This window comes from Drosophila subpulchrella, chromosome X (genome assembly GCF_014743375.2).
Source record: "Drosophila subpulchrella strain 33 F10 #4 breed RU33 chromosome X, RU_Dsub_v1.1 Primary Assembly, whole genome shotgun sequence".
Lineage (NCBI taxonomy): Eukaryota > Metazoa > Arthropoda > Insecta > Diptera > Drosophilidae > Drosophila > Drosophila subpulchrella.
Window position 1 is genome coordinate 18,689,092 of NC_050613.1, and position 121,896 is coordinate 18,810,987.

Genomic DNA, 121,896 nt, shown 5'->3' on the forward strand with positions numbered 1-121,896 from the left:
TCGGTTTTGGAAAGAGAAATTTTCGGGGGTGGAGGCAATAATGTTACAAATATTTCGTATACAAATTGTATTGGGAATCCCACGCGTTGGGGCTGAAAAATAGGACCAGTTTTTTGGGTATATCTAAAGAGAAATACTAAGGATTAATCTGAAACTGTGGGTTTTTCAAAATATATATGTGATAAATCATTCTATGGAGTTAGAGCCCCAGGCTCCCATTATAATTTTAATTAAATATTGTTTTGGAATTTTATTTCTGAAGCTCTGCCTCTCATATGATATCATTTTGTAAGAACTCGCCCTTAAAAAGTCCAGCGAATTCCTTACAAAATGATATCATATGAGGCAGAACCTCAGAAAAGAGAAATACTAAGGATTAATCCGATACTGTTGTTGTTTCAAAATGTGATATATGTATATATGTGATACGTCATTCTATGGAAATAGAGCCCCAGGCTCCCATTATAATTTTAATTAAAAATTGTTTTTGAATATTATTTCTGAAGTTCTGGCCCATATGATATCATTTTGTAAGGAACTCGCCCTAAAATTCCTTTCGGTTTTGCGGCGTGCTTTCGTTTCAAGCTCATATCGAGGAATACCCAACCTCGGGGATCACTGGCGGTGATGATTCGATTGGTTCTGACAGAATTCCTGGTGACACTTGACTGGCACCTTCAGCACATCGGATTATTAACGCTTTGCCGATTTGATTAAGCGTCAAAACTTTTGCGGTTTTCGGGATTGTCGCCGCCGGGTCTCGTTTGCATTTCACAGCTGGCATTCCAATACAGATTTCCTATGGAGAGTAAGAGTATGAGTAAAACCGTAGGTTTTGATAGAAATTTGATAAATACATATATTTGATAAGATATTGATAAGCGCTAGTTAAGCGTGCCGCCTTAAAAGCGTAAAAATACTTGAGGTCACAGCTGGCTTTTATAACACTTATTTCACGTATATCTCTCTTTTTTCTCCCTGGCCGTAAAGTGTACCTATTTTGTGGAAGTTTATTTTTGAATTTTTCCCCCGTCATCGTCTCAATATGATGGCATTTTATAGTATTAAACTAAGCAGCATCGCTGCCCCTCTGGCTCTTGCCCCTTTTGGCTGTCAGACATCGCAGCTTTTTTTTCTTGTCGCATTTTCTGCTTGGTTTTTTGGTTAATTGGCTAAAAATTTTCTACCAAATTACTTTAATTATGACAGTTACATAGACCTTTTCTTTATGTTTTTGTTGGTTGTTTAGCCGCGCTTATTGCCCTGCCTCCATCATTTCCCCCAAAAACTGAGACTCGTCGTTTCATTCACCATCTCACGACTTTGTCTGGGCTGTCATCTCCACTCGACAATTGGTTACAAAATGTGTTAAATAATTGCCTCGATTATTGTTAATATATACGGGTGTATATCTATATATATGTATATCGCTTTGTCGCCTCTTTTTGCTTTGGGTCTGTGCGAAATTGAAATGTGGGTTAGTTTGGGATCGGGCTTTTGAATGGACAGTTGGCGGAGGTCAACGATTGGCTTTTTTAGCTGATTAAATTACCATTTGTAATTTGTATAATGGGGGCTTATATTATGACACATGGCAGTTGCAATTGAACTGGACCACTTGCTGACTTGTTGCAAATTAACAACATAATTGTTCAGTGATGAATATTATTTTTGGTATTAAGATGGTCTTGACCAAAAAAATTTAAAATTTTCCAAAACAAGTTAAGATCAATAGCTAAGGGGTCAAGATGTGAAATTAAATTTGTTACCATTTTTACTTTTCATTACAAACTTATTATACTAATGTGACTGAAGTGCAACTAAGTAAGTGCTTCAATTTATTAAAGCCTTTGAAAAAGTCTACAATCGGGTTTTTGCTTACATTGAGCTGTGTCTAAACTGTGATGCATCGATCCTGCAATCATTTCCCGTTTATGGGATTATGACGGACCCAGAAATCGAGTGGCCGGCATTATCGCTTGGCCATTTAGCGGCGATTTAATACTTAATCCGCCGACGATTGCGGCTAAAGCGACTTTCTGTCAGTTATCTCATCGTATGGTATCTCATGGTATCGTATCGGATCGGATCGGATCGGATCGGTTGGCAAATTTAGCACTCGAATGGCCAACTGGGTAAGTGGGCCGTTGGCGCGGATTTGTCCGTTTGTCAAGCACGAGGTGCGACTGTACCCGAAATCGATTGCATAAGGCCCGCGGGCGCTTTTAATTGCCAACTAAACCAACCGGGTTGCATGCCTCACGGAATTGCGGGGCCAATTAAGATGCAGTTATTAAAATGCCCGCAAAAACCGAAAAACTTAAAATTAAAAACCCAAAAGGAAAAACCAAAAACAAAAAAAAACACAAATAAGAAAACGAAAAATAAAGAAAACTTCCGCGAATTTGAAATTGAAACGTTTTTGCAGTCACTGAGGCACAAGAGCAGCTGGCAGCGATTACAAATTACGCATACGCCGCTTTGTACCCGCCGCTTAACCCCCCACAGCCCCCCCACCATCATCGCCACTCACTTGCTGTTAATTGTAAAATTGTAAAATTGCAAACGCTCGCAATAGCTGGCAAAATGCACTTAGACGGAGCGCCGCAGACAGAGACACGCTCGGCCAAGCACAAAACATTAATAAATACCTGCGGTTTAATTCGAAATAATTTGTTTAAACATTTCCTTTTGTTTCGCTTCCATCTCCTCGGCCAACTCATTCTCACCCAATCCCGATTTTTAATTGCATGCGGCAAACGGCGGCCAGCGAAATGGGAAAAAATCATATTTAGTACAGTTTGCCGGCCTAAATGCACAGAGAGAAAATGCTGCGAAATTCTTTGGTAGCTCTGGAAGTAACTCTGTATTTATTTATTTTACTTATTCCTTTTTATTAAATTGCAAATGTTATTCATACTTATATTCATCTAGTTTGAATAATTACTTAAAATGCATTTATCCATAAGACAATACCTTGTATTTATTTATTTTATTCATTTTATTTATCCCTTTATTCATTAAGCGACAAATATTATTCATACTTATATTCTTTTTTTTAATCATTGCTTAAAATGTATTTAGAGTTTAGAGTTTTGTATTGGAAATTCATAGTTATTTTTATATTTTTCTCTCAGTGCAGGTCGTAGTCGCGTGTGTGTGGCCCAGTCCCCGCCCCCTTTTCCACTCCCCCGCGTGGGTAATCAAGGGAAATGAAATGCATTCGCAATACAATACATAAATTGCAAATTATATTGGAAATTTGTGTTCTCCACACGGCTAATAATATTCGGGGGGAGTGGGGTTAATCTAGAGATCACCGCATCGAATTGCAAATTGATTGAGGTACATATAGTGGGGGCGGTGCAGTGGGGGCGTGGCAGTTGCATGGGATACAAATCAAGGTCGCAATACATTGTTTTTCTTTTCCAACGGCAATGGGGGAAATGTGGAAAATTAATAAGATTTAAAAGGAAAATATACATACGACTTAGAGTTTTGTCAAATAAGAGCAGAATGTTTTTTGTATGCTTAAGAAGAAACAAATAATGTTTTTATAATATTATTATAAATTATAAATACAAATTTAAGAGGCCAGTAGTTTGACCGAGTATGCTGACCTTTAGTTCGTAAGTAGTGAGTATTATTTTCGACTGCAAGGACTTTCCCACACGTGAATACATGTGAAGTAAATCCCACTGCCAAGGCGAACGCATTTAAAGTCATTTAGAATGATATAATATTAATCGCATGTCCGATTTAATGACTCTTAGCACAGCGCCGACAAACGACAAGATTTTTGGGTACAACCTTACGAATTTATATTTAATTTCAGTAATAATCGTGGGGGGGATGGCAGGAATGAGAGCGAAAAACTTTAATTAAATTGCTGAGCGCATTGAAATCGAATTGAAAATCGTTTTTGTTCTGCTTTTTTATGTCATGATTATGGCCGCAACGAAATCTGTTTTGACTCTGCGCAAATAAGCATTAAATCTCACAGTTTTCGTAGCGATCGTAGCGATCCGATTCCGATTCCGACTCCGATCCCAAACGATCCCATATCCCAAGACCCACTCCCTGAGATCCCGCTTTGATCTTGCCCCGTCTCCTGTCGCTGTCTCTGTCTCTGTCTCCGTCTCTGTCTCTCCGGATCGCCCCCTCTCTTTCGCCCGATTCTGATTTCTGATTTGAATTTTTATGCATTTTGACAAGGCTTCGGTGTCGCTTTTTAGTTTTTATTTTTTTAGTTGTCGGCGGCGTGTGGCCAAAGTTGTTGGGGCCTCGTTATTTGTCTGTTTATAGAACGTTTCATTTGTCTCAATCAGCAATCAAAATAAATGTTGTTGTTGCCCTCGCGTGGATTAACATGGTTTTTCAATTTTCGAGCATAACTTTTTACGGCTCTATTCATTTGTCGAACGGTGTGTTGTCCGCGGGCCGCTCTAGTTTATGAGTTTGAAAATAATTAAGTGTGCAAATTAATCTGCCATTCCCACGAAAGTCGCAGCCCCGTTTGTGTCTGTCTCTTTCGCCCGCCATCAGGCCGTCTCTTTCACTGTCTCTGTCTCCTTGGCAATCCCATCAAGAGTCACGAGTGTCACATTTAAACCTCGGACTCAACATTAAAGACGACAAAAAGCCAACAAGTTCGCTTTGCACTTAAGAAATCTGATAAAATGAAGAGCGGTGCAGAAGCGGCAGTAGCACTGCGAGAAAAAGTCCATGATTCAAAGGAATCTTGAAATATGAAATACTATAAATTTATAAGAGCTTTAAAGAGCCCCCTAGGGGGGCTACATTTTAGGAAATTTGTGTATTGCATTTTTTTATGTTAAAAAATAATTGGCTTAAAATAACTTTAAATATTTGAAGGAGAGTAAAAAAGATTATGTTTTTGATTTTTATTATTCCCTGTTATATTTAAGATAAATATAAATATTATATTTTAGTTAAAGGAGCCGTAAAAATTATAGGAATTAAAAAAAAATCTAACTATGCCATTCCCCATTGCAAAAAAACGTATGAAATAGTAAAGTTTAAAGAAAATTCTTTATTAATAACATTTGTGAAATTTTTTTCAGTGCAAGAGACTGCAAACCTTTCTCAGCTTCGTCGTCGCTGCACTCGTCACGTGAGTTTTAGCGCAAAACAATTTGAACGATTGAATGCATCGGGCGATGCGATGGGACGCACCTCAGGACCTTAACCCCCCTGTGGCCTAACCCTTTTAACCCCCTCCCCCTGGGCAGTAATTTACCTTTTTTAGCCGCTCTTCAGAAGTGTCACACACAATCCGCTTGCATTTTGGCATTTGTCAACTTTTCCATGCGCTGCGCATGCGCAGCAGCAGAAAGGAAGAAAAAAGGCACTTTTAAGCCGCTCGGCTGCTCACTTTACCCGCTCTTTGTTGGCCATTTCGCTTTGGTTTTTCGTCCTTTATCTAAAATGCTTTTTGCGTAAATTGCGTATTGAGTTTAAATTAAATTTGCCAAGATTAAGATAAGGAAATGCAGTTTTTTCGCAGCAGCAGCAGCACCTGGCGACTGCAGCGATCGCTGCGCATCGATGCGTAACCAAAAAGGTGTCTTAAACGTTTCCCGCTCTTCGTTTTGGGAGTGAGGGGAATCCTGGACAGGTAAAGATACTTTGGCATGAGATACTTGCTCGTGAGATACTGGCTTCTAAGATACTTGCGCTTAAATGCAAATGAAAGCGAACTGCACAACGAAGAGATGGAAAATGGATACAAGGTGGATATAAATATGAAAGTGGCCATGGATCGACAGATATTCAATCTAATCAGATATTCATAAGTTATTACCAAAGCTGAAATGTTGCAATATTAAAATTAATTTATAGCTTGTGTAATGCCTTTGATAATACATTTTCTGAGATTAATTATCTAAGCCAGGTCCATTATCCCATATTATAATTGGTTCTTGATGGGTTCTCTGGTTATTATTAGGATTCTTTAGTCCGTTTATTCTGTTAATTCTGTTGGATTATACATTTGTAATACCCTCATAAGAGGGTGGTACATTTTTTGATGACAGGCTTTCTTATTGAACTACTGTGCATTCAAAGGACTATTATTATTATGATTTTGGCCACCTTATAGAAGACATGTTGGTTTTTTTGGGCAAAGGTTGCGAAAGTTCGTAAATTGTTGTATGTTATTGTTTTACGCGATCATAGTAAGTTTGGTCTACTTTCAATAACCCCAAGGGATCCCACATGAAAAAATAAACACGAAAGGGTATTCCCCGTTTCAGTTTTTTCGTTTCGTTTATTTTTTCGGCCTGCTTACTCGGGGAACGCACTTCCTCTGCAGCGGCGAGTATTTAGTGGGGCAAGTTTACCTTACTCAAATGTTTATTTTTATATAGACCACTGCCCCTGCCCCTGCCGATGCCCCCCCGTACCCTTCGTAACGTTAACGTGTCAAATGTCTGAAAACACTAATCCCCTAAGCAGCTTAAAGATCGCGATGCGTTGCGTCTTAAGGGCCCCGAGCGAGTTGGTAGCGCTGTCTGCTTGACCGGACGAGAGTTCGATATATAAGTATACCTCATATATATATTTATGGGTTTTCTTTTTCTCCATTGACTGCGGACTTACACACGTTCATTCATCGGTTCGCGCTTGCCGTACACATCACCCCTGCGCCCTGCCTTTTTTTTTAGGCCTTTCTTCTGGCTTTCTCCCAACTGTTTTCCGTTTTTTGTTTACTTTTTTTTTGGATCGATATGGTGGTGCTACTTCTGGTTGATCTCTTCATTGATATCACTTTTGATTTTTGTCGTTTTAATTTGATAAGTTGTCAGGAAATCATAAGTAGCCCGTCGTCTTGGTAATTGAAAAATGATTTCTAATATGCAAGAAATTAATCACATTTTGGATTTTGCTCTGCCCGCTATCACGCCACATTTGATCGCCAGTTTGAGCGACAGCTAACACAGTAGCCACTGTATCGATTGGTCGGGGGTATAATTTTCTAGGGGGAATGACTTTACGTAGGAACAACAAACTGGCACTTATCACACAGAAAAATCGATAAAATAGGGTTCTGGAATAGTAAGATTACGGAAAAGTACCTCTTTTTTCTTACCTTCAATTTATAGTAAAAAAAGAAATTAGTTTATCACTAACAAATATTTGTTAGAAATATTTTAATGAGCAAGTTTTTGCTTTGGAGATTTAATACATGAAAAAATGATATACCTTTTTTAAGATCACACTTTTTGTAGGCACTGTAACGCAATGGATTTACTTTTGGCTTTGGAGCTGTGAAGCTGGAACTGTGGTGCTGGAAAATTAACTCGCTCATTGGTGTCTGTCAATTGAAATGTCAGAAACGATTTATAATTTCTGTCGCTCACCGTTGCCGTGGCTTTGGCAACAAGTTTATTAAGCACTTTTGGGGCCTGATCCCGAAGTCGCCGAGCCCCAGGTCTCCAGATTCGAGATTCGCTGGGACTTAGTCCCCCAAAGCCAACTTTAGCAAAAACATAATGCTGTTAATTGAAAAAGAGAGAAAATGTCAAATTGATTTGCGTATTGATGATTTATGTATGGCCAGGAGGATTCTTAGCCGAAGATTGTGCACTAAGAGGAAAAACGTGATATAAGCAAGGTCGTTAACTAAAATCGGATAATGAAAGCCCAGGTTTTTAAATTTTTGTACCTACTGTACAGTTTATTAATAGCTTTTAAAAACACTATTTGCATTGAAAAGTAACGTTACCGATCTCAAATGTCTAATAGGCCCATCAATGGTATCATTTATGATTCCATTCTGGTATCCCCGATTATCGCTCTGTGTATAACTCATTTAACGCAATCTCGGTGCAGTTTTCGCGACTTCTGGCTAAGATCATTAAGCAAATGTCCCGGCTGTTGTCAGGTTTGACACTTTAGCCGCTGGACGAGCTTAACGAATATTGACAGCCAGCCTAAAAGTTCGCCATTTGTCGGAGGTGCGATCGCTGATCGTCGATTTTGAGAAGTCGATATGTGTCTGAAGGAGATATGGAAGAGGATGAGAGGGGGGCCTGCAATCAGGCGGCTTAAGGAGAGATGCAGGCGATCATGAACGGGTGATCAGGTGATCAAGCGATCGTTGGATTGGGCACACAAAATGTGTTAGCGTGTTAATGCCGGTGCTCAATTAATGCGATCGATAAAATCGATTGGCCGCCGCATTGCAGCATTAATAAATCGATAAGTTGCTAACGATCTCGAAGCGGATCAGTCATAAAAAAGATTGCAGCTTATATAGCGAACAATGAAATGGGTTGATCAGTTGGTTCTTTGATGATCAGAACATCATTAACAAGTATCCAAACGATTAACCTTGCATAAAAATCGATAAATTTTATCTCACGATCATGGGCGATTTCATCTTGAGCACACAAAGTACAGTTGCCCCAGCCATTCACGGATTTAGCATAATTATGACTTTCCACCACCTCTCATGGAAGCAAACTGGTGTAAAATGTTATGCAAACAATTCGCAAAGCGGGGCAACTGAATGCAGCGATATGTAAATACATTTCAGCGAGTGATGCGAAAACCGCAAGCTTGAAAATTAACTGCAAATTAAGCGCTTTTCCTGCTCTTTTCCCGCTCCCCCACTCCCAGCTTAATTAGTTACAATAGATTAAATTTCAAAGGAGATCTGCAACCGCAGCAGCTTCGCTTTGGATTAGAGATGCAAGTACTGTTCTTCAAACTGAATAATAAAAATATGGTTAATATTTTTAATATTTTAATTTATTTTGTATTGATTACTTTTTTGTGATCCATAATTCCTCAGAGGCTCTATATATTAATAGATATGGAAAGGATCGCCATCGCCAGCTGATTTTGTGGCCGGCAAGGCCGCCTCAGCTGCTACTAAGTATGACTATGACTAATTATGAGCGAGTCCCAGAACCATTCGACGCTCATTAGCGCGGGCAGAAGGAGGATCGAGGAGCGAAGAATGGTGAAGAAAGAGCGAAGACTGAAGAACGGGTGTGCACTGGGCAAAAAAAAGAGTGTTCTTCTATGAGAAAATTTACATTTGGTTTGGGTTACTCACTTTAAAAAGGTATCTTAAAACCTTGAGACTTAAGAACCCTTCTTAGAAGAATTATCAACTTAGTATTATTAATTTATCATTTTTACTTGATCACTCTTCTGTCTTCTTATGGCCAATTAACACTTTAATTTATATACATAAGATCACCTACTTTTTCCCAGTGCCTTAACCGGAGGCCCAGTGCAGTTTTGCATCGCTGCCAGAGTCCATGGTCATGGGCTTCCTCCTCTGGGAGTCCGGATCCCGTCCCCCGTCCCCCTGCCACTTGCCACTTGCCACTCGGATTCCCATTGCCAGTTCCAGTTTGAGGCCGAGCGGAGAGTGAATTAAATTGCGGTGGCGTCAGTTCATTACAGGTGGTTGACTTTAATGCCGCACTGTTCTAGCGAACTGCCCCTGGAGTTTTCCACTCCGATCTCCGATCTACGATCTCCGATCTCAGGTTATTTTGTTCGTCACTCTGTTGTTTCGCTATGTATTTCTTCTTGGCTGTATATTTTTTTTTTTTGTGAAAAATTTACGAAGCGTTAACGAAGCATTAAAGCGCGCATTTAACAAATTTACTTAAAACTGCATAAATTTCCAGTCTCAGTCTCAGTCTGCGTCTCCGTCTCCCGTTTTAAGTCTCAGTTAAAGTCAGAGTCTTCGGGCGGAAGTCGTCGGAGTTGCGCATGCGCAGACATCGCAGCCTGGAAAATGCTTACCATTTTCATTTTCCTGCGCTCGTTTGCTCCGCTTTTCGCCTGCCTTGTTGTCGGTGCTCAGTCAGCCGATCCGGCGACATTTTCACGTCTTGTTAGCTTAAAAGCCCAGCGAGGAAGTGCTTCCAAAGAGGCCATGGTAAGTGTAGACTTCCCCCGTCTTCTGGCGGGAGAAAGAAGACTTAGAACATATTTTGTAAGAAGAAGTAGCATTTTAAAATAATATTACTATTTCCTTTTAAAAAATGGCCTAAAAGTTTTTAATATATGCATGCTAGAACTCTAATAACCCAATATAAGCTTTTTATTGAGTCACACAAATATAATACTTATATAAAAACAGTTCTCTTGCTGTTTGCTTAAACCTTTTTTCTGTAATCTACAGAATTGGAACCTAAAATGTTTATAAAATGAAGCAATACATGACCTTAAAAGAAATATAATATTTTATTCACCCCAGCTGCCCCTTACCATATCTCTACCGATCTGGTAGGACATGGTCCCGTTTAGATAAGTCTCTTACCTAATATGCATATCAAATATTTATGGCTGCTCATCATCTAATAATGCGTACTTGGTCCGTGTGATTAATTAAGGCCGGCAAATCGCTGGACCGTAAAAGACTTGGAAAATTCGTCTAACTATAGGAAAATAATTCGCCGGGTCAAACCGAACTAGCTGCCTAATTTATGGGGATGTTCTGGACCCGGCGAACAAGTGTTACCCCCCGGTAAAGTCGAGAACCCGAAAAGTCGAACCACCAAGTCGGTCATTACACCAACTGAAGCGCGTCTATTATTACCGCATTATTTAAATTTTGCCCCGCTGCTTGGTTGGACTGCTTGGTTCGCTGCCCAGATGGGAGGTCCATCCCAGAGAAGGTGAAAAGTGGAATTTTCGAATGATTTATAGTAATTTGGTTTAAGAGTTATGTTCACACTAGACCCGAGCTTCGGCCGAGCATTGCATTTAATCTAATCTTCTTCCATTCTCGATTTTTTCACTCGGTGTTTTATTCCTCTTCTATTTTGTGGGTTTCTTTAGTGCGAGGGTGAACGGCGGGCACTGAGAGAAATTGTATAGCGGTTGCTTATGGGGAAGTTGTAAAAATAAAACGAATTAACTTACATTTGTGAACTGAGAATGTTGGCTTCTTACATATATTAGGAATTATTAAATATTATTAAAGCGCAATTCCAGTTAAAATTAAAAACTCGGAGATACTACAATTTTTTTTTTCAATCAATATTTAATTTTAGAAACCTACATATATGATTAGTAGGATTTTTTCTCCCAGCGTATAGATCGTCTGCGGTCCATTTCCATTTTTTGGGGTGGGTCCCGGCTCCTTGGTCGTATGCAAATTAATGACAAATTAAGGTGTGTGTTTTGCAGTCTCGAGAATCCGTGGCGCGTTAATGAGCCACAAGTTGTGGGGACGGCGAAAAGGAGGGGTATAGTCGGCTAGAGAGAGATAGAGAGGTGGCTGTTATCTGCTGGCTGGGCTCAAATTGGGTGTGAGAATAAATTTCTCAGTTTTATGAGCCGCTCGCTTCTCGCCTTAATAATGGCCACTCAATTGGTTTTTAAGCCCTTTAAATACGGACTGAAAATCAAGAAGAAAACCGCCTCGAAAAAAAAGGGAACGAGAGATATATATGCGTATAGAGAGATCTCTCTGAACTTAAGGGCCGTTAGATTTTTCATTCAAGATTAATTGTTAATTTTTTATTGCCTGCCTCGAAGAAATTAAGTTGAGTTTAAGTAGGCCTCCGACTCGCCCCGCGAACGGAAATGTTATCGCCGGAGCAAAGTACCATAATTTGTAGCCATAAATCTTTTAATCTAAACACCAAATAAAATACAATTTCGGAGCTTCAGATGGTTTAGATGCCTCGTTGATGGCTGGAGATACTTGGCCATAATCCCAGCCCCTTGCGTGGGCGTGGTCTTGGCCAGGTGTGGAAAGTGTTGTGATGTGATGTGTTTTATGTGGCCACTTGAACAGTTTTTATTTGGCTGGAAATTAGTTGGATGCCTTTTGGTTGGGTTCAAGTGGGTTTAAATCGTAATGCGACTTAATGGATGGAACTGGGGATAGTTGTTGCGGCTAAAGAGTTCCAATTTAATACCAACCTTTCTTGTTTAACTAAGAAACTTAAGTTTAAATTATTTAATCCATTAATCCATTTATAAAACATCTGTAGGTTAGGAGAAAAATGAAGTAAGTGGACTAGTCCCAGTATACATTGTTTAAATGAAAAGCAAAAAAATAAAGGTGGAAGTGGGACTTGGAATTCGTAACGCTAATCCAAAATCGCATGCCAATGAAATCCAAAAACGGGGTGGAGCAAAAGGGAGTTCGGTGCAAACCATCAAATTAAATTCAAGAAAAAACGGAGCGATTAAAAAAGTTTTTAATTGTTGTATGTCGTGTTGAGATTGCGCCAGCCGCAAACAGCAACAACACGCATGCCATGCCAAAAGGGGGGCGTGGCAAGGGGGCGTAGAGGGGTCGGTATTGGGGGGGGGGGGTTGGAGGGTGGAAGGGGGCTGCATACCACCTTGGACGGTCCGAACATTTTTGTGTTAAATGCGATTAATTGCGATATTATATTCTTATGTAATCGTAAACGTAATCGTGGTTGTAAAAAACGCTACACAAAATATTATAGTTGGCCCCGAAACAGAAATGGAAAAAAGCAAAGGGGGGGCGGGGGGTCTTGGTGGGTGGCAGATGGTAAAGAAAAAAGGGGAGCAGGTGGGTTTTTAAGTGGGTGGTGCAGCGGCAGGAATGCATTTGGACTCATAAATGGGAAGCTAAGTGCAGTGGAGCTTGCCTTTTGGGATTTTAAATGGACTAAATCGAACCATCAATGCACTTTAAATTCAATGTTAGTTTTATTAAGATATAGATTTAATTTTAAAGGTGGTGGATAGAAATTTATAAAAGGGTAAATGGGGTTTAATTGAAATGCTTAGATGTATGATATATAGTATTAAGAATAGATCAATAGTAAAATATAGGTTTTAAATAAATTTGTGTGACTGTTTTAATATCTCTGTATTAAGACATACATTGTGTTGTATTATAATTATAATTATATTAGTCTTACACTCAGGGAAAAACACCGTGCTAAAAACAAGTACAAACAGCCTTGATTTAAGAAAAATTGCATGCTTAACATTTAAGAACGTTCGTGCTCAAAAAATTCTCATATTGAGCACATTTTGGAGTTTTTATGTCTGCCAACTCTAATAATTCCCAACTGTTTATTCTGAAAGTACTCGGTATATAAGGCGCATAAATTAGGTAGTGTTAATGCCCGTGAGCGGCAAGTCGTAAGTAATCTTAAAATATTAATATTATTTATATATATCTCGTTTATTTCGTTTCAGTTTCCAATACTTATTTCTCTTACTAGCATAAAATAAAAACTCATTTTAGTTTCATAATATTTATATATTGATTTAAGAATTATTCGTCCTTAAATCATGCCTGCAAATTTCTTACTTTATTATTAAGTCGTTCTTGTTTTTAGTCCAAATATGACTTGATTTAAGAATTATTCAAACTTGATTGAAGACCGAAAGGTTCTTAAATCTAGTATTTTCGGTCTTGAAAATTCGTGCTCAAAAGTAGTATTTTGTTCTCGCGTTCTGTATTTTCCATGCTTGGCGAAGTTTTGACACCGAAAATACTAGGTTCAAGCACGAAATACTTGATTTTTTTTCTGAGTGTAGGATAGGGTATAGGCACCATTCCCAATTTATTCCGACCCACAAAACAATCCACAAAAACTGCTCCACTTCCGCCTTTATGTGCTTATATTTACCATTTTTTTTTGTTCGTTTTTGTTTTTTAATTTCTAATTTAGTTTTAAGCCCGGCTCTTTGGAGACGTGCTACCGTGGATGTTGCTGTGGCCCGCGGACATGCAACTCTGCTTTATGACTCATGACAACATGCAACATGACGTTCGCAGCTGATTCTCTGATTTTCTATGTATTTTTTGTGTTTTTTGTATTTTTTGTATTTTTGTGGCCTTCTGTGTCTGTGTTTGTGGCTTTTAATGCTCCTCTAACAAGCATAAATGGCAGATAGAGAACAAAACAGTTAGGCATTTTGTCTCCCACCCGCCGGCAGTTCGTTGACTCCGCTCGCGGCCCCCGATAATTGCCACTAAAAATGTCAGGTGCTAAACGCTATCAGCCAACTAGAACCAGCTTGTTGGAAACACCGGGAACACACAAATTATAATGACAATAAAAACAAATTTACAGATTTCCATTTCCATTTGCCCCGCTTTGGCCCGGGGGTAAATTAAGTGTAGGCACCAAAAATTAGTATCGCATTCTACAATCGCAGAATCGTACCGTACAGTCAGTCGCACAATCGGGGGAGGATCTGTGCTTCTAGCCAGATAGATAGACGACGCATTTTTATGGCCCTGTTCTGTTTTTATTCAGCGGGGTTGGAGGTGCCACAGACCCCATTTGATACACCCGACTAACCGCGGGCCAGTTTTGGTCGGCTTTTTAAGCTGGGCTCGAGTTTGAGTTCGAGTTCGGGCCAAGAGCAACACCAACGCCAGACCGGAAGCGATGCTTATCGGGCCCATTCCCTGGCCAAGTCTGCTTCTACCCCCACCCCTTGTGTATATATTTTTTTCCCAGTGCAGGCCAGTGCTCGGGATTTGCCAAAAACCCACGGGTAACTGGGCTTTTCCCCCGGCGATGGTGATCTAGTCTGGAAGGTGAGGTAATTGTCCGATCTTGAAAACTACCCATGCGCAAGTATTTCCACTCTTAAATAATATATTTATATTATACAAAATAACAGAAAATCTTGAGGTCCATAATCAGTAAAACACTACATAAATAAAAGATACTCTCATAAATAGGTAAGTAAGACTATGCCTTCTTTTAATTTTTAAGGGGAACGAGTGCTAGTAACATCTTTATAGCACTAAATTTCAGAGCATTTCCACTTCGTTTCGATCTTCCTCGCCGCTGACTCACTTTTTAATTACTTTAATGTACTTTTTTTGTGGGCCGCCACTAAACAAACCGATTAAAATATTTAAATTTCGTTTGTCGAGTGCGAGAACAATTTCGTTTCACTCCGGATTCGTTTATTTTGTGCGCCTGCGCGCCTGATAAATGAGACAATTTCCCTGCGCCGCGGCATTAACATATCCACACCGTATATATAGGCACATATAGAGCCGGACAACTGAACAGTTGGGGGTTGGGGAGTCATGGTCGGCTGCTCGTTTAATTGTTCCTGTCGCGCGAATTTCGGTTCCTGGCCTGGGCACTGTGAAAAGCGTCAATTCACCGCGGAATTTCCCGCCTTCGCCCCGGATCGGAGTTTTTCCCCCAATCACACAGCTTGCGTGCGTCGTCAGCTGCCAGCAATTATTTAAATCATTAAACAGAACTTAACCAACTGTTAAAATATGAACTAAAATGCATTTAACTGTTTTCGAGCTGTTTTGTCAACAAAGCGCTGTCATCATCATCATCATCGTTCAGCCAAGTTCCCCGTTTCCTGTCACTGATTCTCGACTCTTCGTTTTCGTGTCGTTCGTTCTGTCAGCACGTTCAACGCAATTACCTGGCCACACTAAACGCACTCCCACACACACTCAGGCACACTGTAATTGTCATAATCGCATTTTGAATGCCATTTCACGGGGCAGGAAGTGCGGCCGGCCCTCCACAACAAAAGCAGCGCCACACTAATGGCATCGATCAAGTTCTATATTATTTTTGAGTCCATAAAAAAAAAACTTTAAAAAAAAATTACCTTAGAGATAAATAAAAATTTAATCAGGACATTTATTTATTCACTGCAACCTTAATTCTTTTAACTTTGTCAAAAAAGGTCATATAAGGTAAAGGTTATAGTTTATAAGTCCTATTAAAACTTGTTGCAAGTATCAATACGTAAATTTAAGAGAAATATATCACTCCTATTTAACTATATTAGCTTGGAAAGCATCAAATACAAATAAAACTGTTTTAAATAAAAACCAATATTTTAAAGGATTTTTTCCATCGAAAAATAACATATATTTTTAACAACCCCTTTCCCACATCAGCTACAATTTATTAGCATTAGTAATTCCAAATAAAATTGCCTTAGCTGTGGAAAGTCTGTTTTTTTCTTTGTTAAGATACATTGTGGTCGTGTGATAAATCTATTTTAATATTTATACACATTTCCAACTTGTGCACACTTAAAAGTGAATTTAAATAAATTTCACGCTTGGTTAAGTCCGACAGATACAGATACAGATACAGATGCGGACTCAGATGCGGAGATACAATTGCAATTATAATAATCATTTACATTTGACATTGGCCGGTTGGCTGAGTGACTGGGGGAGTGGATAATTTATCATTTAATTTTTATACATTTTTTGTCGAGCGCTGACTTTTGAGCCGCGGAATCGAATTAGCCGCAAAAGAGCATGCTAATGATCCTGGCAGGACCTGCATTTGCATAAAAAACGCATAAAACCAATCGCTGGGCACTCGAGTGGAAGATAGAGCGAGAGCCGGAATGACATCTTCCCTCCTCATTTGTTGCCAATTAATTAGGAGCAACAAAAAGGGGTTACAATTGTTGCGTTAACAGCCTTTTCAGAGATCTCAGGGTCCGGCGCTTTGATTCGCCCCGTAATTGCCACCGGAGCTTGTTAGACGCGTTTTGCGGTCTGTACTACAACGCTTCTCGTTTTTACCCCATTTATTTCCCTATTTTTTTTCGACGGTTCGTGGTAGTAGCGTAATTATAATTATATCAAATTTTGAAACCATTTAAAACGCATTAAACGCGCCACAAAAGCCGGCTCCACTTTGGCCAAGACAATGGCTAACCACAAAGAGTTGAGCGGGAAATGTATATCCCACACTGAGAGAAAGTGTTGTCAAAGTGCAAATTACAAAACAAATGGCTTGATTTAGCAATATAAGAAAACTTGGTTACTTAATAATGGAGCTATTAAACATTGAAGTTGTATTATTAAATAAATAAGATATTTCTATAAAAGTAATATGGAATTTCTTGGCATTTTGGTTACTGATGTCCAGTAATTAAAGTATTTCTTTCAGTGTCTGGACCGAGAAAAAGGCAAAAGACAAAAGACCTAGAGTCTGTAGCGTAATTACGCCAACTCTTTTCCGTTCGAGTTCAATTATTTATGGGCTAGTTTATTGGGGAGCTGCGAAGGAGAGAACCAAATTACTGAAAATAGATGTAATGGGGCCCCCGAACAACCCCCGCTCCAAAAACCCTTTCTTTTTCATTCATAAGAGCTGTTAATCGATGATGAATGGCGTAGATGTGATATGAAAGAGGGGAGAAATATCATATATATCTTAAATCTTTTGGTAGGGATAAGCATGGAGCAAGACAATGGCTCACCGCTACTATAAACTCTACTTATGTACTTTAATCTTACTCAACTTACTAGAAGCATATTTTTTATATAAAAATAATATTAGCTTTGAAGAATTTGCAACTTTACTTAAGGTTTAGAAGAACATTGTCTAAAGAGAAGATTTGTGAAATATTTCTAAATTTTCGGTTAGGATCATTTTAAGGTCTTTGGGGAAAAGGTATAAAAATGAAATGAAACAGCGACATCGGTTCGCCTGGGTGATTCCCATGACATTTGGAACAGTCGGTAAGCCGGAAACGTTGGCCACTTAAGTGATAGCTGCTCTTAAGACCCCTCTAGATCCCCAACCCCAGCTCGAAAACCCACCCATTTTTCTGGGAGGTGAACAAACAAAATGAAGAACAAAGAGTCAGAGATGGAAAAAAAAAACTTCATTAAAAACCGGCGCAGAGATTGCTTATGAAAAGCCTTAAAACGTTTTCGTTTACGAGAGGAGTTGGCCAAATGATGTGTGGTTCAAACACAAGGCCTCCATTACAGAAAGAGACGGGGATAGACTGGGGCAGCCACTAGCGAAAGAGACGGCTGGTTTTGGCAGCCATCATGGCCAATTACAATAACAATTGCGAAATATAGTATGCAAACGAAACGAGTCGAAACGAAACGAGTCGATGCGATCGAAACACTATATAATTAGGCTAACGACTTTTGGTGAGTAAATGCAGCTGCGTGATTGTGATTGGATTAAAAGCTGAAAACGAAGCTGAAAAACCGAACCGAAAACCGAAAACCGATTTCAATCCCACATCGATCTTCGGCATTGCGATCGCTAATTTTTCGCGTTTATCTCATTATTCCACAGTTTTTGAGCATTTATCTGGCGGATCGGGGCAAATGCATCCAATTAGGGCTAAGATCAGCCCAAGATCTCTTTGGGGAAGTGATCGTGCTAAACTTCATTAAATCTTTGGGGCTTTCCTTTCTCGTGGGGCATTCTGCAGCCCGTTGATTATTGGTTTGTGAAAACGGCTTCCTCTCTCACTCTGTGTGATTTCTCTGGCTTCTCTGGCTGCAAATTTATGCAAAATTTTTCGAAAAATGGTTCCCCCTTTGGCCACAGGCTTATTTTCTCTTCGTTTACTTTTATTTCTTTATGTCTAAATGCTGGCTACTGGTTTTCCTTTCTTTTTTTGTGCGTGTCTTAAGGGTTATTATCAAACAAAACCCCATAATTATTCAGTTTTTATGGCAGTTCAATGATCAAAAATTATTTAAATACGTAAAAAAGCAATATTGGTGAAGATTTGATGGATTGTTTTGCGTCCAGTAGCTGAAAGTCTTTTGATGAGTTAACGGTGTCACGGGTATTTATAGAAATTGTGGCATTACTTTAAATAATAGCAGGAAATTTATTAAAGTAGATAAGATGTGCATATTTTTTCTTGTAGAAAGGCGTCTTGAATCATAACTTACCGATCATGCCTCTTAAGGCATTTCGTTACAAGAACGTTAATCAGCCAATTGATTGGCTCACTGATCACATTGATCTCGAGACCCCAGATTGATCCTTTCGACATTCCTTCGCTACGAACCAACCCATCCATCTTTCCATTGAATCGGCGATCATACATTTTTCGCACCTTTATAATAGGCAGCCGAATAAAAGCTCCGCGCAATTAACAATCCGCATCATTACGGGAACAGGCTTTTGAAGTTTCCCAGAAGCGATCCCTCAATGGGTAAATGTTCCAACAAAAAACAACTAACGAGGTGTTATAATTATCACAGAGATATGATGGTACCTATAAGTACGTATAGCAATACGTGTCGTTAATCTGTTACAAGGGTTCGAGACCAGGGATCCCAGGCGCTTGTCATTAGAATACATTGTTCCCCAGCGATCTGTTGACTTTGTGGATGTGTCTAATAGTCGCGATCGGGTATTTTGCCATTTCATTGATCGCCTTTTTCATGAATGAACCGAGAGTTTTCATTGATCGCAACGTCGATGGAACGTTTCAATTCGTCTCGACATTTTGCTGCGTAATTTGTGTTAAGTGGTTTCGGCCCACTTCAGATCCGAAGACTCTCTTCCAGCCCCATCTTCTTCTCGGATTCAGATTCGGATTCGGATTCGGGGCTACTGCCTCAGCTTCCGCATGGACTTTACCTCTCTTCGTTTAATTTTCTTTGATGGTTAGAAAATAAACCACAACAAGAGGTGAGTAAGTGCACTTAAAGAAAGGGGTTGGTATATTTTAGAAAATTTTCTTGAAGAAAAAAGGCATATGTATTACCAAACACAAAAATAATCATATGCAATATGTTACTGTTTTTTTGAGTTATATATAAGATTGTTTAACCAAAATTTCAAGATATTTCTCATGGTGTAGCCCAAGGAAATTAAAATGCGGCAAACTGTGCATTTATCCCGTCATGCCACGCCCCCAATCGGCCCCCGAACAGATTGAAGCTTGACCAAAGTGGAGAGATCACTTTGATCTATGCCGTACGATTTTGTTTATTTTTGTTCATAATCGACCCCGCGCCCCCACCGACTATATAGATGATCTTTCGTTTGGGGATCGGCTGTCTTTTGATCAGGCGCGAAAATTGTGCGGAGACTCTGGGATGGGGGATCTCAAATGGGGTGTGGGGAGTCGAATCAGGGAATCGAATTCGGAGGCAAGATCGGTAGTTGCTACCGACAATGACGCACACTATTTTGGCCACGATGACGACGATGACGCAGTCGTTTTGTGCAGGAGGCGAGACAGTAACCGACATGGGCATATATCCACACAATGGCCAATCGCCAAAAGTGGGCAGAGATCAGCGAAAGATCAGCGCACACCGATCACAGATGATGATGAGTTGGGGATTCTGGCGGCGGAACGGTTCATTAGCCTAAATGGTAAGCTGGAATGTGTGAAATCTAGTTTGGCGGTAATCGATTCATTTAGAGATCGTAGAACGGAACTCGAACAGAAGTTACACAAATGACTTTTGAATGATTGGTGATTTCGGATCACTAAGATTTGGGATAATGAGATTCAATCTTCTATCTCATCCTGGGTGGGTTTTTACTTAGTTATTGTTATTTTTAACAACGTTTGCATTGACTGAATAATATTACAAAATGGGTATATGACAACTGAAATTTGATGTCTTTATAATACATACTTTTAAAATTAACAAATGGTGAGAAAGCTCTATTATAGCAGTTTTCATAAGCCACAATTTACTTAAGCTACTTTCACAGTTACCCAGTGACTTCCCATAGACACCTGCGTTGATAAAACCGCAGAATTCCCTGCCTAGCGACTCTGAAACTATGTCAGTTGTCCCATACCGATCACCATATATATAATTTGCTACGCACAGTGTTCCACCGACCACAATGCCGTGGGTGGGTGCATTGCCACGCTTCACTGTGCCCAGAAATTGCAGCACTTTGGAAAATGTTTAGGCATTTTTTCCACTGAATTTCTGCCCGATCTATTGCTTGTAACTATTTTCTATACCCTGCGAAAGCGAAACGGAAACTGGCAATTTGCTAAAAAGAATGCCGAACCGTATAGTTCCCGGGCTTATAAATAGAGGGGGGTGTGCGATATGATATGATGCGATATGGTGCATAATGGAGGGGTAGAAATCGGTGCATTGACATTATGCGTTTAGTTACGCACACGCATTCTGCCGGCATTTATTGCACGCAATCCGCAATTTTGATGCCTAAACTGGACAATTTAGACTCTGTCTCCGATTTCCCCCCTTTCTCGCCAGCTTTCTGTGACTGAGGAATGCGAATGTCCCTAATGTAGTCATTTTGAGCAGAGACAATCCCAAGTAATTTGCTAAATAAGCAGCTTAGGCCCCCACATTGTTTTCGCAATGCGTCACTGCGTTTTCATTTAAGTGTCGTCTTCGGTTTGTTTATGATACATTTTTATATAGCGGGAAAACTTGAGTTTCAGGGGTTGGGGAAAATTCATTTTCAAAGTTAAATATATTAGAAATGTACAGTTCTTAGGTAGAGAATATTTTATAAATTTATAAAATTTCAATACCTCCCAGAAAGCCATAAAACGGTTCGACAGACTGCGCACCGTCAGCATCCCATGTTAATTTCTCTTTAAATATTATGTAGACAGTCTGTGATTATCTGCCAGCTGGTTATTTATATATCTCCCTTTTTATGCACATTTCTGCCCTGTGCGCCTGAGATATTTAAATGAGCTTTTAAAAATGGTTAGCTACTGTTTGACGCACTCGGCAGAGAGACGAAACCCGAGACGGAGATTGAAAACACGCCGAAAAGACCCAAAAAGAGTCGAGATCTGTCTCTATCGCCCGAAGGGGCCTTTCAAAACGAGGGATATGCCGCGCGGGGGGACCTCGGTTCTCTCTATACGAAATTATGAAATTGCTATTATTAATGATTATAAACGTTTTTTGTACACTTTACTGGAAATTGACAAGCGTTTATTAACGATTTTATAATAGCCGCCGAACGACTGATCGAATGACCTCCATTGTCCTCCAATATACATACTATATATATAGTCGAAAAACGTGACGTGACTTCAGGGCAGCTTGACGTTTGACTTTGAAAACGCCAGCAGGCCGAAATCGAGGCAGATATTGGAGGGGATATACATATATCATATACATATGCATTTATAGTTATGGAAAACGAGACAATAGAAAACTTTGAAATATTTTGCTCAAGACAGGAAGCCTCTTTACATAATTAATCAGTTTATAAATGCTTTCTGTTTTCGTAAAGACATTGACTTTACACTGAGAGACAAAATTGGGTAGCTTAAATGCACTTGACAGAGTTATTGTATGAATAGAAAAATAAAAACCATTTGAGTTTCCTATGACACCATTCTTGGGTTTGTAAAAATATACATGTTTAATTTAAAACTGGAACTTAACTTTTAATTTTGAAAAAAATTGTAAGTGATTTTTATGTTGTATTACCAATATTAAATCATAGCCGGAATGTTTTTTATAGTATTGTAGACGATTTTTATGCTGTATTACCAATATTAAAATAAAGCCAGAATGTTTTTTATAGCTTGGGATATTGTTTTGGTATTTTTCTGGTCAGGATCTCTGATCCGATCATATTCCACCTAGAGATCACAAAACCGTTTAACACGTCCGAAATCCGCATCCCAGAGGTACTCAGACCTGTAGAGGGAGTCGGGGCAGCGGATCAATGAACCTGAGCGGCTCAAGGCGTTGCTGTCGGCGAAGTAAAAAGTAAAAGGTATAAAGGAGGGAATACGAGGTCCGAGGTTTGTGTTTTCCAGTAGTCCGGCAATGCGATGCGATGCCAGGGCGCCCATTTAAAAACCTTTTAAGTCATCAGGCACGCCCACTTTTTTCAAAGGCCAAACTGACTTTGCGCAGGCGCCACCCTGACGCCGTCCGGAAATAGAAAGAGAGGGCAGGAGGTAGATGTGAAAGAGACGGGGCGACGACGTGCTGGAAAATGTGTAAAAACCGAAAAACTAATACGAGTACGGGAAAAATGCCGAGGGGAAAGTCGCTGAGCTCCTTGACTAATTCGATTGCAATTAGTTTCATGGCAATGGGGCCTGCGACGGTGACAGGATTTGGCTTATAATCCAATTAAATGGACGGCACTAGTCTCACTCCCCCGATCCGAAAAAATTCCCAAATTCGCTTCCTGCTCGCACCTGTGCGGCCTTTGGTTTTTAATTTTCTCTGGGGATTTTCGGTTTAGTTTTTTTTTATTTTCGTTGTTTTTATTTTTTTGGCACGGCAAGCGGCGGCTATTGATCGATCGACCAATGATTTTGCATAAATTACGCTGGCCCCTGAAATGAAAACGTAAACTTCGATGGATGCCGACCCCAGCAAATAAATATGAATTCATAAAGAAAAAATACTCATATAAGGGAGATGGTTAGAGGAAGAAAATTGTAAAATAATCGAAGCTTAAATGCACTATTTTTTATAAGAGATACAAGTATTTGGGGTCCTCCTGTTTTATATTATTACTACATAATGATTCCACTTTTAAGATATTGTGTTTATAGCTATTAAGAGGAAAATACTCTTTTAGTTCGACAGATTTCTAGTATTATAAAGAAATAATTATAAAATTGGATTTTGACATTCTTCAGCCCCAGAATATTTGTAAATTAATTTCAATAGAGCACGCTCTACTTTCAATCGCTTTTCTTTCGAATCATACGATTCGATTCAGTTCGATTCGCTCCGAACTGGCTGATGAAGTTGTAAAGCTCTTTCGGCCGGGAAGAGTTGTAAAAAACAGTTTATATTTTTTGGTGGATGCCACACAAGCGGTGCTATTAGATATAGATACAATGTTACGCCGCGATACAGATACAAACTGATGCAGATACAGATACAGATACTGATGCGTGGGCCTTTATTTGGAACTGGGCTTCTATGGCGTTGCTAATTCACATTTTTGCATGCGACAAAACCATTGAGAAATTATTATTCAATTGTGCGTCATCGTGAGTCAGCGGCAGATGGATGTGGTATATAGGTATATACAGATGTATGTGGCACGGATATATCCCCGATTCAGCACCCGATTGTTAACAAGCGGCTATCTGGCAGTGCAGATCTCCGGCTTTTGTGGCCTTAATTACAATCTTTTGAATACATTTGGCGCTTAATCACGAGGCCGTCCTCTGAGCTCATCTCTCACCTGCCCGGCAATTTCATTTGTGTATTTACTCGTATTCTTATTTATTCTTTTTTTCGATTTTTTGTATTTTACTCTTTTTTTTTGCATCCCCGAGCTGCAATCATCAATCAAAGAGTCGCTCGGCTTTCGGCTTTCAACACATTTAGCCGCGCTCCAGCGGTTTGAAATTTCAACTGGCGACGTCTCCTTTTTGGCCGCCCCTAAATGCTTGACCACTGGCCATAATAGTTGAAGTTGTTGCCGTTTTATGGGCCCGGGCCCAGCGTCTTCGCTTTTGTGGCTTCATCTTGGCCAGGTTCTTCGCCAGCTCCTTTTGCTCTCCTTCTTGGCTTTGTCAAGTGGAAAATGCTGTAGAAATGCGTGGTACTTAAGTCCGGCACCACCACAAAAACCGCACAATTTAATACCAAACAAGAAATTAACAAAACTCAAGAAAAAACGGTCACTCAGATAAAATAATGACAATAATTCGAAACTTGAAGGATTTTTTTTTATTTTTTATTTTTATTAATATTTACTTACTCACTTTAAAATAGTTTGTATCCTTTTACTGATTATTATTAAATTTTATAGAACTAAGTTTTGAAAATTAATTTAAGGCTTGTAAAATAGTTTTCACTATTTTTTTTGACAGTGCATGTGAGGCGCAAAAAATGTGAAACGAAAATTTGTAACTAACTGCGAGTTATTGTATCTGGCAGATACATTTTGAACGACACCCGATGAGTATCTTCTGACACGTCTGCGGGTGGTTGAGGAACAGGTTGAGGGTGGTTCGGATTCGGATTCGGATTCGGATTCGCCGTGGATACTCTGTTCGGAAACCCGATCGCCCGATGGCCGCCCTGAGGTATTGTCCGTCAATCAATGCGCCAATTGAGCAATATCCACCCGGGGGTGAACGTATCTAGATTGCTGCCAAGTGGCTGCAATCAGCGTCTCACAATGGGGCATATGTTCGGGATATCGCCTATAATAATAAGCCATTCACTTCAAAATTGACGATCTTTATCTGGAAATATTCGTTAATCAATTGGTTTATTTTTAGGTAATGGGTAGTTTTTTAGTGTATTCTGGGGCAAATGTATTTTCTTTTATGGTGTTTGTCCTTTTTTTTAATTTGCAGCATTATATATATAATATTATTCTTGTTAAAAACGATGTATTTTTTGATACCATATTTAAATTATAACTTTCTTCAGTAGCTTGCTAGGCAAAGGTGCAATCATAAGCCGACAAATCGCCAATGGTCCCCTCTCAGCGTTTTTTTTTTATCACCAGCCCCTGGAAACCCTCGCTGCCAAAGCTTGGTGTTGTCGTCACCACAAAAACCACACATCATCGACTTCAAGAGTCGGACAGTGGCCAGTTACCCCCCTGTCCGCATTTCGACCCTGATCCTCACTAAATTGGTAACTAAATACTTAAACTAATTTTAAGGTTTAACAAAGTCCAAGAGAAGTGGTCGCCGGAGGGGTGAGGGGTGAAGTGAGGCGGTTGACCGCAAGCGATGAACTGTCCAAGTGTGTGTGAGACTATCGGTGTGTATTTAGCCCTAACAATACCATTACTAGAGCATGCCTGTGGTCAAGCCTCGAGACTTGGGCTTTAGGAATGCTTAAAAAAATATAAATAGACAAAAATTAATTAACCCAAAATAACAGAATTTAAAAACTAAAAGAAACCTTAAGATTGTGAAAGTATATTTTTAAATTTTTAATGTAATATTCTTCATAATATCGACCTGTATCGAAACTTCTGGCCACCACTAATGCGCATTCTTAATTTTCTTTGGGTGAGAGGTGACTTCTTAAGAATGGGCAACACTTAAGTATCCACTAACAGTTATTTACATTGCGTAGTAATTTTCCATACGAAATACGCTTATTTCTATGGTTTCGCGAACACACGAAAAAAGTGAAGAACGAAAATTCCGAATATGAAATCCAATAGGGCGGCCAAAAAAGCCAAGGGAGAGAGGGGTGTGAAAAGATCAGTGGAGGGTTTGGTTTACCAAAAACCCACAGCAAGTATTAAAATAAGACCCTAACTGAAAAGTTTAAAAAGTCTCTTTATAATAACTAAAATATATGGGTTTATTGAGTAATGAGCCCATTTCACATGGAGCTCAAGAATTCGCTGTTTTGAAAATAGAACGTTCCCAGTCACAGTTTTCACAGCCATCTCCCGTGATCGCTGTGATTAATGGGGAGTCACTGTTGGCGCTATAACTATGCCCCGATATCAGCGTATATACATCTGGTTGGCTCTGCTAATTATTCATCGGGTTCATCACATCGTGTGAACTCGGTTTGTAGGTTTTTGTTATAAGTTGTTCGTTTTTATAATGTATTTTTCCATTTTTTCCCCGAAGCTTTTTACCGCAAAATGTCTAATGAAGTTGGCCCGCTTTGATTGAGTGGGTGCAATTAAGACGGGCATGGGGATGGAGATGGAGATGGGGAGGTGGATGCATTTGCGACAGATACAGATACACGTAGCATGTATCTGGCAGATACAGTTGCTCGCCGCGCATATTTCTCACTCATAATTAAGTCGTTTTGAGCGCGTTTAGAAATTGTTTTCGCTGCGTGTTTTGCAGCCAGTCAGCCAGCCAGCCAGCCATCCGACTTCTTGTTTGTAAAGCGACCAGCTAATTGCAACAGATTTTCCCATGGAATCCCATGGTACAGCCGGCAAAACAAGCGATCCCAGGCGAAAGTCAGGGGCCGAAGGGGGCCCCACCAAATTGGGTTATTATGTGCATAGTTATGGCCACGATGCCAACGCCTCCAACGCTTCTCGCATGCGACACTTAATTGCAATGGAAAATGGAAAAATGAAAAATGGAAAATGCACCAATCCCATCCCATCCAGTTTGCTGGCCAAGATTAGGGTCAGAAACTGGCACAAATCTCAGCGCAAATTTCCTTGTTTAATTACTGCAGTCAGAAGACAGTAGAAGCGAGCAGATAGTGGTAAATTCCTATGCTAATTGGCAAGTGAGTGAGTCTTCCAAATAAATAATGGTAGGCGTTCTGTAGGTCAGTACTTGTGGGAACTCTTCGTTTTTCCACTTCCACGCGAAGGGTTTTCTAGAAAGTAATGGTGGAAATACCTAAGCTATTTCGAAAACTTCCGGTTTTCGCTGTGCTACAAATACTAAACCATATAATATGCGTTTAAAAATTGCAACTAAAAATATTTGTAAATTGAAATATCATATAATATATTAAAATCACTCTCTCAGTGTTATCTGTATTTAATTTCCATGGGTTGTATCCAGGTACATAGCCAATTATTTGTATCCAAAACCACATACATACTTCTAAATTCTTATACGATAGTTCTCAAAAAACGCCATTTAAAACAGAGGCTTTCAGCCATTTTTGTTCGCCATTGGGATGACCATAAATTAGTACGCATACGACATGTGTGCCGCGCATAATTACGCCCAAAGTTATTACGTCGCTTTTGGTCGGTGGTTATTTTGTTATTTCGAAAATTGGCCCATGAGACTGAGCACGCACAAAAGATTGGCGATTTTAATGTCATGATCAGAAGCGGAAATCCATGTTGAAATTTCCATTTAATTTCTGTTAGCGTTGGACTATGGGATATGGTATACGAGTGGTATTTTTGCAGATCGGCCATACAATTCAACCCCGAAAAGTGGCAACTGAAAATCGGTCCAACGCATAAATTGTTATGCCTCATAAAGAATACAAAAACCGGAGCCAAAAGCCAAAAGCGTTTCGTGACCAAATATGCTAAACAGTGACAATTTCACAAATGCCCATTGTTGTTGTTTCTGTTGCTGTGCGAGCTGTAATTATAAGCGGCAGATACAGATACAAAAAGTATCTGTAGAGTTTGCCAATTAATTTGTGAAAAGCGTCGGGCGTCGCGAGACAAAGGAGAAATAAAAAGGGGTTGGCGGCTGGGGGTGGTACATGAATCTAATTGAGTTGGACGACTCCAAGCCGCGACTCAACTCAACTAAAACCGAACTGAACTCGACTCAAACTGAAACCCAGTCCCAATTATGCATGCACCCCCTGGTCTTATTTTATCTATTGTTTTAATGCGACTCTTTATCTGCTTTAATTAGTTTGTGCGCTACCTTAATTCCCATTGTGATGCAGATGCTGCCAACGCAAAAGCCAAATGCAAACGCTTCCCCTTCCCGTTTCATCTCGTTTTTCTATTTTTTCCATTTTTCTATTTCGAAAGCAAATTAGTTTGGAAATTATCGTGTTACACTACTTACGGAAAAAATGATTTCATTATTCACGGCCCGAAAATGACTTCCGTTTAGGTTCGACTTTTGTTTTAATTTGGGCAACGGCAGCCCGAAAGCGGAAATCTTGTAATCACCCGCGGATCGGAAATATCGCAGGGTAAGGAGAGATTCGGAGCAAGGGTTAATCGCATTTTGATGGCTTTATAAAGTCGCGCTCAACTACAGTTCCGTTTTTCGGCAGACTTTGTTGGCCACATGTGTGCACAGGAAAAAAATCGGGGAATTAACATAGTAACTATATTTTAAGCGCCAAAAATATATATTTTTAAAGTTTTTACAATTTTAAAAGATATATTTTTAAATGTTTCAAAATAAATACCAGATCTGAAGAACAGTATAAAAATAAAATTCTACTTGCAGATTGATTATTCTTAAGAGCAATGTATTTAAAACTGTAGGTCCTTACAAATTTGTTTTTAAAATTCAGTTTTAACAATTTTAAAAGATATTTTTAAAAAGTTTTTAAAACAAATACCAAATTTGGAAAAATACCGAATACAATGCTTTCAAAACTGTAAATGCTTAGACATTTCAAGTTTTAAATTCTATTTTCTCTAAGGTTCTTTAGATTTTTCCCATTTTTTTCTCTGCTGGTTGCTGTGACAAAGTTTCTGTGTGCTTTTCGCCACCCTCCTCATGGAATATTGACAAAATCCCACATGAATTGCTGCTAAAATGCTCCACTCTCACTGCTTTGCCAAGCACTTAACCAGAAATTGTATTTTGAATGTTACTCTAATGTTCGATAAATCACAACCGATGCAAACACACATATCTACACGAATAGTTGACTGGGCACTTCCGTTTCGCCCTCACCCGAATTTTTCACAACCTATATCTATGGCACATCAATTGAATTTTAATGGAAATCGACGAGGAATAAAAGAGACTAAAATGCTGTAAAAAGAAAATCCATCGGAAAAAAGAGGACATTAAAGGAGCTGGGCGAATTGGTAGGGGGAAAATGTTGGAAAAAAGGGAAAATTGTACGTGAAATTAAAATGAAAATGGCAATGAGCAAACGGTTTTTAAAAGTGCAACGGCTCGTGAATTTGTCTAAATTGATGTTTTACTAAGGGTCAATGAGACTGGGACGAATTGGGAAAAATATACTTAAAATTATTAGTATTATTAAAACAAAGTCTAGCTTTTGGGATATGTAAATTCAGCTTTACAAAATGAACAGTTTCAAGAATTTTACAAAAAAATAATACAAATAAAATACTTATATTGCACGAATTTTAAAAATATTTTACTTTATTTATTTTTTATAAATCCAAAAATGTTACTACGTAAACGAATTTTAGTATTGTTGTCTATATGTTTTTCTAACCTGTAATTATTTATGATGTTTCTTGAAAATGTGTATATTTTTTTTCCAGAGTATTTCCAGAAAGTATTATACTTCCCTTGGGTATATTTACAGGGTATCGCCAAAAAGCGTCTCTTTCGATTCGTTCATTTGCCAACGATTTTTTCCAGCCGCTCAGCGGCTACGTTCTGCTTCAATGCAGTCAAATTCTGTTATAGAGAGAGTCCCCAGGCAGCCAGAAATGCCCCCCGAAAATAGTCTAGCCAATCGGCAGGATATGCCAGGACACCCCCCCCCCCCCCCCCCCCCCCCCCCCCTCCTCTACCCCAACTGCCCCCCTCACCCGGCGAATCATCAGCCATCGCCCAGCGTAACCAAAAAGCTAAAATGGCCAATTTTACAATTTCAAGTCTCGCCGATGACAATTTTTCTACACAATCCTGCTCCTTTTTTTTGCGAGGACATTTTTCGGGGGGGTGGGTTGTTCCGCTTTATTTTCGCCTTTTTTCTCGATGTTTCCCTCTTTTTGCCGTTTTTAAATGGGCTTTTTATGCGCGGCAGATCAATAATATATATAAAAGATAGCGCTTCGGGGGAGGATGGGTCGGTCGAGGAAGCGTGGACAGGATATGCGCGCCAAGCGGAAATGTGCACATTTATTTATCCTGTTTCGATTTCGCTTTGATTTCGTTTTATATTTTCTGTTTTTTTTTTTTTGTTGTTTCTGTTATTTGCCTTGTTTGTCCTGGCGACGCTAAACGAAATTTTCAAATGGTTTTGCCCATGGGGAATTGGCATTGGATGGGCGCTGTTTAGTGGCTTGTGACCGACTGGGTTTCGAGTCTCCTTTTCATCCTCAAAAAACCCCCCCTCAAAAAACACACACGTGCTGCTGGACTGACTCTATATAGGCCCGATTTTTTGAGAGGGGTGTAGACGTGAAGGACTCTGGTCCATGTTTAGGCAGGCACAAAAAATGCTGTGTAAAATATTTGAAAACGAGATTTTTCACGGCTGGTAGTTTGCATGTTCAGCACCGTTACTGTCGGCACCGGAGACGATGGCGCTGGGCATTTGCATAAAGGAATATCTACGGAATATGCGGGGCCGCCTCTGGTTTTGGCTGGATATGGATGGGTATATGAGTCCGGATCCAATACCCGAAGTCCCCCCCTCCAGGTTGCACCTTTGAGCGGGGCTCATGCAATTATGCGGCTGCAAAATACAATCAGAATCGGCAATGTCGACCGCTAATTGGGTTTCGAAAGGTTGCGAATGCAAATCCAGGGGTGTTATGAATTCAAAGCTGATGCTGTAGGTGAAGGTTAGGTCAGTGGCGGATCTAGGTGTTGTTGTTTTTATGCCTAAAATCAGGATTCAGATTTTAGCCAAAAATACTAATTTTTTCAGCGGTTTTTCGATCGTAGTTTCGCCAATTCAAGGCATACAGCTAAAAGACCGACTGTTTCCAGCAGCTAACAACGAAAGCTAACGATTTCCATCATTTTTCGCAAAGTGAATTTTTTGACCAATTTTTGCATTTTTTGTAAGTATCACGATTTTTAAAAAAAAAAAACAAGAAAAAATTAAAAATTTCCAGGTTTCAATGCTGATGTATTGGAATTGAAATAACGAGCTTAACAAGGTATGGCGTTCATCGTTGTGACAATTTTTCTTGATTTGACAGCCAAAACACTGATTTTTGATGGCCCAAAATCAGGATTCAGATTTTAGCCAAAAATACTAAGTTTTTCAGCGGTTTTTCGATCGTAGTTTTGCCCAATCAAGACCTACAGCTAAAAGACCAACAGTTTCGAGCAGCTAACAACGAAAGCTAACGATTTCCATCATTCTTCGCAAAATTAATTTTTTGACCAATTTTTGCATTTTTTGTAAGGGGTTACATCATGATTTTTTGAAAAAATCGCCAAAAATTAAAAATTTCCAGGTTTGAATGCCAATGTATTGGAATTGAAATAACGAGCTTAACAAGGTATGACACTCCTCGTTGTGACAATTTTTCTTGATTTGACAGCCAAAACACTGATTTTTTATGGCCCAAAATCAGGACCTGGATCAGTCTTGCTATGTTATAAAGTTTTATTTGATTTTATTATAAGGCTATAGAAGTATAGCTACTTAATAATTTTCCCGCCACTAATTGAACGCAATCGCTCTGCGCCATCGGCTTGAGCTCGTGCCCTCCCCCCAAATGCAATTGCACACATTTTGTACCATCGACGGCTACTGGCCTTAACTCTTAACCCTCAACTTCTTGGCCAAGAGCATAGCGCAGTGGTCCGTGTGCCGGGCGACGATTAATGAATCGTGGTGAAATTAATGATCAATGCAAGAGTTATTAATGAAGAGGGGCATCTCGCCTTTTGGCCGGGCATCTGGAATCGACTTCGAGTTCGAGTTCGGCAGCTGCCGGCCTGCGTTTGTTTTTTATCAGAATCTTTTAGCCGAATGTGGCTACTGTGCAGTCGTGGCTCCGCTGGCTTTGTTGGCCACAGTTCTGGGAGTTATTGGAGTTCCTCTGGCACTGCGATAGCATCTCTTTTCCTGGGCCTGGCCGCCAACGCAGCTTAGCCATGAATAATGTTGGCATGTATGCATTTGGGCCACTGCCACAGAGGCTGCCACCCTGAAGCTGCCACAGATCTATGATCAATCCGAATCAAAATGCAATTAGTTGGGCGTTGGGTGGCATGGTTGGCCGGCAAAAGTCAAAGGAAACAGCCGCAAAGTGTGAGGTAAATGCAGTGGGCCCAAGACAATTAATATAGCGGATAAATGGATTTCAGGCCTAGCCTGTAATTTCGGGATTTTCGCGCTTTAATGGATTAACTGAAGTCTACAATTTTTGGAGCTTATACAGCCTTTCTCTTGGGCATAAATGCGATTTTTTGTTCTTCCGTAATGGAATTTTAAGACATATACAGTGCTATTATTACATTTTAGTTTATAAATTTGAGTAATCCAAACCCATTTTTATATACAATTTGTTTTCTTTGCGATAAGAATGACTCATATCCACATAAAGCCAAAACAAGTACAGTTGCGCCCAAAGCAGCTACTAGTAATTGCAATTGATATACAGGCAGCACATATAACTTGCCCAACCAAGCCATTTAGCTCGATTGCCTAGCCGCAGTTCCCAACGAAACCAACCCAACCAAACCGAATATCCCAAGCCGCCCTCACTAGATCATCATCATCGATCCTAACGCTCTCCGATTTCCCTCATTGGCGGCCGCAAAATGTTATAATTTATTGTAAATTTGTTAATAGTAAATGTTTAAGCGCTTGATTACATAAAAATTCGCAATTCCCGCCAGACCGCAAAGCCCTTCGTTCGATTGCCAAGTGTCTAATGAGCTGCGATCGATTTACACGGTGAGCTCGAGATCATTATGAAAGCCGAACCGCCGATAACATAACCCAAGCGATCTGGAAGCCGCAACAACAATTACAACAATGAGATTTGTTCGTGTTGTAAGTAGCTGGAAACAGTTTTGCGGCCTAAACTGTTAAGGGTACACTGGGGAAAACTAATATTAGTTTGTTAATTCAAAAAATGTTTACCACTTTCTCATAGTTATACACCAGAAAAACCAATTTGGGATACCAAATTAAATGTGAATGACAACAATTCGACCAAACATTAAGGAATACTTAAAAATATCTGTCTTTAAAATGGTCTAAAAATATGAAAGCAAACGTTTTGAAGCTGATTACTTTGGACTTTTTATTAAAAAGTTAAATCTGGATCCTTTCTTCGATATTTTTCTTAGTTTAAAGGGTTTTCTTTGCCATTTTTCGAGTGTACCTTTGGTGATCCACTCCCAACTCCATTCGCCGACTCTGGATGATTAATGCCAGGCAATCAGGGCCCTGACTACTGCGCTGCCGCCTCCAACTTGGGCAGCTCCATCCGCATATCCATCGGCGGCTCAGGATCCCAGTGGATCTGCAGATGGAGATCCATTACAAATGAAGCCAGTTGACTTGTTTTGTTTGGCGACTGATGAATGCAGATAAAGCGACTGGCCAGTGGAATGCCTTTGAAGGCTGCGCCATCGGCGATCGTAGGACAAAATGCAACAATGAGCCCGAAAAACCACTTGACGAGCGGCTGTTAATGAAACCGCTTCTTGGATCTGTATATCTGTGGATCCGTTGGATATGAAAGTGGAGTCGGGGTACGGAGATGGAGATGGGAGCTAAATGATTGATGGACTCGCAACTGGCAACTGGCAACTGGAGGAGCGGAATGAAATGGAAGCGCAAATTAAATCGAAATTAAATTAACGCATCTTGGGCGCAGTCGTGGAAATGCGATCAAAGTGTGAAATTAACATTTTGCGCTAATCAGACGGGGCACGCGTTCTGCATCCAAAGGATCGCCCGCTGGGCGGGATCACACCTTTGTGGCCACCAGCCGAGAGTACTGGATACCTCCGGTAACCTCAGCAGTTCCCCAGGTTCTCCAGTTGATTTGAGCGGCTGCTAGAACAAATCCGCCGCTTGATAGGCATCTGCCATCTGCTGGGTGTACTTATATATGCTATATGGTGTATGGTATATGGTGTGTGGTATCTGGTGTCCCTCACCCCTTCGACATCGAAATCGAAACAGAAATCCCCTGCCTGCAATTGCACTTTTTGTGGTAATTTACATTTCGCTGGGCGATCTTATCGCAGCGATTGTATCTCAACATGAAAAACTAACTGAGAAATAAAAAAACATTCAGGTCAGGGTCGATGGGTTGGTAATTGCTAGGGGTTGTCGGCAGTTTGGGTACACCCTAAAAAAATTGCATATACATAAATCTAAACCGAATCTCTGTATACCTTTTTGTAAAAATTATGATTGCAAGGTTTTAAATAAGCTTTTCCTTAATCTCTATTTTGCATTAAAATAATATTACAATTTAGTTGAATTATATATATTTTAAAATATTTTTCCAGTGTATCTAGCCACCCCAATTGAAGCTTGGCGGATTTGTTGCGGCGCTTCTTTAACGGTTCGTCGCTTGGGAGCGGGTTATTTGGCTGATTGAAAGGGTGACTGAGTGAGCGATTGAGGCAGCAAATGAGTGAATGAGTGAGTACTTGAATGGTTAAATAAATGAGTGATTATTCAAGTGGCTGCAGTGGGAGTTTCAAGTGGCCAAATGGGTAATTTTTAAGGGCCCAATGAAGCAGCAAGTGAATTACTAACCTTAATAATGGCATGGATTATACAATTCCAACTCAATTTCCAAATAAATATAAATTTCACAAATCTTGTTCAAGCCAAACTTGTGCGAGTAAGTGAGTGATTGCGCTGGCACTCATTCGCTTATTCGTTCACTGGCATTGTCTCCGGGGTTTTCACACAATTAAATTCATTTAAGTGCTTCATTACGATCATCTCCACCTGCTGCTCCACTAAGTAAATCTCGTTTGCAACTAGCAACTAGCAACATCAACCAGCAACCAGCAACCAGCAACTAGCAACCTGCAACCTGCAACTTGCAACGCGGGCTGCTGCTAATTGTTGCACAAAGTTTCACCAAACAATCCGCGACTGAGTCTCATCTGCTGCAGCGTCATCGTCTTGGCCGATATTCCAGTCTTTGCGGTTTTCAATACCCTGCAGTTCTAGTCGGGGGATATATTGTTCAAAGGCGGAAAATATATTAAAAATATTACTTTTAACTTGGCATTTTTCCTTACAAAAATAAAATACCATTCTATTATTTATATTTTAATCATCACTCTTAAATGATTAATATGATAACATTTATTTTTAGTATTTATTAAGCCAAATCATTTTTTTCACCATTTTCATTCTAGTTCTACATAACAAGGTTAATAAACATGGGTAAAGATGTCTAAAAGCCGGAAACTAGGTATCTTCTGGCCCAGAAAGGTGGCCTAACCAGCATAATTGTTGTTTTGGCTGTTTGCATTTTCAATTAGAGTGCCGAGCATCCATCGCAGCAACCTCCGCGTGCAGATCTCCCATTCATAATTAATTTTTATCGGGCGCAGATCTGGCCGCGATTAGACCTAGACTCCATGGCAATGGGAAACGATGTCAGAGCAGATGGAAAAAAACTAAAGTGCAGGAACTGCAGGGACGGGGAGGGGGGTCAATATAATGCCCGATTGCCAATTGGCAATTGGCGATTCCCCCCAGCAATTTGGGCCATTTAATTTTCGCATAAATTCCTTATCGTAGTCGGGTAATCGCTGCCCAGAGCCCCGAAACATGTCCGGCCAATTTATGTTTTGCTAAGTTTTCTCATATAAAAATGCTCGAAAAATATGGAAAATTACAGGGCTGCTAACGCCAAACTATGGTCTGTCTGGCCTTTTATTTCATTTCATTCGATTCAATTCGAGTTTCGAGCTGGAGAACGATGGTTTGATGGTTTGATTGTCTGATTGATGGCGGAGGCATTTAATTTGCAGCATTACAACCGATAATCAATACAATGAAGAAATATTGCAGCGGTCCTCCATCCTCAGTCCTCAACCAATTCATAACTCCAAACTCCAACCTCCGTTGGCAGCATTTCAAAATTGTTGCATTTGCAGCGTTGATGGCCGAAACGTGATTTCTATGTTTCCCACTCGCTGACGAGCGGTTAGCAGTGCCATCGACATCGACATCGACATCCATCCACCATCACCATCGCCATCCAAGTCCACATCGCGTTCCAGACCCAACGATCTGGGTTATAGCAGGTTTGCCTCTTTATAGGGGTTGTCAGCCCCAAGATATTGGCCACAACGAACTGAAAATGAGCTATCATATCCCAAAATAATGTATTGAAATCTCTTGACTATCCATATTATTGGATTAAATGCGTTTGTGGAACAATACCGATTTTAGTAGTTATAAACTATGTTTAGTTTAAAATATGTATTTTAATAAATGATACACTTCATTATATTTAATTTGATTTTAAAATATATTTAAATGATAATTTAGTTTCATATCTTACCTCATGAAAATGTAATTAAACAGTTTATTTGCCTTATAAATATTTTTAAAGATTTATACCCTATAACAAGGGTCATTTTATGAGATCTAATATTTTTGAAGCCATTAAAAAAATTGTTAGACACAAATTTTAATTGAATTAAGTTCTTGTAAGTTACAAAAAAGTTTTTAGAAGAGTGTATTTTTTTTTATAAAAAATGAACTTCCCTACATAAATAGGGAACCAAAAAATATTTGTATATTTCTTGATTTTTGTTTTCATGTATTTTCTTGTTTTGCGATTCCCTTTATTTCTCTAAATTGCAATTTGTGCAAATTATATGGCAGACAAAAGGCCACAAATGCTGCCCAGCCAGGGGCGTTCGTCAAGGGGGGTGTGGGGGGATCGGACGTGCTGCAGAAATGCATTTTATTTGGCCAACTCCTCAAAAACAATTGGCCCGTCGCTGCAAATTATAGACGGGCCAAAAGAAAAATGTCTGCAAAACGTGGGCCAAACTGCCCGGGGTTCAAACTTCCAGGACGGGGCTATCGATCGATCTACCATTATTCGATCTCAGTTGTTGAAATGGGGGATATGTCCAGGGGCGCAGTGGGGGGGGGGGGGGGATATACAATATACAATATGCGATCCGAACTGCGGGCCAACTGCAATTGCCAATTGGCAATTTGGGGCCAAAACGTTGGAGGACCATAATGCGATTGGTGCATTTACTTCTTCCAGCTTGGTTGGTGGGGGTCCACCACTCGGTTGGTGGACCCCAACTTCCACTTCCAGTCCATTCGGGTCACGCTTTGTCCGCGAGGCAGCCATTTTGGAAGCGCCAGCAGCTGGAAATGGAGTTGGAGATCGAGTTGGAGTTGGAGATGGCGATGGAAATGGCCCTGGAAATGGGACTCCAGGATGCGGGGAAGCTGCGGATATGGCTGGCCGTAAAATTAACAATTTCCGCGCATTTACAAAAAAGGAAAAAATGTAATAACAAAGCAGGAACGAGGGGCCAGCATAAGCCTTTCACGAAAAAACATGAACAGGGAAGGGAAGTCAATTCGTTTCTAAACCAAATTTTATGCGAGCTTTGGTCGATAGTCAAGCCTGCATAGAGAAAATTCTGACGTCCTCATCTGAGTTGAAAATGTTCTTAAAAATGGAACGACATTTTTAAGTTGAAAATGTTTTTATTTCCGTAGTGTATACTTGATAGTTGTTAGATAAACTCAATTTAACTTTTCTCTTCTCACCATTTCGTGCTAATATTGAGAACATTGATACCAAAATGTACTTACACGGTTTTTAAGAATGAATGTTCTCAATTCAAGAACTATTTATCGTTATATTTCCAAGTAAACGAACTTGTAAATAAATATTAAATACGCGTGTTAAAAATACTTGTAGGAAAATATCACAGCATTTTGAAATTATTATTCTCCAAGAATCCTCTTCAGAACTATCCCACGAGTTCCCACTGTACCATCTCCTCCGATTATATATGCAGGGATTATGTGTGCCAAAAAACGCCAGAAATATCAATTTCCCGTCGACGACATTTTGTGCCCCATAAAAAGAGATAGAGACGGCAGAGGGCGAAAGAGAGCGTAAATGTTTAGCTTTGAAATGGCAGTAAATTGTATGTGAAAGGAGGCTAAAAGCCCTCAGAAAGAGAGGGGCATAGCGGGCGGGAAAGAGACGGTCTTAGGCACTAGATGGTGGCCAAGAAAGTGGCGAGGGGGGGCCAAAAGCAGCAGACTTTGGCCAAATGCCGGAAATGTGCGCTAAAGCGAGATGGCGCTCTCATTGTTGACGGTGGCAAAAAGGACGAAAAGTGGGTGGGCGGTGGGTGAAGGCCAGTGGGTGGTTGGTGGGCCAAGTGGGTGGTTGCTGCGTGCGTGAAAATCCCCCGAACATCCACGATAAACTTTTGCCAGCCCGCATTTACATATTTCTGGCACATAAGTGTTATTTTTCTGCGCTAGAAAATCGGAATAATAAACGTAAATGACGACAAAGACGTAAAAACAAACTGGCAAACGTCTGCCTCCACCCGTCTCTTTCTATCACTCTCCCTCTGTCTCTTTCTCTCTACAAAACTAAATCAGCGGCACTTTGTGCAATTTATATGTTAATATAATTTGGCTTTGTTGTCAAATTTGCGCTCGTAATTGGCAGGATATAAGCTGATATATATACAATGTATTTGCATTGCAAGGATATGGCTTGAAAAGTTGATGAGCTAGAAGATTTCGATGCGACAAAGTTGCGACACCGAAAATTCAGTTAGCTGCCAAATTCAATTAAAAACGAACATCCCAGGCAAAACATCTAAGGAAAGAGGATATCCTACAGACAAGTACACACATTTGGATAAAAGGAAAGGCATGGCTCACATGTTGGCTTTATGTTTATTTTATGAGCCTGAATAAATTGCGAGTATTCCGCAATTAATGAAGTGTGCTGAAATAAGAAGGGCACACATAAAATATTATTAAGATGGCTTATTAAGAAATCAGTGGGTAAAAGCAACTATTGGTAGGAGATTTTTTAAGCACTTAAGAAAATAATGAACGAATAGAAATATCAATAGGTTTGTTTATTTTGTATATAATAATTTACTAAGCCTGTATGAAATTAAATGTTTTTTTATTTACTTTACGCATAATTTATAGTACTTACCATTTTATTGTACTTAAAGTCCTTACAATCGAATTACTCAATAACTAAATAACTTATGAAAGTATTGAAAAAATAGAGACTTAAATTGGCTTAGCCATTGCAAAATATTTTTACTCGTTTAGTAGTACTCGTTTATTTAATATTGTTATGTTACTTATCAAAGTCCTTACAATCGAATTACCCAATAAATATGTCTATATTGCCTGCACCCGCTGGCTAAATACCATAAAGCCCGGCTAATTGCATACTAAACAAACAAAGGTATTAAATAAACAGTCGGGAAAATATGTCCGGAAGTTGCGTATGCGCCGTGTGGGACTAGCAAATAGTAACTAATAACCAGTGGGCAGTAGGAATGGGCAACTATAAATACTGATGACGAGACGTTGGCTCCGGAGACACACGACTGGGGGCTGCAGGGGGTTAAGGTTAAGGGCTTGGGCAGATGAGGAGCTGAGGGGTTAAGGGTGCCAGGGGGTCGAGAACGTGCGGGGCATAAAATGTCGCACACACACACACACACGTGGCAGGAAGTCAAGTGGTTGGTCATAATGCGGCTGACACTCATAAATCTAAACAAATGCCAGGGCAAACAAAAACGACGGCTCGGGGGGGTTAAGGCGGCCCAGCCGAGGGTTAAGGGCGGGGGTGCGTTTGCATATGCGTTGGCCATGACTAATTTGCATTATGAGAGGCAGCACATAATCTGCCTCAAATCGTTTTTATTGTTCGCACTTAAGTTGCGTAAAATAAAAATCATGTTTCTAACGCCAGGCTCCAGGACGCCTTAACCCATGTGGGCCAGGGACAGGGACAGGGACAGGGCTTCGGCTTCGGCTTCTTCATCCTAAGCCCCATTTGGCTTGAATGCCATAATTTTTATGTGAAAGCATCACGCATGGGTCCTGCAACCTCAGCTCCCCCCAGCTTTATCAGACTTAGTTGCCCTTTGTTTGGGGCCAAGAAAATCTGCGAAAGAGCGTCGGGATTTTCTGTGCGGCGGTGAGAGGCCATGGGTTAAGGTTTCAGCGGGGGGGTTAAGGGCTCTAAAAGGGAGTGGCCGCCCCCGCCCACTCTTTATGACCATGTTTGTGTATTATTTGCTCCTTTTTTTCTGCCCTTTTCGGGCACAAAGTATTTTTATAGCTCAATTAGCATATGCAACGGCGGTTGGGGGTTAAAGGGGGCTGCTCTTTGGCTGCCCTACCCTTAACCCTTTCGCCAGAGCCACGCACAGAAATTCGGGCGGTCTATTAATCAAAGAAATATCTTGTTTTGGATTTTGGGCTAGGGAATTTAGTCACGGTTATTAGAGGTATAAGGACAAGTTGGTTTCTTTTTTAGATTTTGAAGTAATTTATCTGAGCTAAAGTGCATAAATATATATCATTTAATAAGTATAATAATTGTTCTGGTTTTATTTTACGATCAACCTTTTGAAACCAAATGTACTATAAAAACTAAACTTATTATTCCCAATAAAATAAAAACATTATGATTAAAATTACCATAGTGGTAATAAAAAATTTCCTTTTTAAAATTAAGAAAATTCCTATAAAATGCTTTATATATATAAATATCATTAGGTTTTTTGGCTTTCCCTTGTTTCGAGCCCAACTTCGATCACTAATTTTGAGACTCATTAGGACCAAAGCTTGGACGGTGGGAACGGTGTGTCCTTAACCCCCCGAATGCCCACGAACTATGACTCACATTGCCTACATTTGTGCGCAATTAGAAATTAATTTCAGACCGCCTCGTGCGCGCAGAGTGGGTTAAATGACTTTAATCACTTCCCATGGCACCCCGATTTGCACCACACGAGCCACTTGAGCCGCCGAAAATCCACCAAGACCAACCAAAACCACCACCACCATCCAAAGTCAAGTGGTCCCGGGTCCTGAGACCGCGGAGTCCGGACCACTGGGTGTACTATATAGATGATTTATGCTCGGCTGTGGCAACAATAACAAATCAACGACAAGCGACGGCGACGTCAGAGAAAAAGTACAAACGGAAACAAAATACCGTTGGAAAGCACTTAAGGACCTTTTCATTAAGTGCCCGCCGTGCGAGCGGGAAAACTTGGGAAACTTCGGACATGAACGCTGAACGCTGGCGTAAAATTTACTTTGAGGCTGATTTGACATGTTCACAGGCAAATTAGTGTCGCCCTGGCCGGCGGCACATTAATTTCAACGCCCAGCAAAGGCGGAATACACTCGAAAAAATTATATAATTTTATAAATACAAAGTCTTAATATTTTAAATAATATAATTTAAAATATAACAAATATTTAAATTCTAGGCAGTCATTTAACTTTCAAAATAGGAATGCAAATATTTACTTATTTTATTTTATTTTATTTTATTTTAACAAATTATAATAATATATAGTATATATATATATATATATATATAATACTAAAATTAATATTAATAAAAAATATTAATATTAAAATATTAATATTCTTTCGGCCCAGAAATGCAAATATTATTTAATATTGGTTATGAAAATTTTAAATAGGAATCTCCAAAAACTTTATAATCCATAAAAAATATTAATATTTTAGAATCTCTGCAATCATTAGACATTCAAAATATAAACAGCTATATGCTTATGAAAATCTTGTTTTATTAATATTATTGTTTTTTTCAAAATCTTTTGTTTTCTTTTTTAAATATTTTATAATTTCTCTCCGTGCAGCTTGTACACCCCCGCAGTTTCCTGTTGGGGACCAGCCTAAAAATGTTATTTAGCGCATGTTTTAGCGTTATTTATTAAAGCGAAATTATTGTTAATGAGGTGAGTCGCGACTGAAGTTAACTTCGGACGCCTTTTCGACGTCCACAACAATAACAAACTAATTGCGTGAATTTCCCCGGGACCGCAGGTCCTTTTTTGAAGGCATTTGCCTTATCGCTCGTTTAAACGAAGGCATTTGATTTTTGTGCCGATAGTGCCACGGAATGATTTAAGCGAATGCCTTCAACGCGGCCACACAACGTCGCAGGACTCACCGAAAAAAAAAATACGAAAAAAAGAAAAACAATAATCATAACTATGGCTGGCCGGGGTCGGGGGTCAGCCTATAAAAACTGGAACAAAAGGAAACTCATTTAAGATATTTATGAAGTACTTAAGCGAAAGATTTGTAACAACTTCGGGCAAAGTTTCTCTCACATATTATATGTTTACCGATAAATAGGGTGTGGGCAAATCGATTGGGTTATGGTTTTCGATAATATATAAGATTATAACTTTCGCTGGTAAATTATTTTATAATAATTTTCTCATTATTTAAACAAATAAAATAAGAAGAACTTAAGATGTCACATTATCTGAAATTTATAGTTATACATTTGTAATCTATATATTTAGCATTTGTATCTCTCATTAAGTTCGAAATATGTTATCTATTGACTTAAGTGAAACTATCATTTCCCTTTGCGTTTTCCCGGTTTTTTAGGGTCTTTTGTTCGGCCTGATATTGCGTGCTGATTGGGAAGAGCTTCCCACACGACTGGCCACGCCCACCAATCAACATTGAGCCTATGGCCAGATATCTGCACAAGTACTCCTATCTTTCTCCGTATACCCAAGATGGCAGCGTATTTCCGCGCCCAAAGACAATGGCACCCAAAGAGATGCAAAGATACATAGATACACGGATAGATCTGGGGGAAAACCACACACGGTGCTTGTAAATGCGACGGTAAAAGAGATGGGTAGTCGAAAAGTGAAAGAGAGGGGCAATTAAAAAACCGCCGTCGAACAAGCAGGAAGATGAGAGGCCCTAATGGCCATGGCAAAAATGAAAAGAGCAGTAAAAATTGCCGCATCATTTGAAATTCATTACTTGGCCGATGAGAAAGGGCGTGATGTGGCCCTTGAATCGCTTCCTTTTTCGGTGTGGTTTGCTTATGGTTTTCATATTTTCCGTTGCCCTAGCTTACTTTTTTCCCGTTTCGCCTTGTGGAAGGGCATAAATAAATCAACAGCCTCGCGTGCTCGTCAAAGAGCTGGCGACATCGTCAATCATGACAGCGAGATGTGTCAACAAACGTCAAACAACAGCCATGGCCACAACTCACTCGGGTCCCGAAAAAAAGAGCTGGGACTTGAAGCCCAGATCCCAGATCCCAAATCCCAGAACTGGCAACCCAGAACCCAGAACCCGATGCCTGGACCACAGCTTCATCAGCTGTCGCAGGACCTCCGTCAGAGCAGCAAACTTTTGACTGATGATCCGGCGATGATTTGTCACAATTTTCGGGGCATCAAATGTTGCGCAGAGTGGAAACATTTAATAGACGTTACTCCCCTTAAATAATGTCGTAATTACAGAGTAATCTACAGTAAGTATTATCTTCATTTATACACTAGGCTGAAGTGGTTCATCATCGGAATAACTTTTATGTTTTTGCTTATTGTTTTATTTATGTTTTGTTAATATGTATTTTTTTTATATTTTTAATTTATAAAGTCCTTAAAAAAATAATAATAAAATGCAGCTCTCTTTTTATTGCCAAGTTTTCTTAGTCTAATATGTTTTAAGCAATTACTGCTTTATCCTAAAATAATATTTAAAAGCTTGTAATTGCTTTAATATTTTTATCAAATTACATATTTGTACCTATTTATTTAATTGATATGTTATAGCTTTTATAAGCAGGCAAGTATATCTTGTATATTCAACATTACTTTTAAAAATTTTGATATAAATATATAAAACAATTACCGCATTATCTTAAAATAATATTAAAAAGCTTGTAATGGCTTTTATATTTTTATCAAATTACTTAAAAGTAATGTTAAAGATACTAAATATACTTGCCTGCTTATAAATGCTTATAACATATCACTTAAATAAATAGTTACAAATATGTACATTAAATAAATCCACTTAACACTTGTCTGGCCCGTCAGGTGGCAGACATAAAAACCCAACTATTGCTGTATAATATATTTGAAATAAATATTATTATAATATATGCAGTTTACACGTTCCTCCAGATAACAGGTGCCACTTTTCGCTGCCCTCGAGTTACACTCTGCGGATCCGTCGTTCTTATCGCCATGGTTCGTGTTTCGTTCTATTGATATCCATCCGTCTGTGCTTTTCCGGCTGCATTTGCAGTGGAAAAGTGAAAAAGTGGCCGGGGTGGAAAACTGCTAAAACCGGGAAAACTGGGAAAAACGGGCGAGCTCACAATGAAACGAATTTAATGCGTTTTATGCGTGCCGCTGAAAATGCTAATCAGACAAATTAAATGCCACGCAGACGCGACTCCCTTCTTCAGGGTCCACTAAACGCCGGTTTGTTGTTGTGCACCTCGCACTCGCCCCATCCCGCTCCCTCTCTCTCCCCTCTCTTTCTGGCTTACAAGGCAAAGTAATGCAAATTGCGATAAAGATTACACTCGGCGAAAGTTCGTAAGATACCGGAATAATCTTAAAACTATAAACTTTAAAGCAACCTTCTAGATAATTTGGTAAAATAAACATCTTATAGATAGCTTGTTAAAAAATTGTATAAGAAAATATATATTTTTTAAAAAATATAAATAAAAATAATTTTGAATTTAGGCTACTATTGTAAAATCAGTACTTTGACTTAAGAGCTCTAATTTGTATATAATTGACTTGCTTACGATAAGGATCACACTCGGCAAAAATTGGGAAGACACCAGAAAAATCAAAATACACACTCTAAAGCAACCTTGTAAATATTTTCCAATATTAAACATCTTCCAGATAGCTCTTTGTTGTTGTTGCTTAAAAATATAAATAAAAAAAAAAAAAAAGATTATCTTAAATATAGATAAAAATAATAAATAATTTTGAGTACTTGCTCTAATTGTAAGATCTTTTCTTTCATTCAAGAGCTATATTTTTTATCAAAATTTATTTAGCTCTTAAATAAATATTCCCATTTTTTTTCAGTGCAAAGGTGAGGGGTCGAGATCGGCTTTTGCATGACCAGCAAACCGTTTGTTTTGCTGCTGCTGTTGCTGCCGCGGTGTGTGAATTATTTTATGTACATTTGATTGCGAGCGTTTATGGCGGAAAACGGCAGAGAACCGCAAAACAAACTAAAACCGAAATGAAAATACAGCCAGGAGAAGCGTTTCTTTCCTTCATTTATTTGGCTCTTATATTTTTTATTTTTTGGCAGCCACTAACACGAACTTTTGCTTCCGAATGCAGTCCCCCTATTTTTCACGTTTCTTTGTTTTTTATTTTTTTTTATTTTTCGTTTCAGCTTTTTCCCCCGTCTGTATTAATCATAATTATGTAAATTTGCGGCTAGGCGGGCTGGCCGTTGGTTTGTTTGCACAATTTTCCACCTTTTATAGTACAGTTAATTTTCGTGCTCGTTTTCGTTTTCCTTTTCTGCCTTTTGCACTTTTCTTGGCTTTTCTGCAAAGAATTTCCCCATTTACCGCCAACGTTCGGAAAACGTTTTTATGCAATTTATTCAAGTTGCGATTAGCGTCGTCTGCGATATTTGTTAGCTTAATTGCTTTGGCAGACGAGGAAAATTCGTTGAGTCGGGGGTGGAACTCAAAGTGCGTGAAATGCGTTTGTAAGAAAGAGGTAAGGCTGTTTTCCCCGGCGATGATAGACAAAATATCTGAGCTGCATTCCGTTAACGTGCGGAATGGGGTGTATATATGCCAGTACTTCAACAGCAAATGGACAGGCACGCGAACCACTTTCAACAAGTTTATTAGGTAAGTTGGGGAAGTAAGCCGAGTTGGAAGAAGGAAAGTAGGATACCAAAACTATGTTGGCTTCAAGGCCTTACAAAAAAAATTATAATTCTAACAATCGATTGAGGAATACATGATCCTTCTGAAATGTAAATGCTTTGTTATTTTAGGAGATACGAAAATATAAAATAAAATTTAGCAAGGAAAGTAGGATACTTAAATTATGGTAGCCTCAAGACTTTACAATAAAAAATTGTAATGCTGATAATCGATTAAGGAATACATGATCCTTCTGAAAAGTACATATTTTTTTTAATTTTGAATATTTGTATATATTTAATAGTCATACTTTAAGGCATATTTTGTTAATTTTAAGAAATTAAATATATATGTGCCTTGTTGTCATTTTGTTATTATTCAATGGTTTTTCCATCGATTTGACTTGTTTTCCTATATATATATAGGTAATATTACCTATTCGCGCTCTTCCTGATTCCACTTAAAGTTTTTCACATATTTTCCTTGAATTTTCCGCTTTTTCCAGCTTTTGCCGCCCCGCCAAAACTGCTTCAAATTGCCTTAGTTAGCGCTCGAAAAATAACACAAGCAATAATCGCAAATAATAATTAACTAATTAAAACCCAAACGGGGGGAAGTGGGCGGCTGTAATGGCAAATTATGGACTGAGCTTTTCCCGCAACGGGCAAACAATGTGTGGCAATATTTTAGGAGGGAAAAACATTCGGCTGTGAAAAACCACAGTGATTTTCACACAATTTGCAATGCGAACACGATGAACTCAGACTGAGAGTTTTCCCCTATCTCCGTCTCATTTGCTCGGAATTAAGCTAAATTTATGAAAGTTAATTTATCTGATTTCACCTTAGGATCCCCTTCATTTTATATAATTTAGTCTGTGTTTATTCTGCAAAAAAAGTGTGTATATCTTGCGTTTGTTTAATTCGACTATAAGGTTAAGATTTATTTTTTCTCGTTTCAATTATTTCGTTTTATTTAAGTCAACCTGTGCAAAAACTTAAAACTCCTAATGGAATAAATGTTTGACCCTGGCGTCTGCCACTTAGCCACACATTAATCATCCCGCCCGAGGGGTCAAGGGGTCATGGAAATGGAAATTCCATTGGCCACCTTCCCGCTGATTGATTGACTCATTGCACTTGGCCGCGGGTCGCCTAATGCGATTCCGTCATTAATCACCGGGGTCCAATACGGGAATTCCTATCGGCTGCACAATCCGCCCTTAACCCACGACCACCCCCTTAACCCCTAACCCCCTGACCACTCGTTGCCCCCGGTGGAAATGCAAAGCGCAACTAAACAGCGCTAAAGAGTACAAAGTTGAGTGCCTGTGAGCGTTTGTGTGTGTGTGTGTGCTTGGAAATTTGCACGCGGTCACGTTAAACGCTCGAAATTAAAAGGAAAAAAATAAACCCCAAAACGACCCCCACCCACAATTACCACCCCCCGGCGGCCGTAACAATCCACTGACGTGACACCAAAAGGCCGAACCGTACTTAGGCTAACAACGCAGCGACAATCAGCGCAGCAAACTCGGCTCTAAAATGCCTATTTTGTAGTGCAACAACAGCGCGAAAAGGGTAGGCGAGTGCACTGAAAAAAAACAGGGGGGAGTGTCCTTGAAGACCTCTTGTTGTCATATAAATGTCAGATTTTGGGGTAAATTTTAGAGCAGAGCACTACAACCTGAGAACTCTTTTTTAAAAAAGTAAAAATATAAAATAATTTCTTTAGAACTAACTTTTTATTATACATTTTTATAAGCATACTATAGAATGTTTGAATAAACAGAATTTTTCAAAATGCTAATTGACATATGTAAAAAATGTATGTATATATTATAGCATTTAAATGATGTAAGATACATATTATTAAGAATATTTAGGAATATATCGGAATATATCAGAATAAATCGGAATACATCGGAATACATCGGAATACATCGGAATATATCGGAATACATCGGAATATATCGGAATATATCGGCATATATCGGAAATGTTTTATTTTGGTATTTATACGTGGGTTTCCTTTCCATAGTTTTGGATTTTTATATATTATCCTTATACTATTATTTCGATTTCTCTCAGTTGCAATCCTGGCACTTCCCCTTAAGCCATTGCCCCTGCTTTTTTTTACCCGTATACCCCTTTGAACAATTATGAAGCTTGCATGCTAACATTATAATTGATTGCCTAAGCTGGCGGGGAATGGGGATTTCGGGGGACTTGACTGCCTAGGGTGCCTGGTAATTTGATTGCGCAATTTGCGCGCATTGTGTTGCATAGTTTTTGGCGCGCGAACTTGCCCCCAACCGCTTCGCCTTGGGGAAATCCTTTCGAACGCACGAAACAGAAAACAGGCAACGAACATGACATGCATTTATGTCACGTCACATGTGCAACACGAACACCCATACCAATATCTGGCTGTGTGTGTGTGTGTGTGTGTGTGTGCAACAATTTTAATTGGCGACATTCCGCAATTTTATGACTTTTAAAATTCTACATATATTTCACATGCCCCACACACACATGCAACGTTGCCGCACTTCAATTGGCCTCCTCGAAGGACCTACACTCGAAGAAAAGGCGGCGAGCAAGGACATGCCTGGCTGCCACTTGCCCGTTTGTTAGTGGTTGTTGTAATTAGCGCACTGCATTTCTTTGCCACTTTCGGCCATGGCAATTAAGCCCCGACTCTGCGTTCCTTGGGTTCGTTGTTCGGGGCTCGCAAATGAACAAAGGCCGAAATGGGGGAAAACCAAGAAACCGAATATGAAATTATGCAATTAAGCAGCGAGTTCGGGGGGTCAGGGGGAAATTCAGCACCCAGGCCAAGGACAAATGGGCGTCAACAATTTTCCTGGCCTGTAGGCCGTAGAAGGCTGTCAAAATATTTTCAGGTGCTAGAGGACTTGACCCACAGTCATTTATTAGAATTAAATTTTCAATACTCAATTATTTTAAATTTTTTGAAATTGTCAAACGATGAATAAAATATTTTTAGATGCCTAGATAATCATAATTATATAATCTGTTCAAAACAGTCAGTCTTTTGGCTGTAGTAGGCTAAGCTACGAATGAAAAACTGAATAAAAATATCGTATTTTTGAATAAAATGTGAGTCTCGTATTTTTTACCAAAATCTGAATCCCATTATTTCGCCCTAAAAATTTATTTTGGCTACCATAACAAAAATAATAGTCTGATCGAAGAATGCCATACCTCGTTGAACTCGTTGTTAAATTTCCAATCCATTCGCATTCAAACCTGGAAATTTTTGACTTTTTAAAATTTTTGCAAAAAAAGCACCCTGTAAAAAATGTGAAAATGGGTCGAAAAATAAATGTTCAATTAAATGATTGGGATCGTTAGATTTGGTAGCAAGCTGCCCAAAACAGTCGGTCTTTTAGCTGTACGCCTTGATTTAATCAAACTTCGATTGAAAAACTGGAAAAAAATCATATTTTTTACTAAAATCTGACTCCCGTATTTTTGACTAAAATGGTTTCCCATTTTTTCGCCCTAAACTTTCAGTTTTTTGGCTGCTAAAAAAAAATAAACGTCAGATCGAGGAATGTCATACCTCGTTGAGCTCGTTGCTTAATTTCCAATAAACTGGCATTCAAACCTCCAAATTTTTAATTTTTGCCATTTTTTTCAAAAAATCGTGATGTAACCCCTTACAAAAGATGCAAAAATTGGTCAAAAAATTAATTTTCCGGAAAGTGAGTTAAGTTAAGTGAGAAAGTTAGCTTAGATTGCTAGCTGCTCGAAACAGTCGGTCTTTTAGCTGTATGCCTTGATTTGGCAAAACTACGATCGAAAAACCGCTGAAAAAATGAGTATTTTTGGCTAAAATCTGAATCCTGATTTTGGGCAATAAAAAATCAGTGTTTTGGTTGGCAAATCGAGAAAAATTGTCGCAACGAGGAATGTCATACCTCGTTGAGCTCGTTATTTCAATTCCAATATATTGGCATTCAAACCTGAAAATTTTTAATTTTTGGCAATTTTTTCAAAAAAACGTGATGTAACTAACCCCTTACAAAAAATGCGAAAATGGGTCAAAAAATAAATTTTTCTTAAAGTTATTGGGATCGTTAGCAGAGGTAGCGATCTGTTCAAAACAGTCGGTCTCTTGGTTGTACGCCTTGATTTGGTAAAACTACGATTGAAAAACTGGAAAGAAAAATCGAATTTTTTACTGAAATCTGAAAATCGTATTTTTGAGAAAAAATCTGGACCCTATTTTTTCGCCATAAAAATGCAGTTTTTTGGCTGCCAAAATAAAAATAAAAGTCAGAATGAGGAATGCCATACCTCGATGAGCTCGTTGTTCAATTTCCAATTGATTGGCACTTAAACCTGAAAATGTTCCATTTTTGCCAATTTTCGCAAAAAAAGATGGTGTAACCCCTTACAAAAAATGCGAAAATTGGACAAAAAATAAATTTTTCTTAAAGTGGTGGGGATCGTTAGCATATTTAGCAAGCTGCCCAAAACAGTCGGTCTCTTTGCTGTACGATTTGATTTGGCTAAACTACGATGGAAAAACCAAAAAAAAATGTTGCTTTTTGACAAAAATCTGAATCTCGAATTTTTGACGAATATCTGAATCCCATATTTTCGCCCTTAGAATGTAGTTTTTGGCTGCTGTAACAAAAATAATTGAATTTTTTTTTTAATGTGGTGAAGCTTTTATGGTTCTTAAAATAAAGCAAACCTTTTATATATTTTTAAATATATAAAAAAAAACAAAAAGCTTCCTCATCTGAGGAAAGCCATCAAAATAAGTGATGGTGTTTTCCTGGCTCGCTGCTTCCACATTTATGGCTAATTGCCTTGCCAGTTAATCCAACCGTTCCCAGCTGGCCCACATATAACCCAATATCTTCCGCTTTCGCCAGCTTATCGGCCTTAGCGGCTAAGCAGCGGGAAGTCCGAGGCATCTGCATCCGTATATCGCGAGGTATACGAGATCTGGAGTTCTGGGGATCCAGATGGGTCACTTTTGGATGGGAATTGGGATTGGGGTTGGGGTTCAGGGCTAACCCTTTGGATCGCTGACAATGAGCGATCAGCAGCTGGCCCCGACTTCAACACCTTGCCCACTTTTATGGCCCGTCAGCGGGGCACTCTTTTCGGTATTCTTTCAGTATTCACAATTTTTCCCCACATTGTTGCCTTCCTGCTGCCGTTTTTTTATGGCCTGCCGGCGAAGATGCATTTTGCATTTCACTTTAATTCGAAACGACTTAATTTCTTTTTCGACCCGGCGAGTGGTAATCCCAAGAAGGGGTCCCACACTTGCTTCGGTCAGTTACTCTGGTTGGAGTCTCTGTTGGTGCGAGAAATGCTTATAAATGCTCAATGGCGTAGCCGATTAATTGCACATAAAAATTAACAACAATCAGCCGAGCGGCACAATAACTATCGAACTGCAGTTGCCCCAACCACCTGAAAAAGTTATGGGATCTCTAAGGATGGTAGCGTGATTTCCTTGATTTTCTTGCTTAAATATATCTTACGTTGGTTTATATATTTTATTTTAAGAATTAGGGTTCTTAGACATTTTTCTATGCATATTAGGAGAATCTACTGGTTTATTCTCCAACCACCTGATAATATTATGAGATCTCTAGAGATGGTAGCGTAATTGGGTTGGGGATATTTTGTTACATCTTACTTAAATATTTCTTATGTAATTTTAAAAATGGGGAATATTCAGAATTAAGAGCTTGGAACATCATTCTATGCATATTTGGTAAATCTACCGGATTTTAGTTCTTCAATCACGATGCCATCGCTAGAGATCACACCTTTGGCATCGTTATATCGTTATCGTTACTGGGGGAACCCAGACAATGTTGCACTTTGTATGGCTTAGGCCACAAAAATACCCCTCCCTTTCGTTTTTTCCCGTGGTTCGTTTTATGTGCACCAAATTGAGTCATAAAATACATATTCACTTCGTCGCCAGTTTCGAGCCATCGGAATCGGGCATTTAAGTGGTTGCATTTGGAAAGGTTTTAAGCATATTTTTATGGCCAATGCAAATGTGGCAAATGTCGCCTGGCCCGTCGTTTAGCCAACTTGCGCTCCTAATTAAGAGGCCCATCCGCAGATAAGAGAAGTATGCGAGAGAGCCATTAGTTTATCTACAAATTGGACACGAAAATTTCAAAGATACACAGAAAACTGGAGATGGGGCATTTCGGCTTTGACACGAGCGAAAGATACAAGTGGAAGTGCGAATAATATCTCAAAATATTGATAAACAAATACATAAAATATTTATTCAAATTAAAAAAAAATAGTAGTGATAATATAATAATATATGTAATTATAATATATGTAATATATGATTATAATAATTGGTTAACTTAAGATTGGTCTTGCTCAAAAAGTATTCCATCAATCGGATGAAATCATCAGAAATCCTCTGGGGAACTTTTTTATAGTCATCCCCCTCAAAAGGATTACCTTTCCCGCTCGCATTGAGATATCAAATCAAATCAAAGTGCGATCGCAGCGAGGTGTTGATTAGTCGGCCGGGCTAAGCTGGGCCATAAAAAGTGAAAAAGGCCCGAATCCGGGCAGGTGCCAAAAGAGGGAGGGCCAATCGAAGTCGGATTTGCCTCTTTGAGATCCTATAGGATCTACACATCAAAAACCTCCAATGGATTTATAGGTGCCGGCAGGCAGTAAAAATTTAAATAGCATCCATTTAGTGGGGGACTCGGGCGACATCAATTTTCAAAACGAGCGCCGCCTCGGAAAATGGACAGGGGCGGGGGGCAGAAGGGGTCGACTTGGAATTGGAATCAGGGTTTATGTTTATCCTGCAGTTGTTGCTATTGTTGCCGTTGTAGCTGGCATGCTGACTGATCTGGAGCAGCGATAAATCGCGGGTCGGCAGGGGGTTAAGGGGGCTCCAGGGGGTTAAGGGGCAGGGGCAGGGGCAGGAGAACACCTTTGTTGGCCACGTTGTTGACAAATCAGTTGGCAACAACGCTGGCCATCGACGGCACACGCGACCAACACAAACAAGAGCCAAATAAAACAAGGCAAACAAACTAAAAACAAGTCAACAAGTCGAAAATCGAAGGATTTGATACCCTTTGTTAAAAAAAGTATTAAAAATAATATGATATAATAATTTATAAGATAAAATAATATTTTTTAGTTATCTAGCATTTTGATAAAACCTAAAAATTGAATATATACAGACTTTTTTTTTTACATTTAAATTGTTTTTTTTTTCAATTTCAGTGTATGCTTAACAAATTTGTATTGATAGGATTTCAAAGTTATTCATTTTTGAAAATAAACTTGCAAACTTTGTCAAAATAATTGTAAACGTAATGTAGGTTATCTTTTTTAAGGATATCGCCGTGCTCCAATTTTAATAAACCCACACTAAAGGGTATCGGGGAATCAGAAGAAATAAACCGTGGCAAGTCAGAGCCGCGATCTTGGAGCAGAGGCCTTGTTTCGGGGCCCCATATTCGAGGCCCGGTCCAGCGAGAACCTTTGTCACCTCCGAGGTCCGAGCCCATTTACCCCCACGTTGCAAGATCGCTGGATCTGGATCTCGAGGGTTCGGCGAGGGCAGCACATTAAAAGTAAATTAACTTATCAGCGACAACGATCAGTTATTTTATTACGTTTGTCCACGCAGTAACACGAACATTATAATATCAAAGATGCCGATTAAGATTCCACAGGCCCCGCAGGGTCCACGGAAACAGATCCGAAATGGGAATGGAAATGGACGTACTTTGGGATCAGCTTGGACAGGAGTTGTGCCCCGGTGGTGCATGTGGGTTGCAGTTCTACATATGAGTGTATACCACCGGAAAACTGCACATGTTTATAAGCACATTTCAGAAAATCGCAGAAAAAGGGATGGTTTTCTTGTACCATTCTACCATGTGATAACTATTATCGAATTCATACCTTTATTCTGAACCTTCAAGTAACATTTTTCTAACAACCTTTGGAGTGTGTAATCTTCTGAGGATATTTGCAGTGCAAACAGAGTAACTGAATGAGTGGACATTAGGCCAATTAAGGTGACTTTCAGATGGCGAGATACGCAGATGGGTAGATCGAAAGATAGTTAGATAGATGGATAGATATCCGAGAGATAGAAGGCTGCACACGGACAGCCGCTAAGCAGTTCGCAGAAGAGACCGGAAAAACGCTGCCAACTGTCCAAGTTCGCTGGCAACTGTCCAGTAATCGAGGGTAAAGGGGGTGTGGCATTGGGACAACTGCGCATTGCGGTTTCTGCATTCGTACATTTCTTTTTCATAATTTCTCGCAGTTGCACTGGAAAAAATAGATAATTTTTTAGGTTCACACTTTCATTTGCCTTTCCATGTCATATAATTGTATATGAAATATTTATTCGAAATATATATTAATTCTAGTATATCGAGTATTTGTGTTCTTAGTATTCTTTTTATTCTTAGTATTCTTAGTATTTTTAGTATTCTTAGTATTCTTAGTATTCTTAGTATTCTTAGTATTCCTAGTATTCTTAGTATTCTTAGTATTCTTAGTATTCTTAGTATTCTTAGTATTCTTAGTATTCTTAGTATTCTTAGTATTCTTAGTATTCTTAGTATTCTTAGTATTCTTAGTATTCTTAGTATTCTTAGTATTCTTAGTATTCTTAGTATTCTTAGTATTCTTAGTATTCTTAGTATTCTTAGTATTCTTAGTATTCTTAGTATTCTTAGTATTCTTAGTATTCTTAGTATTCTTAGTATTCTTAGTATTCTTAGTATTCTTAGTATTTTTAGTATTCTTAGTATTCTTAGTATTCTTAGTATTCTTAGTATTCTTAGTATTCTTAGTATTCTTAGTATTCTTAGTATTCTTAGTATTTTTAGTATTCTTAGTATTCTTAGTATTCTTAGTATTCTCAGTGTTCTTAGTATTCTTAATACTCTTAGAATTCTTAGTATGTTTAGTATTATTATTATTCTTAGTATTTTTAGCATGTATGATATAATTACAAGTCCAATATTTTATTTATTTTTATATTTCTTAGTATTCTTATTCTTCTTAGTATTTTTAGTATGTATAATATAATTAAAAATACAATATTTTATCTAAAAATAAAACTAAAGTAGTCATTTTTTTCAGTGCTGGCATTGCTGCTCGAGTGCAATTATTTTAAGCATTCAATTGGCATTGGCAGTTCGAACTCGAATCGACCGCAGACCGCAGGATATGCGACTGGGCTGGCAATTATATGCATTTAAGTGCAATAACCGTCATCAGGACGAAGGACTCGGACTGGGACTCGGACTCGGTTGACTTTTCCTCGCATTTGATGCTCCGGCAGACGCTAATTATTTTAATGCGCTCCGCAATTGAAGCGCGCGCTTGAGTCCGCTTTCCCCGCCCCCCGGCGCCCTAATTTCCCCGCCACTAATGACCTTTGCAGGTCACCTGACCTTTTCTTAGTTCCTCGACCGGAATCAATATCAATCAAACGGAAACCGCCGCTCTCGACAAATTGCATTCGTTCATCTCGCTCCGCTTCCCTTCCTGCAATTAGTCCTTGGCTAACATGTGGCCACCGAGAACCCGAAAACCAAATGGTGACCCTATCCGGGCTATTGGCGTGAAATTTTAATTGCCATCTTGTTGTCTGGGAGCGTGGAATCGGAATCGAACAAGGAGACGCCCATTTGTCGGGGGTTCAAATGTCTTCAAGTCGACCAACAGAAAAATCGAGCACTTGACTGTTGACTGTGGTGCCAACAAATATGGCAATAAAATTATATAGTATAAAAGAACAATGTAAAAATGGTATCATACTTAGGAGGAAGTTATTTTTCAGAGAAAATATTTTTACAATGCTAAGGATATCCGAAATAAGATCATTTTGGTCTCTCCGTCGTAAAAGAAATATTATATATTACATTTTTTAATTTTATGGAATGGTAAATATTTCAATTTAAAAAAAAAAGTGTATTAACTAACTTATTTATATATTTATTTAAATGTAGCTAATTTTACCTTAATTCAAAAGGAAAATGTATCATACTTAGGAGGAAGTTATTTTTCAGAGAAAATATTTTTAACATTGCTAAGGTTATCCGAAATAAGATAATTTTGGTATCCCTCTTAAAAGAAATATTTTATATTACATTTCTTAATTTTTTTTATGGTAAATACTTAAATTTAATTTGTTGTGTCAAATAAAATGTGTATTAACTAACTAATTTATATATTTCAAACAAACAAATGTTTACCTTAATTCAAAAGAAAAATGTTGACCATTTTTATTATAACTTAAAAAATAATTTATAAAATTGGCTTTCACTCGCCTTTCTATATTTTTAATGCCGAGCTATTAGTTCTTTGCTGTGAACATAATACTGTTTCACATTTTAGTTCCTGGTGATTCACATCCTTAGTAAAACATGAAAAATACTTTTATGGATTTGTTTCCAGGACTTGAAGACTCGCCTCCACCCTACAAGTCCACCGACTTCCCCGTAACGCCATTTTGGGCCACTTTCAAGGCCCCGAAGAGCCAAAAAAGAGAGCGAACCGAAAATGCCATTTGACCGACATTTGGTGCTATAAAACGCGGCGAGAGACTGTAGTTCACCACGGCGTGGTGGATTCACCACACCGCCGGCAACATGGCGCTGCGTGCGAGCAGGACGGCTGATGAGATGGCGATACCCGGAGAGCGAGAGCCAGCGACTGGTCGCGACTGGCCGTCCTTTTCTGGCTTTCGGGGGTTAAGGCGGCCCAACCAACGCCTATGACAAAGTGGCAAATTTGTTGCCCGCCACCGCCGCCGCAGCCTCAGTCGCCGTTGACGCCGGCAGAGGCGTCGGCAGCGGCGGCTCGGGCAGGTGCGTTTCATAAACGCTCAGTCTCGTTTTGGCAGCCAAGCCGCTCACGACGTCGCTGGGTTTTGAAACTAAGATAAGGCCAAAGAAAAAAAGATACAATAACTAAGAGAACCCGACATCCTACAGACAGAGAACTTCCAGTGACTGTGCATTTTTTTAGTGAAGTGTTAAATAAATTTAAATAATATATATATTTAAAAAGCAATAAAAAAAGGGGAAGAGGCTAAAAGAGAACCCGTAACCCTGTGGGGGCTGGCTATGAAAGACTCGATGAGCATACTCACCCAAACGCCCAGCGAGCCCAACGCAGCGCATAACCAGCTGCTGCAGCAGCACCACCAGCTTCACCACCACCACTACGGCCTGCAGCCCCCGCCGGTGGCTTCCATTGGCATCCACATCCACGGCGGCACCACCACCATGTCCTCCGGCGGCGGCGGCGGCAGCACCACCACGGCAGCGGGCCTCAAGCCCAATCGATCCCGCTTCATGATCAACGACATTCTGGCGGGCAGTGCGGCGGCCGCCTTCTACAAGCAGCAGCAGCACCACCAACAGCAGTTGCAACACCACCACCAACACCACCACAACAACAACAACAACAACAATTCGGGCTCCAGCGGCGGCAGCAGTCCCGCTCACAACAACAACAACAATAATAATGGCGAAAGCTTCGAGGCACCCACCGCCACCGGTGGTGGAGCGGCCTTGCCACCTGCCCTGCACCACCCACAGCCACATCCGCATCCGCCACATCCACATCCGCACCAGCTGATGCATCCGCACGGCAAGCTGGGGCACTTTCCACCCACCGCCGGCGGCAATGGGTTAAATGTGGCCCAATATGCGGCGGCCATGCAACAGCACTATGCCGCTGCTGCTGCTGCGGCTGCTGCGCGCAACAATGCTGCTGCAGCTGCTGCTGCTGCGGCCGCTGCTGCTGCGGCAGCCGTTGGCGGGGGCGGGGGCGGAGGACCGCCCGGAGTGGGTGGCGGCGAGGTGGGCGGAGGGGTGGCGCCACCGAAGAGCGGCGATCTGGACGACAGCAGCGATTACCACGAGGAGAACGAGGACTGCGACAGCGATGAGGCGGGCGGCAGCGGCCACATGGACGATCACAGCGTTTGTAGCAATGGTGAGGTGAGCCTCTGTACTATGCGGGGGGTGGGGGAGGTAGTTAGGGGTTGAGGGTCGTGAGAACCCCTCTTATAGGATGATATTAGTCATCACCATACCAGTCTCAATTCAAATCACATTTCTTTAAAAATCTGCATAATTAAAAAACAGCAGAACAATTAGAGAACCAAAAATTAGGCCATAATAATAACGATTCTCTCTAACTCACAAATATTAATTTCTTCCAATAAGTTTTCACAGATTTGTAAAAACTATTTAAAAATGTGAGTCCCTTTAAAATATTCTTAACAGCCAAAAATAAGTGAAAGATCTTGGTGTGTAGGTAGATTAAAGTTCTGAAATAAATCTATACAAGACCATACGCAAAAAGTGTACCCAATCAAAGAGTTTTCAAAATTGGCCTGCTTTTAAAATTGTTTACTTAAAATAAAATATCTTTATTCTCTCAAGATTTGGAATTTGACAAGTTCTTAAATAAGAGTTAAGTTGATAAAATAGGTAATACCAAAAATACAAGTCTGATTAAGTTAGCTTTGTTGGTTTAACAGAAATGTATTTATAATCCAAACTGTAAACGTGGCCGACTGTCTCTTTTTATCTATTAGATGTTATTGTAACACTTGCTTAAATTATAAATCGATACTACTAAATTGAGATGTAATTTTCCTTTCAAAACATTTTGATAACAAGAAGACCAAACTCAAAACTTTTACGTTTAGGTTATATTGAATATCATAATTTAACGATCCAATAATTCTTCAGCAAGCTCTTGGGCAGAATAACTCGAATTCTGCCTTAATTCGTGCTAATGCTTTTGTTGTGAAACGCATTTCCCCATGGCCAATTAAAAGCCTAATTGAATTAAGTCAAAAACCAAGTAAGTCCGATGTGCGGCAGCCAAGTTCGTTGCCTAAGTCTTTTGTTTTGAAGCGTGCGCCTGAAAAAGGGGTAGGGGGGGTAGAGCGGCGTGGGTGGGGGGCGGTGCGGCGTTGGCGGCCCTCGTCGATGTCGCTTTGCAAAACAAACTGTAAAAATTATTGCATGACCATTTTACATTCTCGTTCTTGCTGCTTTTGCTTTTGTTGTGGTTTTAGTTGTATAGTAAACAAAAAAAAAATGCATTTTCACGCTTTGTTTGCGTCATTGCGAAGCTTCTAAAGACCCCCCGACCACTGCCCCCCCTCTCTCCTTAAACTGGGGGGCATGCACCTGCGGATCTGTGAGCTATTATGGCAGTATGGGGGCGTGGCACTGGCCTGGGGGCGGGGGGAGCTGCCTGAAATGCAGCAACAAAATGCAGTTTAAAAACGGCCACAGCCGCAGTACAAAAAAAAAGCATCTCAAATAATTACACACATCTCACTCGCGTATCTCCCCCTTCTGCTCCCCCTGTTATCTCACGCACCGGCCCCCCCCTCGCAATCATTTAATTGTGGAAATTGTTATAAAAATGCATTTAACCCCCTTTAATAGACGCCCCACGGCAATGGCAGCCGGGCAACAGAATAAAAAAAATGTTGCAGTCTGTTTGCTCATCTCATCGCCACTCGGTTCGCTTTTGGCCAGGTTTCCTGGAGCTCCGGCTCCAGCTCCATATCCACATCCATCACTCCATCTGGGCCCTGTTTTGTGCCATTTATTGCGGCAATTTCCTGTTGCCAATTGCACTTTTATAAACGGTAGTCGCGTCGGCCAGCTCCTTTGGGAAGATGGCCAGCGGGCAGGGAAGGCGGCAATCCGCCAATTCATCGGAATTTCGCAATTGCCCTGAACTGAAGATGCAAAAAAACAAACGATTATCGACCACTAGCATTTGATTTAAAAATATCCCTACGAACTGTAGTAGAAAATGTCATACATACCTTATAAAAACCTACAATTAAATCACAAAAATAATTCGGTTTGTTTAAATATATTTAGTGAGAGCATCAATTACGAGAGTTTAATTTTTACAACACGTTTTCACATTTTATTTGGCCTTTATTTATGGCTTTCCAGTATTGTCTCTCTCAAAAATGTTCCACAAATTATCGCCCGCAAATCGATAACTCACTAAGTCGGCGCCAACATTCGTGAGTAATTTACTTTAATTGAAAATTAATTTTATTCAATTGCGGCATTATCGCTCATTTATCGCTGCCATTAATCATTTATCGTTTTCGTTTTATATGTTAAGCGACTTTCGCCTTGGCGGCAGTATAAGCTCTTGATTAGCGATGATATGTACAAATAATTAGCATGTATTTTCATTTGATTCATATTTCAAAGTTTAATACTAGGGGCAGTTGTTAGACAAATACTGAAATGTTGTTTAATTTCAATTTGGGATGACAAACACTTTATGAACTACTACTAGTTCTACTGCTTCAAAGCCTAAAGGTGGTAAAAATGTTATTAAGACTTTAGTGTGTTTTCAATCAGTTTAAAATTACCTCCAAATGCTGTTGAATTTTTGGGGTAAACAATGGCCACTTCCCCCTTTCTATTCTAAGCCCATTCACCTCCACTTTGCAGACCAATTTTAAATGCGGCACTTGGCAAATTTTCGCTTTAAATAATTTAACGCTTGAGAGTTTGCTTAACCCCCTTGAGCCCCTTAACACCCTCCTGACCATGGGCCAAAAAACTCGCTCTCGCTTATCGGGTAACCACAATCGGTTGAATTTACATAAATTTTATGTACTAAAAGGCCGCTTTTCCACCTTTTCTGGCCAAGAACACTGCTCGCCGAAATGGGGGGTGAGTTGTCCGGCGTGGCTATCTCTCGTGCGCCTTTTTGTGGCAAGTTTAGACATTTTGCCATACGGTTTTATTGCACTTACACACACGAACCGCTTTGTGAGCGGAAGCGGCAATTGCGTGGCCATAAACGAGCCTCTAACTGTTTCTGCAACTGTTTTAACAGATCGCACAGCGATCTGAATCGAATTAGCCGGACTTTGGCAGATGGCCTTTCAAAAGACGACTACATATGAATAGCTAAGATATGGTTTTCTTTATTTAACATTCACTGTTTAAATGATATGGTAGACCTATAAGCCTGTAGATAGTTTTTAGCATTGTAATACTTTACATTATATATATTAATAATTATTATTAAATTTCTTCCAGGCGGCAAGGACGACGACGGCAACAGCGTGAAGAGCGGTTCCGCCAGCGACATCAGCGGCCTGAGCAAGAAGCAGCGGAAGGCGCGTACCGCCTTCACGGACCACCAACTGCAGACGCTGGAGAAGTCCTTCGAGCGGCAGAAGTACCTCAGCGTCCAGGAGCGGCAGGAGCTGGCCCACAAGCTGGACCTCAGCGACTGCCAGGTGAAAACCTGGTACCAGAACCGCAGGTGGGTCTCACGAAAGCAAAGATTAATTGTTTTTATAAGGTAGTTAAAATGCACAAATATATGATTGGTTTTTATAAATGTATAAATTTAAACATCAATAATATTTGGAATATATGGAAAATAATAGATAGAATGATTATATTTTAGAAACTTGAAGTCATAGGCGGTTTTTCTATACATAAATTAGAAAGAAGAAAAGAAAGTAAATTTACTAAATTAAGTTCTGTTTTGTAAATTTTAAGATACCTAAAACCCAAGTCAAATACTTTTTGAAGTGTATAAGAGGAAATTCCAAACAGCCTTGGACATGTTAAATTTATATTCTTTCCAAACTGTTTTTATATTTTATGAGTGTGTAAGATCAAGTTCTAAATAACTTTAGGCATGTTAAATATTATTTATAACTATTATTAATTTACAAAAGCCTTGCAAAGTAAAATATGTAATAAATACATTTTGTATATTTTTTTTTGCAGAACCAAATGGAAGCGGCAGACCGCCGTGGGCCTGGAACTGCTGGCGGAGGCCGGCAACTTCGCGGCCTTCCAGCGGCTGTACGGCGGATCGCCTTACCTGGGCGCCTGGCCGTATGCGGCCGCCGCCGGAGCCGCCCACGGGGCCACGCCCCACACGAACATCGACATCTACTACCGCCAAGCGGCCGCCGCAGCCGCCATGCAGAAGCCGCTGCCCTACAACCTGTACGCCGGCGTTCCGTCCGTCGGCGTGGGCGTGGGAGTGGGCGTGGGTCCGGCTCCCTTCTCCCACCTATCCGCCTCCAGTTCGCTGTCCTCGCTGAGCAGCTACTATCAGAGTGCGGCGGCTGCGGCTGCCGCGAATCCGGGCGGACCGCATGCGGTGCCGCCACCGCCGCCTTCAGTGGGCGGTGGGGGATCGCCGCCGAGCGGAGTGGTCAAACCGCTTCCGGGCCGCTCCGACCACGCCGCCTCCGCCTCCCCACCGCCAAGGCCGCCGTCGACGCCCAGTCCGACGCTCAATCCGGGCAGTCCGCCCGGGCGGTCCGTCGACAGCTGTTCGCAGTCGGACGACGAGGACCAGATTCAGGTGTGAGCGGTACGGAGGTTGCAGTCCGGCGATCGTATCATCGATCATCATTGGCCTTGTGCTGTCTCAAAAACGTGATATTTAAGGGGATACCAACTACATTTCAATCTAATACCTATCAAAAACTAAGAAATCAAGAGATTATATTAGGGGATTTTCAGTTTGGAATTTAGCTGGCTACATATCATGTTTTTTCTGTTTTTAAATTGTTTTTTTATACTATTTGATTGATATTTACTTAAATTGATCACAGATTGTATTAATCAAATACCATATCATCCATGCTTTTTATGGTTCCAACTTAAGTACAAAAGTATTTGGTTTAAATTTATTAGAAATATAATTGAAGGCATTTATAAACTTAAGACCAAAATCACAAAAGCTTGCATTTGTATAGCTTATTTATAGGTCAAAAGTAGCACAAAAATGTTCAGTATTGAAGCGAGATGGTATGGATGACAAAAATATATTTTTCAAAACACCATATCCCCAAGAATTCACGTTTTTGAGAATGTGCCAAAGCCCAGCTTGTCTGTGTGTGTGTGCTTGTGTGTGTATATAATCATATATCTGTATGCGTGTGCTTGCTTAATTTATTTGATTTGCTTTTAGTAACTTATTCAAAATGTTTTTTAAACCTTTTTTTTAACATAAGATAATGGAATAAAATTAAAACGAAAATATTTATTTGAATGTTGTAAAAACTAGCAGCCAAAAAAGCAAAAGAGTTTTGTATAGTTAAGCCTAACCACGAAATGTATTATCGAATAAACCCATTTTTTTTTTGGTAGCCTAGACCTATAAACGTTGTAACTGTAAAATGTAAAGTATATTTAACCGCATATTTTTTTGTCTAAATAAAAAATAACAATACTATGAAAATAGAGCAATCGTTCTGTTGGACTTCATGGGGGATGGGGGATGGAATGGGGGGGGACGTAGGTTGGACGTGTCCCGGGGCAATTAAAATAATGACCAACAGAAACAATTTACAAACGATGTGAGGGCGAGGGTGGGGGATATACGACGACGTGCGAGCCAACCCCTAATGATAATAATTGCATGCAAAATGCATTTAACCGCAATTAGTGCATTTATTAGGCCAAAAGTTGATATATTGAATAACTGCCACCGTTGGCCACCAGTTGGCCAAAAGCAGGGGCGTCGTTCGGCGGGGGGCAGGCGTCGAGCGGTTATGGCCATGTTCGGCATTGCGTGCTCGCATGCAAGCGGCGCTGCAGGCCAGTCCCAGCAAACGATCCTTGAAGTCCGAGTTCGAGTTCGAGTCCAAGGATTCGCAGAGGGACCCAGACAACCAGCTGACTGAATCCAAGGGGTTCCAGATGGATCCCATGGGTTACGAGTACTTTAAGGTGATAAAGTTCTGGACCTTCATTTTATACATCTTTTGGGGAATTTTCAAAACAGACATCCTAAATTATTTATTTTTTCAGGTAAGCAAAAAAAAAATTTTTTTTTTCTTAGTTAATATATTGATATCAAAATTGATAGTACTTGTACTATATTTAATAAATAAAAACCCAATATTACAATATTTTTTTTTCATGTTTAGGGCCACCCTTCCCAGTAGGTTGTCACAGGGTGGACCTTGTTTCTACCCCATTTCAGAACTCTTCTGCTCTGCGTTTTTGTTGGCAGCACGCGTGTTCTGGGTTCCCAGCCTGGAGTTTCGGGTTTCCAGTTTCTTGTGCTCGTGTTTTTGCGCCTTCATCGACAAATTGGCCGCAATGTTCAAATTGCTGTTGGCCTAAAACAAAAGAAACGCTTGGCAGGACAATGAAATGACAACAAAAACACGTCGCTGGCCAGCGGGCAACCGTTCATTAAAGACAAATGACACAAGACAGAAACGGCACGTACTCTCTCTCTTTCGCTCCGCTATCGCCGTCCCACTCAATTAAACACGACCGTTGCTTCAGTTTCAGTTTACTCAGATGCTTGCTAATTATGGTCAGCAATGAAAATGAAAACCATTTTGCAGAGGCATTGGAAAAGTGGTAGGAAAAGCGATGTATTTCGTATATTTTGTATAAATTTCCACTAAGTATTTTTCAAATTCAGTTAGGTATTTATCATCTGTAATATGTTAATAATATATACAATTATTAAGAAATTCGTACTAAGTATTGAAAATGATATATCATATTTATCATCTGTAACATGCATGAATTTTAACCACTTCTGGGAATTCTTTTTTCGAATTCGCACTCTTTTCATTTATAAATTTCGTAAGTAAACACGAAATTGGCTGCGGATTCATGTATAAATTAAAGACACATCATCAGGCGTTTGATATGCAAACTCATGGAATCCAAAGAGCTGGAAGTCAGCCATTGGGGAATTGAGGACTGGAGGAGTCGACCCCGGACGCATTTATGAAATGAAGCAGAAATATTGCCTGCTTACTGTGCTGTAACCAATTTGCATGGAAATCAGGCGCCGACTGTCAAAGTACCTGCCACACATGGCCGCCATCCTCGCACACAGACATCCAATTAGCCGCACATTTTTGTGGGTGGACCAACATCACCGGCATCGGGATCACCCTGCTCCATCACCATACCATCATCATCACCATCGTCCTCATCTGCAGCCACCACAATTCGCTTAAGCAGCCAATCAGCCAACAGGGTGGATAAATCAAAAGGAAGGAGATTTATCATGGAACTTGGATTTATAGCAAGGATTCTTATAAAATGTATACAAATCGTGTAACTTATATGGACCTTATACTTATTGTAATTAAATTCTATATAAAATAATATAGATAAGCTAAGTACTAGCTAAAAATAGGGATATTTGAGTAACAACAACCATTTAATATATAATAATTTAAATATTATTATATTATATTACATTATTACTATGAATATATATTTTTTTATAATAGGTAAATGCTGCTGTTAAATAAAAATACTCAAGATGTAATATGGTGTATTGCACTGATTTATAAAATGCCTTTCATGTTTATATAGTTTTAATTTGAATGAATACTTTTCTTAAGCATCCAAACATTGGTTAGTTTCCTCCCATATTCATTACTGTATTGATTTTTATAATTATTTCGCCACGGTTTTCCCTGAAAACTCTGAAATTCGCAGGATAAACACAGGGCAGAAAGCGGGGGCTGGACGAGCGGACCGGAAGAACGCCCACGATTCGCGGATTTTCCCCCGAAAATTGCGAACGGATGTGGCCAACCGACCAACCCTCAACCACCCACTCACCTGCACTTTCCACCTGCAATTTTCGTTCAGCGAAATGTGTAATTTACAAATAAAAGGGAAAACGAAATTAAAAGTTTATGCTCGCAGGAATGGGAAATCGACTTTGTTTGCATTTAATTTGCACTCTGGTTTTTTTACCTTTGATTCCTTGCTGTTTTTTCTGTTTTATTTCATTTTTTATTCGCATTTTGTTGATTTCTGTGCGAGTGACACTGGACATATGCCATTAATAAGTGGCTTGTTTTTACTGCTTATTTAATTTAATTCTGATTTTTTTCCCGATTCCGATCCCAATCCCGATTCTTGTAACAAATGGTTCGGGCGAGTTAATCTCCGTTCTGTATAATTTGTCACATTTTGCCATGGCTGCATTAACTATTTACCCTCGCCCACCCCGATTTATATACATATGTATCCCATAGATTGCATTTTAAATAATCATTTGACAGGGAACGGAAATTGCGCTTAATTGCCAGCAAGTTGGGTTTTTCATTTGATTTTTACCCTGTTTTATCTGTCGTTTGCTTTTTTCCAACTCGTGTTGAGATAATTGCGCTTAAATAAATATTTGCCCGATAATTGCAAAATGTTTGTTATTCTCTGCACTCTGCCAATCGCTTTGTTGGGATAATTGAACTTGGTCATGGATTTGCCGAAACGGGGGATGTGAAAACCTGTTAATTAGTTCTATATTCTGAGGATTCTTAAAAACATGAATAGTTTTTAAATATTATTATTAACTTATATACAAAAATAAGATCGATTTAATCCTATACAATATGATCGATATAAAGCGATATAATATGATCCACCTTTTTTTCTCTTCGCCAATTCTTTTAATTTCCCGAAATTAGGGCATTCTACTGGCGGTACTTTGGCAATTTTCCCTCGTTTTGCGAAGCGCAGGAACGCCTAAAAGGCGGCATGCAAAAATTGTACGTGTTTGTTTTCGCTCCCCTGGCTTTCGGCTTCGGCTTTCGCCTCTTCTGGCAGCGATTATATTCAATAATTGTGTGCATTTAGATAAGTTACAAGCCTCGAGGGCCGCAGACAACCGGGCCGGCCACTCTGGGCCACTTTCCCGGGCTTTTGGGCCAAATGGAGGCCAGTCACGCCATCGCAATGCAACTGGGCCCGGCGGCCACTGGTGTGTAGGTGTTGAAAGCGGCTGCAGGCCAGGGAATCCAGGGAATCCGGGCGATCCAGGGAGTATCCAGGGGATCCGGGGGCAGTCGGGGAATCCGGGGAACCGCCTGGCAAATTGGCCGGCGCAGAAATGTGTCGGAAGTCTTTAGTAAAAGTTAAATAGAAAGCATATAAGAGATTTATATGCCCTCGCCGGCTGTAGTTATGCAAATTATTTGCCGAGGGCCTCTCCAGATGCTTAAAGACTTGGCTTTTTCTTCGAGTTTAATCATTCAAATGGATCTGAGCTTGGGCTACATATCTGATAATAAAAATCAGCTCGCTTTGTTCTGCTTAAAAGCCTATAGATCATCATTTTCAAAGTATTGAAAATAGTAAGTAATCACAATAATGCTAGAGCCAAAAAAACCTTTATAATACAATTTAATAGTAAAGAAATTCACTCATTTTTGAAAATGGTTGAAAATATTGTAAGGCTTACTTTAGGAAATGAGGGAAATTCAAATTTACATTTAACAAATTTATTAATTTTATGGTCAAAACCCAATTTATCCGCTCAAAAATATTAAGGAAATTAACTTGTCCACATAATACATACTTGATTAGACTGCCAACTGAATGACCTTAAGCTTGGAATAAAATGTAGGAAATTAAAATGAACACAATCTGTGACAAATATGAGCCATTTATCTCTGCGGTGGCAAATTGAATGGGTTTCCGAGAGGTGTAACCTCCGTTGTCCCTTTCAAAGACCATAAATCTCGGTTACTTCCGGTGGCTCGCACACCCGAAGTGCCCGAAGGTCCTGGGCTTCCTCTCTAATGGCTTCCTTAGGCCGCTCTAAACTGCATATCCTTGGGCCCTGAAAGTGCAGTGGGTGGATGGTAGACCCCATTTTTACTCCCGCCAGCATTTTCCGCGGACTGTCATCGTCTTTGTCCATTCGGCAGCCGTTGCTTTGATTTATGTGCATTATCCTGGCCACGTGTGCGCACAAATTGATCCTTTATGAGCATTTTGCGGTTGATAATGCAGCGGCACGTGCCGAAATGCCGAGCGTTAAGTGTAAATGATAAGCTCGTCCTTGGGTCCTTGAGTGGGCGGATAAAGTGGGTGTACATAGGGCCCTTCTTGGGGGTTAAGTGTTAGTTTGTTTTCGGGCCGCTTTCGAGTGACTCGGAGTGCTTGACATGTGACACCTTTTGTGCGTCCTGCTCGCTGTTAGTTTTTCCTTTTCGATTTTAAAGCGCTTAGTGCCCGGGATAAATCCCAAATGCCACTTCACACTTAATTTGCTCATAATGCCCGGCGTAATCCCTTGACTGGGCCGCAGGACAACCCCTGCTAATATCCTGCCAATTACGCCGGCAGCAACAATATTTTCCCTGCCATTTTCCACCACCACGGCAACACAATCACCACCGAAAAACAGTAGCGAAGTCTTAGGAGATTTTACAAAAACACAGTGAGGATCGTATCGGATCGGATCGGATCGGATAGTATCGGATCAGATGGGTTGGATCTTATCACTCCGCTGGCCCGTTCACATATGCCGGGCCTAATGTGACAAATTCATCGAGTCCCAGTCGCCGATGTCCTTTTTCCAGCAGCAGCATCGCTGATAGGGCGCCAAATCCCCGTTTGTGTATACTTTTTTTGCCGCACTCTAATCCCCCGGAACCATTGACAAATTGAGATGGCTGGCCGCCGATAGAAAATGGCAACAAATGTTTTAATTTGGAATTTGGAACTCTTCCTCCTCGCAGGATTAGGACAGAAGTGGCGGAAAAAGGACACGGGCAGTTGTTCAGCTGTGAAAAGCGTTTGCCAGTCCATCTGATCAGTTAAATATGATCTCAAACTTTGAATATTAGCCGATAGCAATCGGTTGCCACAAGGCCTTGTATAGAGAAAATATTCAAATTGGCTTGGGGTTTTTTGTTTTAAAATATATGTAATGGTCTGGTGGACTTAACAATTGTATCACTGATAAAAAAACGTGGTAGACATGAAAATACTAAATATTTTGCAATTATAATTCATTTAGGGACTTTAAACTTCTGCTTTATTCTTTTGTCCAACATACTGAACATTTTTGGGTTGAAAAAAAAAGAATCTTTCTTGATGTAACTTGGCCAAAAATGGTCGGATATCTAAAAGGCATACTGATTTGAAAAGCTAACAAGCTGGATAAAAGATCGCAATCATTTTTTGGCCGATTATAAAGTTTTCAATTTTTCCCAAATTTTCACTTTTTTTGTAACATCATCATTTTTTGCGAAAATTGGTCAAAAATAAAATTTTTAAGGTGTGAATGCCAATTGATTGGGAATTTCATTACGAGTTCAACAAGGTATGACATTCCATACTTGGACCTTTACTTTTATTGTTTCGCCCAAAAAACTGAACATTTTTGGGTTGAAAAAAGGATTTTAATTTTTTTGACGAAAATTCGATATTTTTCATTGTCCTTCCTTGTAACTTGGCAAAAAATGGACTGAAATCTAAAAGGCATACTGTTTTGGAAAGCTAACAAGCTGGATAAAAGATCGCAATCATTTTTTGGCCGATTATAAAGACTTCAATTTTTCCCAAATTTTCACTTTTTTTGTAAGGGGTAACATCATAATTTTTTGTGAAAATTGGTCAAAAATAAAATTTTTAAGGTGTGAATGCCAATTGATTGGGATTTTTATTACGAGTTCAACGAGGTATGACTTTCCATATTTGGAACATTACTTTTATTGTTTTGCCCAAAAAACTTAATATTTTTGGTTTGAAAAAAGAGATTTTATATTTTTGGCGAAAATTGGATGTAACATCATAATTTTTGCGAAAATTGGTCAAAAATAAAATTTTTAAGGTGTGAATCCCAATTGATTGGGGATTTTATTACGAATTCAACAAGGTATGACATTCCATTTTTGGACCATTATTTTTATTGTTTCGCCCAAAATACTATTTTTTAGGATTGATTAACACTTTTTTACAGCTTGTTTGTAAATTAGATATAATTTAAATTCTAACTAAAATATTTTTAAAAAGTAAAGGTATTCCCCATAGCGAGGACTATTTTTCATTAATCGTTCACCTTTATTTTTCACCTGATCACGATTCCCATGCGAGTTAATAGAGTTCACAAGGCCGGGCGAATCGGCAAGTCAGAGCCAATGATGCCTTTTAATATTTGATTTTCTTTTTTGCTCTTTATACCATTGCCATTTTATGGCAATTTCCAATTTCCAATTATAACGCAATGCGATTGCGTGCCACAAATGACAAGCTCTTATGAATTCGCGAGCCGTTGCCCCGGAATTATGATTTCCTATGCCTCAGCCTTGACTGTGGGAAGCCCTTGAAAGGATCGCCCCTTCAGGGGAGGCACCCACACACTGGACGGGAAAGGACAGGAAACCAAACAGGCCAAAAGGATGAGCTCGAATTATGCCCATCGACATCGACTTCGACTTCGACTTCGACCACATCCTAACCAATTATGGTCATTAAATTGGCATTTGAAATGCTGAAAGGCTGGCGGGCCCAAGGTATACCGAAACTATTTAATTCTGATTTAATTCTCTGGCGGCGGTCAGCGGTGCAGAATGCAGAGTGCCACCCGTACGGTGAACAACTGTCATAAAAATCACGCAGCGGAAATTATTTTGTCACCATTTATAATTGCATTGTCACAGCGCCAGTCAATAGTGCTCGGCGCTGCTGTTATTATTGTGATTGGAGGGTGTTGAAAGTAACACCCCGCACATTAAATCAAGTGCCACCCCAGCCACCCAGCCACCCAACCACCCACCCAGCCACCCATCGTCATACATAAATTATTGAAAAACCATTCTACAAATAAACCCGGCGGAGCCAACAAGGACTCGCCAGACAAGTAAATAAAAGCCACCACCTTTTGGGCCACGGGCAGGAAAAGGACACGCTCTGCCTGTGTTGATTGCTTTGACAAGACCGCAAATAAAGCAGTAAATAACTGGCAAGTGGGTGGATGGGTGGATTTTACTGGGTGGTTTCGTGGGATTTCGGTTGACACCGGACCCGGTTACATTGCGCATACGCCGCGTGATCCACTTGCAGATTCAGGGGAATCTTCATAAGTGCACAAATAGCTACGCCATTTTGGTAATATTTCCTTTTGGGGTTTCACTTGGTTCAAAGATATACAAAATATAATTATACTCCTATATCCAGGGTTGTAGTTAGATTATATTTACTTTAGAGGGTTTCTAGATCTATACAATATTTTACACCAATTTCAAGTATTTTATGCTTGGTATGGTAAATTTGCTTTTAATGTAGAATGGAAATACAAAACACAAACACTAATAATCAAAGATATACAAAATATATAAAGATTTATTGAAGTATCCAGAGGTTTATTTGGATTATATTTAATTAGGACGGTTTCTAGATCTATATCATGGCATGGAAAATGAAGTAATCATTTGTAGAATGCAAAAACTAAATATAGACATCAATTTCTAAATCTATATATTTTAAATACATTACTGCAAACACTTAAGATTTTTTTCGTAATGCTATCAGTTTACTTTTCAATTGATTTTGCCCCACTGTGCACGGTTGGCCTCGCCGCAGGCAAATCCAATTAATTTCATAGCGCCTAAAAACTTTAAGCGCAAGCGTCGAAGCATAGCTAACGCAGCCTCCTTGCGGCGCCTCAAACCCCCTTTCCGCAGCCACTGCCCTCGCCCACTCCACCCCCCCCCCCCTGGCAATTGCCAGCATTCGTGGGTCGTCAGCTTCCGTTTCCGTTTGAACGAGTGCCCGTCTATTTATTTGCAAATGCAACTTGTCCAATTTGACAGTTGTCGCTTGCGAATGTCACCCAGTAAATCCCAATCCCAGTCCCAATGGCAATCCCAATTCCAAGCCTCCTCCTCCTCCAGTGAAGCGGAAAGTGTGAAGGCCTGTAACGAGGCATATTGCGATTGGATTTGTGTAAATTTATTTATGTTAATTAGTTTCAATTTGATTTAATTTGCCCGGCGAGGCAAACCGAATGGGGAAACGCAGGGGCAGGGGGCCTGCTGGCAATTAAAAGCACGTTAAAAACGCATTTAGCAAGCCATACGGATGCGGGGTGGCTATATCTTGGGACCCGTTTAGGCCGAAAACGAAATCGGCTAATGACAGCCGCATCAATCCGCTGCGCTAACAAAGCGTTGAAGAAATCACTTTACCAGCGGCGTCCCATAAAACGCAGCTCGCCGGCTGAGAAATGGGCCCCGAAAAGGATCTGAACGATCTGTGGTTCGTGGATTGTGTATCCCAGTTCTTAGTTCCCAGTTCCCCGATCTCAGTTCCCCGATCTCCAAACCCAAGACGAAATGACAACGAGACATGCGAGCAAATGAAATCAAATCAAAAGCAAATCACTCGGGACCCGCGAGCCCGGCTCCTTCGACGAAAACTCTAATTTGTTGATAATTTGCGAGCGCAGCTGAGTTTGTATACTCGGTTGCCGACTTCGACTTGGGTATATATCAGAGGTCCGCTGACCGCCAACGATGCCCCACGGGTGACTCTCGGGATCGGGCTGGCCGTATGCTATAGGATGCTATATGTTCTGGCGGATCGGCCGGCGGCTGGGCAAACTCACCAAGCGGTACTTCCGCTGGTTGGCCAAAATAAAAAGGAAACTTGGTGGAAACGCAAGTCAAGACTAGGAAATACCCAGCAAAAAATATATATTTAGGGCTACAAAAACGTATTCTTTGAAGAAAAAGAAAAACAACTTTATAATCTATCAATACATTAGGTAATTTCTTTAAGTTAGCAAAACAACATATTCTGTTTAAGGCCACCAATACATTCTATTGTTTCATTAGATTACTTTTCTTAACGATTCTATTAAAACGATAATACAAAAATAAAAGAACCGTAAGATAAGAAAATTATAATAAATTATTTTAAATATTTTTTTTAAAGATGACACCATAAATAAATGATTGAAAATTCAAAGAAGAAATATTGTCCAAATGCATATTTTCCCAGGGTAGCAATACTTCTCGAATCCCAATAAGATGGGATGGCTAAAAAGCCAGAAAGAGACGCGGACTGGTGCTGCTTGGATTTATGGCGCACAGCGCCAACTGCCAATTTAAAGACAATTTGGCCAAGAGGCGCGATTTCAGCTAAATTGCAACACAAATGCAAACAATTAGGGACTTCTCTTTGTGCCGCAGCAGTGCAGTTGCAGCGGTTGCAGCCGCCCCAAACTGGAAGGTCACCAGAACTCGGAGAGATCCCACAGATGACAGATGATCTTTCAGTACCCTCGAAATATCGCCCCAGTTGAGCGTCGAAATTAATTGGTTTTTAACGCGGGGCGACGATGGATAAAAATGGGAATAAGATGGTTTGGCTTCGGGTTGGCTGGTTAACTGCTCAGGTTGCGTAAGAACAGAAGCAGAAATGGATTAAAATTGAGGAAGCTTGGAGCTTGGAGAACACCCACGGATCTAGGCCTTTTTATGGCCGTACTAAAAATGTAAAATTATGTTACAGAACGGAAATAAATATGTAATTTAATGGTCAAGAGCAAGTAAACGTTTATTGTTAAATTGAAAATGAAAAACACAATAGCTAAAGCAGACGATATACTATATACAAAGTCGGCTAACAGCCAACATCTGTTGGTAATCCCCTTTCAGCCTTTCGATTGATTTAAGCCCAGTGTTCGCATGTGTGATTAGGACCGATCTAATTGGATCAACTCCTGCTGCCAGGATCGCCCCCGAGGAAAGTGCCTTTTCATCACCCTCTCAGCCAGCAAAGGGTTGGCCGCGGAAAATTGCTAATGTGATTGCACTAATGGCTCGAATTATAGACGCATTAGGGTAAATTAAAATCCTCCACTCGACGGGACGGCTGTGTCCAAAAGGGGGTGGTAATAAAGTTGTAGTGGCGCCCTAACAATGCCCTTTGTTGGTTGGTCAGGTGCAAATGTTGCATGTTTTTTTTTTTTTCACGGACCTTCCCCCGGTTTTCCTCTATTTTTCCCAGCTCCTTTTCATCGAAATAAAAAGGGGGCAGGGGTGTGGGGAATTTTCCATCATTGAGTCGACCCAAAACAGCTGTCAGCTTTTTTGTCGCTCGGAAAAAGGGTAAACTCTAATGTGGCCCACGGCGTTGACAACTGGGTGGAGCTGAAAATAGGGAGGGTTTTCCATGGGTTGGGGGAAGGGGGGCTATGACGGGATTGCCCCCTGCTAAGTGACAATTATTCGTGCTAGTTGTTGGTTCGGTTCCCCAAAGTATTGGTTACGTTACGCGATTGGTTAGCGCTAAGTGGACGCCAATCGCATTTGGGGATCAGAGCTGGGTAACTTTCCCTTTTCCAATCTGTTTAATTTTACTCTACTCCAATAAATAATTTATTTTTCGTTTTGAATAAAAATATTCTAAAAATTTCTGTAACGCTTCTGTTCTTATTTTTCTTTCCATATATGTTGGTAATACAAAATAAATCTGATCTTTAATATCTAATAATTGAACAATGTTTTATACATTATGTACTATTTGAAAAACAAAAATATTTTTTTTATATTTTTCAAAAGGCATTATATTATAGTTGTTTGTATAATACAAAAATCTAATCTTTAGCGACTAAAAAAAATATAAAGAATTGTGATAGCTAAAAGAAGTTATGTCTATAGATTGGCAGAGTATTTTGAATATACTTTTAAAAAAATCTCGATTAACAGATCAAAGCATATAAGCCACCACTCACCCTTCTGGAAACGCCTGACCACAAGTCCTCGAACCCAGTACGCCCCCACTTCTTCTGTGGTCAACCCCTGAAAAAGGGGTATGGGGCACTGGGTTCCTTTTAATGGACGCATTTATACCAAAATATTATTTCATATGTTGACACTCGCACGTAATTAGGAATCGACTGCGGCCCGATGGTTCATGCCTGATTGACTTTGACTTTGAGTGACATATAGACGTGGGCGTGGGCCAGTGGCCTAATTAAAAATCAATCGCTGACCGTCTAATTAGGGGCCTTTTCAGTCCCATCGAGAATCGAGAGGCCGCAATTAAGGGCCATAATACTTCTGATATCACGCCCCCCCACCCGCACTCCCCATTTGGCCACGTGTCCTGGCCGGGGGAAAGAACAAAAAATCGTTTGTACAGTGCTTATATGTATCCGATATTTATTTATGCCTTGTCCAACAAATTATGCGCTTCAGTTGCATAAAAAGGCAACACGTGCCGACCTCTGACCCCCGCCGCCGCCGCTGGTGACATTTTCAAAACTGAATGAATCTGCAGTGAGCGGAAAATGGATTTCTAATATTTTCCACACAAAAAATGAACGAACATATTACGGCGAGTAATCAAAAAACAAAAAAAAAAAAGGAAAAACAGTTGGGGAAAAAAATCTAAAAGGAAGCTTAAAATATGCTGGCGGGCGGCCACAACTTTTCCCGCAGGACGTCCGGGCTTAAAAGTTGAGAAAAATGAAACTTTTATGAGCGCATCTCCTTGGGTTTTCTTAGATTTTCACTCGGCTATATATATATAATATATATGGAGCAATTTTCTTTTCGATTAAATGCTTGAGCAGGCACAGCGGACAGGCAAAATGGCGCGCATAAAGTGCCGCAAAGTGCTCCGAGCTGCGAGCTCCATCCGGACCGTGCCGCTCCTGCTTCTCCTCCTCGTGGTCCTCCTCCTCCTTCTCCTCCAAGTCCCTCTAATATTTCCAACTAACATCCTCCTCCTACGCCTGCTTGCGTCGCTTGGCGGGTCCCTCGGCCGGCAGTCCGCTGTCGAACTCGGACATATTCAAAGCCCTCGACTTGCCCAGGCTCTTCATGAAGCTGATGCGGCCAACGCCGCCTCCCATGAAGCCTCCTCTGGATCCTGGAGGTCCTGGCTTCCGGCGATCGCCCTCCGGCGCTCCTCCGTCCCTCTGCTGCAGCTGACGCACCTCCCCGCTGACCGTCGTCGTGAAGCGCCGCTTGGCCCGCTTCTGCGCCTGAATCTTCTCGGGATCTCTGCAAGAAAGCAAAAGGATGGACATGAGATTCAGTTTATGGGATAGCAAATGGAAATATATGACCTCCCTTTAAAAATATAGAAATTAACACCTTTATTCTTTCTAAAAAAATAACAGAACACTAAGATCGTTTAAAGGAACACTATATTTTTAAAAATATAATTTAGTAAGAACTTGAATAAAAAGCTAAAAGACTTTGATTCCAATAAAACTATTTGATTTTAATTGAAACTTGTTTATAAAACTCAAACATCTTGTATGCTTTTGTATTTACCTTAACCTTTGAAGACTTTTAAGGCTACAAGTTTCTAAAATTAATTTCTTAATAGCAAATAGATATTTTAAATAACTTATAAAGTCTGTTAAAAAGCCTGTGTAAAGCCCCAAGTTTCTAAAATTAATTTTTTAATAGCAAATATATATTTTAATTAATCTATAAGGTCTGTTAAAAATTTTAAATATATTTTTAAAACTCCTTATATGATATATTATACCTTTGGATCCCCTCCAGTAGGGAGTAAACTATTTTTTAATAGCATATCGGTATTTTCAATAACCTATAAGGTCTGTTCAAAATTTTAAATATATTTTTAAAACTCCGTATATGATATATTATATCTTTGGATCCCCCCGGGTACGATCTTACCTCTCCGTGTAGGTCAGTCGGTTGGTGGGCGGGGCCGCCTTGGGGGCGGCGTGCTGGGCGGCGAACTTGGAGGGCGCCTCCTTGAGGGCGAAGCTCTTGGCGAAGTGGCCCATGTGGGCGATGCGCACGTTGAAGATGGGCTTCAGCTCCTTGGGAAACGTCGAGTAGAACTTCATCCAGGACACAAAGGCTGCGAGGGCGGGGCGGGGAAAAAGGCGGAGATGTTAATGCCTTTAGAATTAATTGATGTCTTGGCTTAAGTGCCATGTGTGTGTGTGTGTGTGTGTGTGAGCCGCATTCATTACAAAATAAATTTGTTAAAATGACAAATGAGCAGTGTCAGCAAAGGATTTCACATCGCATCCACAATAGACGCGGGCATTGTGCACAGCACATACCCTATGTGTATGCGATTGTGGTTCGCTGTTGTGGGCATGTCCTTGCTAATTACGCAGCACTTATGCCAGGCAATCCAAATTATACAACAATGATATCAAATTACCAACGGAGCAGCCACTCAACTCACAACCGCAATTGTTACCCCGATAAGCATCTCGCCTGGAGGAGTGGGATATGTAAATGTGATGTGATGTGAAATGAAAAATGCAATGCAAATGCTCAAAGAACGACACTTTCCAAACGAAACGAGACAGATGCGAGTGAGAGTTGCGGGGCGAGTCGAATCCCGAATCCTTTCTAAGGATGTCCCAGAATATAGAAAATTTGGGAAGACTAATGAGCCTCAGCAGAAATTGATACAAGGCTCGAATAAGACGAAAAGGATAGTTTTGTAAAACCCATTTCGTTTTTCTATACCAATCTTAGTTGGAATAAAAAATAAAATACAATTATCTACTTAATATAAGAAATTTAAGCATTTGAATATTAAAATAGTTTAATTATAAAACTTGCAAGCTTATGAGTTTAGCAATTAGTTAATTAAAATATTACAGCTAGCTAAATACATAATTTGCTATAAAAATAGCATTCCAATAATAACTTCTTGGAGTTATTTCCATCTAAATAATGCAAATTAAAGAGCTTACTCTAAAGTAATTTAAAATAATAAAACACAATAACTAAGCTTACAGAAAAATAAATAAATAAATATAATTTATAAATCATGTTTATTACTGATCAATTAAACTTTGAAAAAATCATTCTAAGCATTTGGAATAACAGATCCTTCATAAAATGCTTTTCCAAGCAAGCAAGCCTGCATTATTTATCACATAGTAGGCCACTAAATTGGCTTTAATAAACTAGTCGCCCTTCCGTTAGCAGGAGTTCGTAATTGACTACCGAAGAGCCACATTTCCCGGCCACACACACCGAAACCTCCAGCTCCAGGACAATTCCGGGATGACTCCCAGATGAACTGCAGATCCCAAGAGCAGGAAGCAGGGGAGGAGGATGGATGAGGAGGAGGCATACCCAGCCGAGATGGATGCGAAGACGTTCCTGCCCCGGCAATTAACTCGCAGCAGTCCCTTCTGCATTCCGCATCCCGCATCCCTCATCCCAGTTTCAGTTTCAGTTCCACTGCCACTTCCACATCCAGTTGCCGTGTCCTTTTTTGGGGACCAAAGTCTCGAAGTCAAGCCCTGGGCTTGGGCTTGGGCTTTCTGCCACTGGCTTAATTGCCGCAAATGCGATTACGGCCAAGTGGCAGACATTAGGCAAACAAAAAGTATGACGGCAGCGGATGTTTAGAGACGTCTGCCAGCCGGAAGTGGCGAATAAAATAAATGTCATTCGGGGGGAGGACGTCGTCGGCTGGAGAGTTCGGAATCCACCGCAGAAGCCGCACAAAATGGCTTTTTATGCCATTGTCTCGGTGGTTTTTGGTTTTCTCTGGATTCTCTGGATCCTGGAGTGGGGCCTTTTTGGGTGTGGATGTGTGCCTTCCCCGGATTTTGTGGTTGTTTCTTCAGCGCGTGTCCATGCGGTTTGTGTGTAGGCGTGGCAAATTGTTGTGATTGTTTTTCAGTCCACCCATTCGCAGTTCCATTGCCATTGCCATTTCCCAACCCACCCCCATCCTCTGTGGGTTTTCCTCACCCAAAACCCACACCGCAGAGCTAATCGGGGGTGTCGCCCGAATGCGGGGGACTTATGGGCCATCAGGGGCTTAGTTGTGCAGGGCATTAGCAGAACTCTTTTGCGGCGGGATAGGGCCAAACAATGGCTTGAACAAGCCAGCGAAAATATACCATTAAATACGCCAAAAATGATTGTAAGTCAAAAGGGAACTATGAGGATCAGAGGATAATCCTGCATTTAAAAACAGATGTTTTTGAAGAGAGTTTATTCAGAAACGGAGAGCCTCCATTCGAATTTAGTTAATAATAATTAGACACAGTGTCATAATAAGAATTCCATGAGATTTAACAATGTTCTTTAAGAGAAAGTAATAATACCTAACTATTTCATTTGAATTCTCGATGCACTGCATCCTGGAGACCAGTTCCAGTATGATATCATCCACACCTATCTTCTGCGAGCACTCCACAAGCTCGAACACACTCTACACAGATTCTGGTCAACTGATTTATGGGCTGTAAGCACCTAGCTCATGAGTTTTTAGCTAGAACTAATTGGGAATCATAAGTTCCCACTGAGGAGATCTTTTATTTTAACAAAATTATCGATGACGTGGCCAATTGTAAATTAAATTATTATTACAATAACATTAATTTAGCGTTATTTAGCAATATCAAGTTTAGTTTTCCGCCTGTACCATTGTCTTACTGCCTTGAAACGCACTGTAGCACGGGCTACTGAAACTTTAAAAAGCCGGCAGAAGACAAAAAGTGAATTCCGAGTTGAAAATTGTTTCAATTACCGATGCAATGCAAGTCGCAGATGTTCGTCCCTCTCTTTCCGAGCGCGCTTGTCTCCGCACTGCCCGTCTCTTTCTGCCGCCCCGATGCGCTGTCCCTTTCTGGCTTTCTGGTCTTTTATCTGCTGCTTTGTACAGTTTTGTTCAAGCGTAATACTTTTTAATGGCTTTTTGATTGGACGCAGCAGAGCAGGAGCAGTAGAAAACTGCATCCTCCAGGATACTTTCCGCCCCCCTCCGATTCCGGGCATTCCGTATCGCCCGTCTCTTTCGTCCCGGCTATTGCCGTCTCTCTCGGCCATTTTGGCTGTTTGGCATTTTGGCTGCTCTGCTCTTAAGTTTTGCCAAGTGGCTTCCTGTCTTGACGCTTGACTCGGCGCTTAAGTGCAATTTGCGTTGCCATTTTGACCGACCCGCCCGCCCCGTGCGTCTATATGTGGGTAGATACATCCTTTATCCTTTATTTATCTTGCTGTTTTGCCATTGTTTTGCGATATTTCGCTCAGTTTCCGTTTCCTGTTTCGAGTCGCCATCTCAGCCATCAAAGGAGCTCCCGCCACCCCATTCAACCATTCAAACTGCCATCCTTTTGGGTGCCTTTCACCCCATTTATGATTCATTTTGGGTGCCTCTTTTCGATTAGAATCGTTTCCACTTGCCTGCCCCACTCCACCTCGAAGGTCCTTTATGTTTCAATCGCAGGAAAATGGGGAAAAACCTCGCTAGTACTTTCTCAACCCTTCACACGCGCCTTGGTAACATCTAATTAACTTTTTTTCTAGCCTTTCCAACGCTGCAATTACAATTTCAGCAGGATAGTAAGGGAATTACTAGCTGGCAGACAGGGAGTTACCTTATAGAGCTATTTTATTGTAAATATAAGGGAATACCCTTTGAATTCGATAGGTGGACTGGTTTGGAACTTGGATCTTTTAGAATAACTGAATTATCAGAAAATGTCAGTTTTAATGAGGGTTACTACTAAATATTGCTCGCAAAAGTAGAGCATACTAAAATATTAGCTAAAAATTTTCTTATATATTCTATTATATTAAAATTTATCAAAAAAGTGCAGTTTAAATGAAGGTTATTATTAAATATTGCTCGGAAAATGATATCATATAAAATTATTAGATTTTTGTATTAGTTAGTAAGTTTAATTATTTCATGCTTATAAATATGTTTTCTAATAAAATATTGTTGTGGCAAGTTGTTAGCAAGGAAAATATTATTTAAATATGGTACCATTTACCTAAAAAAGTATATACCCCCTTTGAGATTTTCCTAGGGTAGCTATACCCCGTCCCCGTTTTGAAAAGCAAATAAAATAAAATGTGGAAATAACTGAAGGCAGAAAAATGGATCGGGCGATGAAAGAAGTCGCTGGTGGTCACTTGCCGCGTTGAAGGATGGGGGTGGTGGGTGGTGGGTGGTTGAGTGTGAAAGGGGGTGAAAGTGGGTGCTTCTGGGGGTGGTGGGTGGTTGGAGGTCGCCGAGTGAGGCCGAAGTGGGGGACCCAGTTGACACGCAATCGAAATTAACTTCAAATATGAAATAATTTTTGTGTTTTTAACGCGCGCTGCCCCGTGGATGATAACTGGGCCTGGGGGGGGGGGGGGGGGGGGGGGGGGGGGGCGGTCAAAAGAGCGGGGGCGTGGCTCGGGCTACCAACTTATAATTGGAAAAATAGCCGAGCGTTTGTGTGTTTGTTTCCTCCTCTTTTTTTCCAGCCACCCGAGTGTTGTAAAAAATCGTAATTACAAAGTTAATGTTCTTTGGTGAAAGGATTAAATTGCTAGTTTGTCCAGGTATAGGAGTTGGGGCAATTGGAAAAGTAAGCGCCATGGGAACTCGCCCAATGGCACTGGATTAAAAAGGGGGTTCTGGGTTCCTGGATATTCTAAGTACGACAAATCAGACAGGGTCCTAGTGGTAATCGAACGATTAAATGGTATTGATTGAAGTAAATATAAATAGGGGACATTTAAACCACACAAATATTCCAAGCTCAAGTATTTAACTTAATAAAATTAAGTTAATTAATAATAGTAAGTGGATATTCAACAAATGCTTTGTAGTATTTTTTTTTAAGTTTAACCAATTGATTTGTTAATCAGACAGGGTCCTTATGGTAATCGAACGATTAGATGGTACTGATTTAGTCTTTTTTCTTTGGGTGAAAGTAAGTAAAAGGGCATTTAAACCGCCTAAATATTCTTATCTCTTGTATTACATTAAAAGAAATATATAAAACGGACACCTAACAAATATTTTTGCAATGAACCTTGCAGGAATAGCTTAAATTCCACCTACCTTTGCAGGACTTGTCGTGCAGCTCGCGATCATCCTCGAGCAGAGTCTGGAACTTGTGCTGCAGGTTGGAGGCCGCCTCCTGGACCGTCCTGGCCTCGTCGTCCTTGGGCAGCAGAGTCTGCAGGTAGGCGTACATGTCGCCCTGCTGGATGCGAATGCGCTTGTTCTCCAGATGCCGCACGAACTGCGCCTCGCTGGGCGCCAGGAAGAGCACGGCCCTGCCCTTTCGCCCCGCCCTCGCCGTTCGACCCACGCGGTGGACAAAATCGGCAGTGGTCTGCGGCGGTGTGTATTGCACCACCAGCTTTACGTCGGGCACATCGATGCCGCGACCCACCACATCGGTGGCCAAGAGGACGCAGCTGGGGCAATCGCGGAAGCCACGGAAAACGCCCTGCCGTTCCGTCTGCGTCATGGAGCCATGCAATCTAGGGGGAAATACAAAGGATTAGCGGGGAATTAGTCACTGGGAGATCCACAAGCAACTCACTTGAAGAAGCGCAGACCCTGGAGCAGAGGTGTATTCCCGTCGCCATCCGAATCTCCCTCCTCCTGCTCGTCCTCCTCGTCGAGCACTCGCCTCGTCAACGCCTCGTTCAGCATGTCGTGATGGAAGTTGACCATCTCGGTGGTGCTCATGAACACAATCGCCTTGAACTGTTTGGGACTGGCGTCCACCTCCTTGGCCAGCAGCGAGGAGAGGGCCACCAGACGCAGCTTTGGCGGCACCACCACATAGCTGAGCTGCAGGTTCTCGGGGATGCTCAGCACACCCGTCACATCCTCCTGGTACTCGCCCAGTCCGTCGTCCACCTCCAGAAGGGACTCGATGGTCTCCTTTTGGTAGCCATCCTTCGTTTTAAGGGCCACACTTGCCGCCTCATCGCTGTTGTCTATGTACAGGGGATTCTTGAGAGTCAGGCCAGCCAGCTGTTGGACCTGCGAGGTCAAAGTGGCACTCAGCAGCATCCGTTGCAGTTGCGGCAGATCCTTGTCCTCGCTCTCGGCACGCTGCTTGTCGATGGCCTCCACCAGCTGCTTGACATCGCGCTCGTAGCCCAGTTCCAGCAGGCGATCGGCCTCGTCCAGGATCAGGAACTGCAGTTTGGTTAGCTTGAAGGAGGCCGTGTGCAGCAGGTGATCCAGCAGGCGACCAGGTGTGCCTATCAGTATGTTGATGCCCTTCCGAAGCCGGGCCTTTTCGCTCTTCCTGCTCTCGCCACCCAGCAGGGAGCCAGGCACAATCCAAGTGTAGGGCTTGACCAGCTTCTGGATGAGTTCGTATGTCTGCATCACCAGTTCCCTGGTGGGCACAATGACCAGCGCCAGCACGCCGTCTTTCCGCTGAATCCTGGGCTGCTGTTTCTGCAACAGTTCCACTAGGGGTAGCGCATAAGCCAGGGTTTTTCCCGAACCCGTTTGCGAGCGAACCAGCACATCTTTGCCCTGGAGCACCTCGGGTATCGTCTTCTGCTGCACGCTGGTCAGCTCACGTATGCTGAGCAGGTCTTCCAGGTTCTTTACGGCATGTGGATGCAGTCCCAAGGTGGATATCTTGGAGCCCGAAAAGATGGTCTCCTTGACGGGCTTCACAGCCCTCTGTCCGAGTTGCTTAAGTGCCTCGACATCGCTTTGGTCGAAGAGGCCTATCTTCTTGGTGCGAAAGCGGTTTCCCGAGGTTTCCTCAGCTTTTGGTGGGGTTTTCGTAGGTTTTTTGGCGGTCTTTTGAAGTTCTTCTACCTCCGGTGAGCTTTCCTCATCGGACTCTGCTGACTCTCTATCGGATTCGGCTGAATCTTCACCGGATTCTTCCCCAGATTGTGTGGCATCCTTTACTGATGTCTTTTGAGTTCTTTTTCCAGCGGTAGCTCTGGTTTTTGCCGGCAATTCTTTTGTAGATCCCACTCCTGATCCGTCCTTCGCCTCCTCCTCGTCTCCACTGGATTCCTGATCTTCTCCTCCCTCCTCACGCCTCTTTTTCCGCCTCTCCTCCTCCATTTGAGCCCGGAATAGGTCGCCTGCCCTTGGCATTTGATTGGGATTCTGGGGTTTTCGGTGGTTTTTCAAGGCCCGCGTGAGCTGCTCATCGCTGAGCTTCGCCAGGGGCTTTCCCGGCCTCTGTTTCTTGCCCAATCTCTCGGCTCTGGTGATTTTCGGCTTGGCTTTTTGGATGACCACCGGTTTTGTGGTCACATTCAGCATGAAATCATCGCCCAAAGGGCTCTTAGCAGGTGGTTTTGATGAGCTGACATTGAACATAAGATCTCCTTGGGAAGCATCATCTTTTTTGGAGGAAACAAGAGCGGAAAGTGAAGAATTCGCGGTGGAAACTGAAGGAGTAGAAGGCACTTTGATTGAAGCACTTGTCGAGGGACTTGGAAGGCCAGAGTTTGTGGCACCCACTTTCGCCGAAGGCGCCTTTCTTCGCAGCACAACTGCCTTGACTTTGGGCTTGTCCACATTGAATTGGAAGTCGAAAGTCTGAGAATTTTGTGCACGTTTTTTAACCGATTTCACTGGTCCCTGCTGAAATATAATAAACAATAAATGAAATCCCTTATTTATTACAGAGACATTCACTTACTTGTTGTTTTTTCTGGGCCGCCGGCTTTACGTTCACATTCAGCGATATATTATCCACCATTTTTGAGCATTTGTGTCACAATGTCAAGGAAAATTATTGAAATTTTTGTAAATAAAATAAAACGTGCGCGTCTCTTCTTCTTTTTTTGCCAGTCACAACGAAGCGTTGGCAACACAGCTGTTCGCGGGCCAGTGCGGCCCATCAAAAGTGGCAAGGCGCTGCCAGACTAATGGGAAAAGGTGAGAGGGCGCGAAAATTTGAATTTGTACGTTACAAAAATGTAAAAAGAAATATATTTTCATTGGCGGCCCCTTGTTTCAGTTTATATTAGTTTGTAACATTTCTTTTATTCCTTTTAAGAGTTGTATTTTTCAGTACTATTTTCTATATTAACTTGGATAATAAAACAAATATTCTTTATATTATTTAAGGTATATTTCTCCCAACCCATTTAAAATAGCAACCTTGCACCTTGTTTTTAATATTGTATATTAATATATTTTATATTTTGGCAAATTCAGTAACATGGTTTGTTATTAAAGTAACTTTCTCTAAATATAATATGCTTACAACGAGTTTCGCAGGCGACACAAAAAAAATTCAACGCATTCAACTGCCTTGGGCAGCGAAGTGGGTTCCATGGTAATTGTGGTTGTGGTGGGGTGGTTGTGGGTGGTGGTGGGTGGAATGGGGTGCTACTGTGGTCTTGTGGGTGGGTGGCCTTGGTGGTTTGGGTCTTCCTTATCATTCAGTTGCGTCAGCCCCAGCTGCGTGCGCCACAGATGTCAACCACAGTCCAATGCATGACGGTGACGTCGCCTCGTGATCCTGACGGCGCTCCTGGGGGATTTCCTCGGGGACCTGTGCCCCCCTCCCCGGCCGACTTCCCAGCACCCTCCTCCATTGCGATGACCTGGTCCGGGGGAGGCCCCGGCTCCTGCTGCTCCTCCTGCTCCTCCGTCGTTTGGCAGGCCGCGTACAACAACTATGCGGTCACGTAGTACTCCCGCTGCCGCTTCTGGCACTTCTCGCGGGCAATGTAGCACAGGGCAATCGTGATCAGCAGCACTATGGTCACGCCCATCCCGATGCTCACCCACATGATCTCCTCGTTGATGCCCACGTACGAGCGTCCTGCCAAATATGCATTCATTTTAATAAGTAGTGATTAATATTTAATATTAGTTATGACTTTTAACTTATAGATAAAAGTAGTATTCCATTAATTTCATTGTGCATTTAAATAGCTGCTTTTAGTTATTTTAAATATGCAAATATTGAGCTAAATAGCTTGAAAACTATCTTCTTGAGTAAAATATTTTATAACCTTTTTATTCTCGTATAAAATATCCTTTTGAATTTAAATTAAACATGAAAAACGACAATTTTAATTCATTGTGTGCATATTTATTTTAACCATTTCATTTTTAATCAGTGTTGCTACAATTATATGTTATATGATACAATAAAATCTTCTGAGAAAATAAAACAAAATGAAAATTGATTTCAGCTGTTATCGCTTCGTGTGCACTTGGTTGGGCTCAATAAAATTATTCAAATAGAATGGGCTGTGATAATGGGGATGTATTGAGGGCATCAAGGGATAATGAAAATGAATTGAAAAACTCACCATTGTAGTAGTGATTGGAGTAGCCGGCTTTGCCAGCCACTCGACCCGCTGGCATTTTGCGAAAAGTTCGGCCAACTAATAAATAAAAATGTGCGTTCCTTTTTTTTCTTTTTCTTTTTTTCTTGGCTCGCTGGCCTAGAAAGTTTTACGAGTTATTTGTTGCTTTTGCAGCTTTTTCAAATAGTTCTACTTGTTTTCTCGTTCTGCTTCTTTTTTCAATTTGTTTGCTCTTTTTTAATTACAATTTATGTGCTTTGCCTGCATTCCGCATTTGTCAAGGTCGTTGGGTGGCGCCAGTTTCCTGCCATAAAGAAAGAAGTAAATTGAAAAGGGGGGTAATACCATTAATAAGACTTTTCTCAGATTTCTCCAAGCTATTTAAATTTGAATTCTCGCGGTTAATTTAGTGTTTTGCAACACTGCAGCGGTCAAATCCCTTTTTACCGTTTGTAATATTTTTGGTATATTTGACTCTGCGGTCACACTGGCTTGTCAGCTGCTTGCAAACATAAATAATACATTTTGTTAGTTTTAGCCGGTGAATTCTTTGTTTTCCAGCTTAAAATTAATTGTTTAAAACAGTGAAATGGATAATTTGGAGTCCAAAGAAGTGGAAAGCACCAGCAAAGTGATGGAAAACAAGGAAAATGAGAGGGAATTTGACAGAACTACCGGCGTCGCCACTGAAGAAGAGGAAGAAGTGGTAGCGTCTTCCCATAAGAAGAAGAACGTGGAGGAGGAGGAAGATGATAAAGCTGTGGTTGGGAGAGAGAAGAAAGACGAAGAGTGCGCCAGAGAGAAAGAGACAGCGAAACAACAAAAGTGCCTGGACAAAAACACCTGTAGCTGCCGTAAGTCCATCTCTCTCACACCCACATTTCACAATCATATTACTTTTTTAAGATTATATAGAAGAGATAAGAACCTTATCTTAAAAGCTTCCTATTAGTCAGTCTGTAATTAGGTATATTGATTCTATTCAGTGTTTACCTTTTATCGATTCAGATAAGAAAATGTTCTTTTGTTTTAAAGATAGCAAATTTTTACCCACATACAGATATGGAAATTTCCTTATAAATTTTATGGCAAGCTGATTTACTAAAATTTTTAATGATCAGCAGAAATCAAAAATGTTCAATATATTAATTTGAAATTATTGCTGTTTTTATTATTACTATCAATGCTATCTTATAGTTTATAGTTTTTATATCTTGTTTAGTACTTTGGAACTACTTTCAAATGAGATAATTGTTTGGGTATTGTTTTTTGTAAAAAATTAGATAAAGTGGATAGGGTTGTGGGATTTGAACGATGCAGTTCTTTAGAAAATACATGCATTTCAATGATTTTAGGTTTTTTCCGCATTTGCAATCCCAATCAAACTCATTTCACAAGGGTAAATGCAATTTAGGCGCTACCATATCTTATATTGATATTGTCAATCAAGAATCGTTTAGGCAGACACCTTTCATTTCCCTTTTGTGGCACATCTGACCGAAGATAGTGTCCAAACATGTGGCTCATTCGTATGCAACGATTGTTCCTGGCCAGAATCCATATCCTGGCATCCGTGATAGATTAAAGTTACGCCCAGGCACAAATTGCATGAAAACGCCACGCCCCCCACCCATTTTCCCCTGCCAACACTGCTTCAGTTGCAAAAAGTTTTGCCCAAACACACTGAGAGAAGCATTCTATCTCGTCCTAGACCTAGAATTACAACTAGTTATTACTTATTCCTGTTTTAAATTTCATATTTGTCTGTACCTTTGTGGTACGCTGTTCGAGCAGAGCTATTCCCTATGTTTTAAATTGTAATTAAAAAGATAGCACTTCAAAATTGCAGCCTCAAAAAGTCATGGATTTTTGGTCAAAGTTTAATACGTTTAATAACTCAAGGATGGCCTATTTTCTCGCAGTGCAGCAGCAAACACAACAGGAAACGGAGCGTCCTTCCGATTTCATTGCTGCACATTCACCGACTGCATCTGCAATCGAAATGAGTGCGAAGGTCGCTTTTGACCAGGCCCAAAGCCCAAAACCCGTTAGTGAAGTGGCTCTAACTCGGTTTCGACTTGAATAATTCATGCCCCAAAAATGGCAGACAACGAATGCAACGTACCAAAAATTGGGCAAAAAAGTTTCGAGTTTGTAAACTCATCTGCGATAAGGGCGATAACTGAATCATTTTTCCAATTTTCCCGGGAAAACTTTAAAGGCAACTCCTAACTGCCTGGTAATGAAAATAAAGCGTTTGGTTTGCCCATTATTTAACCGCGCATTAAGTGCAGTTGACGTTGCCGGCGGCGTTGGCTAATTGAAAAGCGCCAGCTGCAGCGAACGTGGGTTGTCTTGACCCCCTTAACACCCCAACGCCCCCTGATTAACCGTCTGCTCAGGGGTATTCATCCTTATAGAGCCCCCTTCCTTTCTGGTGAGTTGCCGCTGCACAAGCTCATTAAGATTGCTAATTTTCCCCACTGTCTTCTGCCTGCAGGAAAATCGGAAAACGTGAGAATTGCGCTCTGCTGACTGCAGCGTTTCCATATTTGTATAGGTTATTGATTTTGAAATTATTGCTTAATTAGGATCCTTGTTGTGCCTGCTATTTCGGATTTAATCATCAACTCTTAGTACTGGTTTACAACTTTCAAAAGGGCCACTTATGTAGATAAATTAAATATTTTTATAAACATTTTAAATAGGTTTTAACCTACTTTATGTTTCCCTAAGTACATTGCATTTTATTAGTAGCAAACATGCATAACAGTTGCATGTAATCGCCATGGAACTTATCTGGCGGAAATAAAAACCAGCTCGAGAGCTTGACCATGACACATTCAGCGGGTTAAGTGCGAAAATTGAAAAACTAAGTGTTCATCCGGAAAGTTGTCAAAGGAAATGGGTGAAAATTGGCTGTCAAGCAAAGACAAAAAATGTTGAAGTATTTTTAAGTGCCTTAAAAATAGCACGGAAAGCTTGCCATTATTTATAAAGAGTTAAAACATACAATTTTAGTTTGCTTAAATATTAAAAAAAAGACTATGAATATGGTATCTGGAATTTGTAAAACTAAAGGGTAAGTTGCATGAAATAACGGTTTTGGGTAACCAAATTAACATGGAAATTAACAACACATTTTTTTCTGTGTGGCTGGGCCTTCAGCCCACTCACTCCCACCCACCCATTGCCATTTGATAGCGAATTATCGCTATCGCGAAAAACTAAACAAGAACACTTTGGGAATAGCTGTAGAGTCGCCCATTCTCATCCTCCATTCTCAACGGAACCCTCGAGCGGTTCGCATCCGCGGAAAGATCGTTAAAATAATGTCCGGACGGCGTCGGCTTTATATATCCCCCTCCCTTGCAGCCCAACTGGAGGCGGAGGCCATCAAGGACAACCGCCAGCTGCTGGAGTTCCGCGTGCGGAGCAGGGACATCGACTGGCGCCACTATGTCCAGCCCCTGGACACCAAGATTCGATCGGGAGCGGTATACTTGGAGCGCCAGGTGGACTTCGTGGGCAGCCACCGGCGACCGGTGACCGAGGATAATCGCAGGGAACTGCTCGTCTGCCACGATATGATGGGCAACTACCTCGAGGATCGGTGAGCTATTAATTGGTATTCAAATAGATGGGTATACGCTAGCATTACGTCTTTTGCCAAAGTAAAAGTAATAACAAATAAGAGTAGAAAAAACAAGGAAGAACGCTATAGTCGAGTACCTCGACTATCAGATACCCGTTACTCAGCTTAAGGGACCAAAGGAAAGTGGAGATATGCAAGCAGCAAATGCGCCACCTACCGGCGGTATACAGACTTAAGCGTTGTGGGCGTTAGAGTGGGCGTGGCAAACTTTTTTTTTAATCAATCGATAGGTATTGACGAGACCAATACATTTAAGTTAAAATTTTTTATCTAGCACGAAAATTGTGGGCGCCACAGGCTTGGGCGGTTTGTGGGCGTTAGAGTGGGCGTGGCAAACTTTTTTTTAAATCAATCGATAGGTATTGACGAGACCAATACATTTCAGTTAAAATTTTTTATCTAGCATGAAAATTGTGGGCGCCACAGATTTGGGCGGTTTGTGGGCGTTGGAGTGGGCGTGGCATATTCGCGTAACATACTTGCGCTGCGCTCAAGCCCACGGAATCTAAATCTGAAATCCCGTTTCTCTATCTTTGATATTTTCCGAGATATCCGCGTTCATATTTACGATTTTTTGAAGTTTGTGGGCGGTTTGTGGGCGTTAAAGTGGGCGTGGCAAACTTTTTTTTTGGGTCAATCGGTAGGTATTGATGAGAACAATACATTTCAGTTAACATTTTTGTTCTAGCATCAAAACTGTAGGAGCCACAGTTTTGGGCGGTTTGTGGGCGTTAGAGTGGGCGTGGCACTCTTCTGAAACAAACTTGCGCTGCGCAGGAATCTCAGGAATCTGCATGCCTAATCTCAGTATTGTAGCTCTTATAGTTTCCGAGATCTCAGCGTTCATACGGACAGACGGACAGACGGACAGACGGACATGGCTAGATCGACTCGGCTAGTGATCCTGATCAAGAATATATATACTTTATGGGGTCGGAAACGCTTCCTTCTGCCTGTTACATACTTTCCGACGAATCTAGTATACCCTTTTACTCTACGAGTAACGGGTATAAATATCTGCATATTAAACATGGTAAAGTTATCATCTAAGGATTCTAAAGCATTCATTAATCTTTTTAATTTGTGTTATTAAAAACAAGACAATGAATTCAGTTAAATTTTTTAATAAATGACAATACCTATATTATTAATTGCAATTTTACCACTAAATGACAGCGACAATATCCAAAAAGGCAAAAAAAGCTTAAAACCCATAGCACAAACATTGTTTTTCAATCAATGTGGTTAAAGTTAAGATAATTAAGTTTCTAATTGTTTTTATCCTTTGCAGGCACTTTCACAGCTCGGAAAAGTACGACGACTATCGATTCGTGCACTGGTCAGCCGTGGATTACTTCTGTTACTTCAGCCACCAGTACGTGACCATTCCGCCCTGCGGTTGGCTGAACGCCGCCCATCGTCACGGTGTTCCCGTGGTGGGCACGTTCATCGTGGAGGCTCCGGGACTGCTGAACGAGGTCCTGGCCACCGAGGAAACCGTTTCGAGGACCGTGGAAGCCCTAACCCGCCTCTGCGAGCACTTCGGCTTCGAGGGATGGCTGGTCAACGTGGAGGTAACCGTTCCCCAGCGCAATATGCCCAATCTCTAGTGAGTACTTAAGGGCACTCCATTCCTAAAAGGGTGCTTTGTAGCCTTCTAAAGGTCCACAGCCAGCAGCTGTCAGTAAAAGTTGTAGGAAACAAATGTTTACATGAAATATTACTAGCTTGAAAGCCCCATCATCTCTTTCGTAACAAATTTCGCTCAAAAGCGAACTTAAGTCGCATATCAACTGTCCAATTTATCAACAGCTTTTCCATTCAATCGATCACGAGCTGTCAAATATAAAACTGGCTTTTCCATTTTCGCGCCGGATTGAAGTTGACTTATTGCACTTTGTTCAAGTCTAAGAGGCAATAACTTTTTTGCACACATATACTACGTACTTTTGAATTTTATACAGACTTTAGAATACCTTTCATATGACGAATAATGTAATTTTTAATATTTCTTAAATGTGCTTGGGAATATTAACCCTTTAAATTAATCATAAAGAAATGCCCATACCCCAAGACCACCTTCTGCTAATCCCATTAAACCGTTTCCATTTTCCCCAGCCGCTTTGTCCGAGAACTGACCGCCGCCACGGAGGCACGTGTGCCCCACGGACGTGTCTTTTGGTACGACAGCGTTTTGGAGAGCGGCGAACTGCTGTGGCAGAACGAGCTCAACTCCCGCAACGTGGAGTTTTTCCGGCGCAGCCACGGAACCCTGATAAACTACGCCTGGAACGAAGGCCACTTGGAGCGGAGTGCCGAGCAGGCCAAGAGGGAGCAATCGCCACGGCATCGCGTCTTCATGGGATTGGATGTGTTCGGAAGAAGTCGCAAAGGCGGTTTCCAGAGTCTGGAGACCATGGAGCACATAGCGAACAATGGCTTCTCGGCGGGGATCTTTGCACCTGGCTGGTCCTTTGAAACCCTCAGTCGCTTTGGGTACAACATCAAAAACCCACGCGGCGATGAGCAGGTGAACTCGGCCTTCTTGGCCAGAAACGAGGCGTGGTGGGCTCGCATTTGGCCCACTTTGGCCACACATCCGTACAGTTCGCTGCCGTTCTTCACGGACTTTTGCGTGGGTTCCGGACGGGCGAGCTACGAGCGGGGATTCAGGATTGCTGGCGAGGACATGCCCTTCCTCAACCTGTCGCGGCAGTCGCTGCAGCCATCGGTGCCGCTGGACAAGAATGCAGTGCATCATTTCGACGAGGCCTTCTCGGGCGGCTGCTCCCTTCTGGTGACCAACTACGAACGGGCCTTCCGGCTCTTTGTCACTGATTTTGAACTGACCCGTGGCGTTCTGCTCCTGGGCTATGCCTATAAAATTAATGGCGATGACGTGGCCACCAACTTTGATTTGCTGGTGCGAGTGACTGCGCTGAATAGGAACGATGCGGAGCTTTATCTGTTTTGCGGGGAATATAGCGGCTCAATTGTGGCTCCACAGCGCTGCTATCTATCACCCACACCCACCGATGGTGTCCTGCCACGCGTCCATGCCAAACTGCCGCAGGACACCAGACTCCTGGCATCGGGCTGGCAGGTGCGTTACTACCTGGTCAAGTTCGATGGGCCCGTTAGGGTCCAGGATATTGGTGTGAAGTGCCAGCGGCCGGCGGAATCGAAAACGGAGGCTCAGTTGGGCGCCGTTTTTGTGGAGGCTCTGCCGCTGGAGGCTTTGACGGACACGCGGACAGACATTCCGGTCTACGGCAGGAACATGTGGGATGAGCAGCGGGCTTAAAGCCCCAGTTGGTTAAATCAATAACTTTTTTTTTTGATAATTTATAAGTGTATAGATGTTGCACAAAAAACTTATTTCTAAATATGTAAATGTGTTCAAAATATAACCGTAACAAAGCTGAAAATTTGTGTTTCCTTGTATGATAACTTTCTGAAACACAGGATATTTCGCATATCACCCTTTCAATGTCTTACATTATTGATAGATAATACAATTTTCTTTGCTATTTTCATATCTGTAAAAAATATTTAAATCATCTTTACACATTATGTTCGGCCCATTCTGTTTTTTTTTTTGTGGCTCTTGCCATCGAGAGTCATTTATCAAGGCCCGTTCTTCCACTTGTGACGAACTCGGGCGGGTGACTCACGCATCCTGTACCTTTTTCGGCCCCCCGTTTGCCAGAAATTGACTTCAATCGTTTAGTCACCGCTTCTGGCACTTGGCCACATCATTCAACTACACTTCACTTCACTTGGCTCCGCCTCAGTTGCCCTCAAACTGGGCTTGGCTGGCTGCCAAAGCTGTCTGGCCTTTAAAACGTGACTTTGAAACTGTGCCTTCTGACGGCTTTTCCTTTATTTTCATGACACTGTTTCCGTAAATTTTTGCCTATCGTTTTGAAGGATATCAAAAATAATTTTGAAAGATATTATTTAAGAATTATTTACTTAAAATCCTATTTAGAATTCTTGTTTGCCTGATGTCTACATATCTTTTAATTTTGTTGTATGTTTTGGTTTTCCAATAATATGTTGATTGTAGTCATTGAAAATGGTTTAATGAAAAGCTAATTAAGAGTAGTTTGTGTAGCCTGCGTTTGTATATTAAGTTTAATTTTATCATTATTGGCCAGTCCTATTAACAATTAATCGTACCAATTAGCCTTTTTTTTAGATTCATGTTACTGCATTTAAAATGGTCTAATTTTTGTGGAGGCTTTGAATAAATAAGGGTGGGTACCAACTGTAATACTTTGTAAAAGGCTTTCAATTTAAAATGTATATTTATTCTGGAGCAGTACGTGACCAACTGACCGCAAAATTTGCATTTAAATTTGCTGCAATTTGAGCTCCAACACCTTTGGGTCCCCGCACCTCTTAACCTCTTAACCTTGGCTGGCAAATTTTTTGACACATTTAATGCAGATTTTCAGACGGCACACGCTGTTGACATCATTTCTGTTTGCATGACAGCATCTGCAATCCCCGACTTTTTCCCCAGTTTTTCCCCTAGTTTTATGCCATTTTATTTGTTTAGTTCTCCGCTTTCTGTTTAACTTTGGCTTTGGCCTTCCTCTTCAGCGAGGCTGCTTTGAATTTCCGCGCCTTTTTGGGGCGCCGAAGCGGAAGTTAAAAAAAAGGGGGCACTTCCGGCCGAGCGGGGTGCTAAGTCATTGTGCTTGCTCCCATTCATTGCGAACATTATCCCCGTCCCTGTCGCCCCACCAATCGCTATTTTGCCTCTCTTTCTCGGCCTGTCAGCTTATTGCAGAATTTATGTTCCAATGTCGCAATTAGCCACGCCCCCTCCGGCCGACGCCCATGGCAGGCGGGATAAAACCCTGCAACTGACCGCATTTCAAAGTGATTAGCGTCATCAGCCGGAATGCATTGATTTAGCTGCAGAATTCGCAGATGGCAATATGATGCGAAATGGGAGAGATTAAATCCAGATAAAGTCCAGCAATCAGTCAAATGAGTGAGGTGCACTTTGAAAAAAAATAATTCATTACGATCAGAGCCTAAAAATATTATTATTGATATTTTTATTATGTTTTAAATGAATGTATACAGTTAAATGAATATACACTACTCATTTATCTCATTTGAAAATAAAATTCCCAAAATTATATTACTCATAACTTATTCACATACATTTTTTCCACAACAGTATTGATTATTATGCCTTATAAAATTTAATTTTGACTTTCATTAAATGTTATAATTAGAAATTTTTGTTTGCTCAGCTAAACTTTATTTATAACAACATTGATTTCACTGGCTTACAAAATAATATTTTAAATATCCTCCAAGAAATTAGCCCAAAAATAATTTTCTTTCATTTATAAAATCCTTAAAATGGTATTAATTTTTACTTGGTTAAAAAAGGGTACCAAAAAATAAGTGGTTATACAAAATATTTGATTAGCTAAAAGGAAAGAGTGTTCAATTTGCTTCTCGCGCATTTCAAAAGCCCTTTCAGTTGCAAAGCTAAATTCATCACTTCAAGGCCCTTAAAAATGACCCCTCCTCTTAAATTCTCCCAGTGGTTAGGGGCTCATATTTAAGCAATTTATTGCAACACAAACCCAGAAAAAAATGGGTGAAAACCCAAACAAGCTCGGGGGCCTGACCTAGATACGGATTTTTGGTCCGAAAATTCCAGGACAGGTTGCCCAGCTGCCCTTTAATGTGGATTTTTTGGGCTGGCATTTTATGCATTTAAATGGAAATGTAAAATGTAAATGTAAATGGGAATTGAAATTGAAATTGAATATGCCAGCAGGTCGAGATGTGAATGTATCTGTCGGCCATTGTAACTCGAAAATGCAATTTGCGGTGGCCCCGGGGTCTCCGGCAGTTTGCCTTCTGATTTCTGATTTAACCCGAATTGCAAATGAGCCGGAATGAAAGATCACCATCGGTGTTAAAATATGCAAGTTCGCAAAATATTTTTAAACACACTGAACCTTGATTTGTTTTCACATTTACAAAGGTTTTTTGCTGAAGTAACATATAGTTTTTAATGTGTTTTCAATTGTTGACAAGACTTACAATGTGTATTTTAAATGGTTTTTTCAGCTTTTTAAGATCAACAAAATCGAACAAAAATGACAAAAGCCATCCTTGAAATAATAAAATATCCCTTATACTTTTTTTAATTCACTACATAATTTCTTAGAAATATTTTTAGTTTATTTATCCTATTTTAAACGATTTGTGAACTTTTTTAAGATAAATAAAACCGAGCAAACACTTAGCCATGCATGAAATAATAAAATATCCCTTATAGCCATTTCAGTTTGTTTTTTGCCCGTGGGAAATGTGTCTACCATTTTCTCCCCATTTGGCCTCCAGTTTGAGCCACATTTCTCGGCGGAGCGTTTCAGCCTAATTGCCGTATCCGGTTGCAGATTGGCGGAAATGGAATTGTCGCTGGGCGAAATCAAATTAAAATCAAGTGTGTGGCGATATGCAATTTTAAATTACCTTCACGCACAGCAGCTCCCCCACCCCGCCCCGTTTTTCATCGTGGGCGTGGCAGGCCTTCATTAATGTGGCCAGCACGGACACACACACACACTAATGAGTTTCCTCCGCAGCAGCAGCAGCGTCAGCATAAATAAAAGCTTTAATTACGCCCACCGCCCCGCGACAAAGTGATCGAAACCACAGCCAAAACCCCAGCGAAACCCTGTCATTTCGTCCTTGAAACCCATCAAATTCCAATAATAATAGATGAGCGAATGTGTTGGGAAAAATTAAAGAGCGAAAATACCCTTTAAACACTAGAACATAATGCTCAAAAAATAAGTAAACCATATATTAAAAGTAAAAAGTTTTAATACCAACGCAGTAATTGATTAAATAATAGTTTATACCAATATAAAAATTTATTTATGATTTTTTATACTTCTATGTTGTGACTTAATGATAATTTAATTTATGATAGGCCCATGACTTATAACTTCTTTTTATATTTATCTCTATCTTTATTATATACCTATTGCTTTAGATGCCTTCCTTTATATGCTTTGTTTATTTAAGATAATAATATTTTTTTCTCTCCTTAATTTCCAGATTACCTGCAATTTGCATAATATTGTCAACTTGAGGTGAGTACAATATAATGGATTTCTGCTTTCGGGATGGGGATGTCGAGCTCAGCACATAAACCCTTCTGCCTGAAAACCCGGCTGAAAACAAGCTAAACAATCGCTGCTAAATTTGCTCCCGGCTTCGGTTAATGGCTTTCAATTTGGCCACAACACCACTGCCACTCGGCTCAACATAATTTGGGTCAAAATGGTTTTTGCGTTTTGCGTTTTGGCTTCTGGCCTTCTGGCGTTCTGGCCTTTGGAGCCATGCATCAAGTGTTGGACAGTACACAATGAATAGGAATTTATGTATACATATGTGTGTTCATTTATTGCCATGTTCGCCAACACGGTCTTCAATTTTCATTAGGCAGCACTGATTAAAGTCCTCAGATTCGGATCCATATCCATTTCAATCGAAGATGGCAGCGCGAGTAATAGATTTCCTCTGTGGCCACAAATCCACTGGCGAATTTATTGGGAAATTGGGTGAAAATGCGATTTAATGCAAGGCCGTCGCTCAGCCCATTTCTCCCGATTTTTCTCCTTTTCGTAGGCAGCAGAGCGTCAAATCCTTGAGGCCCGAGCCCTTTTTTCCTCAGGATGTGTGCTGGCTCTCGCGGCGCCTCATAACTTTTCCACATGGCCAACAAAAAAAAGGGGGAAAAACAAACAAAACCGCACGAGACCAAAAAATATTTCGGCCCTTTATTTGGTTTTTACCATTTTCTTCTCAAGTTTTTTCTTTTTTGCCTTTGCTAAATGGGGGTAAAATAGGGGAAAATGTGTGGGAATGCATTTGTGACTGGCTTAGATCTCCACATACTCTCTATAAACCATTGGAAAAGTACCGATTCGTTGGTAAATTAATTTAAGGAGAGCGAGAAAAATTAATGTATGTAACAAAAGTCCTAAGAAATAAATACAGAATAAATACGGGAAGGTCTGGAAACAAAACAGCCCGTCGATGGGAACAACAACAGGATATTGAAAAGGATTTCTGGAGCATTTCCCTGTACACAGAAACTCATTTCTCTTGTTTGTCGTCGCCGCTTTGGCTAAACATTCATTATTTCGCCTCTGGTGCGACGACCATCCGACCCGCATCCATCCGTTGTATCCGTATATCCGTATCTTCCGGATCTGCCGACTATATCTCGGCTATTGGGCAGCATACTTTCCTGACGCTGAGCAATTGTTTGCGTTTTCGCCTCCCACTCGGCAATCAGTTGGGCAAACAGCAGCAGGGGGTTATTATGGCTGGGCAAACAGATGGAAAATGCAACAGGCATAGCACCTTGGATTTGGAAGACTTTGTGATTGTGTTTGCTGAAATGGAATGCAAGTTCTCAAGCTGCGATGCTTGGAAAACCATTAGGAGTTCGATCGTATGCCAGCTAGACCTTCAAATGAAACGTTTTCCATATGTTGCTAGGATATCTCCCTTAATCAAGGATATTTCTAGAGCTAACCATGCGAATAAATATTGCAAGAAGAGCACATTTTTAGTCTAAGCTCCTCCCCAGTTCCTTTTTTAAACTCTCCACAATGCATTCGCTTTTCCAGTCCAACTCAAACCGATTGCAAGCAGCTCAACGTCACTCAATAACATGTCATTTATCAGGCTGACAAAGAGTCTTAACTGCAGGGGAAATCAACCCCCTTCGCCAGCCAACCCCTCGCCGCCCATGAATCACAGACTCTTCCGTCAAGATTTTCTTTTCACTCTTTTGCAATTTTTTCTCCTTCCTCAAAATTGCTTCAGTTGATTACCAAATACCCTCACCCCATCAAAAGTAATTAATTGCGTTCGTTTAAAAGTGTTTTACTGGCTGGAGAAAAAGTTCTCGACCCTATAGGTTCTATATTTAGTCTTGAAAAATAATATTTATTCTGTGGCAGTGAGTAGCGAGTTTCTCACAGTGGAAATACCCCTTTCTTAATTTTTAATGGCCCCATCAATTAATTTAACCATTTTAACTGGGGACAAACTTGGCTAAGATGGCGCTGGTTGGCCAAGTGATTTGCAGTCGAAGGGATGTTGCCGTCGCACAGTTTGAGCAGCACTTTGACGTCAGTCGCTGTCCTTGTTGTTTGGCCATAAAAAGAAAACATCATCGGGGCAAGTTTCGCCAGCGCGAAAATGATGTGAAGTTTCCCCCACCCAGCCCACTCGCTTTTCCACTTTTCCGACTTTGTGTTGATGAGAAAAGGCAGGGAAAACACACATATACACAGGGATAAAAATAGGACAATATGTGCTGGGATTTTACAATCTGTTTAGTTCATAAATATTGTATCTTAATTTTATACTTTGAGGATCGGTTTTTAGCAAATTAATTAGATATTTAACTAGGTAGAAATATATCAACATTTTGAAGTACAAATATAAAAATATTTATTTAAACTTGGAAACTTGAAGTAAATATCTTATAGTTAAAGTATCTTTAAGGTTATTTTGTAAAGGCTCCATAAATTCCAATTGAACAATTTTTGAAATATGATATTGTTCAACTATTGTTATACTCTCTGTGCACATTGTGGAGCGGCGCGTGGAGTTGGTTTATTATAATGGGTTTGTTGTTTACGAGACACGCACTTTTTCATAATAGAAAACTAAAGTTGGCTGCTGTTTTTTTTTGGGGGAAAGGCTGACACCGTAACTGAAACGTTGCCATAAATACGGTCTCAAAGCGACCAACTGCCAGATGTCTGGTCGGCTGGCCTATCTGTGTGTACGTATATGTATATCCTGTATCCTGTCCTGGCAGCGGTTGCGACGTGACCGAGAGTCCTTCCATGTGGCAGCGACATATGCAAAGGGCGCATAAATCAAAGGATCTTTGGGCCCGAGGGGGCGGGGGCCGCAGGAATCACGGCCTGACACTGACTAACTGTCAGGAACCGATGCCAGGACATTGTTGCCAGGACGCCCCGATAGCAGCCACTTGCCGACTGCCAACTGCCAACTGGCTGTCCTGGACAAGGTCAAAGGGGTCTTTGCCAGCTGGGTTCTCCAGAAAAGCCGGTTAAAATGGGGCTAGCCGGAACTCAAGCGTTGAAGTTGAAGGCCATCGAGAATGCAACCGGAAGGATGATCCTGCATTTATGCTTAATCCGCTGGGAATGGCAGAAGGACCTCTTAGGATAACTTAAGCACTTAATATTAAGCTGAAATTTTGGATTTATGTATGGGAACTTTCCCGTGATATATATATTATTCCTCACTACGCTTAAGGACTTAAATCCTAATATTAGTCAGAAATTTCGGACTTATCTATGGGAATTTTCTGTGATATATATATTATTTCTCACTGCGCTTTAGGACTTAAATTCCTAACATTAAGCAGAAATTTTGGATTTATCTATGGGAATTTTGCGAGATATATATAGTATATTATTTCTCGTTTTGCTTAATTTACTGGGGATGGCAAAATTAGCTCTTAAGTTAATTTAAATAGTTAATATTAAGTAGAAATTTCGGATTTATATATGGAAATTTTCCGTTATATGTATATTATTTTTCACTAAACTTATTTGGCCCATTGAAGGTGAAAAACTCATGATTTATTGGTTGTTTTCACCTGCAATTTGTAAAGATTTCTCACCTGAAGGCAAAGAAATTGGGCCAAATTGATGTCGCAGACAAACTACTTGTGTTGGCCAGCTATTGTTGACGGTTTTCGCCTCACTGCCTGGTGTCTATATAATCGCAATTAAACAATAAGTGAGATTGTGTGGGTACTGAGACGTGTTTCCCGATCTAAGCACTTTTCCGACTGCCAATCACCTGTTCAATGTGTCATTTCGAGTGACATTTTGCGGGTATGTGCGTTGAATAAAATATATTTGGCCAACGCCCATATTCCACTGGCGACAATGCAGTTTTCCCCACTTTTCCTCTCGCTGTCTGTTTCAATTAAAATTTTCCCTGCGGAACCCTGAAAAGTAGGCTATGTGGCGGCCAAGAAAGATAAAAAAAAATACATTTTCGTCAGCCAAAAATGAAACCAAACTTTTTAAGTGACATTTGCCAGCTCAGCGCCGAATTTCCTTAAATTATTTGCAACTTTTTGGCAAAAGTTCACCCCTTGCCTTGAAACTTGCCAAGCGAACCTCGCTGCCTGCCGAAAATTGAAAAAAGCGCTGAGATTTGCCAGAATAATGGACGCGAATTTCCAGCCCCTCTGAACCATCGTTACACTCCCCTAAATAATTCGAAGGGCTAACCCATATCAATTTACTCACCGAAATTTTGAAAATGCGCATTGTGTTTTAATTAACTTTCCAACTCGCACACACATGTGTTTGTTTGTGGGAAAATTGCATTTCCCCATTCCCCTTACGCCATTTTCACCCTCTAAACAGTGATGCCAGAAAATAAGCTGGTTAACTTGCCAACTCTCTGCAAAGTTCTTTTAAATGACTTTTCGTTTCCAATTGTATTCCAAAACAAAGATTTTGTACCACAAAATTGAAATGTCATATAATATCATAGTCGTGAAATACACAGTACAACACTTTTAAAACAGAAAAAAGAAATATCTTTCCAAAATTACCTTTTTTGAAACCATAATACATTATTAATATAATTCATATCCAATGCTATCTTATAGTTAAAACTATAAGCAAAGAAAGGGATTATTATAGAGCAGCAAAGGGCCTTAAGCACGCTTAAGATATATATCTAAATGACAGGTTAGTTATTTATTAAAATTATTTTTCAGTTTTTTTTAATCTTATTTAGTATTTTAAAACTTTTTAGAAATGTGATATTTGTTTGAGCATTGGTTTCTATAGGAACACCATAATAGACCATATAGGCATCATAAATATATTGACTATCCCTATAACAAATGCCAGAGGACTTATGATATCTAGGTTTTTTTATAATCATCTTTCGATTGGGAATGCATACGATTTTAGGATAGTTAAGATCTGCTAAAATCGGTTGCTATATTTATTTTTCGGTGAGGAATGTATAATATATTTGGACACTTAGGATCTGCTCAGATCGGCATCCCTGCCAAGGACCACGAAAATCGTTTTATTTCATTCCGGACTTGTGTACCGAAGTCGGTAATTACATTTATGCCCGCTGCGTGGACATCGCCCATGTCGGCTTATGATAACTGGCCAGTAAGTTCCCAGCGGGACTGGATAATAATGCCCGTTGGCTGGGGTTTTGGGGCGGGCTGGGAAGAACCCCCGAAATTAATTAGACAGATCCAGCAATGAATGTGGCAGTGAGCCGCTGCAGCTGCACTGCGAACTTTGGAAGTTCCGGCAGGGAACTTGGCCAAGACCAACAGCAAACTAACGGCCAGCGAAAGTTGCAAATGTCGCACCAACAATTTCAGCGAATTATGTGGTAGTTTGGCAAGTGACTTATGAATTCTGAATGCAAAACTTCGGCAAGAGCTTAACTATATTTGGGGATTACTTGCGAAACGACAATAATTCCTCGAGACGTGTATGGAAAGTTAACAAACAAGTACTTTGGATGATACACTGTGTGTTTTTCCATCTTCGCAAATACAATCCTTTAAATGAGATTGATTTTGTAATAGTGCATAAATGAAATCTCCAGGAATGTGACCCTTGACAAATGATATACGTTATCTGCAAGTGGCCAACAATTTAGAAATTTGAAAATAAATGCTTGTTTTAAGGACTGCGATTTGTTAGCTGTGACTGAGATCCCTGAAATTAATGCTCTCCCCTTTTTTGGGGGGAATTTGAGTAATGAACTCCGCTCGAGAATCTAGCTAAGGAACTGCCAAAAGACGCTTGACAAACAATTAGCAGCCAAATGAATTGTAAGACTTGGATGGCAGAATGAAAGTTTCGTTGGGGAGGGAACTTTTTGCGGTATTTTCTGCTTTTTCCGACACTTTGCAGGGGATTTGTGAAGAAAGCAGGTCTGTTGACGGCAAAAACCAAGTACCTGCCACATTTTATGCATGTAAGCAGGTGCCACCACCAGCAGTATAAACAAATTGCCAAGTTTTACACGAGTGGCGACAGGAACTTTGTGGTGCTACCCAAAAGAAGGTGAATTCTTTGACCTTTTGCGTCTGGATTAGCTAATAAATATTCTATGTGAATTACTCCACACTTGTATGTGGGGTTTTGTGAAAAAAGTTGAATCCATTTACTTTATTTAAACATTTAAAACTCTATAAGAATGACATAATTTATGTCGACAATTACCGAGTAACAGCAAACAAGCACAAATAAAATATATGTGGCGCTTTGGCTGACTGACCTAAATTTATTGGTAAGGGCTGAACAATTTGTGGGGTTAAATAAAAATGCCATTTAGTTTCCTGGGCACCCGAAAAATGCGAAACAAGTATGTCCTTGTTTGGCCAGGACATATTTGGGATTTTCGGGCCGATAAACAGGGGGCGTGGCAGTCGACAGATGTCATAATGAATAAATATTATTGCCAATTAATGTTTTGGCCTGCCTGATTTATGTCCCAATTAGCCAATAAAAGGGCCAAAGAGCAAATATGAATACAAATATATCTACATGTGTGGTGTACAAATTGGATATCTGTGTGAGAAATCTGTTGGCCAGGGTCAAAGGATGCGATAAGGCGTCTCAAGTGGTTTTCACTTTGTCTCACTTGGCTTTATTCCATTCCAGAACGACTGTATTTGTATCTCCCATCTCCCATCTCCCATAGCCACCTCCCCATCTAAATTCTCTGTCTGCACGGGGTCTTAACTGCTCGGCAATTGGGTCAAAATGTCGTTGGCTCACACACACACTTGGGTGTTCGTAATCTGCGTCTTTATCTGTTGGCTCGAAGGATACTGTTTGCTTTGAGATTCATACCGTTTGCCGACTCCTTCACAACTTTTTAGCCCACTTTCTGCAAATGATTCGCTTTTATTTCTGCCAGCTCTAGGCCCTCTCACTTGTGAATCTTTTATGGCTGCACTCTAAGATGAATTCATTCATTCATTGTTTCTATTAAATACTATGTAAGTTAAAAGGAAAATATTTCGAATTACTTGTATATATTTAGCCCACTTTCTGCAAATGATTCGCTTATATTCCTCCCAGCTTTAAGCCCTCTCACCTGTCGTGAATCTTTTATGGGTGCATTCTGTGTAATATTCATTCATTCACTGTTTCTATTTGATACTATGTAAGCTATAAACGAAAATAGTTGCTTTATTTACCAGAAATCCTTGTTTATTTTCCTGCCATCCATCATTTTTACCCGTTTTGGCTTACACATTTATTTTTTCTGAGAACTTGAAAGATATACCTTCCGCCGCTTTTCAGACTCGACTATTATGCGTATTGTTGCTTTGGCCGCTGTCTAACGACGTCTCAAGTGCTAACAAAGCTGTCTAGAATCGCTGTCTGTCTCCTAAGCCAAGCCATTGTCAACGAACCTCCGGCAGCACTTTTCCATTTTCCACTTTCCATTTCCCGACCGCTGGTCCGCCCCCTGTTTATATTGTTCTGTTTTGCATTATCTGCAGGTTTCTGCACAGATGCCTCCGAATGCACGACTCAAACCCCATAATCCCCTCTTTTAATGTGGTATTTTCAGAGGCGTTGTTAGCAGGGGGCATTACAAATGAGGTACAAATATTTTCTTTTGTTCTTTATAATAATTAATTTTTAAAGAAATAAATATTTTACAATTTAAAGATTTAAGATATTCGATTAAAACCCCCCATCAAACCCGATTCCCAAATCTAAACCCCCCTTTGATGTCGTACGCGACATCCTTTTTATTGTTGCAATTGTTTACAAAGCGAAAAAGTTGCGGGCGAAATAAATTGCGGCTCGATAATAGAAGCTTGAAAATTGAGAAAATGGGAAAACCCAACACGTGTCGATTCGCAAAATCGCAAACTGTGAAAATTCGTCCGCCCCGAAAACCTTGACAACCCAAAACAGGGGCCTAGATACAAAAAAAAAATATAAAGGGGGAAACGATGTAAAGTTTGCCAAGCCGGTCCGAAGTTTTCTTTACGCAATCATCATAAATTAACGGCTCTCAACAAGTGGCAACAGAAATTGTGGAAAATGTGGAAAAGAAAACTGAGTAGGTGAAACTTTTCCGAGAGCAGGGAAAAACCCAACAGGCGGGGAAAATATCCACAGGCTGGTTTTCAGTCCTGAATCTTTGTACTCCTTGTTCTCCACAGAGTTCCCTGCTCATGGAGCATATATGTGTGTGATCCAAACGACTGCCAACTTTTCGCAATTTTGTTTGACCATTTATGGATTAGACTAGAATTTACAATGGCCCATGTTAGCAATACACTGCGAGAAACATAAACGAAACAATGGCTTATAATATATGTAGAAGAGTACATTTTTAGAGTAGAATGTATATGGAATTTAAAATTCTCCATGTTAGAAAAACAATGTCAAAAACTCTTAATGAAAAATATGTTAAAATTGGTCATGATATATATAGTAGAGTATAGTTATAGAGTAGGATATATTATAGGAAATGGAATTATTGCTGTAAAACTAATAATTTCAGACTTTTGATTTTTTTAATGTTAAGATCCTAAGATTCCTAAGATAAATTAGGTATAATTTTTTGTATAATTTAAAAATGATCTTAGATAAAACATTTTAAATTGCATTTATGACCTGTATTGTGCAGTTCCTCTGGGTTGTTTTGTGTGTGAAATTCGCTTTCAATTAAGGGACAGCACGGCAGCTTGTCCTCGCCGGCAGTTGCACGGCCAAATTATGTTCATGCATATTTAAAATACTTAATGAATTTCATGAAACTCGACGTTGTCTGTTCGAGTTTGACGAGTTACAGAATGTTTCGGCCAAAGAGTAGGGGGCATGGGCGTGGGAAAGGGGACGAATAGTGGGGCAAGGACGCCCCACGCCTGTTGCTGTGGCTATGGCATAATTGAGGAAGCATGTACTCCACTTTGGGGAGTCTCTGGTGGTGAAAGTAATACAAATAGAGGGGGGGAGAAAGGGTAGCACGTTCTATAGTTTGCCAGCGATGGGAGAGGGGGGTAAGCACTTTGGCCAACTATCTACCAGGGCTCTTACATCCTTACATCCTTCGGTGATTTGGAAACAATCCACGAATGGCACACAATTAAACGCGGGCAAAATGTAGTCTAATTTTGGGGGATCTCCCAGGGAAAAGCTCACTTTATAGTTCTGCTTTTCCGCAGAATTTTTACGGCTCGCAATTAAAGCAGGGCGAAAGTGCGAACTATTTTCGGGGAAAACGTGAGCAGTTTCTGTGTAGGTAGAATTTATTTTTGGGTTTCAAAAACCCATATTTCCAACGAAATTTTTACTATGGAAAAACAACTTTAAGCTACACAAAGGCAACGTTAACATTAAAACCGAATGATAGACGTCGAGGAAAATTCGCTAAGGAATGGGAAGCACGCGACATTTAACCGTGAAAAGAGCGTAGGAAAAGCGAGGGAAATTCCTTGGTGGGGGCCTCTTCTCTGCAAAGAATGGAATGAAGTCGCCCTTTGAGAAAAGCCCACCTTAGAGGGAAGAAAACAAAAAAAAAAGGATTGAGAAGAAGCGGAACAGGATGACTTGGCCCGCGGAAACTTCAATCAACTAAAGATTTCCCCCAGAAACTTGCAAATGACTGAAATGTGTCACCCTAGGGAGCCTCATTTTTTAGCTCTATTAGAAGGCAGTTGAAAAAGTCAAACTAAAATTGCAATCAATCCACAGGGGATTGCAGAAAGTTTCCCAAAAAGGCATGCAATTTTTACATTGCTAGCGAAAAATTCCCAAAGGATTTTAGTGATTTCCATTTGCTATGGCATGTAAAATATGTAAAATGCAGAATGATGACCTCAAAACAATTAATAAATGTTCGCCACGTGGCAGTTCAATTTAATAATTGATTAAATAATGTGCTTTTGAACTGTCAATATTTTCCCAAGCCCCTCCTTCACCCAAAAAAAAATTGATTACCACCTGGCGAGCCCGACTGTCAGAAATTAAAAACGAATTGTTTTATTTTAATCCGCGATGTCGGGGAATTCGCCAGGCAATTGGCTGTGACTGGATCACCCCCCCCCAATCGCTTAACCCCCATTCTTAACCCATGATTCCCCAGAGAAGCCCCCAAAGATATGCAACAGTTAACAGTGAGACGTCTAATTTAATTGGCTTAGCCTGAGCTCCGGGCTTAGGGCTCTCGTCTTTGGGCTTTGGTCTTTGGACCCGGGGCTTTGGGGCTCCTCCACTTTACAGCGCTGACAACCGACTCGGGGCATTAACCTCCTGACGGCCAAGGGGGTTGCCATGCGACTGGGTCGCCGAGAGCATCGTAAAACGCTGCGTATCAAATTATCGTTAGATTTATTGCCAGCCACCCAGGCAGTTGCTCTCACTTTACATTTCTTTTTTATGACGGCAACCGAACAACGGAGAAAGTTGTTAGAAAAGTGTATGTTTTTGTATGGAAGGAGTGGCCGAATGGCAGTTGGATTGCATAGTCCTCGATTTATGCGTTCTGGTGTTCGTGTTTATCCCACAGATACAGTTACTACATATCCGATAGCCGACAAGCGGTTTGTTGTCCATTCACTTCCCAACTGAACCAGAGATTTATTGAATCAGCAATTTTATTATTTATAACTATGGAAAGAACACATTTTAAAAGCCCGCACAAATTAATTAATGTACAACTAATTTAGTTCACATAAAATGTGTATTTTGAAAATGTAAACATTAATATTGTACACATTTTCCTGCCACACTTTGATAAGATAGTCTGCATAGTTATATGCCAGTTAAAACAAAAGTTAATTGCTTGCAATTTAACTATGGAGTATGAGGTTGTGATTTTAAGAATGTTTTCTTTAAGTCTGCTCGACTTTGTTTAAGAGAACAGTAACGAGCTAAGGTTGGTTTTAATTTAAGTTGATAATTATTTGCAATGTAGGGTTTTTAGCCCTGCAATAGGGACGAGATTCCATCGAATGATGGCCATTTTGCAGCCGATGCCAATGCAGTTTTCAATTATGCATGCGTTTCGACAGGTGGCGCCCTGAATCACTCGGCACGCGTCATGAATTTTTCATGATGTGGGCAACGCCTCTTCCTGCGATTTTCTGAATTTTCACCCTGCATTTTCCCGTTTGAGTTTCCCTCTTCCATTGCCACACACGTTTAGCTGGCTGATACGGATGATTGGATCGACATTATGCAGTTCTTTCAATCCGGCATTGAAGCCAATCAGTCGTCAGGGGCGGTGGGAGGCGTAATGGGCAGCGGGGGCGTGGCAGGTGCATTGTCAGCTGCATTGCAGTTCACCTGGCTGATTACCAAAACGCTGACGGAGCCCCGACAGTTGTGATCGGGAAATATGGGGAATATGAGAAAATGCAGCCATGTGGCTCCAATATTAAGTATACGACGTATGGGCCGCATGCCATTGTCTTCTGCATTATGTGAATTGACAATGGAAATGGCATAGCTGGCATTCACAGATACTGCATACCATTTGTTGTTCTTTGTGCTCCTCTAAAATGCCAAGAATTTTCCATCATTTGTGCCTTTAATCCTCATCGAGCACTTAGAGCTGGTTGTACAAACTATGTTTTCTCCAGTACAATGCAGAACCTATTTTTAGATATTTCACTGAGACAAAAACAAGCGACGTGTCTTTGCATAAATATTTAAAAGGCTAAAACTTTTATATCAACTGGAAAATTGAAATGGAAAAAAGTTTTCAATGTTCAGGTTTATACTTAGTTTCAAAGATGTTTTACTTATTTTAAATCTCGTGATGATTCGTTTTTAATGTGGCCACTTCTCACTTTACTTTACTTAAAAAATATAATTCAAATTTAAATTTATAACTTGAATTACTAACAGGTATTGTGTTTCGATAATTATTTAAAAATATGTGTAAATTCCCAGAAACTTTCTATTTATGTATTTATTCTATTTCTGTATTTAACTTGAGTTACTAACACGTATTGTGTTTGGATAAATATTTAAAAATATGGGTAAATTCCCAGAAACTTTTTCTATTTATGGATTTATTCTCTGGTTAAAAGGCAATTACTAAATTCCCAAAAAACTATTTCTGTTGTCGATGAGAGGCAGTAAGCAAATTCTTACTTCTGTTTCCTTGGGTTCTCCAATTCATTTACGTTTAACACCCCTTACTTAGTTACCAAATACTCAGTATTTTATGGCCGCGTTTTAGGTTTGGTTAGTAAATCCCGATTTTTGATTTGTGGTCACAAAAACTAGGCCCCAAATCCCCAGAATATATAACAAATGGCACAGTAATGACTATGCCGGGCGTGTGCTGGCATAAGCCGAAGGCATTGCCACGATTAAGCCACGCGCGATGGTAAAGTCCACAAAACTAAGACAGAACAGGGCTAGGAAAATCATAAAAACGCCATATGCGGAGTGGAAATCTGTGTTGCAATAGTCCTTGTTTTTGGCTTTTTGTGCCCCCCCCCCCCCCCCCCCCCCCCCCCCTCGGGCAAATGGAGTGTAATGAAATGAAAGATTTATGTTAATGGCTTGCGGCGGCAAGTAGGCCTAACCAAAACTATGTATGCTAAGCAGAGAGGCACTGTTTATAAATAATAAATCGAACGGGGATGACAATCGCTCACCTCCGAAGAGGCCAGACAACGCCTATCCTGCCGCACTTTCAAATGTTCAGACCAAAGTTGGCGCACTTTCCGTACTTTCTGAGCTTTCCGTACTTTTCGTACCGGGCCGACGGGGCGTATGAGCGACGGCACAGAGCAGATATCAGATATCAGGTACCAGAGGTGGGATATCAAGTAGCCGACTGCGGAGGCGACCTGCCACAAGGCGACACAAAAGCGAACTGAGGCGCCCATCCGGCGACTGGTGGCCGCCACGGCCACATGGCGTTGGAAATGATGCTGCCCGCACGAAGCCATGGAGCTCGGCTCCGGATAGCTCGGCTTTTTTGGATCTCCGAGCTGCAAAGGACGAGGGGGGGGGGGGGGGGGTTTAAAGGAGCACACAGTCGCTGCAGGATATCCCCCGGTTTGGCCACACATTCGAGGACGGAATATTCGAGCAGGTCCAAAGTAGCACCTACGAGGGTTTCAGGATTAAATTATAAATTAAATTTTAAGCCTCCTTAGGCTTGGAATCTAATGTTATTAAAAGAAAAAAAAATGTTAAAAGAACTAGGCCCCTACGAATTTAATCAGAAATATTTAAACATCTCTGAATAAATAAGTATAAATGAAAGATACTTAATTTTAATTATAAATACAACAATAGTTAGACAAAGAGCAGTATCAAATAAACTTTTATAAGCATAATATGCTATAAATAATACAAAAAAATAGTTTAAAAAATGTATTACTTATCTATTTGTTTAATAATTAACTAACGACGAAAAAACCTTGCTATTTGGCCACCTTCATTTATATATTAAACTTTGTTTGCCAACTTGAGTTGAAACTTCGACTTAGATTTCGAAAAATCAAGAAGCTGATATCCTTATTTAATTAATATATCTTCTAGTCAATTCCCAAAGAAGTTTCTACTCTAATCTTTCAGAGTATATATTTTTAAATACTTTACTTAGAGTTTTCTTTTTCGGTACAGTAAGCTCCCCTTTTTAACCTGTACCACTTTTCAGGGCACCTCTGTTCAAAGGCGTTGACTTGAGGCCTGTCTTTGGGCCAAGTCGACACCTGACCACGGCTCTGTCCTGGCAAAGTCCGGCTAATTACCCCGGTGTCCGGCCGTATTCGGTGGCACTTGGCGGCACGTTGGCCGTGTCCTTGTGGTCCTTTGGCCCCCGCAGAGCCCCCACCTGCCGACTTTTCCCCCCGTGTGTTATCATTTGACACAAAGTCAACTTTCAGAGGCAGGCGAACTCAATTTGCACCTGGACAAGCCAGACACCTGTGCATATGAGTTTTTTACGTACTTACACTGGAAGAAAACCTGTTTAGGTTTTTATATTAAAAAAATGTATAAATAAAAATATTAAAATTAAGGATATAATACTTTTAAATTTTTGTACATGGTATTTTAATCAAATGTTTTGCCCCTTTGACATTTAGATGTGTTTTATACACCTGTACGAAACCCTTTAATGAAACTTGAAATAGAATTTGAAAATATGGTAGGTCAAGAACTGTACTGCTTTTTTCGCGGTGTATTTCTGGGTATACGTGTGAGCTTAAGCCGCAGAATTTTGCTGTTTCTGCTGCTTTTTCTCCGCCCCTCGACTCGACGTTGATTTGGAGTGCTGTTTATGCATGCAACAGGGCGTATGAGTGCTGGCTAATTGGCCCGAAGTGGCAGCGCAGGTCACAGGTCACACAGCAACAAGTGCGGCTCACACTGCTGAGTGCAAGGCGGTTTTGGCGGCACTGGCTCACCTGTACTAAGGTGGTAGATTTAAAATATGCTAAATGAAATGTATTTATCAATTGATCACAAACACTTGGTAAATAACTCACGTAATCACATGTAACAAATTTAAAAGTTAGGAAATGCAATTGACGTTGAATTCATATAGCCGACTTACTTATTTGAATATTTATATATATTATTATATTCAGTTAAGAAATTCTTTATATCTTTTTAACTTTCGCTTTACAACAATATTTGCTCTGGTTAGCAGAGTGTAATATTTTTTTATTCAGTTAAAAAACGTTTTGTTTGTATTTTTTAACTTAGTTTTCCACTATAAATTTAAGGGAATTTTTAATTTTGGTTGACAATTTAAATGTATCTTAAATTTGCTAGTTTTACCCATGGAGGTCACTGTTAAATGGTTTAGAATTCTCCCTCTACGTTGCCATTTCTCCCACAGCCCCGCACAGTTTTGGAGCCACTGGCTGGAAATTCAATTGAAATGCAGCTGGTCGCTCGGTTTTTTGCTCGACTTTGCTGGCTTGGCGCTTATTTATGGTTTTCGGTCGCATTTCGGCGACACTTCGCATGGCTTGTTGCGCTATTGCCAAAAACGATAAAGCGGCAAAAGCAAAACATTTAATTGGCGGCTGCCCCTTGTCCATCTCACATTTTTTTGTCGGGTAACTTTCTTTCCGCAAAAAAAGCGAAATAAAAAGCGGACACCCACACACCCGCTGGCATACAAATGAAGAGTAATGGTCGAGGCCCCCTCGAAAAACCCCGCCCCTGCTGCGTTGCTTATGCAAAGTTTTGAAAAAAACGAATAAAACGAAAAAATAACCGAAAGCACACGAAAAAACAAAAGACATTTGCGGCTGATGTGAAAAATAAAAGCAATTAAAAATATAAATAAATATTGTAATAATTGTCGTTAAGACGCCGTCGAAAGAGGTAGACACAAAAAAGAAGACATAATTAAATAATTTCAGTGACTCTGGCTGTTGGCATTTAAGTGTTATATAATATTGCCCGATTATGGGGGGATATTGTTTTTCCCGGCCCTAATGGCCCCCCTTTCTTTGTATTTCTCTCTTTGGGCCATTTTATGTTACCATTTTTTCCCGCGCTTCGCTCAATAATTTAGCTATTGCAACATTTTGGGCCAACGCTAAATGCTGTGAAAATCCAACACTTTTGTGTCGAAGTGTCAGCGTGGGAGAATTCGCATTTAACCCCGTTTTCGGTGAAGAAAACTTATTTTAAATGTTAGTTTATTACTGTACATTTCGGTTCGAGTGATTTTAAAATGAGATAAAATAACTGTAATAGTTGTTTAGTAACCCCATCATGCACTGTGTTTATGCTATGCCTATTTCATGAAATCAATTCATGAAATGAGCAAATTCGTGTGTGCATAAACACCGTTTCATGAATTCGATAACACACTAAAGTTGACTATGAATTCAGTCCCAATTTACGAAATGCTGAGGCACAGCCTACTTCACACCCTACTACTACTTATTAGAGCTCTATATCAAATTCGAAAAATTTGACAGCTTTACTAATATCATTTCATGAATTTGTCTGTGTTGTATAAACAGGGGCTATTATAATTTCATGTATTGGAGAATGCATGAAATACATAGCATAAACATAGTAATACGCAATAATATTTAAAACTATACATTTTTATTTACAAATCAAAAAGAAATATATCGTATCGAATGGTAAAAACAAGTTAAAATTTTTGGTTTATGATTTTAAGTCTTTGAGGTACGCCAAACTAGAAGCTCTTAGCTTTATGTTTCACAGACAAAAGGGAAATACAAAGCTAAGAGCTAGGGGTTCGGTATCTGATATTCCTAAAGATTACTACTACTAGAGTCCTGGGAACTAGCCGAAGTTGTGCTAACGGGACTGCGTTTTCGAACTTTCCGTATTGTTATCTCCGTCTGGCGCATCTTCCGCTTGGCCAGTTCATAGTTGTTGACGTTAATGCAAATGCCTATGTAGGCCACCAGTTTGGGGGCCTTCAGATCGCTGGCCAACTGACTGGCCTTGGCCAGGGTCTCCTTCAGCCTCTCGAAGCGATTGAGCACGGCGTGCACTTGGCAGCCGAGGAAGATGCTGTTGAACCGCCAGATCAGGCAGTTGCAGCTGCGGGCCTCTGGGGGGTTAAGAGGATTTAGAGGGTTAAGAGAAAGGAGCTAGGCCTAACCCACCGTTGTAGACCTTGCGGGCCACCACCAGGCACTTCTCGAATCGCGACTCCTTGAAGTGACAGCGCGCCATCTCGAACAGAAGGTAGGATCGCTCGATCGGGTAGCGGGAGTGACGCAGACGACTCTCTAAAAGCTCCAGCTTTTGGCTGCAAAACCAAATAAATATAATTAAGAACCTTGACATTTTGATATAAAAAACAAGGAAAAACGCTATAGTCGAGTACCTCGACTATCAGATACCCGTTACTCAGCTAAAGGGACCAAAGGGAAATGGAGATATGCAAGCAGAAAAGCGAGATTTAAATGAGCCACCTACCGGCAGAAGACAGATTTAAGCATTGTGGGCGTTGGGGTAGGCGTGGCAAATTTTTTTTTTTGGATCAATCGATAGGTATTGACGAGACCAATACATTTCAGTTAAAATTTTTTATCTAGCATAAAAATTGTGGGCGCCACAGGCTTAGGCGGTTTGTGGGCGTTAGAGTGGGCGTGGCATATTCGCATAACAAACTTGCGCTGCGTACAAGGCTACGGAATCTAAATATGAAATCCCAATACTCTATCTTTGATAGTTTCCGAGATATCCGCGTTCATATTTACGATTTTTTGAAGTTTGTGGGCGGTTTGTGGGCGTTAAAGTGGGCGTGGCAAACTTTTTTTTGGGTTAATCGATAGGTATTGATGAGAACAATACATTTCAGTTTAAATTTTTACTCTAGCATCAAAACTGTAGAAGCCACAGTTTTGGGCGGTTTGTGGGCGTTAGAGTGGGCGTGGCACTCTACTGAAACAAACTTGCGCTGCGTAAGAAGCTCAGGAATCTTTTCGCCAAATCTCAATAGCCTAGCTCTCATAGTTTCCAAGATCTCAGCGTTCATCCGGACAGACAGACAGACGGACAGACGGACAGACGGACAGACGGACATGGCTAGATCGACTCGGCTAGTGATCCTGATCAAGAATATATATACTTTATGGGGTCGGAAACGCTTCCTTCTGCCTGTTAAATACTTTCCGACGAATCTAGTATACCCTTTTACTCTACGAGTAACGGGTATAATAAATAATTCCAATAGTTAGTAAGATTTCAGGGGGAAAAAACGCAATATTTTTTTTTATTTTTCATAATCTTTTAACGAAACAGAATCAAAATGCCTTTCAATATAATACTAAAAGTTAAATACTACATACTCAGTATACAGTATTTATAAGATATGTTATCTCACACACTTATACCAAAAATGGTCTTAAATACAACATAATTCAACTAATATATTTTTCATAATCTCTTAACGAAACTGAATGAAAATATTTTTCAAAATAATACTAAAAGTTAAATACTAAATACTAAGCTAACAGTATTTATGAGAGATGTTATCTCACACACTTATACCAAAAATAGTCTTAAATACAACATAATTCAACTAATATATTTTTCATAATCTCTTAACGAAACTGAATGAAAATATTTTTCAAAATAATACTAAAAGTTAAATACTAAATACTAAGCTAACAGTATTTATGAGAGATGTTATCTCACACACTTATACCAAAAATAGTCTTAAATAACTTAATATTAAAGGGACATATTCAAAATTCTTTTAAAGAAATAAATGTTTTTTTAATCTAAAATGTGACATATTATTAATAAACCTTGAAGAATTATCTTCACGATTTTAATACTATAGCTTAGGCAAAAACTTTCTTAAGTTTGGAATAGGCTTCCTTATAGACACATTGCACTCGCACCACTCACTTGATTCGACTGTGCCGCTCCTCCTCCCGCTGGATCTCCAGGTAGATGTTGGGCCCCCCCAGCCTCACACTCATGTCGCGCAGCTTCTCCGACCGCAAAAGGTATAGAACGGGTCGATTCTCGGGCTCTAGGAAGTCCACATTGGCGGGAACGGAGCAGCGATCGCAGTAGGCCATTGCCACGGTGTTGTAGACGTCGTTGAGCAGCTCCCACTTCCAGGGCAGCGTGCGCTGGGTCTTCAGCCCTATGAACCCCGACATTATGTGCTCCACGTAGTCGGACAGCCTGTCCACATCCCCCTCCCGGCGAAAGCGGTGCACCTCCTGCAACATCCGCATACAGTCGCGTCTCGTCTGGTACTGCTTGTGGAACAGGTGCATCTCCTTGCGTCGCTGCCGCTCCTGCTCGCAAATCGCCCCCTTCCGCTGCCTCACGTACCTCCGGTTGTACAGTGGGTTCCGGGCTTGCAACATTTTCTAATTTGGTTGGATAAGATCGGGGGTGGTATGATTTGCATTATTATTTTTTCATTTAGGGCATTCTACAACCAAACAAAAATACTACATTTTGAAAAATGTTTGGAAATACCAAACAAGATTTCAAAAAAATACCAAGAGCCCTGCTGGATATCTTCAAATTATTATGTGTTTTATAACAGACGATGTAAAAATTGGGTTCACTAAAACCTGATTAAATACGAAATTTTGGAAAATGTTTGGAAATACCAAACAAGATTTCGTAAAAATACCAAGAACCCTCCTAGGTTATTTTCAAATTATAATGTGCTTTATAGCAAATAAAAACGTGGTTTGCCAAAACCTGATTATATTACACTTTGAATAGTTAACTACATTTTAAAGTAAATAGAAGGTTTACTAAACACAGAGTATTCAAAATTTTTAAGGGAAATTTTTTAATAAAAAATCCCTATTTTACGGACTCACCATGAACCGCCGGATAATAGCGTACTGCCCCTCGCTTAGCTGGCGCATGGAGGGCGTGGTCCAGATCCTGAGGGGATCGAGGAAGTTGCGGTCGCTGCGCAGTTGACGCAAGAGCGCAATGTCGACTGCATTGCGACCCATGTAGTTGTGGTTGTACAGACTCTGGTTCGCCCGCTGACGGGCCTTTTCCAGGGGTGTCCAGTGTACCGGCTCCCTGACATGGACGCTCTGCACGTCGCACTGCCGTCCGTCCCGCAGCGTCTTCCAAGGGGGGCTGGAGTGGTGGGCGGACAGCTTCTTCTGCCGGCGGCTGACCTCCTCGAGGACGCCACTGTGCTGATGCATAAAGGGACGCAGGGACTCGCCCAAGGTGTCTTCGAAAACGTCGAGGGTCTTGGGGCGGTATAAGGAGGGAAATATTATATTAAGGTTGCTATTAGGAATGAACCTATGTTATTAAAACTAGGTTTTGGCTGTTGTAAGCGGACTTCTTCTTTATTCAATCCGTTTTAGGATTTTTTTTTAATTTTAAAAAGAATGGGTAATAATATAGGAATCATTTGTTTTTGGATTTTGAAATTTATTTTATGATTGAAAAATATTTTTATATAAATATTTATATAATGTACACCGAAAAAATAGGGTTAGTTCAGAGTATACCAAAAGTGCATGTCACTTGAATCAGTGGGAAAAAAAACAATACAATAAAAAAAACTATACAATATGTTTGTATAATTCCTATAATTCCAAATCATTTACCGAAAGGGTTTTTTAAAAGTGCAGAATGTCCGAAAGTATTTAACATATTGAGAAGCTATTTTGGAACAGTGATTTTTTGGATGTATATATTTATATACTTTATTCCTTTTCTATAAATTATTTACCAAGTGTTTTTTTAACATATTGAAAGGCAATTTTGAAATATTGTTTTTTATATACAAAGAAAAAAATAGAAAACTGATCTCACCTTTTCCTTGATCATACGGAATCGCCCTTGGGCGGACTGTCCGCCGAAGGGTTGTCCCTCTGTGAGGAGTGTGGTCAGGGCGTTCTCGAATTTGTTGGCCTCGAAGAGGTTGTCGCACTTCTCGGCAATAAGCTGGGCAGAGCCCGGAACTCTCGACCTGGTCAGCTGCAAGGCCCTCTGGGCCCGCTGGACATCGAGAAGGGCGAGATCGGGGCGGGCCAGCGATCGCTGGCAGCGACCCCGTAGAAACAGGGACTTGTAGTCCCTGCGGCAGACGCCCGTCTCCGCCACGCCCACATCCGAATAGCTGCCTACGGGGGCGGGGGCGGCAGTGGGTGGCGTCAGGCTGGGGCGTGGCGTCTCCTCCCTGCAGACCGCAACCGCCCTGCCGAAACTCTCCAGAGCCTCGCGATTCAGGAGCCGGCGGGTGTAGTAGACGCCCCAATCCCTGTAGATCTGCGACTGCATGGAGGAGCGCCACTCGAACCGCTGCCAGGGGCGGAGCTGCGGTAGCAGGACGCACTTGCCCGCATTGTTCAGGCCGTTCGCCCAGGACATATTGGTACTACGCTAGAATTTTCAAGGACACACTAAATTTGGCCAACCAGAATTTGGCAAGAAAACATAAACTTTAGACAGGGGCACAAAAAAGGAACTTTAACTACTATAGCAAAGCCAAAATGATGGGAAATATCATCAAGACTCTTAATTTATTCATCCTACTATTGGGATAACTTCATCAGGTGGCTTACACTCGATCTTATTTCCAAGCAATTTGTTGTTATTTTATAAACAAAGGTTTTTCTATGGTTTTTCTATTTTTAAAAAACATATATACATATATATCTAATTACGCATTTTCAATGAAAAATATTATTTATTTTACTTGCTGATTAAAAAATATGAAAGGATTTTCCTAGATTTAAAAATTGGTTTTTAAAGCTATAATCAGCAGCTTTTGAAAGTGAATTAAGCTCCAGGGTATTTAAAATAGAAAATCCAGAGTGGCCTGGGCAAGAGTACACTTCTCCGGAAGCCAAAGTTTCACTTTGAGCTAATATTTCCACAGGGCATCCACAGCACTGCATTTACCTGGCCTCGAAAAACCACCGATATTAACTCGAAAAATTTCAGTTGTTAAACTATAATTATCATTTATTTCGCTTGATTTGGCTTTGAGTTGGTTTCAATAAATACAATAAATACGTATTAATTAACAGGCTTCAACGTTTAGCATTAACAATTCATTAACAATTACGAATTACAATAAATTAAGTTAAGGAGGGGTTAATGGAGTCTCCCCAGGGGGCGTGGCAGTCGGTGGGAAGGGGGGCGGCTGCGCAGACGTCGACGTCGGGACAACGACTTCGCTGCCGGCGTCGCATTTTCATTTGCATTTGCATATGTATTTTGATAGCCATAGCTATTTTCCTCAATTTTCACAGCGCTTTCCTCGGGCTTTGCTGCTTCGGTGGATTCTTCTGCAGCCTCTTCTTCTTCCTCGGCATCGTCCTCCTCCTCCTCCTCCTCCTTCTCTTCGTCGTCTTCTTCTTCGTTTTTCTCTCCTTCTTCATTATCATCGTCGGCTGCCTCCTCCCCTTCTTCCCCTGTTTCTTCTTCTTCAGCAGCTGTGTCGTCTGGCTTGACCTTTTCTTCATGACCTGTCTTCACCTCTTTCTCCGGCTCTTTCTCCCCCTCCTTTGCCACCTCTTCGGGCGTTTCTTCCGCCCCCTCTTCCTTTTTCTTCTCCCCCTTTACCACCTGGCTGGGGGGTTCCTTCACCTGGTTTTTTTTCTCTACCTCATCATCATCATCATCATCGTCAACGTTTATCTCATTATCGCTATCGTTTTCCATTTCAACAGCCAGTGTTGTCGCCTCTTCATCGGCTTCTTCTTCCTCTTCTTCGGTCCCCTCTTCTTCAGCTGTCTCCCCGTCTTTCTTCGAATCGTCTACTGTCTTCTCACCCTCGTCTTCTGCTGCTGTCTTCTCCGCATTGTTCGTGTCATCAATAACAACATTGTCTGGCTTGTTAAATGTCGTAGCTGTTGTTGGTATTTTCGTCGGTATTTTAGTTGTTGTCGGTATTTTCGTTGTTGTCGATGTTGTTGTTGCTGCGGGCGCCTCAGTGGCTTTTATTGAATTGGTAATTGTTTCAATTACCTGACTTGGCCTCGGGCCACTCTCGCCATAACCATTGTCATTGTCAGGTGTCTCTTGCTCAGAGTCTGCCCCCGTGTCTTTTTCCTTTTCTTCCTCTTTCTCTATCTCTTTCTCTACTTTTTTCTCTTTCTCTACCTCTTTCTCCGCCTCGGTTTCCGTCTCTATCGCGTCTTCAGCTGTCGTTTCTTCTTCTTCGTCTTCTTCGAGAGGTGATTCTTCTGCTTGATCGCTGGCCATTAGCATTTCACTTTCGATTGGCAAAGGCTCCACCTCATCGAATTCTTCGATCTCCTGATGATCTTCACTCTCTTTATTGTCCTCTTTTTCATTTTCTTGTTGATCCTCTGAAAGATGCTGTTCTGGTTGATTTTTGTGTGAGTCCATAGCAATCAGGGGCTGATAACCCATGGGTTGATCTTCTTCCAAAGGATCGTCGTTGTGTATATCTGAAAGAAGTTGAATCTTCTCTGGTTGTTTATTCTCTGGTTGACTCTCCTGAGGTTGATTTTCCAAAGGTTGATAATCCATTGGTTGTTCTTCATTATGATCATCTTCATTCAGATGATCGATTTGACCCAGTGGCTGATAACCGATATTTTCACTTGGTAGATCCTCATCCTTTTCGAGCTGATCGATTTTAAGCGGATGGGGCAGTGTTTGATTCTTCTGAGGTTGTTCTTCCATGATTTGATCCTCCTTTTGCTGATCGATCAGTGGCTGATTCTCCTGAGACTGAGTTTTCTGCGCTTGGTGGTTTATCAGTGGTGGATAGCCCAATGGCTCGTGTTCCTCTTGGTCCTCTTCCAGGTGCTCAGGATTCTTCTGGGGCTGAATCTTCTCTGGCTCGCCCTTGACTTCCTCCTGCGAGGGATACTCCTCCGGCTGATCCTCCAGCTCCGCGTACTCGTACTCCTCCGGATCGTCGCTCTGGCCGACTCCGGCTGGCAGCACGGGCTTCCCGTTCTTGTCCACATACTGCAGCCCGTCCAGGCCCATCCGCATGCACTGGAAGTGCATCTCGAAGAGATCTGTGGTGGCCAGCCGCACCACGAAGTCCATGCACATGTTCAGGTTGTTGCCCACCATGGTGACCTCGGTCATTTGGACGCACATGGCCATGGGGACGCCCATCATGACGGGAATGCAGAAGGGCGCCGGATCCCGCACCGAGATCCCGTACTTGGAGGAGGGCCTGCCGTTCAGGAAGACCTCCAGTTGGGCCTCCTCCAGCTGCGGCACAAAGCTCACGTTGGCACACACTGCGAATAGAGTCAGAGTGGAAAGAAAACGTTGAATGAAAATTACAGATAGACTGGGCGGGCACACAACAATGAAACGATTCCATTCAATGAATGAAAGTGGCGGGTGGCAAACTGTTGGCGGATCCCAGGCGGATGGTTGGTGGAAAAGCGGATGAGGGGGTGGCCACCGCTGGAAGCGCCAACAATTTGTGGCATTTTGATTGGCAAGTGCTGGCATGTCACGAAGCGAAGCGGAGCGAAATGGAAACCACCGCTCGCATTGTAGTCTCCGGCCAAGATCGGTTTCTTGGCCAAGGAAATCGGCCTGGAATCCAGCCCAAGTCACAGCCAAATATATGGCCACCACCCGCAGGCCAGGAGCCACGATTCCGATTTCGATCGCCGGCTAAGCGATCTCAATTTATCCATAGCCACATGGCTAGGCCAACGGGCCAATCCGAAGGGGGCTTACTAAACTGCTGCTCATTACTGGATATTAAGATATTAAGGCTGGACAGCATACTAAAAAAGAAATACCTTCTAATCATATTTTCTCCAATTAAATTAAAGTCACACTGGCAAAAATAATCATAGCAAGAACTAAAAGGTAATCTAAAATTGTCATTCAAACTCTATAAGCATTATCCATGCTTTTCCTAAATATATCAAGTTATTTGTTCAATATATGGAATTTTTAACAATCCTTGAATATAGTTAATTTCATTCACAAAAGCGAATACTTTTCTACATTTTTGAATAAATTTCAAGAAAAAAAATCTTTAAAATTTCTCAGAAGTGAAAACATCATTAAACATTTTAGCGAATTTCTTTTGGATCCCAAAAAGTTATAACTATTTAATGCAATATTACAGTACCCTTCTACCTCAAAAGTAAAAAATGATATTTATAGGTATTAGCTACTAAAGTCGCTTTTAATATATCCTTTGATATATCACCCTGACCTATTTTGGTAATATCTTCTTCAAGATCACAAAATACTGTATTTAAAGAAGATGCAGTTTTTTCATGAACCCTGTTGAAGGGGCCTAAAAAAGTGGCCTTAAAATGCATCCATCATTTTCTCACCTTTCTGATCGAATCGGTACTGATCGACCTTGAGACCCGCACAGCATCCGCAGGTGGGTCCGCTGCACTCGCAGGGCTGTCCGAAGGTGGACCAGATGGAGCCCTTCTCCGAGTACTTCACGCTGGCCAGGTTTCGACCCCTGGACACACTGACCGTGGGCGGCAGGTAGGGTCGGTGGGTCTTCAGTTCGTAGAAGATCAGGCCGTTGCTATAGCTCCGCGAGGATATATGTTGGGGATATATGCACAGGACGACGAGCACAAGGGCCAGACATTGACCGATCCAGGGAATCATGGCCAGGGTTCAAATAATAAACTCCACACTGAACAAAAAAGCAGAAGGTCACTGAACAAAAATGCTACCGAGTATTTTGCGATTCTCTTGAGGAATTCACGGATCGGATCACTCGATCACTGCACGATTAATGGTAACGGTATGGCCGTGGCAATCCAAATGGCAATACCACTATTTCAGAGCTATTCGCAATGGAGCAATGACAACCGTTCGC

General features: G+C 40.7%; 6 protein-coding genes across 9 annotated transcripts; 2 read left to right on the top strand and 4 right to left on the bottom strand.

Moving 5' to 3' along the window:
* The first annotated feature begins 56,892 nt into the window (after window positions 1-56,892).
* LOC119556488 (homeobox protein B-H1) lies at window positions 56,893-63,231 on the top strand. 2 transcript variants are annotated; one of them, XM_037868745.1, is made up of 3 exons: window positions 56,893-57,988; window positions 61,102-61,330; window positions 61,807-62,545. In XM_037868745.1, exons 1-3 carry the CDS (start codon window positions 57,112-57,114, stop codon window positions 62,399-62,401), a joined length of 1,701 nt encoding a protein of 566 aa, XP_037724673.1. In that variant the 5' UTR covers window positions 56,893-57,111; the 3' UTR covers window positions 62,402-62,545. The 2 variants fall into 2 exon arrangements, with proteins under 2 accessions (XP_037724673.1, XP_037724674.1); XM_037868746.1 differs by having other exon boundaries at window positions 57,805-57,993; window positions 61,807-63,231.
* Window positions 63,232-74,965: 11,734 nt separating this feature from the next.
* LOC119557513 (probable ATP-dependent RNA helicase CG8611) lies at window positions 74,966-84,369 on the bottom strand. Its single transcript, XM_037870286.1, has 5 exons — window positions 84,224-84,369; window positions 82,130-84,165; window positions 81,640-82,067; window positions 76,485-76,674; window positions 74,966-75,836 (listed from the first exon to the last, which is right to left on the bottom strand). The coding sequence occupies exons 1-5, from the start codon at window positions 84,281-84,283 to the stop codon at window positions 75,560-75,562; spliced, it is 2,991 nt and encodes a 996-aa protein (XP_037726214.1). The 5' UTR covers window positions 84,284-84,369; the 3' UTR covers window positions 74,966-75,559.
* Window positions 84,370-85,075: 706 nt separating this feature from the next.
* On the bottom strand, window positions 85,076-109,487 carry LOC119557022. 3 transcript variants are annotated; one of them, XM_037869559.1, is made up of 3 exons: window positions 109,265-109,487; window positions 85,854-86,154; window positions 85,076-85,357 (listed from the first exon to the last, which is right to left on the bottom strand). In XM_037869559.1, the coding sequence occupies exons 2-3, from the start codon at window positions 85,906-85,908 to the stop codon at window positions 85,209-85,211; spliced, it is 204 nt and encodes a 67-aa protein (XP_037725487.1). In that variant the 5' UTR covers window positions 85,909-86,154; window positions 109,265-109,487; the 3' UTR covers window positions 85,076-85,208. The 3 variants fall into 3 exon arrangements, with proteins under 3 accessions (XP_037725487.1, XP_037725488.1, XP_037725490.1); XM_037869560.1 differs by having other exon boundaries at window positions 109,340-109,486; XM_037869562.1 differs by having other exon boundaries at window positions 109,367-109,382.
* On the top strand, window positions 86,347-92,933 carry LOC119557020 (cytosolic endo-beta-N-acetylglucosaminidase). Its single transcript, XM_037869557.1, has 4 exons — window positions 86,347-86,704; window positions 89,226-89,463; window positions 90,797-91,114; window positions 91,624-92,933. Exons 1-4 carry the CDS (start codon window positions 86,440-86,442, stop codon window positions 92,807-92,809), a joined length of 2,007 nt encoding a protein of 668 aa, XP_037725485.1. The 5' UTR covers window positions 86,347-86,439; the 3' UTR covers window positions 92,810-92,933.
* Window positions 109,488-112,678: 3,191 nt separating the features above from the next.
* LOC119557021 lies at window positions 112,679-117,559 on the bottom strand. Its single transcript, XM_037869558.1, has 5 exons — window positions 116,898-117,559; window positions 115,931-116,323; window positions 114,987-115,462; window positions 113,231-113,376; window positions 112,679-113,175 (listed from the first exon to the last, which is right to left on the bottom strand). Exons 1-5 carry the CDS (start codon window positions 117,453-117,455, stop codon window positions 112,871-112,873), a joined length of 1,878 nt encoding a protein of 625 aa, XP_037725486.1. The 5' UTR covers window positions 117,456-117,559; the 3' UTR covers window positions 112,679-112,870.
* A 625-nt stretch (window positions 117,560-118,184) lies between these two features.
* On the bottom strand, window positions 118,185-121,682 carry LOC119557019 (glutamic acid-rich protein). The gene is made up of 4 exons (XM_037869556.1): window positions 121,388-121,682; window positions 119,552-120,319; window positions 119,196-119,506; window positions 118,185-119,144 (listed from the first exon to the last, which is right to left on the bottom strand). Exons 1-4 carry the CDS (start codon window positions 121,680-121,682, stop codon window positions 118,185-118,187), a joined length of 2,334 nt encoding a protein of 777 aa, XP_037725484.1.
* Window positions 121,683-121,896: the final 214 nt, after the last annotated feature.

Bases quoted from the DNA above. Each gene is read 5' to 3' on its own strand.
- LOC119556488 (XM_037868745.1), top strand. From the start codon at position 57,112: ATGAAAGACTCGATGAGCATACTCACCCAAACGCCCAGCGAGCCCAAC. The intron at 57,989-61,101 runs GTGAGGTGAGCC...AATTTCTTCCAG, and splicing joins TCACAGCGTTTGTAGCAATG to GCGGCAAGGACGACGACGGC. The intron at 61,331-61,806 runs GTGGGTCTCACG...TTTTTTTTGCAG, and splicing joins ACCTGGTACCAGAACCGCAG to AACCAAATGGAAGCGGCAGA.
- LOC119557513 (XM_037870286.1), bottom strand. From the start codon at position 84,283: ATGGTGGATAATATATCGCTGAATGTGAACGTAAAGCCGGCGGCCCAG. The intron at 84,166-84,223 runs GTAAGTGAATGT...ATTATATTTCAG, and splicing joins CGGCCCAGAAAAAACAACAA to CAGGGACCAGTGAAATCGGT. The intron at 75,837-76,484 runs GTAAGATCGTAC...GCTTTCTTGCAG, and splicing joins CGACTGACCTACACGGAGAG to AGATCCCGAGAAGATTCAGG.
- LOC119557022 (XM_037869559.1), bottom strand. From the start codon at position 85,908: ATGCCAGCGGGTCGAGTGGCTGGCAAAGCCGGCTACTCCAATCACTAC. The intron at 85,358-85,853 runs GTGAGTTTTTCA...CATATTTGGCAG, and splicing joins CTCCAATCACTACTACAATG to GACGCTCGTACGTGGGCATC.
- LOC119557020 (XM_037869557.1), top strand. From the start codon at position 86,440: ATGGATAATTTGGAGTCCAAAGAAGTGGAAAGCACCAGCAAAGTGATG. The intron at 86,705-89,225 runs GTAAGTCCATCT...CCTCCCTTGCAG, and splicing joins CAAAAACACCTGTAGCTGCC to CCCAACTGGAGGCGGAGGCC. The intron at 91,115-91,623 runs GTGAGTACTTAA...CATTTTCCCCAG, and splicing joins CGCAATATGCCCAATCTCTA to CCGCTTTGTCCGAGAACTGA.
- LOC119557021 (XM_037869558.1), bottom strand. From the start codon at position 117,455: ATGTCCTGGGCGAACGGCCTGAACAATGCGGGCAAGTGCGTCCTGCTA. The intron at 115,463-115,930 runs GTGAGTCCGTAA...CAACCAAATTAG, and splicing joins CTATTATCCGGCGGTTCATG to AAAATGTTGCAAGCCCGGAA. The intron at 113,377-114,986 runs GTGAGTGGTGCG...TTGGTTTTGCAG, and splicing joins GAGCGGCACAGTCGAATCAA to CCAAAAGCTGGAGCTTTTAG.
- LOC119557019 (XM_037869556.1), bottom strand. From the start codon at position 121,682: ATGATTCCCTGGATCGGTCAATGTCTGGCCCTTGTGCTCGTCGTCCTG. The intron at 120,320-121,387 runs GTGAGAAAATGA...CTCTATTCGCAG, and splicing joins GTACCGATTCGATCAGAAAG to TGTGTGCCAACGTGAGCTTT. The intron at 119,507-119,551 runs GTCAACCAGAGA...AACTTCTTTCAG, and splicing joins GGAAAATCAACCTCAGGAGA to ATATACACAACGACGATCCT.